General features: G+C 39.5%; 1 protein-coding gene across 2 annotated transcripts; it reads right to left on the bottom strand.

Moving 5' to 3' along the window:
* Window positions 1-9,005: 9,005 nt before the first annotated feature.
* ANKH (ANKH inorganic pyrophosphate transport regulator) lies at window positions 9,006-106,896 on the bottom strand. Of its 2 annotated transcripts, none has more exons than XM_065753168.1 (12): window positions 106,325-106,896; window positions 47,216-47,432; window positions 39,093-39,211; window positions 37,938-38,021; window positions 35,415-35,585; window positions 34,696-34,830; window positions 33,385-33,477; window positions 29,367-29,462; window positions 12,589-12,718; window positions 11,594-11,717; window positions 10,887-10,986; window positions 9,006-9,646 (listed from the first exon to the last, which is right to left on the bottom strand). In XM_065753168.1, the coding sequence occupies exons 1-12, from the start codon at window positions 106,418-106,420 to the stop codon at window positions 9,530-9,532; spliced, it is 1,482 nt and encodes a 493-aa protein (XP_065609240.1). In that variant the 5' UTR covers window positions 106,421-106,896; the 3' UTR covers window positions 9,006-9,529. The 2 variants fall into 2 exon arrangements, with proteins under 2 accessions (XP_065609240.1, XP_065609241.1); XM_065753169.1 differs by lacking the exon at window positions 106,325-106,896 and adding an exon at window positions 105,732-105,749.
* Between the last annotated feature and the right edge of the window lie 37,283 nt (window positions 106,897-144,179).

Genomic DNA, 144,179 nt, shown 5'->3' on the forward strand with positions numbered 1-144,179 from the left:
TTGGTGAAAGAATGCTTTCATAGCTTTGTGAGAGTGCCTTTGGGGGCTTGACAGATGGGTGAATGATCTTCTCATGACTTCCGAGTTTATTCTGGCACAATGAGAAGAACACTTTAATAAGTATCCTCTTAAAAAGAATAATGAAAATTTTAGGGTTGATGTGGAAATAGTACTCTGAACATAATAATTCCATACTAGCAACTTTATGAAAGTTTCATAGAAATAAAGTGCCTGTCCTGTGCCATTTTATGGATACCTTTGGAATTCATTAGCTTCAAGCTGTATTGGTTTCAGCTGGGAGAGACTTTATTTTCCTTACTGTGTCTGGTATGATATTGTGTTTTGGCTTTAGGAGAAAAACAATGTTGATAACACACTGATGACTTAAGCTGTTGCTGAGCAGTGCTGTACAGAGCCAAGGACATTTCAGTTTTTCAGCTCCTCATGCCGTCCTGCCAGTGAGAGGGACTTGGGGGGAAACAAGGAACTGTAAGGGGACAAAACCAGGACAGCTGACCAAAACTGGCCAAAGAGATGTCCCACACAGTATGACATGATGTGAAAAACCTTGAAAAATAGTGGGGAGTTGGTCAGGGGAACAGCTGCTGCGTGGGGTCTGTCAGGGCAGTGATTGGCAAGTGCAAACATTGTTTTGTGTGTGTGTGTGTATATATATATATATATATATATACATATAATTATCGTTACTATTATCTTTTTTCTTCGTTTTCAGTCTTAGTCTTAGTGAATAGTTTTTATCTCAACCCATGAATTCTACTTGGTTGTTTTTTTTCCCCAGTTCTCTTCCCCATCCCACTGGGAGGAGCAGTGAGCAAATGGCTGTGTGGTGCTGAGCTGCTACCAAAGCCACAACACAAGTTAAGACCTTACAGTTGGCAGCATTGTGTTCATAATTCAAAAGCGATCTGAGTGTTGGATTGATTTCTCACCAGGAGGCATATTTTGATTATTCCACATGAGGAGAGTGCTTTAGACCATGTCAGATTGCAAGAATTAATAACACGGAAGCATTCAGGATCATATGCAAACTGTTAGAACTTTACTTAAAGTAATTAGAATATGAAAGCTGTTGGACAATATTGGAGCACAGATCTCCCCCCCCCTTCCAAAAAGAAAGCATAGATCATTCTTTTTAACAATGCAAAAACATACATCTCTGTTAAATACATAAACAACACTCGATTTTAATGCAACACATACTTTTATACTTTTGACCTCAGCAGTCATTGAAAAATGTACGAAGTTTTTACTTTCATTGGTTTCTTTAGAGGTTACAGAAAACCCACATGTTTAAAGCAAAGCAAAACGTTCATTAAAAAACAAGCTGATAGCTTTAGGTGCACAACTTCAAGGAAACAACACTTCTTTTGAGAGAAATCAATTGGAATTCTACAAAAGTATGGCAGAAAATGATGCGTGAGGTAACATTTCTTTTAAAATCTAGGATCCCTGTACTGTAGTTCCAAATAGGGCTCTGACTTGACACCTACAGTCCTTGGAAAATTGACTTGTTTAAATATTCAAGAATTGCTATTAGGCATACTGCTTTGCATAAAGATAGCTTTATCCTGAAAGACACTGGAATAATCTGAATCTGATTGTGAAAGACACTTCGAAAACAATGAAAAGCGAGCGATACCTCTGAGGTGAAATATCCATTTGCCTAGTTCTCAGATTTACCTTAAAGTAACAGAAATGAACTGAATGAAAAAATGAGCTTTTTCTTTATACGGAAAGGTGACCTTAACCCCAGTGCAAACACAGCAATCCTTGAAGGGTGCCCAGCTCCTGCTCTTGCCTGTCCCAGTGTTGCAAGCCTGCTGAGAACAGAACAAGACCTCATCTGGAAGAATGCTCTGTGGTCAGAGGCCTCCAAACATCTTCCCACTCCTTCCCAAGCAAGCCTTCAGATGCTGTGCTGCCCTTTCTTAGGATGCTGCTTCAAGACACCATTCCCCACTCTCATTTTTTTTAAGTATTTCCATTAAACTAAAAACAAGTCAATTTTAGAGAACCCAAAGGCACAAATAGGACATGCAAATATGAGTTCAGTATTTATAGGCATTTCTGTGGCGCTGTTCCCTGCAGTATCTGAGCATTTTTCACCAGCATCAGTAAATTCTATCCTTAGAACACCTTTTGGAGATTGGAGAACCTGCTATCCTTGTTGTTACTGCTTTACAAATGATGCACAATGTGGTCAAAGCCACCCTGAACCTCTGTTCTGAAACTGATACTTTCTGGGGGGCATTTCTATGCAATGTGGCCCTCCTCTGTAGTGATCCCCCGCTGAGGAGACAAAACAGCTCTCATCTACTGCTTTGCCCTTTGGGTTTTGCTCAGCTTTAGAGTTCCTTCTAGAGCAACCTTGCGGCTGGCTGTGCTCAACTATGTGAAGATGGAGAGGGCGGGACACATGAAGCTTCCTTCTTTCTCCACCGCAAAAAGTGTGTCAAAGTTTGGCGTCTTTTGTATTCCTAGCACTGTAAAGTTCAGCTTTATCTGATGTCAGCAGTGCTGCTTGGTAACCTTCATAGGTGAGTGAACCTCTCGTTAGAGATGATAAATGAGGGAGTCACACCGTTAAACGCATTTCATCTATCCCACCAAGCAGAACGGACTCCTTGGTCTCCAGTTGGGATTTCTGCAGCCTGTGATACTGAGATGCTCTGCCAACATCACAGCACAAAAAGCAAAAGCAGCATCCCACTGAAAAACACAGGCTGAATTCCACATCTTGTGAGTTTGCTTTGCAATAATATATATAGTGTTTGTGGGCAGATTAAAAATAAAGTGAAGTGCACTTTGATCTACATTATTTAAAAAGTGATCAATTTTAAAAAGTTTCTTGGTGTCCTCTATAAAAATGCATATACATCTTCATTTTTGTTTGGGTTTTTTTTTTTTGCAGGTTTTACTTTTGCAATGTTGCAGCATCTGCAAGGTTTGTAGATAAAATCAGTTGATGTAAGTAATGCTATGGCCTGTAGCCTCCTAATTGTTTCATTACAGCTTAGGAAGGACATTGTGTTTCCTGTGATAGGAAGCAAAACCAGAGTAGCATTGGTGCTATCTTAGCAAAGCTACAAGGCTGAATGTGCTAGTTCAGGCTCTGAAAGCAGCTCTGCTGCTTTCTTTGTGTGTACTCACACTCTGCATTCAACCCGGGCAGGATACTCATTCAAAGCTAATACTTTTTTTTTTTTTGTTTGTGTTTTGGTGGAATTATATATATAGATGTCACTTCAATTTTAAAATCATTTGTCAACAGGCCAAGCTGTTTTACGACGTAAGTTGAAGTATTACATTTCATTACCTTGATTACAGTTATCAAAAAGGGTAGTTTTTTGTTTTATAGAGCTGAATGATGCACATGAAAAGAGGGTGATGCACACAGCTGCTTGCTGGTTTCAGGCTTTTGTTCTGAGAGAGTTAACTGTAAAAGTGCAGCGCAGTTCTCAAATATTTTGTCTGCATATACAAAAGCTGATTTTTGCTTTGCCCTCATTGTGGGGCTCCCACAGGGTGGGAGGGTGCTTACAGCTGGCCCTGGAATATGGAAGTTTTGTCATCTATGAAAGAATCAGTGAAGCTCAGATTTTGGCTTAGATATCTGCATTGTTGAGCCCTAGTGGGCACCATCTCTCAGTCCTGAACTGAAACCTTGAAAAAAATAAATACCACAGTTTCGAGTGCCTTAAGATGACAGGAGCATCCTAGTTTCCTAAGTGAAGCAGAGAACAATTTAGGTCAGACAGGGATGGCAGGTAGTTATCTATGCATCCTCAAAGCAGGGCCACAAGGTTGCACAAGTCCAACCAAATTTTAAACTTTAACAGATTCTTCCTATGTATCAGCCTCTCCAACTCTTCAGGCTGTATTTTAGTTTTCAGCTACATAGAGCCTGGTGCTTCCCAGTGCTTCAGACAGTGTGCTGCTGCAGGGCTGCAGTGCTAGCTCTGCTGGACGAGCTGGGGCTCGGTGCTAAGAAATCACCAGAAAGTAAAAAAAATGGCTCAAATTAAGTAGTGAACTTGAATTAATCCTTTGAATTCTTGATTTTTAAATAAAGAACATTCCACAGTTCCTTCTGTTTCTTGATTCCTTTCCAGTTTAGCAAATGAAAAGCAAAAAACAGTTCATAAAAAAAAAAGTTTTGTTTTAAGCTACTTTTTAACGGCTACATTACTTGACATTCAGCACGAAGACTACATTTTCCTTCTCAAAATGCCAACAGACAAAATAAACCTTAGCGGGAGCCTTCACAAGAAAATAAGGAAATGTCTGACGATGCAGAACTGGGAATGAGAGAAAAAAAAAGAGGTGAAACTCACGCATTGACGTGAGGAGTGACAATGTCTAGTAATCATAGAATGCCAAGGAGAAGTCTGGCAATGACTCTGTTGATGGGTGGACCTGTGTGCTGATCTCCAAAGCAAAACTACACAAGCTGCTCCAAAATCACTCGTGAGCCATGGCTCCCTAAGCACTCCATCCCCCTGCTATGCTGCCCTCTTGCAGGTCTGGTCCACACTGCACCTGAGCTCATGGCTGATCTAATGTAGATGCCTCACTTCATGCTGAGCACCAGCATGCAGTATAACAAGGCATGCTGCATGCTGCAGAGAAGCCAAGAAGTGCCCATGGTGCTGGTGCTGCCTGGGGGACATGTGGTCCTTCCATCAGCCCTTGCCATGGTCTACCCATGCATATGGCTAACTCGGTACTTGGGAAATACCAATTTGATATCAAAGTTGTGTAATTCACTGTCACCCTCTGTTTAACTTGGTTTAACTCATTACATTTAGCTCATTACATTTGCTCAGTTACTGCCAGTTACTTGGGATCAGCAGGCGATACAAAATCTCCTCTTTGCATGCCATAAAACCCACATGTTGGTTCATTTCTGCTTGAATAATTTTCTGAGATGTTTTCATGCTCCTTTCTCTGATGACTCCTCCACTCTCAGAAACCAAAATACTCAAAGCTGTGCCTCATTTACACATCTCACCCTTCGGTTCCTCTCCAGTACAGTTAGCAGGAGAATGGTGGAGCCATTTCTGCTCTCCGTTAATTGGCTTCCACCCCGTGATGCCATCTTTAGGCTGGGGATGCCACATCCATACACTTTCCCATGTTCCCCACTTCTCTCCTGTTTCAGCTTACTGATTGAAATCCTGCTTTATCTTAACAGTATCCTGTCTGATGAAAGGTTGTTTTATTTATTCATTTATGCAGCTTTAAACTGCAGGTTTTTTTACACAGCCTATTCCCTCTTTAAGATCTTATTTATACTAGAATCTTTGTTCCAACAAACTATATACAGCCAGTAGTAAAAACACTCATATGTACATACCCTTATGTACATACCCTTATTATATATATATCCATCTGTCTATGCATGGCTTTCTGATGCACTAATGGCTACTAGATCAATGTTCAGGTATCCCCAGCCACACTCTGTCCAACTGGTCACACCATGCCCACCCCTCAGTGAGGGGCTGAAGTGCACCGCTGCCCTGCTCCCACACCATCCCACTCTGCCCACGCCTCGTGGCCACTCCAAGCACCCCAAGGTGTCCTTTCACCCTTCCCTTTAACACACAAGGCGCCAGCCCACAAGAAAGGAACTCTGTCCCTCAAAAGGCTCCTGTCTGCATGCTGTGGCCTGCCCTGAATACACTGCATTCAGCAGCTCGCCCTCCGTCTCCAGCCACTGTCTGCAGCATTTCGGCACAACCTGACAGAGAGCCAGATATAAATCTCTCCCGTTCAAAGGAAATATTTAGCAGCAAAGTGCGTAGGAAACAAAAGACTTCTCTGTTACTCACCCATCCTCTCGCCCAGCACAGCTCTCACTCTCGGCCCACGTGGCTGTGTAAGAGGGATGGGACATACAGAGCCTGCCTCAGCAGGGCATTGCCTGGTAAGTGTGAGGGGCAGATAAAAAACAGGTGTTTTCCATCTGCTGTTAGGTCTGTGAAAGGAAAACTCAGACAGTTAACACAGCCTTAGGTACGTATTAAAAGACTAGAAACATCAATTTACAGTCTACCAGTGTCCCTTTTACTTCCTGCTGTGTGGTATGTTCTTCCATGGTCTATAACCTAAGATGTAGGATGCTGATCAATTTTTTCCTCATTTCACTGTAATTTCATTTCTATAATGCAGTAATTCTCAATAAAGTATTGAAAGGCTGAAACTTCACATGAACTCTGTGAGATGATGATGCTCTGTCTCTCAAAACAGACAACTAACAGATTTCTGTTACTTCAAAATGTTATCACACAGATAGCGATTTCATGAGCAACACCACAAAGGAGACAGCATTTCATCCGAATTCAAGAGTCCCTTAGGGTGGGAAGGAGCAAACGTTCACGAGGACCTGCTCCAGAGACCCTCAGGTGGGTAATAACTTGACCCATCCAGTGGGGTTCAGCCAAGCTGGATGTGGCAGCACACGCCCTTGGTCCAAAGGCAACCCAGTTAGACACACCATCAAATGGGGCTCAGACTGCTGCTGAACCCCTTGAAGATATCACCAGATGTGGCTCTGGGTGCTGCTGTGACATATGGAGCTCCTTGTGGACCTGCCATCACGTTGAGCAGGCCAATGAGAGACAGAGAGCATTTGCTGGGGTGCCAACTCCCATATGGAGTTACATGTTGCAAATACATCAGCAGATCTGGTCAGCCCGGCAGTGTAAAAAATACACAATGCACAGGAAATGGGAATCAGTGTTATGCATGTGTCCTTACAAAACTTTGTGACTACTTGCCTGAATCCTGCCACTCCTGTGCTCATTCATTATTTTGTGAAATATAAGAATAGTAGCTACCCACAGAACTGGTATGTTGACTTCTACAACGCCATTATTTTCGCTCTATATGACCAATAACTCAATTTTTTATGATTTTTCAGTTTTCTATCTAAAACAAAAGACTCAGTGCTTCACCTAATTAGTTTTCAAATTCCTACTTTTTGGTGCAGTTATCACGTTGAACCCTATATCCATAACGCTCAAAATTCTCCAAAAATACTGTATTTCAGTCAAGTATCAAAGAAATAGTACACACAAATAATTTAGCATCTTATCCCCACAGTTCCTGAAAAACTGCGTATCGTGGACTTAAATACAAATGCACAGGAGGAATCAAAACTACAGGAACAGAGAAGTCTTTGACTGGCTGCTGTGATCCGTAACAGTCTATATACACTTTATATACATATGACTGTTTAGAGAGTATTCATGAATGCATATCAGTGTACAGACTCCATGTTGCACAAAATTCATTTCTCTAAGGACATTTTTTTTGTTTTTTGTTTTTTTATAAAATCTCCGATAAGAAACGATGAAAACAACCTTGTGTGGTGGCACAGAAAATGGGTGGCTATTAGGTTTAGTCTTGCCCCTTACTGCCACCACTAATTAACCACAAACTGATTTTTCAAGTCTGTCATTCAACGAAGTCACTTCTAAGTCTCTTCTTACTGCATTTGCACATATAACAAATTGGTACAAATGTCTAAAATAAAGTTCATTGATACAATGCCTTTCATTATAGCTACACCTGGTTACTAGTCAACTCGGTAATGTTTTGGAGACATTTTCAGCTGAACTTGGAAAAATAAGAAATGTACTGTAGCTTAAAATAAATGTACATAATATACAATATATATATTTATACACATGTGTATGTATATACACACATATATTGATATAACATTTAAATGGCTAATTCTGATCAATTTTCTGAGTGTTGGGACTACCTGGTAAATAATCTAGAAACTGAAGTTGTCCACAATTAAATAATCATTTCCACAACTTATAAAAATATATTTTTACTAAACAAAGTTTAAATTAACTGGTTTGCAGATATACCATGTAAGATAACTGTATCCAGAACCTGGCACAACTACAACTGAGAGAACCCAAGCTACTACAAACTGGACACAGGAACGCTGCCCCGCAGCCAAACACAGAACAGCACAGCAATAGAAGCTGCTCCCGCAGCTATCAGCAGTGGCACCCAAAACACCTCTGGTTCAGTAACCCCTTACATAGGCTTCATTTCCACTTGACACGGACAGACCATCCAACCCCATGCTTACTGTTTAAGGCTCAATTAAACTGCACAGTGCCTGCCTTGTTTGCAAAGTGCAACTTGCTGGTTCGAGCAGCTTTCCGCTTCCATGACACTGTTGAGAGCTAACAAGTGATCATGGTCCCTAACTGAGGACTTGGAGGATTACCAGTACTTGAGCTTCACCATACTGATTCTGATCTACTGCATAGGTAAATATATCATAGCAAAACATACATATGTGTGTATATATATATATATATATATATGTACTTATATATATATATACATGTGTGAGAGCATGTGTATGTCACCAAATTAACAATTACATGGAACCGTGTGTAGTAATGTGACATAGCATGGTATCCTGCACAAGTTACCTATATTTTTTTCTTTCAATATATAGACACCAGAAATAAAAGCAGAGTAAATCAACCTCTAAAAATCAAAGTTAAATCAGTGGACAAGAACTTTGGTAAAGCTTGTCAATTTTTATTTTTTTTTATTCAAATACAGTCAAATTATATCAGTTGCTATCACCCTCTTCACAAGAGGAAAGTGCATGTTTTTTGTTTTTTGTTTTTTGTTTTTCCTAAAGAAAACTATGTGAGGTGGTGCTTAACTATTCAAGAAGATTCTGAATTAAACACTTAACATTTTTCAAAAAATTTCTGTCTTTCAGATGGAATGAAAACTAATCAGAGTTCTTGTCCTGTGTGTATTTTATTGAACATATGCATACATATATATAAATATATATATATACATGTATGTCTCTGTGTGTGCTTATACACATCCACACACTTTTAACAGGAGAGAGGAACATGGAGACTCACATGTTCCTCCCTGTCTTGTACCCTGTGCAGTATAAGCTCTAGTGATGAGGCCAAACAAAAAGATATAGTTCACCATAGTATATTAGTTTATGTAGCAAAGTCATTTTCAAGCAAGTAAAATAAAGCTCTGTATTCCAAACTTCTTTTCCTTAACATTTCTCATAAAGAAAAGGAAGGAAAAGGAAAGAGGGGAGGGAGTAGGATTATGGCAGTAGCACTGAGCCAGTGGCACTCGTGTGTGTGCCCACAGGCACACGCACACAGCAGGGCTTTGGTTGACAAATGCAGATTGTCCAGAGAAGATGGATGCATAAGTAAGGAAGACTCTACAGTGATGCAATTGTATCTTTTATGTTTGCATGGAGTGAGAAAACAAATTCAATTGAAAAAGAAAAAGCAAAGACCTCTTTTTAGGTCCCTCATCAGTGTGAGCATACTCAGTATGCTAGAGAATTTATTTGAAACCTTTTAAATCAAGGCCTCTTTATTACAAAAATAAAAACAAACAAACAAAAAAGTATGAGAGACGACAAGATGCTGAAGTGTCACTCCAATCGTCCCTGTAGAGAACAATTGCATCCCATTTCTTATTCATTATCTTCTCTCATTTCTACGATGTCTGTCATTTCCTCCGTGTGAGGCATGTCGGTCATTGCAGAGTCTTCACCTTCTGCAGATGTTTCATTCTCGTTCCGCTTCTTTTTCTAGATTGAAACAACCACTCATGAACATACAAATATGTTGTTTGTGAACACAGTCCTACAAACTTTGGGCACTGGGAGAAGCAAGGTAGAAATAATATGTTTGTCAGGGTACATTATAAAGAGCTACAATATTCAGGACTCGACACTAGCATGCTGCCATAATTTGGAAGGTTTCCATAAACTTTTGGGACTCAGCTTCCTCCTTTCTAACATAAATGCAATAATAGATGCATCTCTAATGCTAACGGATACCCAAGATGGGCGTCACTGTGACTGGAGGGAAGAAAGCATCTGGAATCTTTTACACCATGGACTTTTTACTGTGAAAATAAAAAACAAAAGCAAACAAAATATTTGAGGAGATAGGTTGCTCTAAGGAGAAAGCTGAATTTCTCAAATGTCAAACTTCAGTAATTTTTAAGATGCAAGCATTCTGGCTTTTCTTGGTATTGCTGATCTAGTGTGAACCCCCACCCCAACCAAAGCCTAGTAATATTCAAGTATTTTTGGATAACATGAGCGGGAGGGCATTCAAGAGTCCTATGATTCATCCAGGATGTCCTGGATTAGTAAAGCTAAGAAATATTCAGCCCCACTAAAAACAAATTGAAGCATCTGTTCCTTATTATCCATTTCTCAGCAGGCTGACTAGTCTTACTGAAAACACTTGTAATACTGACAAAAATACCCCCATAGGTATTACTGATTCAGCTGAGTTTAGGCATATCAGAATTTCAGTATTTTAAAGGTGTCCATGCAATTCATGATTTGCAGCTCTCAAATACTGAGCACTTATTACCTCTTTAGGTGAAAACAAGTTGATCAATACAGCTACTAGGTGGCTCTGCCACTGTCACAGTGGCTGTGGAGATGATGGTGTCTGTTACGTGCTAATTCTGGTAAGGGAATAAATTAGCTTGGCACAGTAATTACTATTACTACCTGCAAAAAAATGAAATGCTATGTCCCTGGCTAGAAACACTACTGTACCAACAATCAGAAGGTCAGTCTAAAACAGACAGATATACATTGTGAAACCTCAGGCCAGGAATAGGCATCTCAAAGTCTATAGGCTGGTGGTCAGGAAAAAATAACAGATTAATCATGACGGAGATCAAAGTCTTCAGTTTTCTTATGCACCCAGTACAGGTTGGTCTGCTGGGGAGTTACATTTCAAGAATACATTCCAAGTCTGACTTAAAATCTGCTTTCACCAGATCCTCCAGAGCTTACTTCTTACCTGTTTTCGATAGACATAACAGGCTGCTATTGCAACCATAGTGGATTCTCCCACAAACCCTGCTAGAAGGGATCCTACTCCCAGGGTGGCTCCATGAACTCTGTGGGTAGCACACAAAAAAATCAGTCATGGTTGTGTGACAATGCATAATGCATAATTATATTTCCACTGGCATGTAGAACTAGTCTGTTTTTAGGATTCCCTTCAAAGAAAGGCACTAGCAAAGAGAATAACTGGTATTTTAAAGGACTTTTCTGTTTCTTAACTTACTTCAGTATTCAGTAAAAAAAAAAACAACAAAACACATCCTGAACCAAGTTCACAACTAAGAAAAGCTGAATACAGAATTTAAACTCATGTGCAGGTGCTGTAAAATAGATTATTTGACTTTTTAAAGAGGATATTCTTCCGATATCTTTCTTAACAGTGCATTTAACATGGTGGAAATAAATTCCATATTGGACACATTTTTGCCTCTCTGGCATTTTTTCTTTTTTTTTTTTCCCAAAATGCACATCATTATCTTGACTGCCTGCAGCAAAGTTACACTTGTAAACTTGTAAATGTTTCTTTTCTAGATATCAGAACCATTTAGGGTCTATATTACAGTTAGAATTTGGGGAAAATGTTCTGGGTTAAGCACATTCAGGGAACAAGATTGAAAATAAATCAATTACATCATCTCTGTGGAGAGCAGAGGAACTTACCCCAAGTAAGGCAGAACAATGAGACTTGTGATGAGGACAATAATCCGCAGCACTGAGCTGGGAGCCAGCACAAATGTCTTCTTTAGAGTCATCAGCCAACCAGTCAGGTGTGCTCTGACTGTCACTGTTTACGAACAGAGGAAGGGAAGGGGAAAAGGAAGGAAAAGTAGTGAACATCAGTCATCTCGTATGAAGATCTTGCAATGCAGAGAGCACTGTTCAGAAAAACACGTGGTGAAACTTGTTTCTGGTAGCTCCGCACACTGGGAAACCCTACTAGAAATGAATTTAAATTGCTTAAACAACGTGAGTTAAGTATATATATATATATGCATATGTATATAAATATTTGGGATAAGGTGGGATATATATTTAGAATAGCCAGCATTCTTCATGGGAACTGTTTTCTTACAATCATTTTATTAGATGCTCAATTCTGATGTGTGCTACACTACATCACATAGCATTTGTTTACAGACATTAGAAAATTTCGAGGGGAAACATTCTGAACAGTGCTGTCAAGCTTCTTTCCTGAATAGGGATATTAACTCATATCCTGTTTTTTATGATGTGATGATATCTGAAAGTGCCGTTCAGACTGGCTGCTGAAAGGGAGACTACTGGAGGCAGTGTCACTGTGCAGTTAAGTCCTAGAAGCTATACCAAAAGTTAATTGCAGCCTTGTTAGAAGAACAATACATGCACACATTTATCGCTAATGATATTTGTGTGTGTTCTTGTTCAACTACAATAGACAGAATTCGGGTCTTGATTAGGTCAGCCAGAACTCTGCCTAATGACAGACTTACTGCAACCCTTGTATCTTGACTACTGATGTAAACAGTCTTGATCTACACTGACTTTGATAAAACAGTGTTATTGTGCTAGGTATGCACTTAACCATTCTTACATGTACAGCCAAGTCTGGCTCTGTGGCCACAGCTCAAAGCTGGATTAGCTTTGAGATTACATAGTTTTTATTTTCTTGTTCTTACCTGGAACTGGGAAAAAGGAGAAGATGCGCAAAGGAACAACACACAGCTCTGCAAAAGCGAAGTCTACTCCAATTATGTCAACTAAAATCTTCTCTGACACATTTGGTGTCCAAAACATCACAAAACAGAGCTGGAAGGAAAGCCAAAAGAACAAAATTAATGTTTACATTTCTGAAGCAGGCACAATGAAAGTTAGGACCTCCTGATCTAAAACATTTACTCTACTGACTGGCATTTTTGGTATTAAATGAAGGAAGAAGATGCATTCAAAGTAAAAAAAAAAGCTTGCCTTTCTATAGTGTTAACAGATCTGTAGCACGCAAGGATGAAAGTTTCATCACCACTAAGACAAACATATTTTATGATAACTCTATTCACCTCCTTCAAACATTCTCCAAGGTTTCCATCTCTTTGGATGTAGACCAATGAAAGAATACAACAAAATGTACATGTTAAGCAACAGTCCTGATTCAACAGGTTATGAAGCAGTCATAGAAAAAATAACACATGTACAAGCTTAACAATACATGTTTCCTGTGCTTGGCTTCCAAATATCTGAATGTTATGGTTCAATCTGACTGTAACCAGGAAGAAATTGAGGTAGGGTTTTTAAAAGGCTCTTCAGAGAGCCACTTGAATCATTACCAATTCATGTCTTCAACAACTCAAGATGCCAAACCCTACAAAAGTTATGAGCAACCTTACTGTTCTCAATAAAGTGGAAGACAGATTCTCATTCTCTTTAGTCAGTCAGGAACAATGGAAAAAAGCTTTGCAAGCAAATCTCATAAAGATAATGTTTTGCTTTAAGAAGTGCATTCAAAGCAATATTTTCACAACAATTTAATGATGTTTTCAATAATTCAAATGCAGAAAGATTCTAAAGTACAGCGTATTTATACACAGCTTGAATTCAAAAACTCAGACTATGTACATGACAAGCATGAAGCATTGCTTCAGAAGCAATTCATGCTCTTCTGGTTCCCCACGTAGCAAGGCTGACACACATATAAGGACTTTCTTTTTATGGTGCCTGCAAATGAATGTACTTGAATAGTTGAATTCTTACAAAAACAGTAAGAAGCTTGATATTTACAGTGCTTGCTCTGTTTAAGACATCCATTTCCCTGAAACAGATTATCAAATGTTTTAGTAAATAAAGATTTTAACTACTCGAAGACTGAGAGACTTGATCTAGATCTGAGATTAGAGGACTAAACACATTGCTGTTATTAGAGCTGTTAGTATGTAATACTTGTGACAGCAAGGCAAAAGTGTTCAGCAGCCATAGCCCTGTAAACATGGTGCCTTCAGGCCACAAATCCACTGGGTCTTGTTATTTAAGGAACGGTGCTGCTTAGACTATACATGAAAGGAAAACTTCCAAAAAAAGCCCACAACAAATGGTAAAGCAACAGTACATGCTATTCAACCTTCTAGTCAGTAATGGCTCAGTGCTTTAGTCTGGACTGAGGGGCCTCTTCACAGCTGGTAGGTTCCAGCTTTGGTTCAAGGCACTCCCCAGAGGGTGGTACTAACAGCTTCTGCAGCACTTTGTTCTGTAAGAAGGTGCTCCAGAGCTCCCTTCAAGTATAACTGTTTTTGCAATTAAAGAGGTGATGTCTTCCTGCTATTCTCCCAGAAGAGCAGACATTAAGGAAGCAAGCTGACTGAAGAGGGCAGAACTTGGAAGCATAAAATGCCAGTGTACCATGTAAAATATGCACATTCACTGTTAAATTTGATGGCTCTCTATGACTCTCAAAGCATTCTTTTATCTTTTTCAACCTACAAGTTAATATCATAGTATCTGTCGCTCTTCTTATTATCCAGGTGTCACATCCATACATGTTCAAACAGCTTCAAAGACATACTTTGAACTCCTACCACCTCAAGGACAGCTGAGATTTCACTCCTGCTCTTTGCTTGTGTGCCAGAGATTGTCCTTTCTATTGAGCTTACATGCATCCAGCACATAGAAGTTTCTAAAGGACTGTCACCAAGCGAACTGTGGCAGGTCTTGCATTCTGAAAGCATATGCAGTGGCAAAACCTTTTGTGTTTCTGCCAGAAGAATAGTAACTAGTTTTCTTCCTTATTTCTGAGTCCAGGTAACAGGTTTCTTTCCCCACAATTGAACTTTCTACTCAATTACTCTGAAGCCATCTTGCAGCGTATTCATAGAATCATGAACATTGGAAAAGACCTTACTACAAAGTGGCAGAGCAAATTCTTTAAGTGTCACAGACAAGGCAGACTGCAGTGATTTATACAAGCTAACTGCAAAGCAACTGTATCGAGAATACTTTGTCAAATCTATCTTCAAAGTCCAGTAAACAAAATAAGATGCAAACACATCCATTCTTCAATTATAGCTTACTGCTTTCTGAAAACAACTACCTTTATGCTGCCGATACTGCTCAGTACATCCTACTGAGCAGTATACTTACTTGCACTGAAAGACTTTGTATAAAAAAGCAATTAAGAATTATTTTCAGCCATGTTCTCTTTGAAGCTGAAGTTTAATTCTAGCCTTGATAGGAACAGACTCAATCTCCAGCCAACTCAGACAAGAGAAAGGCCAGCTTGCAAATCAGGGGTAAGGACTACCACCCAGATGACATACAGGTATCCTCCTCAGCTGTGGAAACTACAGACCCACCTCCAATTGGCAGTCAGTGATGATAAATGGCTTCAAAGAGCACTCCTTATACAGTAGCTGATAGATAAAGATCACAGTGATTGCTAAGCTTTAAGGATAAGCAGTTTCAGGCAATGAGGTAGTGGAAGGGCCTCCTATTTCTGTCTTGGCATGCTTTTGTCTTTTGGTTTCAACACTGATGTTTAGTTTTGCTAAGAGATTCCTCTGTGTCATCTTACGTACAGATGACTTTCTCTTTGCCAGAGGGATACAAAGCTGCACAAAAATAAATGAATGCTTTTCATCACATAAGCTCTCTGTAGTTTTATTTCTAGAATGCTCTCAGTTTAAGAAGTTTCTTGATTATATCAAAGACAAACTCAAAATATAGTGCAAAAAATCCCTGCTTCAGGAAAACAGTAACATTAAACACATGAAACAGAAAGGCATCTTGGCTATGTGTACGGTATGCAGAAAATACATGAGTCTCAGCTTTTTCTAATGCTGAGAATTGTGATTATATTGGTAATGAGTGAATAGTAATGGGAAAGGAGAGCAGAGAAGATAGGTGCAAAGCAGATGATGCACACAGTTCAGTGAAAAAGTGTGGCACACCCACTTGGAGATGGGACCTACTGGAAGAAAAAGTGGTAACAACTTGGGGCTCAAGCCAGAAAAGACTTCAGAGAACAGATTTACACCCTGTATGTCTCCTGTCTTTCTTGGAGGTAAAAGACTCTGTTTACTTTCCTCTGACCCTCCTCTCCCCTATGTTTCTCTGTGTATGCCTGCAATGTTAAAAATAGAATAAATCGGCTTGGGTAGGGTTACAGTTATAGCTTCATTTAATCTAATCAAGAGCTGAAGATAGTGCAGTAAAAGCTTCAGCACTGACTAGCAGCATGTGTGCATGTACACTCTGCAGCTTCGGGCTGAGATCGCAGTTGATTACAATGCCTGCAAACAGTAAAGAATATCATACTTAAGAATTCCACAGTTGAGCATTTTAATGCTTTGAAAGTAAGGATTTTTCTTCCGAAATTCTAGCAACTCAGCTAACTTGATTTTTCTCTTGTATGGTATGAGTGCAGGATGATACTGAAGCCTTTTGTCGCTTAAATAGTGCTTCAGTTGTTAAGCGATCAGCACTTCAAAAATAAGGAAAAGGAGATAAGAGGCAGAAGAGTGAAATACTACAGAGAATATGGAGGTCTGAATAAATAAGGTAGTATTTATTACAGTGTTATCTCTGTATGAACACTGGCCTGAGTACTTCTGAAGATGTTTTAATCACCTGAAGTTAGGTGAAGGGTTATGCAATTAGGTAATGTGTCTTTAACTGATCTGGTGTAGTGTAATTTGAAAGATGCTATTAAATATGGCAACTTACAGCTGTGTGAGAATGGCTGTACTGGATCAGATCAAAGCTCCAACTAGATTAGTGCTGTCTCCCTGATCAATGTTGCACAGATATGCCTAAGGAAAGGGCACAAAGAGAACAAAAAGAGCAGAATAAGAGATGCCCTTTCCCCAGTGCACAGTCTGGGATGCTGGCAGCTACAGATTTGGGCATTCCTCACTTAGAGAAGGCACTTGTAGAAGCACTGTGAACGGTGTTGCACCATTACCCCATGCAGCACTATTCTGTGCATAAAAAATATCTAATACTAGTGCTTTCCTTTTGCAATCCAATTGTGCATTAAAAATACCCCACCCCAAACCCTTCACTTGTGACTGAGATGCTCTCAGCAAGTACCTGCACTTACTTGTATGTTTTTCTCAGCTAGCAAATTCTATGTCCAGGCATGCTGAAAGAAGATGCATTGAAAACTGTTGTTGTCAACAAGCCTGACAGAACCCACCAAACTGTTATCACAGCCATGAAAGTATCCAAATGGTAGTGCTCAAACTTCTTCTTAATCTCATATTAAGTATACTGCATGCATTTGACTTTCACAAATGCTTGTCAAAGACTGTTCTCATGAAACTTTGCGTCAGATGCTGCACACATGAGTTCTCTGGTTTTCCAGAACTATCAGCATTTGGCCTCTTCAAAGGCTCTTAATCTCCTGGAAGCTCTTCCCATTTATTCTGCTTGTTGACAGGGATTGCTAGACCTCAGAGACCTGCTACATCATGCATGATAACACATTATGCAAACAAAGTCTATTGTCTCGTGTAGAGCAATCTGCAGGGTGCCACATTGATTTGCTTTTAAGCACTTATGGAAAACTCTGCTTCTCTTGGGACATTCATGGTTAAATATAAGGATTAAAGAGTATGCTGGTGAGCTATGAACAATGGTACAGCACTCTTCAACTTCACTGCAACCTCCAGTTAGAAAAACACTGATGACAAAGACATGACTGTTCCTGAGACAGAGGCTATGAAATCTAAAATGAATGTTTTTAAAAATGGGTTAGACATAAGCCAGTCTCACTCCAGATTGGTGTAACAGATTTAACCATGGGGATTTAACCAAGTGGGTGGAACAGTGAACCTGCAAAAGGGCCTTCTGTGTTGAAATGCAGTTCATAATTTTCCACTGCAAAACAACTGAGCAGATGTTTCCTATCACTTTTTGAACTTGATATGTTTTCAAAAGTGTGGCTGTCCAAGAAGGGTCTTTAACCCTCAAACTACTGTTCTGTGTGTGTACTGAAGGCTGCATCTTAACTAACTTAACCAATGCCTTGTTCGTGACCTCTCTAAGCCTCTTTAGGGCTTTATTACATATATCAGCTTTGATTTACCCCTCGGATATTTGAGACGGTACCAGTTAAGTTAATAATTTCTAGTAATATGAAGGAATACTGCATGATTTTTCCCTTATGAAATGTGTAAAAAAGAATTATACAAAATAAATGTAACCTGAATTCTACACTGTCTGATCTCCTGAACTGCCAGAAATCACTCTGTCATTCCCACACAAGCAGATCTTCCATAGTTCTGCCTCCTTTCAAGGCTTATAACACAGGATGACCTATTCCTGTAGACACTTGTCTTCTTGCAGCTTGCATTGATACGACAATGTTGAAAAGATGTATTCTGCAAGATGTTGGGGATGGAGAGAAACCACACCTGAGTTTCTATGACCATTATATATATACCTTTATTGAAGGACCTCGAAAATTGAGTCCTCTAAATTTCTGTGCACTGGGATTTTTCTTAAACTTACTCTAGCATCTTACTGTTAAAAAAATACCGCTTACTTCTATCTATTATCTATTACAAAGTTGTGTATTGTTAACTACTGGTACTGAAACTATGGAAATAGTTACTATTAATTAGTCACGCTTCTTTTCAGACTATGATTGGAATGTGTATTCTGTTGTATAGCTTTATTCAGTGTAAAAACAATTTCCTAGTACCTCCTGAAGCATTCATTGCACTGTGCAATCTCTCAGGTAGTCAAACAACATGAAAAATGTTCAACAGGGCTCTTGTGGAAGAAGGAGACCCAACCATACATCAGTTTACACAAACACAGGTTTTACTGTGGACCAAACAACAAAAAAATGCCTTATCACTGTGGTATTATTCCTTGTTGAAATGCAAGTATAAGATGAAATTAATCAAGGGAGATAACTTTTTGCCTTTTGAGATTAATATTTTCTCTATTCTTTTTTATTTAAAAGCACACTACTATTAACTGTCAAAGTTATTTGGAAACTTTGTGGGATTCTCTGTTGTATGGTGTGAGAGCAAAGGTCAGCATTGCTGTCATGCTCTGGGAGCTTGCTGCATGCCAAATCCTGGCCCCTACCAGAAGAGACTTGCAGAATCCTATCTTTTTTGCATATCACATCAGAAAGCAGTTTCTAACCAGCTACCCCAGTGTTAGCAGTTTTGAGGAATTTCTGAAAAATCTTTTAAGATGAAGAAAGCTTGATCAGCCCAAAGAAAAGTACTTAAGTTTCCCACTGTGTGCTGTTGAAGTTTAGCACAGTGTACTAAGGACAAAGGACAAAGCTCCTGTGTCCTGTAACTTTGAAATGGATTAAAAGTCAGTCCTTTTCTTGTGTAAAGTTTTCAAGACCAGACCTGGTAAAGCTCCAAGAAAAACCTGCCCTCACCTCACATCTGACTCTGCTCCGAGCCAGACGCTGGACCAGATGAACTCTAGAGGACCTTCCAACCTGACTAATCCTGTGATCCTGTGAAGCATAAAGCCCCAGATCTGTGTGCAGTAAAAATGTCAGGGCACACTTGCATTTGAAAGCTCTTTATCATAATAGTACTGACTTGAATTACCAGGACATTCTCTTACAGAAATTATCCCTCAGGCACAAGCAAGTCAGTACAGATATCTGTGAACCTTCTTTTCTGTGTAGGGTGGTTTAAAGATGAAAATAGTTGCCATAAAATTTGTCAAGCAGTAGGGGGAGTAAAAGAATCTAGAGCCTGCCTGCAGGAAAACTGTGACTTCACATCTTCTGACATTATTGGTTTGTACAGATTTAAGTCTCTCCCTGCCTTCCCCAACTTCCCTTAAAATTCAGAGTGATGGTGCACACCATTCTTCAGAAAAAAACCTCAGTTCAGCAGCTGCATGACAGATCGACTATCTGATAGCATTAGCATGATGCCACAGATACTTCTCCCCCATCTGCTGCTCAAAGTACTTGGGTAGTATTTTCAATTTCACAATTTAGTCATTTTCTTATGTCTTAAGTTTTCTGCAGCACTTGCTGTTTCCTATCATGACTGCAGTTCCTGAGCAGAAACATGCTTCAGGGAAGATTTTTCACCCTTCCTTTTCTGCTTGCTGCAGTCATTTGTGAGAATAGACTCTTTGTGTGAAACCTGAACAATCATGAAGGAGACATCAGTCTCCACCTCACTGCACCAAACAGAAATCCTTTGTTCTGGAACAAAGGCTCAGTGCAGTTCCACAGATGGGAGAAGGCCCTGGGCTCACTCATGAGGATTTTATAAAGTCAACCTCTGGTGGTCCAAATCTTCCTGAACAGGCAGGAATACTTCCATCCATGTCTGAAATAATCTTTACTGAAGCAGGAAGTAAGCCTGACCTTGAAGAGGTAAAAATCTTCAGCCAGTATTTCTGCCAATACTTCATTTCCAAATGGTTATATTTGTTCCAGCAGTCTGAAGATAAAAAAATCTGGGAGTTCCAAGATGGGCAAAAAAAAAATCAAAGCAGTGAAAACAAGGTCATTCACTAGATGTATTATTTTAAAAGCTGTCCTTGGCATCCATCTAATAGCTGATAGTAAAGAATGTAGATTTAGTCTTCAAATTTAATGCTTGTTTTTTTTTTAATGTAAAATTCCTAGATCGGCTACATGATAGCTCCTCAGTATAATGAGGCTGTAATGAAGCCATTGATAAAATAAGTCAAGGGAGTGTGGAGGAAATCTATTCCTCTTTTTTTATTGCTCTTCGTTGTATACTCATTAGAGATAATGACAATGAACTCAGTCACCCAGTGAAATTCAGACACTGGCACTGTCAGCAGCTGGGCCTGTGTCCTCTGAGAGGGAACTGCTTCTCACTGTCACATTTCTTCCTGTGGTTTATACTGCCCTGGTTCTATTATCCTGTGACTTCAATAAGGCCCTGTTGCAGCCTTTGGTAATAAGGCAATGCAGAGACATAAGAGGAAGACAGCCAATAAAAGACAGGACAAAACAAATGAACCTTGAACATAGTGGTCCCCTCACCGGCTTACACTTTTGGCTGCTTTTTATCCCACTGGAAGTTGCAGGTATATATTAGTGGTAGTAAAACAAAAACTATATAGAAAGTTAAATAATACTGTGCAGCGCTTCAGTTCATAAGAAAATAAAGTTTGAAATCTTCCTTAAAGCCAGTCACTAACCATGGCTAAGCCTTGCTTTGATACAAGAAGATACTCTTGAAAGCAAGCAATAAAATACAGGAAAACAACTATATGGAATGGAGGGAAACACTGTAGTGGCTATTCAGCACTATAAGGGGAAATTAATAACTCTCATAAGGAGAAAAAAAGATATTTAGGGAAAATCTCCTGCTGAGGAGAGTTATAAGCATGACAGGATAGGATGAACTACTGTTTTAATAGACAGGAGAGGATGAACTACTGTTTTAATCTGGACAAACAGGATGATGTGCTACGAAGTACTGTCGCTATAGATTTTGTGCAAGGGGAATGAGGATAGGCAATATGAGAGCATGATTTGATGTTGTGTGATGCATTTAGAAGTTTCTATTATCCTTCAAACTATCTGTAGTCAAACTCAAATTCCTTAAAAAACAGAAAAAAACTCTTGCTCACATACTCTTGCTCAGCTTTAGAAAGCACCGAACACTTGTCCCTGTTAACACAGTGATGCAACCCACTTTAAGAAAGTTGGCTTTTAAGTATTTTTCCATTTATAAATTATAGTACAATTATAATACTGAAAAACTCTTGCTCATGTCCCAGGCCATGTTTATTACAACACAAACACCTCAGAACATCCTTTTCTAGAATTCACATTTTTCATTTCTACAGTGGCTTTGAGCAGTGCGATGTTATAGTTTGAGTGGAGTACAATGGACACAGACAATCACACAAAGAAATCACCTCAGTGACTCCTGTCTTCCCATCTTCCTTGATATGGCTAACCTGTTTCTTTTAGTGAGGCAGAAACACTGCAGCAGTCAAACCCTCAAGACAGAAGAGATTAATAAGGTTTACAACTGGGTGTCTTATTCCATTCCCTTTTTGCAGAGAGGATGAGGCCAAGGGAGTTTAATTACTGCATTTTCTTAGCAGACTGTGATGCAGCTCCCTCTAACATGACTCATAAATTCATGATATAAATGAGGCTTTGTCAATTTTGATCCATTTGGAATTACTTGTTCAGCTCTCAGATGCTCTTTCATCTTCACTACAGAAAGACTATGTGTTTGGATCTCTCATTAATATTAAATATCTTCCCTCATATCTTCCTTCCTGACACATTTCCCATTTCCCCACTTCGCCTTGGTGAACCATCTTCTGAGTGTCTAATATCAGTCATCTATACAAGAGTGGAGATGGGCCAGAGGGATGGTTTCAGCACAGCGTACAGGATAGGTGTAAAGAACTAAGAAAGAGGAATGCCTAAAACAAGCACCTCAGAAATGGTCATTTTGTTCTGAAAATGCTTTCTTCAGCTTGTCAACTGGAAAACCAGCATTAGTAGCCTGGAATCTATATTACTATGAAAACAGCAGATGTTGTAATAACTGGTCAATTTTCTCAGGTAGCAATGCTCTGTCAATTATAGAATGAAACTATGGCACAAGTCACAAGGAAATAGAAACAGAAGCCCTTGTTTTTCCTTGTACACCTTTACAGCACCTGAAACCATGGGGATGAGGCAGTTATTTGTTGAAAAGACTTTTGTGTCAGAAAGACGAAGAAAGAATGGAGTAAGAGCCCTGACAGCCTATTGAATTGATCAGAATTCACAAATCACTTTGCTTAACTCGAAGTTGATCTTTACCAAACCTCATCACTTGTGAACATGGAAACTTTGTCATTCTGTCTGCTAAAATGGGTGAAGCTGAGGGCAGAAATTCTGGCATTTCCATTTCGTCTCGGTACCTGACAGTCTAACAGTGATATAAAAAAAAAAAAAAAAATAGTGGTAATGGACCCTATTTTCCCTGGAAATTGAATTTATTTATTTATTTATTTACTTTGTGGAAAGTACGTTCACATTTATACTGCTTGTGGAAAATTCTACTTTCAAATACTTCTTTTTACACCCTCTGGGTTCAATGAAGCTGCTTGAGGCAGCTAAAAATTAAACTAATCTCATCAGGTTCTGAATGCAATTTACTGTCTCTCAGCCTTGAAATAAGATCTGTCAGGTGTTTCATCTCCAAAGATGGCAAGAAAGGGAAGCATGTATTGGTTCTGTAGGTATCATGACTCATTCAATGCATTCACAGTGGCTAAATGTCAGTCTGTGTTGGATTCCAGACATCAAATTGCAAGAGATTCGTACTGCAGGGAACTGCAGTGCAGCTGTATTGCACTGTGGATATCCCTCTTCTTCCTTCAGAAGGTTTCAGGAGTGAAACATTAACATGCTCCTTGGTGTTTCTCAATATGCAAACATAATTCACACTATTACTAACACAAACTAAGGGTACCTCATACAAGAGCAATCAGTCTTGCTGCAGAGATGCACATATCCTTAATTCCTATCCTTTATCAGCAATTGCTTTATGTTTCAGTTTAGCAGGACAGTGCAGCTGGAAAACAGTGTTGTACATCTATGAGAGTCCTACTCCATAATGTGGAAAATTAGCTAATAGGTCAATGCATAAAGTGATATGAAATGGTTTATTTGTTAATGATAGATTGAAGATTTGACATAAAAAAAGGGCCTTGAGTAGTCCTTGGTGTACCTGAAAGGAAAAGTTTAGCTGTGGGACTAATGGATGGGAATTCATTTGGAAATTAAACAGCTAATGAGTAAAAAATATCAGGTAGCTGCATGGCATCAGGGTGGGAATATATCAGTAAAGAAATACTAATGCAGTGATATACCGGGCGGGTATGAATGTTCTGTCTTCACTCATACGAGTTCCAACTTTATCTGCCAGTGCCTGCATTTTACTGGCTGGTGGAGCCCTGCTGATAAAAAGACTGTGGAGTCAGCACATGGCATCCATTTGCCACTTCACAGTTCCTGAACTGGCATAATAAATCCAAAGCAGAGTGCAAAGGGTTAGGCATCTGGAGTTACCTTCTAAACAGACAAGAATTTTCAGCCTGAATGAAACATTGCTATTTCCACAGCAATTGTCTCTAAATCTTACTGAATTAAGAGACAGACAGAAGGCAGCACCTGCTAAGTCCTGTATTTCACACTTTATTTTTCTTATGGCTTCCTTGTTCTTTATTAGGCTTTTCTTCTTGTCTCCTGAGTGCTTGTTGCTTAATTATAGGAGATAATCAAGAAGATGATGACTGGAAGTTGATGGGACAACCCATAGTAAACAGGCATCAAATGGGACAAAGACTTTCCTCTTTCCCTCGACACAACTGAAACTGAGTTATCCCATCACAGGGCCCTAGCAAAAGAAATCCTGTAGCTGTTTCAAGGCTCTGATAGAGTCCCTTCAATACCAGTTAAAAACCCTGTGGTCCCTGGAGGTCTGTCCCTCTTTTCTGTCCATGGGTAGAGGAGATATTGGAGGTGCATGTGCAAAAATGTTACATGTTGCACTTTAAGACCTCTGATGGCTATGGTGTGATATAAAAATACACATACTTGAATATAATTACATTATATACAATTACATATCCTTGATATGTATTCATAATTGCATGCCCTTTATGATACAAGATGAACAGCAGTTTATGCTGCTGTGCTACCAGTTGTGAGCACCAGAGAGCTGCCTGTTTGTTTTTCTTCCTAAGGGTCTCCTAACTTTAATCAACCTAATTATTTCTGAAAACTGCTACTTTTCCTGTTTGACTGTAACTGTTTGTCCATTAAAAAAGATGTAAAGCAGCACTGACATCACTTTTACAATAGTACTGGTGCTATCATGCCTAAGCTGTAAAGAGCTTTGAGCTGTTTCTAATAGAACAAACATTAAAACTGCTCAGCAATTCTCCAATGAACTAAGTTGGTGAAGACACTGAACATGGTATGGTGCATTCAGCCCGCCACACTTGGCACTAGTAAGAGAAAACTGGTGATACATAGAGTGCTCAAAAATCTGAAGATGCAACTGGAAATATGTTCTTGCACACATCTTATTTAATAGAAATCACACAGCTAATAAAATATGTTGTTTGAAAATGTATCCTTAAAGCGCATGGTCTGTCCCAGCTGAGGCTGCTTGAAGAGGAAGCTGAACTGAACAGTGTAGTCCACTAGCAAACACTCTAAGAAATGATGACCTCTTTTCTGGTGTTAAAAAAGCTAAACAACAAACACAACTGGCAGCCTATACCATTCAGGAAAACTGACAGCAACCTACTTTGACAGAGTTCAACTGTGAAACAAGGACAGATTTAAAGGAAAAACAGAAAAAAAGAGAAAGTTATGTGGCATCAGCTCAGGCTTCAGGCGACCCTGGAAAACCCCTGAATTATGCACTGTCATGTCTGAGTTCAAAGATGCTATTCTGAGAAAAACCCCTGCTGAAGACGAGTCCATTTGCTGTTACTACTGCTGTGTAAGCCAGAGTTGCCTTAAATAGCTCACTCGTCACATAGCCTGCTCCTCTAGGCACATCTCACAAGGGAATGCTCTCCTCCACAGAACATAGTTTTTCTGCAATGGAAAAGTGCAGTAATTCAGAACTTGGAAAAATGATTTGGAGATCTCTGCACTGTTCTTAGACTGATACATCTCAAAACTGCAGGATGTGTAGTAGGATGTGTAGAGAAAGTTTTCATCCTCAGGGGCCCATGTCTTCACATAGATTATAACTGTACAGTGGCTGACTTCTAAGGTCATCTAAACAGGTCTAGCGTTGAACCAGAATGTTCAGTTCTTCATCAGCCTTATCTAGCAATGGCAACAAGACTGGCATTTGGAACAATATCTCATTTATAGACAAAAGCATTTTTGCTGAAGTGTCTTATGATGATGAAATAATAAATACAAGCAGCATTATCCACACTCCTCAAGCCAAGAGTAAATTATCAAGTATGTCTTGTTTTCTAAAATCAGGACTACTCAGTTTTATGGGCAAGATGCTTCAGCTGAGTCCCTCCCCTCTGCTATATAGATTGTACATTCAATTACACAGCTGCACAAATTATGACTGTTGCTCACTTACAACTAAAACCACATCAGTATAATTAATTGTATCAGCTCTTTTACATATGGTTAATCCAATGATTTCTATTTCCAGCCTTTAAATAAAATGGCATATCTAGACTTTTTTTCCATTTTTTGAAAAGGCAGCTTTAACACCAGCCAAGAACTTCAAAATCACAAGACAAGTGACACTTCTGCATGCTGTCCAGGCTCAAGTGCAGCCTTTCAAATCCTATGAATATTTTTAAAACAAAACCAAAGTTCTGTTTCTTAATAGAACTATGCATTCTATTATACTTTGGACCAACAGTGTCACTGACAAGGATTAAATAATTCATTTGCTTTGTTAGTACTATGTCTTGTGCAGGCATGACTGGTCTGTAAAAGGAGATGGTATATTTTTTTTCCAAGTCTATGAAATAAGTCTTCAATGACTGGGAGGCTTCATAGGGTTTTACACTGGGCAAACACCTTTGAACATGATTGCTGCTCACATTAAAAGTTTGTCTACAGCAATGGTTAATGGATCTTTTATCTCTCCATCTTCTGGAAACCTTCTATAGATCATCAAGTGAAGAATGGATTCATATAACACCTAAATGTTTGTCTTGTTTTGACTTCTTGAACAACCTAGAAGCTTGTTTCCCATTTTCCCTTTAATTCCAAAGCACAGGATGTTACCAACAGTCATGCCAGTAGTTTATTGCTCTCCATTACAATAGTCTTGTCAGGAATACAAAATTACTGACGGTCATGGGAGCTCAGCTACAGTGGTCATCTGATCTAGCTGCAACAGAAGGAAATTTCAAGTCCAGTTCCTTACAGCCTATGTTACATGGTAACTTAACTCATAGCTCCACTGAGCATGACGTGCTGAAGCATTTGTGACTTCTGGCCCTTGAATCAAACACAGTCTTTAGAGCTCATGTGTCTATTTTTCCTCTCTGTCTACAGACAAGCAATCCTAAGAATTTATCACTAGTAGGCAAAAATAGAGACAGGACAGAAAAAGCTGTGGACCTCAAAAGTGTTTCTGGAATGCCAATGAGGACAAATCTCTCAGGATGAGCTTATGAAAAGACTGCCCTTGAGACCTACTGGAGTGCTTCCAGAGTGGGGCTACAATAATGATCCAAGGGATAGAACACCTACCCTAAAAGGACAGGCTGAGAAAGCCTGGGCTTTTCAGCCTGGAGAAGGCTTCAGAAAGGCCTTTCAGTATCTAAAAAGGGGCTGAAGGAAAGAAAGGGACAAACTGTTTAGCACGATCTGCTGTGAGAGGACAAGGGGAAATGGCTTCAAACTGCAAGATGGGATATTTACATTGGATATAAGGGACTGGAAGAGGTTGCCCAGAGAGGTAGTGGATGCCTCGTTCTTGGATACACTCAAGGTCAAGGCTGGACAGGGCTCTGAGTAATGTGATCGAGCTGTAGGTGTCTCTGTTCATTGCAGGGGAGTTAGACTAGATGACCTTTAAAGGTCCCTTCCAACTCAAACAATTATGTGATTCTATGATTATTAAGGAGAAATTTTGAAAAAGTACCCTGTAATGTTATACAATAAAAGCACTGATTAAAGGTTACTTTGCAGCAAGTGGTACTGGTGATACGAGAAGCTACCAAAATACAAGTAGGTTAAGTGCCCAGAAGACTCAAGAAAATAATCAGTTCAGAGAAGGCTTTCAAATTGAAATAGTATTCTCAAAAAAATGTATAAAGAAGAAAGCTTTTCCTTTGTGATCTTTTTCTTTGTGATCTCTGGAAACACCAACAGATCTCAAGGGATCTTCTATAGAGGACACCACCATGAGTGGACCTCAAATCTGCTTATGACTGTCATGGAAAGTTCACAAGTCAAGGCAAACTGAAAAGGTGGTGGCTTGACTGGGGCCTAGTACCATGGCTACCATCTATTCTATTATTTTCATTATACCCACCCATTTATTCTGTGTGATTTTTGTTCCATTATTATCATTTTGTTGCTAAAAAGACTTGTGCAGAAATATTTATCCTAAGGATGTAATGTGTGAATGTGTACACATTGGTCATCTGAAAATGCTGCAGGTTGAACAAAACTTCATCCTTAAGCCTAAACACAACCCAGACTTACGATCTGCAGATACTTGTATTTGTGTTCCTTCTCATTTAAGATGAAAAAGCATCCCCCCACTGGTCATTGTTCAGAGGAAAGCTCAATAGCCATCTCAGGTGATTTTCCCATCTCTTAAATTCCACAACAATCTACAACACACTGGCAGCAGGCAAGGGCTTCCTCTGGCACTCTCACAGCATCTGCAGTAATTTAGCAGTTTGCTGTACCTGTGCCCAACTGCAGGCTGCACAGATGAATTAATATAAAATCCCAACCAGCCTCTGATTTCCCATGTCTAATATTGCAAATATGTAGCAGTAAAGCACATTGCAGATTTAAGTAATAGAATACCATAGTTCAACCTACCTGATAAGTTGATATTTTTAAGAGCATGAGCAAAATTGAGTAGATTAAAAAAAATAGCTGTGATAGTAACTTTCAATTGTTTGATTATTTTTGTTATAAAGCAATAAAAATCTAATGGGAGTTTTGAAGAGGACTTAAATGAAAAATCTGATAAATATTCCCTAAAGTATCCAGGCCTTGACTTCTTGCTGTGGATTTCATCTCCCTTTATGCTTTTTTAATGTGAAGGTAGATACTTCTAACTGTAATATCAGAATGAATCTCACTAGATGGAGTACAATCACTCACACAAACCTAGCAAACTACAAAATTCAGCTGTCAGTCTTTGAAATTCGCCCCAGCATAGACATGACTTCTGATCCTTTCATTAGTGTCAGCACCCTTGTTACCCTTGTTAGCTCATTTGCTAGTCAACTTATATGCAAGTAGCCCTAGCATGGATGACTAGTGCCCTGTGAGGCAGCAGGGAATAGCTATGGCAGTTTCAACATATGCTGCTTTTCACATTATTCACAGTCAATTTTGAAAGCCAGAGGACAGCTGTCAATCCATACCGTATGAGACAAATTTATTTTTTCATTTTGCTGATGAGATAGTTATCAGATATTTTGTTCATTAAAAAAAAAAAGAGGAAAAAAGCAAATCTCTGACATCGTGAATGTGGCAGCTGACTTGAAATGGAAAGTAGTGAGAAGAATTAAACAAAATAACTCTAGGCCTTAAAATATCTACCCCATGTAAATCAATGCTGATTTTCTTAGTACCCCAGTATTACGATCACTTCCAGAGAAAAGCATCACACTTAATAATAAAAGGCACATTGTTATTTTAAACTAGTAGTGCTTTTAACACTAGGTATAGGAGAAAAGTTCCTCGTTTAGATGAAAGCCAGACAGTTGAACAAAGGTTTCTTACCGTTAAGGACAAAGCCATGCAAACGAAAGTGAACTTCTTGATATGTGTCGCTGTGACGGTGCTATTGGTGTTCACTAGTTTATTGCTGGGGTTATTCTAGGGTGAGAGAAAGACATAATAAGCATTAGCTTGACTCCAGACTACTGAGAAGCTGACAGGACCCAGGGTCATTGTATTGCAACTGTCTGTCTGCACGTATGTCTTTTTTTTTTTTGCTTGCCTTTCAGTCTAGAGCTTTATTGTGCAGCACCACAGAATATTTTCTGCTTAAACTGACAGTAACTCTTCCTATGGTCACTGAGGGCTGAGTAATACCCCTGGTTTTCTAAAGAGTAAGTCGTTTTTAACACATTCAGCTTTAAAAAAGAATGGTAAATCTTTCTATGAAAACTCCATGTGATTTATTTATTTTTTACTTAGTTTAAAATTTGTAGCAGGTTTTCACAGGAAAAATGGGATTCTATTCCCTTTCACTCCAGAGCAATACCAAATCCATATATATGCTTGCAAGTACCCTTAGTGGTCCAATTAACCAAGGAGGTAATATAAACAAAGCTCCTGGAACAGCTGGCTTTGCTAATGCAGTTTAACGAACAGACCCTAATTAGGACTATTAGATGTTCCACCTTGAACCCATGTTGAGCTCCGTACTCAAGTACACACAGCAGAGAAGTTTTGCTTAAAACAACAAAAACCCTCCCCCAAATGCCTAATGCACCAAATGGAGCTGAAGATTTGAAACTGCCCTCAGGGAGCACATTAAAGCAAAGTAAATGATCTGTGAAAGAACAGGAAGAGATATCAAAAGCAGGGCACCAGTAGGAACGCTATAGCAATAGGGTGTTGGACCATGTACTGCATTTACCCTTGGGCTGTTTGAGATACACTCCTGTTACCAAACTGGTAAGAATGGTGTAGTGAGATGTAGTACCACACCTATTCATCCTTGTGTATCTCAAGTAGAGCATCAGTACCTGCCACATGGTCATCTTGCCTTACTGAAGTTACTTGTAAGAGAATTAGGAACTGGTACAGGCACATCTTGGGAATGAACAAAATGAACATGAGCTCTGTGAAGGGTACACTGTTATACACACATTTGAGTAGTTGATGGAATTTTGCTATTAACAAATTTTTGTAGCAATCAGTACAGTGATGACACGCTGACACCCTTACTGTATCAACTAAATACCTACTTGGAAACTTGAGCACAATCTCCAAAGCAGGAAGCTACCCTCAAGCCTGTCCTTTTGGGGTACAGGTCATGAAACCCTTCTGTAAAACTTTTTTTGAGTATATCTTAATTACTTGTGTTTTTGAAGAATATTTTGTTATTGTTGGTTTCCACATATGTGAGGATGGGCCTTCTTTACATCACTCATCACAGTTTAAACAAAATGCTGCATGGCTCAACTTTCTCACAGGGCTAAAATGACAGACAAATCCAACCATGATAACGGGCTGTGATGAAGGAGAAAGAGCTCTCATTTTTTCCTACGTCGCTGCTGCTAACACTGCCCTTATTTTATTGTGCCCTTTACCGTAACTCCTGCCCACACACTCTTTATTCCCATCTCTTGCACACTGCTTAGCTCTTGAATCAAAGCACAAACATTATAGAGTAAAAAGTGTCCATTCCCATCTACTTATCAGTTAAATAGCATTCACAAATCATGTCATAGTCACTGTCATTGCTCTGGATCAGGTGGCACAGTCCTTTATGAATAATGACATTATCACCATATATTTTCAGGTTGGATGGAGCTCTGAGCAGTCTAATCTAGCTGTGAATGTTCCTGTTCATTGTGAGGGAGTAGGACCAGATGACCTTTAAGGGTCCCTTCCAACTCATACAATTCTATAATTCTATAATTGTAAATCAACAAAGAACACAGAATCAGGATATTCCTGTTTCGTTTTAGCACATCAGTAGCAATCCTTAACTTGAGGTTAACTGCTAGGCCACGAGGATGTTCTGCAAACAGAACCATGACTGCAGCTCTTACATATATGAACAGAAGTAACCCATTTCTTTTGAAGACAAAAGTCTGACTTCTCCAGTATAGGCACTGAAGAGAGGCATACTTTCTGGATCCCAAACCACATCAGTCAGTTAAGATAATTCAGCGTGCTTCTGGTGTCACAAGCTTGTTTAGTAACTGACAAAAGAAAATGCTGTCAACATGGATGCAAACTATTCCAACAACTAAGTATTACAACTGGAGTTTTATAAAGAAATAAAAGCAGGTTCTATTTGGACTATTCTAAGAAAGACGTAAAGTAAGGAAACCAAGCTTTTGAAATGCCTGGTGACACGTGAACGATGTGCGACCAAGGTTAAAACAATTCTCACAGCAATTTAAAAATAAAACAACACTGTGGGTTTCTGGTTTGTTGTTGTCTGAAGGGCACAGTGAAGGCATTTGCAAACACGGTTCACAGGATGAGATATCCTTTATATTGTTGCTACTGCACTAAGCATCTTTTATGCCTAAGAGTTCTTAAAACATGCAACTAAAATCCTTATTCCCTACCTTTTTTGGCAACTAGCTCATTTGTACCTACCTGTGCTTTATCTTAACTTTTTCTTCCTCACATTTATTCCTCAAGAGGTCTATGAGGAGTCTTTTAACTGAAATAAACTGACAAATTATAGTCTAATCCTGTCACCATCTATAGCCAGGAGTGCATCTTCTAGCAGTCAAGTGAGACCTGGATTTAAGCCTCTTAATTACTGTTAATTTTGCAAGGCAATAGTTTGAAAGATATGTGGATTTGGTTGTAGCTCATAAGACATGACGTTAGCAGCCCCTGTGTTTTCTGGTCCAAACCATTTTTATTTTGCAGTCTATTGGTTCTGCATTCTGCAGGTTCTTTTCAGCAGCATGACCTCTGAGAAAGTCTGTACGTAGTATTTCATCTGACATGTTGATTTAGCTGCATACAGGCAAGTTAGGAAGTTCGGATTTATTTGACTTTTCTCTTTTTATTTTTAAATTCTTTTTGGAAATACTGAGGATCAAATCAAATGGGACTTGCTTCATTTAAGTACATCCTGAGCTAGCAAGCATGCTTATCACTAGTATTTGGAATCAGAAAGTTCACTTGATAAATAAAGTAAATAAAGAGATGGAGAGGAGCTACCATTTGAAATAAAGTATCACAGTATGACTGTTTTTCACACCAATTACAGGTTAGTGAATACCAATTCTAAAACAAAACAAAAAAGAATCTGAACAGAATCAACTTTGGTTATATTTTCACTCTGCATTTTGTTCCAGGACCAATCCTTGCATTCTTATGTAATCACATGATTTGCCAGAACATTCTTGGTAGACTTGGTCAGTGAAGTCAATGCTACTACAATAATGGTTTATCTGTGTTGTTGCCAATTAAGAGACAATCCAATATATACAAAAGAACCCAAGCCCATGTCAGATATACTTCATAATATAAAGAAAAAGTTGTCTGAGTTCTTTCACTGTTGCTTACTTTGTGAGACCTCATTTCACTAGTTATGCATCTATCTCATAGTATGTGACGATTGTTTTAACCCTTAAACAAACAGCATCTATCTATTCAGAAGGTAGCTTAATACCTTGTAACACAGAGTAAAAATCATAAATTAGGCAACAGCTTGAAGCCACTGAAAAACAATTGATTTTAACTAGGATTATAAGAAATCCTTATCAGTGAGACAAAGAACAATAGAAGCCAAAAGCAAAAAATAAAGAGAAATAAAACAAGAGATGGCCATTAATATGACCCTACATAACCTCTGATTGCTCCATTTTTTAAATAACCTATTACTCTTGTTTAGGGAGGTCACTACCTACTCTAAGGACTCTGTGATTCTACAGAAAAATGAATGAACTTTCTTTGAATGTGTTTGGCATAAATTTCTCAGATGTCAATAAAGCTACCTTCAAATCAAAATGTTGCAATGGAGGAAAAGAGGGGGATCATGGATGTGAAACCACACCAGATGTATTTACTGCATTCCTAAATGGACACTCACCTTGTCAAAAGCCGGGTATACTGCTCTAATTTCTGTCAGCCAGCCATACGGCATGTGTCCCACAGGATAGGTAGCTGTCAGAATTGCTACAGCCTATGAAATGAGACAAGGAAACATAGACATCAAATCTTTGAGTACAATAGTTACACTAACATAGCATGCCAACTTCCACAAATACTGACACATTGACCTTGATGCAATGAGAAAATCAGGCGTGCAACTGGAAGGTCTTTGCTTCAGGGGGATGGCCATCACTCAGCCAGGAATTTGGAGCTTAGGAAATCTATCATACAATGTAGTTACATTTCTCAGCTTTGCCATTTCACTGTCATGCTGATACTAGGGGATGACAGACACCTTGAGCTGATGATGCGTGCCCCCTGCTCAGCCACCCTCCCACATCTCTCCCAGGTTATTTTATCTAGAGATACTTGAGTAGCAGAATGCATTAGGACCCTGTATCATATTTCATAATCTTAATTTAGATAGATTTTCATTTACTGTTCATATGTAGAGCAGTTTTAAGTAAGACTGCTTCCAAAGCAGTAGGACTCCATGGCTGACTGAAGTCGAGTATCAAACTGCTGTGGGGCACCGGGCACTCAGAAGACAAAAGAAATGTGCTCTCCCAACTTTGGCGCTAACCAACTAATAGACTGCACATTGTTTGCAGGTTGAGAACTGTTACGATTCACATAAATTCTGATTCATTTCTTATCTTATGGTAGAGTTCAGAAAGACTTTTAACTACTACTGTGTTTCACTTCCAAACTTTCAGTGTACATTTTCTTGGATCTCTGACCAGATTTTCCTGTTATAAATATAATTGCTGTCCTTGCCTGGTGAAAGATCTATCCAAACACAGGAAACTGACTATGCAACAATTTGTTCTCTGTGCTGTTTTGAAAAATAAAAAAAATAGCCCCAAACCCTTGTTTATCAAACAGTGTTATTGTGCTCTTTGTATTTGTAGCTTCCATGGCAATGAATAGGAGGTGTTGCTTTTGGAAGAACCTATGCATATGATTCAGAACTGTGGCACATGGGGCTACTGGTAATTGCACTAAAACCTCTGGGATCAGAATGATCCAGAGCATAGCCATATGCTGAGCTTGAAAACTTGGGATGCAGAAACTGTTCAGTGAAAAAGATTTAGTGGTCTTGTTGAGGGTGAGAAGCTGGTAGGCCTGGCAGGAATGCCCATGTACTTAGGACTTCTCTTTTTCTTGACAGTATGGCTGAGAAGAGAAACACAGAGGCAAGTACATGTAAATGATCATTTGAAGTAAAAGGGAACGCTGACTTTCTCACCTCTGTGGCTGAAGAACTGCCACCTAGGTCCCGGGAGACAAAAAGGTTGACAATGGGCCTACTTATTCGCTGAGTTGCCAAAATTAATGCCAAAGGCCACCAGAAGCTCAGCATCTTCCTGATTGTAGCCTCTCCCTGGAGAACACAAACAAAAAATAAATGGCTTTGGAAAGAAGCACGTTGAACTGAATCAAAAGCACAGAGAAAGCTTTTCTGCTTTTCTCACCTACTGTCAGTTTGGTGCACACATTTCATTAAGTTTAAATAGCAGGACTCTAGACTATATTCATTCATGTTAATAATATCGATTCAAAAGAAGTTGTGTTGTGGATGTCAAAACATAATGCATAAGGTACCTGAATAATTGTTCTGATGTTAATTAGGAAAAGGTATGTGAACTCCAATATAATATTAAAAAAAGAGGAATTTTGAGACATTCTTCCCATGAAATAAAGCATATTCTTCATTCATTGCTGTCTTACAGCATTAGAGAGAGCTCATCACCTGAGATGTTAAGCAGACTGTACATCAATACCACCTAAAGCACTGCATTATGAGGGTTAATATAGATTCCATCATCCCTTTTTAAACAAATATGGTTTTCTTTGCAGGATGGAGCAAGCAAGCCCTTCACACATAGTGGTTTATCAGAGCCTTGTAACACAAAAAAGCAAGTTTAAAGTCACTTAACCACAACATCACCAGGTATTAAGACATACCCCCATTTCGGGCCCACTTCTGTCAGGAATGACATCATGTATGTTTCTGTAGTATCCCAGGCATAATGTGGTACATCGGACAAGTGCTCCCATGTATAGGGACAAGATTGGGATCAGGAGAGGCTCCCTGCACTCCAAGTGACTGTGAAGCAAAATGGCTACAAAAACGACCTGCAAAGCAAACAAATAAAAGATGTGTAGTTTGCCTATTTCTTCAGGGATAACATAAGTCCTGTCTGACTCCATCTGAGCAAACAACAAGTCAAATAGCATAATCACACACTGAAGCATGCAGAAACTTCCCCAGGATTCTTCCCTGCATTTGGTCATACAAATGAGAATAACAAGAGTTAATATCATACAGAAGCTGTATAAAAAGTACTTAAAGGTATGGGCAGATGTCAGACTCGAGGCTATAAAAAGGAGGCTGGCAGGCAAGTCTGGTAGAATCTGACTGGCATCAAACATGTATATGAGTGTCACCTCTCCCAGGAGAATTAGGTATCCCGATATCAACTGAGGCTGAAGACATGCTTCTAGTGTCAGCTTCTAAGCCTTGCCTTCTATATTTTTGAGGGAAGGAAGTGAGAATTAAAAATTTGGATAGCTTAAAGTATTCAGTTCAGAATTTGGAAGCAGGAAGTCTCGTGTTATTCCAATTTTGTACTTTTCTGAATGCAATTTCAGTATTCCTACATTTGCCCTTGAGCAGTGTGTGTCATTGATGTAACCAAAATGGAAACTATTGGGCTAATGAACAGCACATAATTAAAACATGCAAAATTTAATGCTTAATCCAGAAAATGAAAGAAATTAATACAGTGTTATTCTCTTCCATTAAGTATGAGCTGATGGCATGCCTGTTAAATTCCAGGTGTCTCTGCATGGTAGGCACAATTGGGATACCAATCACATTTGGTTTTGTGTACAGCAGCATCAGGAATAACAAAAAATACAAAATACATTCTTCAGGGACAAATTCTGTCTTTCATTGCTTAAATCACGCTGTGCACATTTCATGAGGTGGGCCACAATGTTTAAAGGATTTGTAAAACAGCTCTTTTGAACCCCACAAAAGAATTCTTCTTCAGCAAACTGGAGCAAAGTCTGTCACAAAATGTGCACACAAAGGTACCTAAGGAGAATTATGTCCTGCCTGTGCACAGAGTAGATGTAGGTGTAGAGAAAGATAGGGTGTGGAGAATCACATTTTGCCTTCAAGATTTGCTCTTGCTCTGTGGAATTTTTTTTTTTTTATATACTGGAGACAAGATGACAGGTGTCTTGTTCTTCACAAGCCTGGCACCCCACTCACTTGTGAAAAGGCCATGCGTGCCACGGCCAAAATAGGAATTCCAGTTTCTGTATTTAGGAGTAAATGACCTGACATGTATCTAGGGTCAGTCATGTCAGAACAAAAGCAGAGGCTGGGCGTTAAGGTCATTAAGAATAATTGGCATTATCTTCGGGGATTTAATGTAGTATTGTAGAGAAGCAGACATGCCAAACACAGAATAACAGCTGACTGACTGGTTTAACCTGATTTATAGTTTTCTCCTATTTTGTATGAAGAAAATGCTACGGAAAATAGAACTAAGTGCTACTGACCTCATATTTCCTTTGATGCTGTGCTATTATTATACTCTTCTTTACCCAGTCACTACCTCAGCTGTTAATGGGACAGTACTGTAACTGGTTCATAGCCTCTGGGATCCTCCAATTAATAATATGTTTCTAAAACTTTAAAAAGAGGGCTATGTATTGGCTCTCAAATGGTACAACAGTGGACATCAGCCGTGAATATGAGATCTGTTTTGTAAGCATGTCTCGTACAAAGCAACACTATATTTAATACCTCCTTCACAAATGGAAGTTCAAACGTTTGGCCTTCCCTGCACCACCCAGGGGGTATCAGCACAGAAAGCTTCTGCTGCAGTTCCAGGCTTTCATCTTTTGGTACATTAGCAAGAGCATGCTATAGAGGCACTCAGAAGACAGTTTACACAACTGCGTTTCACTAGATTAACCAGCATGTGCACGACTGATTTGTGGACTAGATAATCAAGCCTTTGCTTCCCTGCCTACACACCCCACTCAGGATCACAGTGCAACTGTGCAAAGTGTGGGGGAGAAGGTACACAGGTCAAAATGACCCATCAGTAGCAGACCCGGTAGCAGTCATCAGTCTCTCTGTCATACCTGTCTATTTCCAAGGTGTACAAGTATATAAATAGCTTGATTATCAACCCCAGCACAGCGTTCGGAGGTTCCAGGAGGTACGCCCTAACCCAAACTGCCCTGGTTTTCTTCTTCTGACACTGCTTCAGGACTAACTTAATCCAGCCAAGTGAGACCAGCATAAACCACAGCTGTCTGCAAAGAGCTTCCACACAGTGGGAAAACCACTGGAGAGCAGCACACAAAAGGTGACCTCCTTTGGTGTGCTGCCCATGGTAAAGATAGAAGCCCAACTCCTTACAAAAGCATCAGTGCTTAAGAAAACATCCCAAGAGGAGCCATTACCTGAGCTATGACATCTGAGATGGAGGCACATCCCACCAGGAAACTGTACTTGTGTTTCAGAAGAATTCCAGCATGGGTCCATGCCTGGAAAAAGAAAAAAGGGGGAGGGAGGGGGGGCAGAACAGAATTTGGGGACTGATTATGATATTTGTTACAGATTTCAGGTTCCAGAATGCTGTTTTCAGTATATTATACACAAAAGACAGTAGCATCTGGTGTGAACCTGGGTAAATGTTAAGCCAGCAGTGCGGAGAAAGCACTGCAATACTTGGTTCTTCTTGGCCAGGGCTAGCAGGAAGAACAGAAATACACTTTCTAATTGCATAGAAATTTCTGAGCAGGAGTGCCAGGAAGAAACTGCCCGCTCTTAATAAAACAGATGCTGCACAAGATAGATTATCACAGTAAATAATTGAACAGAAAAGTAGTTCTTGTCATTCTCACATTGGATGCAGCTCAGAAATATAAAATTGACTGGCTAAACTGAGCTGCATCTGGAAAAGAAAACTTAATTAATCAACATCCTTTTATTTATTGCTACTGTTTTAAGTGGAGAAAGGAGTGGAGGCATGCCACAAAAAGGTTATAATTTTCTACTTCTATAGAAGTACAGAAATGAAATACTGCTGCCATATTTTTGTTTATGTCATGCCAGCCACATGCAGTAAGCCCACGCACTTGAGATATATTAGACTTAAATGTGCTTGAAAAAATTGATGGTAACAAATATATTTTTCAGTAAATTTGCTTAGAGAAAGTATTGAGCTTACTCCTTGTGAGCTCTGCAAGTAATCTGAGCATGCTCAGTAAATCCAACTCTTACACTGCTAATTGCATTGAAAGAACACATATGAACAGTCTGTGTGGACCATCACAAGATGATTGGCTAGTGCTTTTCAGCATGCATATACACTAACTCTGACAGGAAGCTAAGGACTTTTACATTTGTCATGATCTCTGGATTTTCAAATTCTACCCAGATGCTTTTTTCAGGTAGCTGAAGATGACACATTCATGTATATCCAGAGCTACTGCTTGCAAAGGACATGCCTTCCTCCTGCAGACCTTCAGTTTCCCATCAATTTTGCAAACTAAGGTCGTCAAAGAAAAAAAAAAGCATTCTTATTAAAATTCAGCTATGAATCACACACTCACCATGGCATCCATAAAAGGGAAGGCAGCAAGATAAAGGAAGGCCCTCCGAGTTTTACTTCCCACTGATTCATCCACATGGTGTAGCTTATTAATTATGTAATACCCCAAATCGCTATACGCTGTAGAGATATAAGAATAAGAATGAATAATAAAGGTTATATGTGGATTCTGGGTAAGATGTCCCAAAGTACCTGAATGAGAAGGATGACTAGGAGCTCAGAGAGCATCTTCTCAGTAAACAGCTGCAGGGGCTTCAGGATGTTACAGCCTCAGCAGCTGCTGTTTATCACTAAGGAGTGCTTTCACAATCCTTTTCCAAGTAACCTTTGGCAGAGGAGTGATAACAAATAGCAGGGTAGGGAGATGGGTTCAATGAATGCCACATCTGTTTGGTAAAGGAACACACTGGCATTCCAGAAAATCTACCACTCTTTCATTAACTCAGAGCTCTTTGTTAGAAAAGCCGTTATCACCAGGCACTGTGTATTTCATGGGTTATAGTGCCTTATAAATCCTGAAACCCCTCATCACCACTGCATTCTGATGACATTACCTGTAAACCTGCCCAGGGCTATAAAAGAAGTACTATGAATTGCGGAGGCACACAATAAATCATATCTATTATGCCCTGTGAGTGTCTCTCCCTCACTGCCTAATGACCATTTCTACTGGGACATCAGGGTGCTACACAGCCCCTAACAGCTGTTACTCTCCTTCCTTAATTACAGTTGGCATCTCAGGAGCCTCAAGTCAGAAAAGGATGGTCTGCACTGCTGGAAATCGCTATATTTGCTGTCCATTTTCAATCTGAGGAGAGTTTTTAGTGCTAGGTAAAACACTTCTTGCCAAATCTCAGTTCCCAAGGTGCTGTATGGATGACAGAACTATGATGTGGAATAAGGAAGAACTACCTATGGCTGGCATGCCTGAACTTCAGGACTTGCATAATATGCACGGTTCAGTAATCCAAATAGCTTTCAACTTTTTATAAATCATATTATAGATCTGCTTATTATCACAGAGCTTCATCTACAACCTTCTAATGGTTGTTAAAAGAATGATTGAGTCATATAGTCAAACTCCCAACATAAGTAACTGCAAAATTACCTATATACCTGGGTAGTCCTACCTGAGTTCTCTTCTGTCCATGTCTCTTCCTAAGAGAAAGATATCCAATGTGAATACTTTCCTGTTCTTCAGTTTATAAAAATCCTACTGTAATTGTACAGGCCTTTAAACAGAATATTTCAGGAAAGTCATCCTTCTCATGAAAGCAAGACACATCTTTGGATCCACAAATACTTGCACTACTTGTGTAATTCAATCATTTTAGCCTACAACTAACTCTCATAACTCATAAATACTGTTTGGAAGCAACTAAAATGGAGTTTAACTCATGACTGTTTTATGAAGGCATACGGCAGCTAAATGTTTTACAGGTCTGACGAAGGAGTAAAAAACCTAGATGTAGTCCAATAGCACTGGGAACAAGTGTGAGACTTAACCAGACAGGACTGAGGCTCACAAATATGTTAAAACAGTAAAACCTCCCAATTTATCTATGCTGGTCCCTATGTACTAATGCTGGGCTCACAGTATCTCACTTTAGCCAGTAATCCTTAAGTACGTGAGCTTTCCTTTTGAGCCTCATCCCAACAGTAGGACTTGTTTCCTTTCAGAAGTTACAGGGAGAGAACTTCAGACCTTTTCTGAGTTCAGAGAGTCCAGTTTAGTTCCTTAAGCACTCATTTATTTGCTGCTCAGTCTAGACACAAATAAAACCACAGCCCCCTCTTAGTTTTGCACAAATATATATACTCTAATTTTCACTCAGTATTTAGAAAACTGTCAGTTATGTATGGATTTTTGTATGCTAACTTCTGTAAAAAGCTGCTTTTGTGGCAGGGCATTACATCAATGTTTCTAAATTGACTTTTCTGAATGAATGAGAACAAGTTCAGAAAGCATGTGAAGTGAGCTACCTATGAGGTGGCTCACTGAGTCCTGCTGAAGTCGCTTTAAACTTCTCCTGCACAAAAGCTTAAAAACACCAGTCTTATTCCCCATGCAGAAACAATTGAAATCTGAGTCCAGGTGCTGCGAAGCCTGCTTTTGTAGAGGGGTCTCCATCAGTGCAGTGACGGGAAGACATCATGACACAGGAATCAACTTTCGTGTTCTCTACAAACTCACCCTCTGGTCTTCTTTCCTACTTTAAAGGAGATTTTTTAAGTGTTTAGAAAATGAGTAATAAAAAACTTTTTTTGGCTTCAAAAGCCATTAGTGTGTTTATTTATTTACTTACTTATTTTTAGTTTAAGTAAAAATATTTCACAGAATTAGCAGGGTCAAAGGCTGGATTACTTTCACATCTAGGAACACCCAGTTCACCACATGGCTGTAGTTTATTGTCAGGGCACTCTTGAAGGACTTACATAACCATAAGCCCACAGCACCAATTTTTTAGGATTTCTAAGAATATCAGAACTGTGCTTTGTAAGCTTTAAGATTTCTCCTCCTCTCCTCCATCCATAAGAAATCAATTTTATTGTGACTTTGATTTTAAAATAACAGTGGCTAAGCTAAGCTTAAAATATACTTCTAAAATACTTAACTGTTTTCTTCTACCTGTCATTGAAAGCACACGATCACTTTTGCTGATGTCAGTTAATGTTCCCAATCTCAGAAAGAAGGACTCAAAAAGCTGAGATGCACTGACAAATATACAGTCATGTGTCTCTGAGCTGTGACTAAAGCAACTGCTGATGCAATCAGAATTTAACCTTGGGCAACCTTTCATACTTTTTGTGAAGCATGGTACAAAACTAATAACAGAGAACAGGGCTGAAGAATATTACATGAATCTAAAGGACATGGCTCTTCCCATTCCTTGCATCTTTTCAGCCAAAACAGATAAGTCCAACTCCAAGACAAACTGCCTGTTTGCTCTTGTAATAACTCATTTACTTTTGATGTCTGTGGGTTGGTTTTGCTTCTGATACAACAGCATTTTAAGCAGAAATTTCTGCTTTTGTCTTTCCTAGTTGAGTCTTAAGATCCAGAAGCTTACAAAATGATATGGAAATATTATGCACCTAACTGGATCACCTCTTCTCTACACTGATTTCTGCAGTGAGTCAATTATTACCAGAAAAACTTTAGACACTTGAAACGAGTGAACACACTCTTAATGATGCCAGTAGTCTCAAACAAATAACTGCACTGTAGTCATTTTGGGTCTGTCTACAATCCAGCATGTTATACTTACATCATAAGGAAAACAAAAAGAAACCCTCACAGGAAGTGATACTGCTTATTTCCAGACACTGAGCCTCAAGTGTCAGTATTTGCTTTTCTCAGAGAAAAAAAAAATCCTGAATGTTTTGGGGTTAAAGTGTTGGGTTTGTTTTTTTTTTTTTTAATAGATATATTCCATATTCACACTTTGGTGCCAGTTAAAAAAAATGAATTTAGACACTTGAGAAATAAAAACTGACTCTGCCACTATTCAGAACGATGTCTCACAGGGCCAAAAGTGGCTAAGTGATTTGGGCAGATAGCCAAATACCAATTTGCTAAAAATAAGAAATATTAGAGGAAAGTCTTCAATTGCAGATGGCACAGGTTATATAGATTTCTTTGTCTTTGATTAGCTTTACTTATAGCAGAAACAGAAGCTTGGGTCCCCCATGCAGAAGGCCAGATGATCAGGGTGTCTTGAGCTTCACATTTCTCTTTTGCTCATAGCAATGAATGAATAAGAAAACCAGCTTGGGAAAAAGTCAGTACACACTGATAATTGCAATTGTCCTCTATGATCTGCTGTGGTTACAAAATTGAATTAGTTATTTTTTCCTAATCTGCCAATGTCAACAGGTCCCTGATTACCTTTGGGTAGGTCAACATCTTACAAATCTCAAAATTAGCCTGCAATAACTAAAAAATAACTACTTTTCTAAAATCAACAAATGCTGTGATCACAGGTTTTCTTCATTCTTTCTTTGCCCTTGAATACTTTTCTGATAAGAAATTGCCCCTGTTTGGAAGAAAGGTGTGGGTCAGCTGGGGAAGCAAGTCATTGCTTTAGCAACGGTTACCTGAAGACACTGAAGCAGGAAACTTTTTTAATAAATAACATTTTATAATCTTTTTGTAGACAAAAATAGAAAGCAAGCCTGGTATATATTCCAGTCTATGGTCCTGTGCTATCATCTTTCTCACGGGCAAAAGGTTTAGTACAAACCAGTACAGTGGCCATGTCAGAACAAGACTGACTGGAAAAAATAGCTCATTGTGCAATAAGCCCTACTATGAGACCTAACTGTGGAAAGATCTTCCATGTATACAAATTGACCATGCATGTGGGTTCACAAAAACTACTAACAACTGTTAAAGTTTACACCTGTATGATCTGTGCACGAGGGGCCAATGCCTGTTAGCACATCAGTAATAAATTGGAACAGAACAACAGGGTCACTCACTTATTGGACAGCCATTCTGCTGTGTCTGCCTTGTTACTGAAGTTCCCACCTTTTTTTTTTCCAGTGATGCCAAATGACCCATCATAGAATTTTGGTCAGCTGTAGTAGGCACCAGTCAAAGTATCTACTTAAGCAAAAAGGATGTTTTCCCTGAAGTAATTTCTTGCCATTTATAGAGCCTCAGAGAGCTATAAAAAGTAATATTAACAAGCAAAAGGAGATATGCTTTTGCAGTACACCTTTTCTCAGTAAATTAGTGAAGCACTGAACAATGCTGTTTTCTTGTCAAAGAAAATGTGCAGATCCTATATGACACGAGAGCTAAAAGGCCTCATTTAGTATGGAGGAACAACACCTTATGATGTGCATTATGGAACATAATGTTCTATAAATGAAAGCTCCATTCTCTCTCTCTAAATTGGTAATTTATTAAGACACCAAAAATATGCACATGCAGGCTTATCATCTTGAATTGTTTCTCTTATAGCCCAATATTCCCACTCAAAAGCCAATCTCTGAAATAAAAAGATGCTTTACATTCCTTCCCACAAGGAAATTTAACTGCTGGCAGTAGCTGCTCCTAAAATAGCACAAGGGAAGGAAGGCAGCATACTATCTTCTATTTCTAGATAACAACTGAAACAGGAAAGGCAAAATAATGTACTGACCAAGGTTTACAGCAGCACTTCAAGTGGGAAGAGAGTATAATTTCAGTTATTTTTGGTCAAGTCAATTACTTTCTTGGTTCTTCCTGCTACCCGCACAGGAACTACTAGTAAGGTTGTTACAGATTAGAATGTGGTGCAGAGATGACTTAGGGACCCAACACTTCAAACTGTGAGTTTGGGTGGTTTGACTCAGCCCGTCAATCCCACAGAGGACTGTGTTAGCCTCTGTGAGGGAGCAGTAGTGGACAGCTGGTGCTGAAGCAATGAAGTTAGTCAGGTGAAATGGTCTGTTTTGACATTTTTAGTAAGTAGAGGCTGCTGTTTGTGAGTAGCTGCGTGTACAAACTGCAAATAGTTTCTATCACAGTTAGAAATGTGGTGATTCATTGTGGTCACTGTGTTTCTACTTGTTTTCTTCCCTACAACTTTCTGTACTTCTTGCTTCACTGGGATTTTTCGTTCCTTTTCCATCTCTTGGGTTTCACAGTCCACAGCAGGCAATCATGCCAACTTCTTTACTCCCATACATATGGCATGTAAAAGAAATTAAGTCCCCTGAGTGGTGTTTGTTTCAGTTTTTCATCTGCTGCACATCAGCAACCTGAATTTTTGTCTCCTGTAGAGTCTGTAACAGGCTTGCAGCTGTTGGGGAGTAGTTGAAAGTCCTAGGAGGTTGTCTGTTTGCCACTGGACTTCTTCTCTTCCTTCTGCTAGGAAAGCTGTGCATCTGAGGTTCAGAAAAGAATAATTAGGATTTGAAATGTGTTCAAAGGAAACTTGAAACACAAAACTTGGCAACATTGCACTCAGGCAATTGGTGCTAGAATCTGACTAACTCCATTCTCTCAGGCGCTCTGCCAGTCCCTGCTGTGGCCTTTGCATATTTTCAGGCATAGACAAGTAAAAATACTAAAAAATATTTTGCAGTCTGCCACCATAAGCAGCTGAAAAATGGTGGAAAGCCCTTTAACTAACAGCTTTAAGGCATGGAAAGTACAGCCGTTGTGTTTTATTTATTTTTTAGTTTCTACACAGAGGGCATTTCAGAGGTTCTGAACTCAGCAGGGCTCTTTTTCCAGGCAAAACCAAATGACTTAGCTGGCATATTTTCAAGTAGCTGCCCAAACAGCTCCCTTCAATTAAGAGCCCCACGTGGAAAATCCAGCTGTCTTTCACCTGGAAACTTGATAGTTACATTTCAAATATTCTTAAAACCTAAAATAGTTTAAAATGAAATTCTGAATGACTCGAAAATATTTCATTATTCCAGCTGGCTAAGCCAAAAACTTTGAGCAGGAATGGCGGGAAAACAAGTGTGCAACTAGAATAGAAGCCCTGGGGGCTGAAGAAACATTCCAAAGAAATGGCTTTCTTTGGAAACAGAAAGCCAAACTTACAAATGACCCAAGTTTTTAACAGTGACTCACTGAAACAGCCTGAGCTGTAAACATACTGAGGAAGTGACCAATAGATACTGGTGAAATAAACTGACTTGAATGCATGTGCTCAAGTTAGAAAATTAGCAACAGCTTAACTGTGCCATGGACTTGCTTGGCTAGTAAGCCATTATTGCAAGCATTTACTGTGACTGTAACATAGAGTAAAACTAAACTGTATAGGACTGCCCTATCAGTGGTGAGGTAAGAGAGAAAAATGGAATGCTTGGGAGGCACACAGAGCCATTAGTAATAGCTGGCAAGCCATTACAGGATAAGAGCATGGGGCCTTCAAGTTTACCGGCTCTATTTACGCAGAAACTATAGCTGAGCAAGTGCTGCTCTTCAGACACTTTAGTGTCTGACAGTGAATGGTGCCCTATTTCCAAACCACTTCATAATTTCACAGCAATTATCAAAACTGTCATCAAACTTGCTTCTCCCATTCACAAGAGACAGAATGATCTTCTATTGTTGGCTAACCAAGTTACTAACGGTCAGAAAACGAGTGCCTCTACAGGCTAGTGCATTAGCTTCCTCTTCCCACTCCACAGAGCTCCCAGCTTTGATGTTTGTACCTGCTGAACACAGTGCACTGTCTGCTTCTTCCTCCAGTGTCTTCCCTTCCTTGTTGTTGAGCTACAGAGGTTTCAACTCCATGGAATGAACAAGGTGCAGACAATCCAGTGCAGTTCTTGGAGACGATGAATTTTAAGTCTTCCAGATCACGTGGCTTCTTATTTTTATGGTCCCATGTCATCATTTTGGCCAAATTGTGACATCTTGGTTGTTGCTTGAGTCGATAACAATATTCCTCTGGGCTCTTGAGAACTGGCAAATCCTGTGGTTGCCTGACTTTTTATGTTCAGGTTAGGGTTCCTTATGTATTTTCCTTGCTTCAGAGTGCACTCAAGAGTTGACCTCAGTTTGGCATGAAGTACTCTTAGCAGTCACTTCATCTCTCACAAATTAATTGCCCAACAGCAGTGGATGATGACTAGCACTAGTAATACCTGATATTTTAATGAGGTTGCTGGCACCTACTAGCTTAGAGTTTTGCACTGTATCATAAGTAGAAAAGGGACCAGTGCAGAGAGAACGCACCAACAGTGCCACCAAGCTCAGACAAATAGCTCTGCCTAAAACATCTTGCAGTCCTGCCTCAAAGTGATGCGCCAAACTCACTCGGGCAGATACTGCTAAGTTGATCATTGCTACCTTACATTAAGACTGAGCTATCTGCTTCACGCAGCCTGTCAACCTTCCCAGAGCTCTGCTCACACATTTGACTGAATAAGATCAGCAAATCGAGCATCCATGCAGGTGAGCCCTGGAGGTGAAATCCGACACTTAACGACCTGCTTAAATGTTACTGAAAAATTGCATGCCTTGGGCATGATACTGGTCCAAGCGTTCATCTATCTTACACTTCCCCTTGCGCTTACCATAAAATTGTAAAACAGCAGATTAATCAATTTGAAGACTAGCCAAGGGAAGTAAATTAAAAGATGTGTTAATTAGATGTGAAATGACCTTACCTATTAAGGTATGGAATACAGCAGCTACAGCGCCAGCCACAACCATGCACAATACTGCTTTGGTCCTGTCTCTCTTGCTGTTCACAAACACCAGACCTACATTTTTGAAGTCACTCATCGGACCAGTGAAGAACTTCATCAGGGAGTACGCCAGCCCGTAGCTGGCCAGCATTTCCACAGCATCTTCCTTAACAGCAGCGATGCCCCTGTTCAAGGCCTGTTGCAATAGAGAAAGACAGAGAAAATAATGCAGCACATGTGGAAGCATACCAATAAATCTTCTGCAGCTGTTGTCTGAAAGAACAAGTTCAGCTCTTGCTGTTTCCCCCGAGCTGACTCTTCTTTCTCTGGGTTCAGCAGCAGTAAGAGATGTGTAACGTGGGTAGCTTCATAATTTCATATGGACTGTAAATTCAAATCATACAGATTTGAAGATAAATTGTCATTTAGGAACTAAGGTAGATATCTACTTCTGAAGTGTTTAATTCCTGCTGTACCAGAAGTCAGGTTTTTTTGTTTGTTTTTTTTAAGTAATTTTACAATTATGCAAATAATCATAGGTGATACAATATCATTTAAATGCCATTTTGAGGCCTAAGGCCTGGATTGATCAATGCTCAACCCCTGCAGGCATCTGGTAAAAAAAAACTCTGACATTACTTTATGATGAAATTTAGGACTTAAGAGTTTTTTTCAGTGCAATGAGCTTTCTACTATATCTCTTTTAACAGAATATTCTGAGTAACTGGTACTATCCCATGGTGTTTATTATGAAACTAGACCAAATACACACATAACTAAACATATCTGTTCTCCTTTCATGCATTTAGATTTAGATTGAGGATGGATATTCAGAAGAATTTCTTTACAGAGAGGGTAGAATAGGCTGCTCAGGGCACTGGTGGCATTCCTCATTCCTGGAGTTATTTAAGAGATGTGTGGAGGTGGTGTTAAGGAGCACGGCTTAGTGATGGATTTGGAAGGTGAAGTCAATGGCCTTGCAGGTTTTTACCAGTCTAGATGTTCCTATGATTCTATGATTTCACAAGGTTCTGATCCTATACTAATTTACAGCACTTTGTAGCATATTTAAAAATAAATTTAAAAAGTTTTTTCCAGTCTAGATGTTCCTATGATTCTATGATTTCACAAGGTTCTGATCCTATACTAATTTACAGCACTTTGCAGCATATTTAAAAATAAATACAAGACTTGTATATGTGCATATTCAGGTTCAACTAACCTACCAATTCATTCTAGGTCTATATTTAGGAAATGTCACCGAGAATTAGGTGGATTATTCTTATAGATAAGGTGAACCACCACCAAAAAAAAAAAAAGAAGTGTAGCGTTTCAGCTTGCAACATGGTTGTAAAATACTGAATACAAATGACAGAATGATAAATTTTATATGCAGTGTGACAACATCAATCATCTGATATATTCAGAAAACTGTGAAAGTAGGATTAGGTTTGAAAAGCATGAAGGATGAAATATGACTTGTTTTCACAAGTATTTTGCTCCTATGGGTTACAACTGATTTGTCCTGACAGGGTTGTGACAGTTTGTCTAGCCAGGAACATCTCTCCAATCCACACTGCAAATCTCAGTCTATCCACTCCCAGAGCACTTCTAATACTGCTTTATCCAAATGAACAAACCACAGGCAGAGTATCATCAGCTAATCAGGATGAAGTTCTTCCATCACTAATGCAAGCACGGTTTTCCTGTTGCAATCTTTCAATATTTTTTTGTTTTTTGCAAAGACCCTATAAATAAATTCATGCAGCAGAAATTAGTATTTCCCCTACAGCCCTTATCCACTCTTTCAAAAAAATATATACTTAATTTTTGAAACAAAAGTTACACCATTATCATACCAAAATCTGTAGAAAACACCGATTTCTCCATCCATTATATCTGCCAAATCTCTCTTGCAATGTACTCTGCTCTGAACACATATGATTCCAGTGTTCTCATCTGCTCTGCTCAAATTTATCCTCCCTTGAAAATATCCTCTGCTAGGCACTGAATATCTGTAGCTGCTATACAGAACCTTTTCTGAAGTATAGATAACTTCATCTATTGGACTGATAAGAATTCAAATTATATGAAAACTGCTGATGTCAAATGTGTTAGTGGGTGAATAAACTCCAGTCAAACAATTTGTGTAAAACACTATGGCCTGTGAAATGAATAGCTAAGTTTAGCTTCCATTTGTGATGGTGGTTGTAATGATACTGCATTTGGTATCAAGGTATATAGAGTTATAATCTGTTCATTTACACTTAACCTTAAGATGCTGCACCTCCCTGTTGCTGTTGACAGTAACAGGTACTTAAGAGCCTTAAGTTATTCCCTATATAGGATTTTCTAGAATCTTAAACTGCTAGATCGATGCAAATCTTTGCAGCGCACAGTGTTCAAGACAATGAAAATAACTGTGTGTGACCTTGGCCCTAGTACCCCAGAGTTCCACCTAAGTAGGATGAACAGAAAGACTTGAGTGCTGCTCCTTCTCCTCCTCTCAGGTTTTACAGGCTGATCTCTTTTGTACCAGCAAATGACATCCAAGTAGATACTTCTGAGTAATTTTCCCCAGGCACAGACTATGTACCAGGTAACGTAAGCTGGCAAAATCCAAAAGGGACTTTGTAAAAAGTTTGCTACCATTGATTTACGCTCCTGTGGATCAGTTGGCTAACATGAGGAAATACTCCAGAGGCTGCCTCTGAAAAAGCAATGCTTCTAAATGTTTCTTTGGAAAGATTCTTAAGAAATGAACAGTCAATGGAGCTGTGTACAAGCAGTTTAGCTTCCATAAGTTTATTTTTCTAGTTTTTCTTTGAGATAACAGTACAAAATGTTTTTTATCCTCTGCTTCCAAGCACTCTACAAGAACTAGCCTTTTTTTATTATTATTTTAATGCTACTGAAACTTAGATATCATGTTTGTTATCCTTAAATCCACAAGAAATCCCAGATAGTTTAAAAAGCCAGTTTGGGGTGTTACAGGAAAGATACAGGCAGTTGATAAAACTTCCAATCTAATTTCCTGTTAGATTTTCAGTAAGTCTCTCACAAAAGCAAAAAAAAACAACAACAAAAAAACACAAACCCAGGCAAAGTTTCCATTTTTTTTCATCTAATTCCATTTTGTACACTTTTTGTATGCACAAAAATCAGTAATAAAAATTGATCAGTAGCATCTGAATTCCATATTTGTTTCAGACATAAAAGAACGCATCTCTGCAAAGATTTATGTGGTTTGCCAAAAGAATCGTAGAACTAGATGGTGATAACAATCATAACAACACTTATACAAGAAGTTACTGCAATTACACTTATTTCAGATGCCATTCTACTTTCAGCTGGCTCATTCACATCAGTTTTGAAGGGAGAGCTAAGAAATCCACATGCTGGAAGAAAGACTGTTGGTGATGGCACAATCTCCTGAGTTTTTAATGAACAGCTAACCTAATCTGTCAGCTGGTGAAAATGCCACAGTAAATTGCTTTCCTCCAAACAATGAAAACTGCCACTGCCACTGCTCACTCCTCTTTTAGAAATATAATACACAGAATATTTCCAGGCTGATCACTATCTGGTAGGTATGCGAACCAGCTGGCCAAAGTAAATCATATTGCTCCTCCAAAAGATAAGGCAGCCAGATTTATAGCTACTTCTATTCAATGGCTTGTATAACACATACTATTATTACTAGAAAGATGAGATCTTTGCTAGAGGACACAGAAAAAACACCTTGAGCCCTTTTTAATGAAAAAAGTGTGTGCTGCCTTTTATGCTCGCTAAAATCAGAGAGGACTAGGCTGCTTCTTCAAAACTGGGTACTGTTGCTGGCTTTCTTTTCTTAGAAGAAACATCGTATTTCTAGGAAATGCACAATGGATGAACAAAACAATCAATTGAATGAGAAGGCAATGATATAAAAAAGAATAATTGTTCAGAAAAATGGCAAGGGTCTGGCTTGTCCTATTTTGCATGAGCTTTCAGCACTATTCACTGATGTTGGCAGAAAAAGTTTGGTTCCAGTCAATGGCTCCACATCCTGTTGCTAAAAATTCTGTTTCTGAGGCTGGTTCTACGGAGTTCAATTGCTTCTCACACGATCCTTCCACAAAATGGTTCAGAAAACATCTATGGGATGTTCTCCCTCTCCCTGTCTTTCTTCCAACCTGCCCTATCCTCAGAAAGTAGAAAAGCACCAAAGCCAGTGGAGTCCTTCTCCACTGTCCGGTAATCTCCCTCTTTATAATTGTTGGCAGTATTTTCATTTAGTAAATCCTGATGGTGAAGTCTTCGGTATCAAATATACCAGTTGTCTTCAGCAGTCCAGCACTGCCCAGTCACAACTGCATGAACTACATTGCTAAAATAGCATGCGGCAGATCCAACAGTCCATCAGCATGGAATAATCAGACCACTGTATCAGTGCTGTCTGATCACCGACATACTGTAACCCTGTGCCTCAGTAAGGCAGGAGTCAATGTGATTGTAACTAGAAGAAAACAGAGTGCTGGGTCTACAACCTCCACAGAGGTAGGAATAGAGGTGAAGAGGAGAAAAACAGGAGAAACTGGTGTAAAAATGTCTCTCACATTTATTCCGACTCAGGAAAGTTTTCCGAAGTGTATGAAGAGATAGCCCCAAGGAGGTAGAAGTGTCTGACCTTGTTGTTAGAAAACCAGACTAATAAGTGTTCATCGTTAACGTGCCTTTGTTGTTGATCATGTCAGATGACTGAAGGGCCATTCAAGGTCAGCTGCTATCAGCCCCCTACAGAACACCCCCTCCATGCTCCTGTGCTGAGGCCTGTCCTGGGGACCAGCCATGCCATCCACTTGGCTGTCCCTGCCCACATGCGCCCAGATCATCTCAGCTCACAGAACTGCCAGCAGCAAGCCAGAACCAGTGATGTAATGCCTGTTCTTGGGATTCCATTTGGGCTGCCCTGAAAATGTAAGATGAAGGGTATTTTTAACCCTTGCTGCTTCCTAACGCCTCTTCTCAGAAAACAAATAAACGAGAAAAAGAAAACGAAAAGCCAAACCTGAAAATGCAGGGCACGCATCACGGCTTTATCTTAAAAAAGAAGTTAATGTACTCAAATTTCAAACAAATTTACGCTGCTTGCTTAGGTAAGAAGGACATGGCCTAGAAATGAAAAGCAAGAACAAGTATTTTTGCAAGACTCCCACTCCTATCTGAATGCCTGCTACTCTGTGACCATCAGCAGGCTCATGATTTTACTTTCTGACACTATCCACTCACTTCCCAGTGTCAAAGCTGTAAGCTGTAAGTGTGTCTTGGGAGAAGTTTAAATAAATAATCTAAATGCAAAATAACGTAATTTTCGAGCACTGACTGCTTTTACTTGACCAGAGATACCTGAGGGAAAAGTGCTTTCTAACAGGCATTCAGGAAGCATGCAAATAACTAGGGCAGCTGTGGCACAGTGCACTTGGTGAAAAAGGGAACTCTTCCTGATGCAAGAGCTAATGGTAGGAAATTAGGTAAGGCACACTACCTAAGAGCACTTACTGTACGCATGTAGATACAATAATTAGCGTAATGTGGCAGAGAATAATCAATCAAACAAACAACAGATCAGAAGATAATCATGGAAAATAAACAAAAATGGTGAAACCAAAATGTGCCTCTCTATAAACAGCTGACAAAGTGCCAGAACATTCACAACACTGGAGGGATGAATGGGTTGCTGTTGATGGTCATTATCTCAGGAAGGTTGAGAACACTTATCCTGAAGCCAAGGGAGCCATGAACCATGACAGTGGGAAGCCCTTCAAGATGCATTCCCCAGTCAAATCACTAGCATCTGCAGGAAGCAGACCTAAACAACTGCTGTTTCTACTGACAGCAGTGAAGGATGTAGTTCCTTGATGGGGACCACAGGCACTGACTTTCCTGGCCTTTTTTAGGCAAGCAGTTGCTCATAGAAGCACAGGACAGAAACTGAATCAACATGTCCAAGCTGCTTCCCTGCACTGTGACCTCCCTGGTACTCCCTGGCTGATATTAATTAATCAGTTGAACAAAATCTATTTGAAGTAAAACTCTCAAGGGAGATCCTTCACTCTCAAAACAGCATGCAAGCTTTCCATTCAGGTTTTCCTGAGAGCAAAATGCTGTTTTACCATAAAGGCATCTGTGATTGTTACAGAATTGTGGCCAGCTCCAGTTTGAGTTTGTCTCCAGATACTCTTCATGTGGTGTCCAGGGACTCACTTTCTCTCAAAAGCTATTTCTATTTCTAAATCTATGAGCGAAGATAAATAAAACTGAGACATAAACTGAGACATATAAAACTGGGAGGTCTGCTTCCTCTTGCTTCAAAATGCCCTGAGGAATAGCTATCATTTTTTTTCGCCACATTCCAATTTGATTACTTGTAAGTGGTAGAAAACACCAGGGATGACACAAAATAATATCACACATGCGTAGACACAAAGAATATTTGCCTTAATCACAAGTGATACAGTATAATATATTTGCCTTAATCACAAGTGATAGCAGTGCTCCTTCTGTTCTTCATTTCCCACAGAGTTGGGTCTACTGGTTCTTTCTTTTCCTGCATTATATCCCCAAAGTGAAAAACAAGCTGATTTACTATGAACTGCTTATTTTATAAAATCACATTTTCTCATGTTTATAAATTAAATCTCTACAAAGGCCGTTATAACACTTGTTTGCATGCACAGAGCAAATTTAATTTACACAGGTCCTGTGCCTGCCAGTCTGGCAACTCTAGCATATTGCCTTTTTATTAGTATTCACTCTGCCTCTGCTGATGAATTCCTCACAGCTCTGTTCTTCAGAAGCGGATATTGCCACTGTTTCCCTGATCATAACTTATTATCAGCTCCATAACGTATAGACAGGCCCAGGTGGAAAGGGCTTTTAGGGGCCAACCTAGGGCAGGCTACCCGAGGCTGCAATGAGAGATGTTGTGGAAGACACTCGCACCTGAATCTAATTTGGATGTGAATCTAATTTGCACCTGAATCTAAATTGGAAGTGAATCAGAAGATCCATGGCCATGTCTCCTGCACCTAGGGCCCATACTCTTAGTTTCAGTCAATTTATGTTCTCCCACGTTTTCCCCTTCTTTTCAGAAGGCTTTACAGTATCACTGCTTTTTACCACTTTGCTGCTGTCTTTCTCCAAAGATCTTGTCTGTAATTTACCTATATCTGACCACGCTACAAGAAATAATTTTGCTTCACTTTCCTTCCAGTTTTCACTTCTCCCTTTCTGCTGTTTTTGGCTTTAGCAAAGATACAGTTTACAATAAAGAAGAACAATACTTTTCAATAATTTGTTTCTTTTGTGTTTCTAAGTTCACACTCTGCATACAAAATTTGGCCACTGCCCTTTCATTTTTCATTTACTATATGTAACTTTCTCTAGTAACACTTTTTCACATAAGGTTACCCAATACTTTAGTAAAACTGAAAGGTCCTGTATTTAGTGTAAGTCTACTTTTTCCCTTAACAAATGCAATCAGACAGAAGACTCAAACTGGAAAAAAAAATCCAAACTATTTTAAACCTATCTGCAAAAAATAACTTTTGCCAGTTGCATGAATAAGGAAGAGTAATGAGCTTTGTAGATTTTATTTTTCTCAAACTTCTCATTCTAGAAAAAAACTTATGAAGAACTTAGTGAAAACTTCAGGTGTTCAGCAAAATCCATCAATCAAAGGGATAAATAAGATAGACCAAAATTTGGCCAACCATCTTCCAAGTATCAGCAGTACTGGTTTAGCAGAACCTGTTAGACTATCTGAACTGCACAAAAATCTTGTCAATTTTCCAGCTGTGTTGATGTGCTCCTGGGCATTATGCTTGGAGCGCTGAAGGCCAAGCGCCAGATAGCAAAGACTGTGTAGATTCATGTCCTTAGGGTGCCAGGAGAACAAGGAAACTCTACTTTTATCATCAGCTCAGAGCAAAACTGAAAGCATTTCTCTTCTCATGGATTGACGAAGCAGCAGTCTATGAGATTACTTTCTCTCTGCAATTGTGAGGTGATTTATTCTCCTATCTTGGCTCTTGTGGCAAGTATGTGGGACACCAGATCCATAAAATTTACTTTCATCACTTCAGCTCCCTTATTTCTGTACGCTCCCCATGCTTTATTCGTGATCAAGATGCCACAACCTCCTACTTGGAAGACAAGTAATTGACATTTCCTCTCATTTTTTCAAAGGGATGAAATAATTACGCACAGCAAATTGAGACAGCCAGCAACTGAATTCTAGGCTGTCAGTACCAAAGCAAGATATTATAGGATCACCACAAGTAATATTCTACCACTTCATAGCAGCTCTAGAGATAAATCTACTGCTGTTTTCGTTTAGATTTACTGATTTTACCACTGCCAGAACTGGCAATTAGCTGGAAAGGGTGGGTTACTCGATGGGTTATTTTGCTGGAGTATGGCTCTGCAAAAAGATGTTTTGGTGTTTGGTGCAACTAAAGAAGTGGAACCCTCCTAAAAAGGATCTCCTGCTAGGGGAACCTTCTCTAACATGAATATTCAGCCTCTTTCAGAAATAATCCTTTGAGAAACCTAGCTCATCTGATACATGTCCAGGATGTTCTGATTGCAGAAGAGGGTTTAGTTCAGGTGCAGCGACAACGTGCAGGATGGGACAAAAAAAGGTTTAGGATTATGGGGTTTTAAAGGAAGACACTCATTGTGCCAAAATAATTCTTTACCTTAATCCACTTTTAGCTGTACTAAGTGCAGGTTAGTTACTCAAAAGTTGATAATATTGGAATTATGAAGAGGCCACCTTCAGGTGTCTACCTGTCTCTCCCTCCCTCCCACAAGGCAGTTCAAACTCAGCAGCAGCTAGATGCAGACTGAAGTAAATGTAGCTTGCAAACTCCAATCCTTCCTTTGTCAATGAAGTTTCCCGAGTCATTCAGAGCTCCTTGTAAGCTTCATCATGTATGTGTGATTAAACCTTTGCTATTTAATGAGCATTACTTGTACACACTGAAAGGCTAAAGCAAATAGAAGCAAGTGTCTCCAGACTTTGTTCATTCAGCTTCGGTAAATGTTCTCTCCCTCGCTGGAGACAGAAGAGGTAAGGAGCCTGCTGAGCAAGCACACAAAATTCTTGGCTCGGCAATATGGCAGAATTTACAATGAAAAGCAAATAACTGCAGCTGGGTCGTTGGGTCTTACATTGTCCTCAGCACTGCATTATGTCAACAAAAACAAAAAGAAAAGAAGGAAAGAACAATCTATTAAGTACACGTCAAAGCTACTATGATTACAAAAATATATATAACCATCAAATAAGACTGCTGTGCCTGACTTGAGAGGTGGGACCTCGTCCAGCTGTCCCTAAGCACACACTACCATTAGTTGTACTTAGTGCACTACACAATCATCTGCTCTCTCTAAATGCACTCCTAAAGCACTTATCTCCTCACGTGGCCCAGCACCAAGCTGTTGTGCTAGGGCTCTTCCCAACTTCAGCTGAGAAGAGCATATCTGAGGTCTGTGATTCTCATCAGCTGCTGTCAGGAGCACAGTACAGGGCTGGTGAGGGTCCATCATGAAGCAGCTGTTCCCTCCAGCATGCTGCCAGCTGCACAAAGCACAGTTTGTTAGGTGTGAATGTCAGCAATGGTGGGAGTAGAGCTGCCAGATTAGCTCATGTCCTAATTGTTCTGGAGAAAGAAATAGAGGGCACCCATATTACCAGCCTAAGTGCAAATTGGTGTTTCTGCTGTTAAAAACATGTTGTAAATGAACTCCGTAATGCCAGTAAAAAGCCCTTTCATTTGTATCTGCTTTTCTTTCCCTACCATTCATATTTTTTATACCAGTTATTTGCTTAGGATGAGATTAAAGCTATTCAGTTGAATTGGAAACAAACTTTGACTAGTGACAATGATTTCCTTTCTCTAGGACTGGTGAATGTATTGCAAAACACTCTTTGAAGCACTTCCAGTTATTACAGCACTTTCTGATACCTGCAGAAAGCAGAAGTCTCACCATGCCAGTGATTCTGCCTCTAGACTCTGACCCAAAGTACCTGTTTAAAATAAATGGGGAGTGAAAAAGATGTAGGAGTGCAGGAAGACAGAAAGGTAAACTGGCAGGGTTTCTGAGAAGCAAATTTCTTCTCTAAGAAAATCTAATAATCTGTGCCCATTGCCTAAGTTCTGAGAACCTTGAACTTCTCTGCTGGTTCTTACAGGTGATGTTTACAGGATTGGCTAACATTTCCTTTTAAAAATAGCTTGACTGTTTCTCTCAGGATCCAACGATACCAAGTCAACAAGTCGACTCACAATGAAATTATTGCACATGGTTTTTTCCAGGCTGCGCTTATGTGGAGCACAAACAACTGTAAGGTTTTTCTAGAAACTGTGAGCTCTTTTTGAAAATGATTATCTTTCATAAGGGGAAGCAAGCAGTATTTGTATGTGTGCAAGGCAGAAAATACCCTCTTGGACAAAGGTCAGCAGGAGGCCAGGGGAGAATGTGATTGCTGTTGCTCATGGGATCTTATGGCAGCTGTGAGCCCAATTGCTGCTGTTACTATAAGCGACTTTCCATGATAATTGAAATAAAAGTAAAATACTAATTAAACTGAAATGCAATCAGGCTACATATGCTCTGTCCTTACTGGATTCAATAGTAAAGGGAAGAAATTGAAAATATATCATCATGTCAGTCTTTTCCTCTGTACCTCCTGAGAACATGTATGTTACACAAAGATACAAAAAACATTTCTTTCTTACTATACTGGGATGGAACAACACTAGAGATGGGTTTTCTGGTGTAACCTCTAAATCCTTGGCAATACTTAACACTGTTACAGCTTCACCAAAGACTTGGCTAATGCTTTGACTAAGAATTCCTAACCTAGTAACCAGTCAGTCTTTTCCTCAGGGAAGAATAAACTTAGAAATGCCTTGGGAGATGTAGCAAACCTTGCAACTTTTATTTTTCTGTATCTGGAAGAGGTGAATTTTAACAGTAAGTGCAATCAAGAGCATTCTTGATTATGCTAAGTATGTCGTGCAATTTGATGCTTAATCTAATCTCAGAGATGTCTACCCAGGGTTCATAAAATCCAAATTTAGAAATATGTGTCTTTAAATCACTTCCAGCCCAAGGGGCAATCAGACATGTAGTGGATGGGTTCCTCTGCTGAGGAACTGTCAGTGTTGTCATAGTAATTCTCAAATGGGTTCTCTTATCTAATAGCATCTCTTCAGACACCTCCAGACAGGACTAGTTGTCATGAGGTATTTTATGCATAAGCTCAATACTCATTCAGCCCTGCGCTTACCCCAAATTTAACTCGAAGCATAAAACTGCCTATCTTTACTGAACCCGTTTCTTGTCCTTGCATTTCTTTTGAACTTGTGCAATCATCCCTTCTTATTAAAAGCCACTAATTCAACAGCAAAGAAGGTTTTTCTAACAAACCCTCTCCCTTACACTTCTCTATTTGAACTGGATAGTTAAACTTTACAGCTCATTTTCATTTACCTCACACAAGAACAAGACCTTGACTTGCTAAGTTCAGTAAAACAGACATTTCCAGAAGTTTAAGTGAAAGTAATGCTGAAATATTGTAGTACAACAGATAATTTTTCCTAGTAAGTTTTCTCTGAGTCACTGTTTCTTATCAGTCTGTCTCATCATGCTTTAAAATGGATGTATTCAGTGAGGATATTATTCTATTATTCTAGGTAGATAAACATTGCTCATAAATAAGCAAATGAATGAGGTGGAACGTGTGCAAGTTATGCAGACAGAAGGGTATTAAAACCCTACTGTCAAACCCCAAGACTGAAGCCATTAATTTCTTCTGATACACTTTTCTGACGACCTGCAAACACAATGTAAGCTGTTTACATGTAGTTTCAGAAAGCAAAGCTAAGATGAAACATGCTATTTGTCTTCTGCTTTATTGCCCTGAGTTGTCAGTACAGTGAGGTAGAACACAGGCAATTCAGGTAGACTTTCACAGATACAAGCCACAGTTGGATCTGAGCACACCATTTCACCCACCTCCCTCAGTTTTCAAGTTTTGTTTAGGCAAAATACATCTAGTTATAGGTTATCAACTTGTATGGAGTAATACTGCCCCCTTAATTATCTGTGCTTCCAAAGCTTTGCACATCTTTTTGTTTTTGTTTCAGCCTTGTACCTTACGTTGTGTTTTATCCTCTGGCTTTTAAGATTTCAGTGAAGGATAAGTTTTAATCCACTGCTCTCATAGACAACAGTGTTTTAAAGAATTTACTGATTAAAACTTGCTAATAGTCCATACTACACTATCAAAGCAAGCCAGCTTAATTATTCAATCCCTGCAACTGCAGTAGTGTGATGCTCAACTTGACTACTCCTCAGTCAGAGTCATGGTGGTACACCCATCCATTGCCAATTTTATATTTCATATTAAAGCAGCTCAGAGATAAGTTTTAGCTGCACTGATTTAATGTTTTAGATCCTGTGTACTTTGTTGCACATAAGTGAGAGAACAAAAAAAAAAAAAAAAAAAAAGCAGATATGGAAAAAGACAGAAAAGAGATTGCATCTCCTCCAACTTTATGTAAACAGGGTGTTACATGACTCAGAAAGCAAAACAAGAATGGCCTTGGAGTTGGGGAGCTTCAGCAGATGACTGCTCTCCTGATCAGGCCTCTGCATAATGTATGAAAGAGTGATAGGTAGTCTGTCTTCATTACATTTGGTACCAATTTTCAAATCCAGAAGTAAGGAAATGGATGACTTAAAATTGTTGAGTGTCTACCTAGAATAATATCCTCCCTGGATACTACCTTTTTAAAATAAGATGAGACAGACTGATAAGAAGGTAGTTCCTCTGCTCCTTGCAATGCTTCCATGGACTCCAGCTTGGTGAAATCCGAGTATGTTTTGCTAGGCTGCTGGGCTTTGTTCAGCCTCACAGGGCAGTTGGGAAAAAGTGTGAATGCTCCCAAAACAACTTGTGAAGTTTCATAATGATAATAGAACTAGCATGAACTACAGTGGGCATTACCAACTTGGGGTAAATATAATGAAGGTCTTGTAGGGGTTAGACATTAGAATATAAACACTGCAGAAGCAAGCATGAAGCCAACAGAACATGGTGATCCTGGCAAGACTCTCCTTTTTGACTTATGTGGTAGAAAAACTGAAATGAGGATAACCACAGTGAATGTGGAACACTTCTGGGAAGTAAGTGCCAGGAATGCACAGAGACTGTTGAGTCTCAAGGTGAAGGTTAGGAACAAATTAGTCTGGGCTGGTTTTGACTAACAAATGCTTTTGGACTTCAAGAAAATGAGGTCCTGGAACAAACCCTGTAGAGTGAGAGAGGGAGAAAACATCTGAAATATGTTGAAGTAGTTAGTGCTGCTTGACATAACGGAAGTGAGAAAGTATGCTTGCAAAAAAAAATTAAAATTTGAGATAACGTCTCTTGTTGCTTTTAATCACTATTCTCTCTGGTCATATTCCTGCAGATAAACTGTTTTCTTTGAGAAAGCCAGAACAAGAGACCTATTTGCACTAGTCACAGGTCTCAAAGGACAATTTTTAATTGGAGCTAAAACCCGCTTATATTCTGCTGGAGTGAAAGTACTCAACTCTTAAAACTAGAGCTCCTTAAGAGCTGTAGGAGTTTTGTGGGATGGTCCCACAGTGCCTCCAAAAGCACTGTCATTTGGAAGTAGTGATCCTAAAAAGAGATTTCAAAACCAGATTATCAGAAGTTTAAAATCATATTTTTCTATTCCAAGACTTAAGAACCTTCAGCGATGCATATCTTTTCAAATCTATTTGAACCCCTTTGCCCCAGAAAGCCAAAAAAAATGGCTGTAGTAAGAGTAGAATGAAAGGAAGTGTCATGACACCCCCCTTGCTTACAGTGAACATTGTACAAACATGGTCTTTACAATTGCCTGAATCTAGACTCCCATAAAATTTAGATTAATGAGGCTGCAAAGTGGCTGGATATGAAGAAACAGAATGCTTATGAGCTTGGTACACCAAGCAAGTTATCTCATCTTAGATCTCCTGTTTTCAAAATGGTTTTACGGTTTTTGCAGTCTCTGGTATTGATCATCATTGACCCTGCAAAAGTAGGTAAGTACTGCTACTGTACTGAATCAGAGCCCAGGGAAAGGAGGGCTCCTGAGTTTCTTCAGTGCAACTGAAAGTCACCAGCATCTAAGTGCAGTCCGGGCTCTCCTGCAACCTGATGCCTAAGGACAGGGGGCTCTGCACTCTGAAGCCATTCATTATAGGCTTTTGAAACTGAGAGAAAAGTTCTCAAGTAAAAATAGAAGAAAATAATGTGTTCTTCAGAAAGGTTAATTTGAAACAATCTCAACAAAGCTTACTGGCTTCTCTTGAACTTTAGAGGAATGACAGCTCCTTTGATGGGACTCTGGATTTGGATTTTTGCTTCAGGTTAGATGACTCAAAAAGAGTTTTTTCCCTTGGGTCATTCTAAATTTACTGTAGGCAGTGAATTTCCTGAAATGGGTTACTCTGCATTGACAGTGTACAGTAGAGTTCTTAACCCCTGCTGAGCCCCAGAGTCCAAACACAGGAAAATACTGCTCCAAAGTTCCTGATAGTGGGCAGCACAGAAATCCTAACAGGTTTCTCTCCTGTGAAGTGATCGAAAAGCAATAGATTCAGCTTTCTTTATGTGATCATGCACTCTACCACAAGGCAGTTGATGGTGTCACAGAGAAGATCGGTTCACCGCTGTTTCTTCTCTGATGCTTTGGACCTTCATGCTTTCCTCCTCTTGTCCTTTCCATCCTACACTGTCCTTCCCTGCAGCCAGCCACCCTAAAGTCTTGGACCTTGCATCAGACAAATTAATTAGCTTTAAAAGCACTGCAAATTACCCCTTGCCTTACCATTGGATAAGATCAAAGTGCTTCAAATACAACAAAAGGACTATATTTTCATAAACTCAGAGGTACAGGAAATTATTTCAATAGAACTTCTTTGTGCTTTTATCTACTCATATATACCTCCTCATCTACAAGGCAACTCTTTTAATACTTGTGTTCTCTTTTTGGAAGAGACTTTATTCTTGGAGGACACTTTTTGTTTCCATCTAATTTTAGTGTATGATCTTGTGGGAAATACATAGGTGATGTAAAATTGGAAGAGAACTGCTGTCACTTCAAATTTAAACTGCCAACATGACTTACTTGTCAACTTCACACCAGACTGCCAAAATCTCATTTTATAAAAGGAACTGAGCTGAAATAATTCTGTGAGTCAATAAACAGTCTCTTAAACAAATCCAGACAAAATCTGGATGAATAATTTTTTTACCTGCATGACTTATTTCATTCCAAACAAAGGAATGCTGAAGCCAGAAACAAAGCTGCTCGTGATGGTCAAAAGGGTTTAAGGAAAATAAGGTATTTCTTTTTATTACCAAGCTTTTGTGATGTCTCTGTCTCAGGAGGCTTTCTTGATTCCTTTAATAAAGACGCCTTTGAAGAAGCAGATGCTTGTCACAGTGCTATCTAGTGGATTAAGCTTTTTCTCCCTGAAAGTTGGGGGCTTTGTAACTGAAAAGCTTTGAATTATAGGCATTGTAAAATTAAAAGGCAATTCTGCTCCGTAGCTCAGCTGTGTGCTTATCTTGTAACCCTGAACAGCATATGATAAAGAACAATTGTTTTAAATTTTTCAGACAAGGTATTTATTTGTGAATCAAATTCTAAGCCTCAGTTAGGACTAGCACAATTGTCTTTCCTCTCTGCTCTCACGCTTTTGGAAGATCTATCAATGTACTATCAGTGATGGCAAAAGCCAAAGTTTTCTTCTAAACCTCAGACAGCTGTGTTGGGATGAACTAGCACTGTCTTCACGCTTCATGCTTTTGTAACATGACTCTCAATGCAAACTTTCAGCTTAGGCCAGTTTCCAAACCTGGCAAGGACCATCCTTGCTGCCTGTAAGAGGAAAATAATCACCCTTGCAGTGAGCATAAAGGCAGGTGCTAACTGACAAGACAGAAAGCAATATTAAATATCAAGGCATGTTGTCAGAAGCATATCAGAAGTGCAGAAGCATCAGAAGTGCTATGAAGTAAAGCAAATGGAATAAAGATTAAAGGCCTTTCAAAGGGCCATTATATGTTTTTAATTGAAATTTTATGACAGCAACATGGACTTATAGAATCAGGAAATCATCGAATAGCATAGGTTGGAAGGGACCTTAAAGATCACTCAGACCCACCTGAGCAGGGGAATCTTCCACTAGATCAGACTGCCCAGGGCCACGTCCAACCTGGACTTGAACACCTCCAGGGATGGGGCATCTACAGCTCATCTGGGCAGCCTGATCCAGTGCCTCACCACCCCCCAGTAAAGAATTTTCCTTTATCTATCCTAATTCTCCCCTCTTTTAAAAGTCTAAAACCATTCTCCATTGTCCTATCACTGCAAACGTTAGTAAAAAAATATCTCACAATCTTTCTTATAAGCTTCTTTTAATGCTGAAAGGCTGAAATAAGGTCTCCACAGACTTCTTGAGATGAGGCTCAAACTGGCAGTACTCTTTTTTTCCAGCTCACATTTCATGAATGGAACATAAATGTACATGAATTGCTATTTTATGCATGTTGTAAGACCTCATCCTCTTGCTCCTGAACTCACAGCAGCTCAAAAAGCATATTTTCCTTGAGGAAGAATTTTTCTTGAGTGCCTTTGCTTTCTCAGGCACTTTCCTGCCAGAAGACATGGAAGGATGTACTGAGCTTTGTGACCTCCCCTCTGATCTTGTCCAGCCTCACAAACTCAAGCGCATAAAACGGTATAAGGAATGGAAAACGGGAAACAGCACAGATCTGCATGAAGTGGTGCTGATAAGCTTGGCTTTGTTGAATATCAGTGTATTAAGAACACATTTATCTTACAGCTGTCTAGCTAAACATTCCTGAAGTTTCAATTGAATAACAGTCTCTGTTTTCTGTCTCAAATTCTCACATTCATAAAGGTGATGTAATCTTCCAGGCAAGTTTATATTTCAAAGCAGTGTTTATCTATCTGGAGCATTTCAGTTAGGTAGTTCTATGATGAAAGAATAGTGTAAGTGACATTTATTTATTTATTTCGTCTGAAATACTGGTTCATCTTAGGATTACAGATCTTCTCCAGAGAACCAAAGTGGCTTAGAGCACCCATGAACATAACAGGCTTTGTACTGCATCACTGCATGCTGGGTACCAGCTGAGGTGCTGCAGCTTCACAGGCGAATGCATGGGAACTTTGATTCAGAGAGCCTTTGCCAAGCAGCTTTCAAACTTTCTCATTCCAAACTGTGAACTCCCCCGGCCCGTTGTTTGCCCAGAGCAAATGAATAAAGTGAAAAACAGACAGTAGAACTGTACAAAATACGAGAGAATGTTATAATAATTTGCCTTTAACCAGAAACCTTTTCTTTTTCTTGCTCCAAGAGAACCTAATATTACTATATTAAACCACTGCTATTTATTTTTGTGGCAGTATTATGCCACATTCCAGAAGATTATCATTTCTTTTAAGGACATTTAAGTTAGTTTGAAATAAATAGATTTTCAAGAGAAAAGAGAAATACAATTAATGCAAAACTAGTTATTCCATTTTGAATCTAAGATTCAATTTTGAGTCTTAGTCTCTATGCTTCATTACATTAAAAAAATATATATATTTTTTTGTTGAGAGCATTTATTGATTTGCTAGCAAGTCAGTGAGCTCTTATGACTACCTAGCACTATGTATTCAGCATGCTTACTGAGCTTACCAGCTCACCAGTATGCCTGCGAGAGGAAAGCAGAGTCACAATCTGTTGCCAGTTGGGAGGTAGCAAAACATACAGAAATATATGTCTGGTCTTGCTTAGGGAATATATGTGGAACAGAGGGAGCTTACAGGATTGGAAGATTCTGTGAGAAAAGGCATACACTAGAAGAGACTTTAGGACTTCCCACTGAACACTGGTTACAGGGCATGGCTTTGGCAGAGCCAATGATTCATCATTTTCCCCTTACCTCTGCAGAAGTGATGCCTCTGTATTTCTGTTGAGCAGTAATGACAGGATCATGAAGGCAACTGGGTAAACAAAGCTACATGTATACTGCAAATATCCTCTGCAGAATCCTATTTGGTTGGATGGGCACATTATATTTTCTAGGCAACTGGATCTCATGGTGGAATGCCACTAAGTCAGTGGGAAGCAGGGCTGAGGGTTTCAGCTCATAAAAACCCCCAGTTTACTGCAGATGCCTTTGGATGGCTCCGTGGGAGCATTCCTGGAACTGATACTCCCATGCACTCTGACCATCTTACATACTTTGCCCACATGAAATAAACAACCAAGCTTGCCTTCACAACAGTGAAAACAAAGAAAAAAAGGGAGAGAATCTTCAAGCAGTGACAGCACAAGAGGAAAAGTCATGACGAATGCTTCAGAAAATAGTCTCCAAAGCAGAATATTCTCCTCTTATTATTACTTCAAATGTTCCAAACAATAACAAACATCACCACAAAATTAAAAGAATCCTTCACTACATTTTCAGCAAAGACAGCCATGTAGAACAAAGCAACTGAGGGCAGAAGCTATACTCAGCAAGCCTACTGCAGAGTCCAGACAACAACAACAGCTACACAGTCTACATTTCAGACCTTTGAAAGAACCAGTGCATGAAATTGCAGGGGGTTTAATTAATTTGTCATGCTGGTGTTTGTACAAACTGATTAGGTAACAGCATCTGATATGGTATCACATACGAGAGGATTCATCAGACTGAATAATTACACGGATTAGAAGCAGACTTCTGAATTGCTTATGGGACTGGCTCAAAGGGAAATGGAATCAGCAATGTTGGATGGGGATGCACTGGTCTCAAAGGAGTTTACTGGTGGGGCTCCTTAAGATCAAGCTGATATTCTTTAGTATTTCATTAATTTTTATTCACCACATCACAAAGAGTATGAATATGCATTTACAAATGTTAAGGATGCAAATCCATTAAGCACTATCACTACAGATGACTTTGAAACTTGTGTAATAAAAATGGGATGAAAACAAAGTATGAAATGCCAAACCAAATAGTGGGGACTAATAACAAGAATTTCTGCCACAAGCCAGAAGTTCATCAGTTAGAGTGGGTGTATTAATGCGTTGCCAAATGACTGACTGGCAATGTGAGGCAGCCATGGAAAAAAAAAGCAAACGTAATTGGAGGATGGATCTGGTGAGGCATTTCTGGTACGAACTGAGAAATGTTGCCATTGTAAGGCTTTGCTAAGACTGCAGCAGGAGGAGCCCTGCACCGCATCATGGACAGTGCCAGAGCATCTCCAATGCAGTGGAAGGTTACTGAGCTGATTCAGGGGTGCAGAGAAACCTGATCAAGTGAGAGGAAACTCGAAGAGCTTGTTTTCCATAGCAGACAGAAGGCTGAGAGGCTGCTCTGTTTCAGTACAAGCATGATGGAAAAAACATGAAATAAGGGCCATTTAATTTAGAAGATGGTGCTGGCATTAGAACAAATGGGTATAAACAGGACTTGGATAAATTTTGACTGTGGTTTAGCAGAAGACTCTCTCACCACTGAAACAGAAAACTGCTCTTCCTCCATAGGTAACAAGAGCAAAAAGATTATGTGGCACAATCTCTCTCAGCAATATATAATTTGATCGCCTGAAGGTAGGGAAACATGAACTGGAAGCCCAGCAGGATGCCTCAATCTTACTTTTCACTTACTTTCGCTGGTACAAGTGTCCTATGGATCTCTTATCCCTTTCATCCTTTCTCTGTACAATACATAAGTTTAGGATCAGAAAACACTCCCAGGAACCAGCTTTCAACCAAGGGGACCTACCCCCTTTGCAGAGGATGCTCCCAGGCATCCTCAACAGCGGACTCTGGCTTAGGTGTTCCAGTACCAGTATCAGACACATTTCCTCTCATTCTCCAGCTGTTTTCTAACACAGAAAAGCAAGGCCAGCCTCCAAGGCAGCATGTTTCAGTGCTGCTGAGAGTCAGGCACGTGTGTGCAACTGCTCTTTTATGTTGGGGGCTTGTTTTTTCTGTTTTAACAACGGTGTGGCAATAGCTTCCTCTTTCTTCCTTCTCTTCATCACGTGACAGGGCAAATCTATAATGTTACAAAAGAAGCCTGTGAGGGAGGGATGAGTGACACTTGCATTGCCCCTCTTTCCAGTGCCCTTACCTCCCACAGCACCGAGCTCTTCCTTTTCTATGTACTTTGCTAACATTGCCGGAGAATACTAGTAGGATTCACTACTGTACACTTAGAGGGATTACTTCCTTATTTTTTTAATCATGCTGATATCAGTTTTTTATTAGCCTTGCCCAAAGCTATCTCCTTTAGTATCAGCAAAGCCAATATTTTATCAGCATTGCTGTTTTTAGTTGAGTGCATGTACAAACAAAACATATGAATATATATTGAAAGATATAAAGGAGATTACTATATGTGTATTGCAAGCCAAGACAATGAGAAACCTGATTAAAGACCTAATGTTGTATTTTCTAGGAGTTAAATATTATATTATTATATGAAGGTTCTGCATTCACTATGTTGCTCAGGCTTGAAAGCATGCAGGTTGTGAAGCATATTTTAGTAGGAGAATGTCACAGGATCTGTGACCTTCCCATTTAAATCTTAGAGAGACTGTGAGTACAAAATAGGGAAAGGCATAAGATACCCACCGTTAAGCTGTGCCTATTATCCAAACCTGCACAAGGCCAGATACTTTATTTAGTTTGTGACATGCCTGCCTTTTGTAAGACCTATTGGTCAGGAATCTGTCCAGCATCTTTTGTTTCCATTATGCTTTTTGGTATTCAAGAGCTACAGAGCCTGACCACCTGAAAACAGCCCTTTTCAGCCCTTCTGGATGTAATATATATGCTGGGGCAAACGTAGCCAGAATGCCTGATTATAAAGATGGCTGTGTTTATTTCCTAAAGCACCTGCTCAGGCTTCAGTGGTGAATCCCAAGTGTTCTCAGAGACTTCAGAAATCCCTTCAAATGAAGTTCTGCATGAACAACACAGCAGTATGAAATTTCAAGGACAATTCTTCACTGCCTTCTATTTTCTACAGATATTTGCACCTACATAAAATGAAAAAAGGAAGTTTACCTCATGAGGTATAAGATGGAAAAGAACTGAAATGGAAAATGAAATAAATCATTATGTTTTGAGTTGTGAGTAATAACTGCTGAAGCCAACCTTTCCACACAAAATGCTCCATGGGTTTATGTGGCCAGGATGTTTTGCCACCAAAATCTAGGTGGAGTCAATTGAAATCTGTCCTGTGGGTTTTGTGGTAAGTTAATATGTTTTCTAAATTTAATTTACTCCTGGGAAGAAGTCTTGAATTCCTGAAGATAGCAACTCCTGTATTTTTTTCCTTTTCCTTTTTTTTTTTTTTTTTGCAAATAGACACACATGGAAAGGTTTTTTACAGCTTTCACTTCTTCCTACCACAGGCTAGTCAATGAACCTAAATTTATTCACTTTGTCATTTTGTGAGTGGTGTTAATCTATCTGTATGTCTGAAAGAGTGAATGGCTGCTAAGGTGAGGATAAAAATTCTGTAAATATGTGTAGGAAGGAGGAGCAACCTTGGACATCTTCTGACGTAAATAAAAACTGTTATCTTCTTTGTGACAATCTTTTGAAGAAAAATGATGATTGGTGAGAAGTTAACTGGGAATAGTGAACTTTATTACACTGCATGTGTTGCTGAAAAACTCATCAGCACACAAACAGTTCAAAGAATTGTACCAAAAAGTGACAACAGGAAAGGCAGAACTATGATTTGTCTGTCAGCGTTCTTCCTAATGACTAAGCATTCGCAGCACATGAGTGGAAAAATCTGATAATACACTTGAAGACCAGAGGCCATAGTCCAAAAAAAAAAATCTCCTGTAACAAGTAAAAAGGTCACTAAGACTAAGATTTCATTCAGCCTATGAAAGCACCTTCAGTTTTTCACAAACACAAGGACAGACAGGCATGACTTCGAATGCCAGACTTGAAACTCTGATACAGGAAATTTGGCTGAGAATGAATGAAAACTTACTTTGTAGATGTAAAGCCTAAATAGCTGTAAGAGATATCTGATTTAGAGAAGAGAGTATTCCCTTCTTCTAAGTGAAGCTGATACAAAGATCTAAGTAGTCACATGGGTTCCACAGAAAGAAATTTATTCTCTCTGGTTAGACAAGTTCAGCATTATATTTCATCTATGCTGAGGCAATGTAACATGCTAACAGCCAAGGGTGAAAAAGACAAAAGGATGACACTAATTTTAAAAATGTCATATATAAGCAAAAATTCACAGACAATCATCTTCTAGACACTAACAGAAGTTTAAAAGTCCTTATGTGGGAGTTAAACCAAACAGAGGAGATTAAACCACTGCTCCCAAGTATTGTTTATCTAAGGCTGAAATTTATTTGAACAATTTGAGCCACTGCTGAACTTCAAGTTGATCTGAAATGGAAAACAAACTTGTTTGCCTCCATCCCTGGCAAACACTCATACTTCTACAGACCTTTCTGTTAGAGGTTAACCTCTCAACCCTCTCAAGTTTTTGCCAAAGAGCAGTGAGGACAGGAGCAGTTCTCTAGAAAGCTAGTAAGTCTTTTGAGGATGATGAAAAGAAAATAATGCACACATACCATTTAACTCTAAGACACTGGATGACAAAATTTAGACTCATTTAAAAATACTGCAGTGCTTTCTTTTAACCTGCTTGTGCACTTAAGGACCACATCTGCAATGATGGAGTACCTCCTCTACATTATGATAACTGAATATAATATTTGCTGCCTTTTTTGATGAAGGAAAGAGAAGAAAATAAAGGATGGGCTGACTTGCACTGACTGAAATAGTAATGATTCTATAAGCAGAAATGTAGGTGAATCATTTCACATGCATCAGAAGTCTTTCTCAATTGCTTTGCTTAAAGTATTTGTAGTTCAACGTCTATCCTATCTTTTTCAGCATGCATTATTTCCCTCACCTTGAAACAGCAACAAAAAGCCCTCAGATTAAAAAACAAAACAAAACTGGGATACTATAGCTTTCAAAGGTAACTCCATGTGCTTTTTCAAACATGCTTATCTGTCACTTACTTGCTATCCTATTCTATAGTGAATTGTAATAGATAACCTAGCACTTTCTTAATGCAGCAATGCACAATTGAGCTCATTTTATTTCCTCACTACTGCATGGTTAAAATAAGGCACAAATTGTTCCTATGATTAAAGTGTAACGCATTGCAATGAAGTAGATATATAGTCCTTCAATGCAAAGTAGCTCTTAAGCACTTACTGAATTACATAGCATTCTGTACCCAATTAAAAAGAGCAGGTATTTGCCAATGAAAGTAGCATTATAATTCACCCATCACCTGTGCAGCTCTAGGAAGAGCAAAACTGTAGGCAGAGAAGGGGGAAATTAGTTGATTTTATTTATTTATAAGCTCAGCTATGCATGCAGGAAATGTTTTTTCCAAGTTTTCTTTCACTTTCTCTTTCAGATCTAGTAACAGCTTCCTACCAGTATTCTCTAAAAACAACTCAAACCTGAGGCAAAGGAAAGACACAGCATACCAGGCCTCCAGGCCTATTTCTTTAGAAGCACTGAAGGAATGAAAATACTTATCAGTCAGCTTAAAAAATTAAAGCTGGTATTGTTTTAACCCTAATAAGTGATTTTTTTTCACTCCTTGAAACTGTATTACTGTCAACTTTGAAAAACGGAGTTATTGCCTAATACAACAGTTGGTAAAATCAAAGAATTCAAGAATAAAATAATAAATACAACAAAATTTTATTACAGTGAATGCCCCAACAATTTTTATATTGCTGGCACTGTTTTCAACAAAGCATATGTACAACATATCTCTATATCAATTTAATCTAACTACTTCACCAAATTACTTCCCTGAAAGGCTGAATTCTAGTGCTAGAATTACTTTATTCCCCCCCACTATGCAAAGACTTAGCACTTCTATATTTGCATTTGAGTGAATTGCCATTTTTTATTTTTTTTTCTATCCTAAGCCAAGTTCTCTCTTTCACATCAAATGAAAAACAAAGCGTGTGCTCTGATGCTGTTACAGTGCAACTTCATCAACTGGACATTGGGTCTGGAAAGGCACTTTCCTTCTGCTTCAAATGCCTTCTTACATTAGATCACAGCCATTTAATTGATTTCAAAGGTATCTAATAATGTCTAGGAAATCTGATATAGTGTGTTTTAAGATGATTCTTCTCATGTGCTTCTTAGTAATGTGCTCAGCTGGCATTTCCTAGGAAGAAATTAATTAATCTTTTTTTTTCCCTGATTATAGCTTAGATGCTCGTTACAGTCAGTTAATTAATAAATCATTTGTCAGTATCATTACTTTCTGCCAGTGGTGCATTAGGTAATTTGCCTTAGCAGAAGAAGACAAACCAATGGATACAATTTCTTGACATTAATTCCCTTTGTTGAAACAGGCAAAATACAGAGGTTGAAGGGAAGCGGCTTTGAGAAGTGGCAGCCATCCAAATGGCTACCAGTGCTTAGAGATTTCTTTAAAACTACTGCCTTGGTAAAAGGCAATGCCCGAGCAATCCCTCCCAAGCCATTGTATACACTCTATTAGGTACTGTGTATCAGATGTCTGCCTGGTGGATATAAATTTTCCTCCTGAAAGGGATAAATCTTCCACAAGTAAAGGCAAGAGGAGATATGGTTTCTAAATGAATGATTCATTGTTGGAGGGCGCCGTTGTGATTTGCTGGAGTTGCTATGATACCTCAGCAGCAATGCCAACTTGTAATAGTCCTCAACGCCTTCTGGAAGCTCAACAAGCTGAAAAGGCACTGCTGAGGGCAATGATTTCTTTATTTTTAAACAGGACGTGTATATTTACAGTGAAACTTCTTTCCATCTCCTACCTTTCTCCATCAGCTAGCCGGAAATTGTAGCTTTGTTTTCCCCCATGGGCTCTGGAGGACTGAAGGGTATAAACAGGAAAGCAGCATATGCTGAGAAAGATGGCAGGATGCCCCAAAACAGTAATTGAAAAAACTCTTCTCATTGTGCCTGCCAGAACTTGGGTTTAGGCCTTTTTTTTTTGATAAAAAAGAAAAATGTTGTCAACAACTTTCCACTGCAGTGAAAGCACATGTGGCTTTGCTGATTCATGTTTACCCAGAAAAAGAATGAGGCCATATGGTGTATATTCTTTGTGAAAAAGCACAGCAAAGTTCTAAGAGAATGAAGCTGGAATTCCTTTTGGGAATTCTCACCTTTAATATTGTAGCTGTAGTAAAATCTGTCTTCTAGCAGCATAAAAACTGTGCCTTGTAGAAACTGTCACCTAAATAGGGATGGCACTAACTAAACACAGGAGCAGCTTAATAACTAACAAAAATGGGAAGTAGAGATGGGAAAGAAGGAGAGAAAGAATTTAACTACCAACATGCAGATTTGTGACACACCAAACTGACAAGAGAAATTGAACTTAAATGTTAATATTGCTGAAAGAAACTTGGCTTCTATTCTAAGTCTGTAACTGTCCTAAGAAGAGGAAGACAAATGTCACAACCTTGACATACTGTGAAAAATGTCATAGGTTTCAGACTTTCAGAGAAAGCAAGATATTAAAATTAATTTATCAAAGTAGTAATGCCAGAGAATTGTTTCATAAGGATAAAAAGATAACAGCCTCTAGCTAAAGATTACCTAAGTACGTTTCCTGTGTTGCAGAACCAACTAGATTTTCTACAGAGCTGTACTGCATGCTGCCACTTTCTTTCTTTAGAAGGTCTCATTAGTACTTTTAAATCCAGAAGACAGATAGTACTATGAAAGTGGGAAGTCAGAGGGGACTGCTATTTAATGTTTTTTGCTCCTGCCAAGTCACAAAGTGCAAATAAAGAAAGTGGGATGGAAACCGAAGAAGGAAATTGCTTGCAGAGAATAGCTTAGATAATGGAATGGATACCTGGCCTCTGCTACTGAAAGAAAAATAAGTGATTTTTAGTTAGTTTTAGGGATTTTTGTTTGTATGTTTGTTTTAGTTAAAAGAATTAAGTTTTGTGGTTTTTGTTTTGGTTTGGTTTGTTTGTTCGTTGTTGATTATCAAGAAAAGACAGATTCCTTTCTGAAATGGTGACTTATCTGGCACAGGAACCATCTTCATGAGGTTCTTGAAAAAACTAAGTAGCTTCTTGAACCCATGTTTATTAAGCAGTTTGTTTTTAAATACATTGTGCTTTTTGACTGACAGCTCAGTCACATTTCATTTTATTACCTCCAGAGAATTGATCAAGTCTGATGAGATACCACCAGGCATGGTTTTGTAAAGGTAGAGCTTCATTTTAGTAATTCTTTTTTTTGCTTAAATAATTTTTTTTTAAGTTGCCAATAAGTCTCTGTATCACAACTAAAAAGCCTGCCTAAGTTAGAGTAGTGGGCTTAGAAGTACATTCATTATTTTATTCATAAAAATGACTTATTGAGAAGTACTTCACAGCAGCTGTCTCTCTTCTAGGTGTTCTGTCAAACATCTAAATAGACTGTTATTAAGAGTATTGGCTTCTTACACAGAAATATGGCCTGTAAAAAAAAAAAACTGACCTGTATTAGAAATAGTGTAGCCAGCAGGAGCAGGGAGGTGATCATCCCCCTGTACTCAGCTCTGGTATGGCCGCACCTCGAGTACTGTGTTCAGTTTTGGGCCCCTCACTACAAGAAGGACATTGAGGCCCTGGAGCGTGTTCAGAGAAGGGCAACAAAACTGGTGAGGGGTCTGGAGCACAAGTCTTATGAGGAGCGGCTGAGGGAGCTGGGATTGTTTAGTCTGGAGAAGAGGAGGCTCAGAGGAGACCTTATTGCACTCTACCACTTCCTGAAGGGGGGTTGTGGTGAGGAGGGGGTGGGCCTCTTCTCCCTGATAAATAACGACAGGACGAGAGGGAATGGCCACAAGTTGCGCCAGGGAAGATTTAGATTAGACCTGAGGAAGCATTTCTTTTCTGAAAGAGTGGTCAGGCACTGGAATGGCCTGCCTAGGGAGGTGGTTGAGGCACCATCCCTAGCGCTGTTCAAGAAGCGTTTAGCTGAGGTGCTAAAGGATTTGATTTAGTAGTTGGGTAGAGATAGTGATAGGAGGATGGTTGGACTAGATGATCTTATAGGTCCTTTCCAACCTTATGAACTTATGAACTTATGAATATCTACAAAGTTTATACTATTATTACAAAAATCTATGCGGTATTCTTTACTTCCATTTAATTCCATTCCTAAGCCCTAACATTACTAAATTTTGTTCAGTTGGAGACTTTCCTCCCTTTATTGCTATCTCCTGTCAATGAATGATTGTTTAGAAATATCTCATTGAAGCAATACAAAGTGACCCAACTAAAAGGCACAGCCTCAAAAGATATAGTTTGAATATAAACATATTGAAACTGTTGATGAGTTGTTCTTTCATTTCAGAGTTTGCTTCTAACGCTGGACAAGCAGATGTTTCACCCTTGAACTACTGGGTATGTATGTTTTTCAGTCCTGTTTTTCTCTATCTTTCTTCTTGGTATTGCCCTTTGTGAGGAAACCATGCTTATGTAATCTGATTCCTTTGGTGCTTGGCAGTAGCAACCCAGGAAGACAGGGATGTTAAAAAACAAATAATACTTATGAGGACTTGAAGGGAGTACCAGCGTTGTCAGGAGAAAAGTATGCTTTCTGAATTAATGCAGTACTTCCCTGCATCATCTTTGGCCTTCAACTATGCCCAGCTCCATGGACATAGACACCTGAAAGAATCATAAAGGATACACAGAAAAATGGCATGAACTGATTAGTTCTTGCATATTAGTTCTGATGAGTCTTTCCAGATGGTCTTTACCATTTGCTTTCATTAAGAAGTTAAAAAAAATAAAAAATAAAAAGAAGAAATGCTGTACACGATAACAGAGATGGAACTAGATTTACCATGGTAGCAATTATGCCTGTTTGCCATCACAAGGACTGCATTGCATAGAAGGAGACATTAAAGAGTGGCTGTCTCTCAGAAGTCACACCTTGAAGTGTCTGTGAAATGGTACAGGAAGGCAGCAGCTCTCTAGCAAGGCTACAGTTTCTACACCTTTTCTAATACAGCTGGCGGAAAACTGCATGAATAATTAGACTAGATGATCTGATAGACCAAAGTGGGAGAAAAAGTCTCTTCCTTCCTTTGCTGTCAGTACTCAGAAAGTGTACCTTGCATTTTTCTCCCTTGTTGGTCATTCTTATTGCTTTCTTCTGGCACTGGATTAATTATGCGTTTGGCACAATGTCTGAAAAACAGAGTACAGTGACATTGCAAAGTAAAATTAAAAGGAGAAAAAATCGATCCACCTGCGCCAGCAGCTGAAGTACAAATTACAATAGAAAAAACACCTTCAATGTAAGCTGCTCAGACTGTAGAGTTTATATCTAAAGGTAGCTCAGTCTACAGATAGCTACTACTGGAATTTATTATATTATATCCAGTTTAACAAGAACATTCTTTGACAACACAGGAGAAAAGAATCATTTTTTCTACTTGGAATGACAAAGGAGAGAAATAAATGCCAACAACCATGATACAGCTGTCCTAGAGGAAGGAGCTGTTGCAGCAGCAGCCCCCCTTGAGCTGTGGTTGACACAAGCTAAAAGCTTTAACACAATGTGTCCCTGGGTTCCTGATCCAAACACCAAGAACTGCAACTACATGTTCATATAAACTGAATTAGGAACCATGTTCAAAAGGAAGAGCTCTGCCTCTAAGGGCTATTCTCCATCTGAAAGTGACATCTGCTTCTCTTAAACCTAAATTAAATACTACATTTTAAAAGGTAAAGGACTTTGTAACTCTTTCACTGCTGAGGGGAACAAAGTTCCAAACACAAGCCCAAAGTTTATATAGGCAGAGAAGGCAGAGTAGGGCATGCCAGCCCATTCAATCGGCAGTGGGATGAAGCAGAGATGGTGCTGAAAAGAAAGATGAGCAAGTGACAGCGTCTTGCCAAAGGATGAGCTGTTTAACTGAGAGAAATACAGCCTGGAAAATTTAAAGTGATCTGAAGTGAAGAAATCAAGTATTTGGTCTTGCCCAGTTAGAGACTTACACGACCTTGATTATAATAGTGTCTTTGCAACACGCATTGGGAATTTAAGTATAAAGAAATGATATAGAAAGAAAAAGAAATACTACAGAAAACAACACAATGTTGTTTTAATCTTTTTGACAGAATAAAAGTAAACCCGTGCTTAGCAGTATCACTAAAGCCAGTGCTCTTATATCAGTATGATGGTTTGGCTTGTGTTTAGAGAGCAGTTGTATGCTCCAAGCATACATTTACATTTATAGGGTGCCATCTGTCTTATCTCCAGTTAAGGTATTTAAAAGACAACATGCATATGGAATGCTGGTTTACTTATAAGCAGCAGCAACTAAAACTATGACAAGCTCAGGCCATTTGGCATTTGCAGGGTTAAAAACTTTTGTAAAAATGACATTGACATGTCACTCCGTCTGTAAACCTTCAGCTGTTTTCAGATGCTTGCTTTTGAGGTGACCAACCAAATAATTTCTATGACATTCATATAGGAATTAACAAACTGACATTAAGCAAATCGCACTAATTGATCTTCTTTTTTTTAATGTACACTCGAGCTGACATTCCAGGCAGTGTTTTTCCCCAGTGCAATTAGGAGAGAGGATTTTTTTCCATAACCTCTCCAGACAATTAGGCACCCAGCTGCTCCAGAGTCTCAGCAGCCAGAAGCAGCCTAAATCCCTCAGCTGATGCTGGGTTGGGTATTCATTACCTTCCCAAGCTCTGTTTTATCAGCCATCAATTAAATTGGGAAATTTCATATTGAAATAAACACAGTATATCATGATGAATACTTTATTTGGCAAATTACAATACCATGTATGAGCAATTATTGCTCTTCACTATAAAATGCAGATCAAGAAGATCAGTGTTCATTGAGAAAGTGCAGGGAGGTTCCCACCAGTGCAGTGATTCCTCTGGCTGTGCCTTGGGACAGTAGGCCTTGCTCAGAAGGCCACCATCACATTGCTCCCACTAACACTTCTCCCTTCACAACCCAAGCTCCATTTAATTAATAAAAAGACTTATATTCCTTAAAATGGTACCAGACCATGTTCTCTGCTGCTAAGTAAACTTGTTTGCTTTCTTTTGCAGCAGCTTCTGTAGTTGCTCATACCTGAGAACATGATTACAATAAACCTAAGTTCAGGTGGAAAATAAATTGAGGCCCACTCAGCATTCCCACTCTGTCAGGGCACACAGCAACAATAGCGGGACTCCAGCTCTTAGTACCTCTCTGGTCCAAGAAAAGGCTAAGCACAAGTGCAGCCAATATAGGGGAGAGAAGGAAGAGGTCTGAGAGGGAGCATCACCATGTGTGTGTCATACTTGGTTTTGGTCCAAACTGAGCCATGCACACAGAGGTAAAACAACAAGAACGGAAAAACATGTTACAGAATTATGCTGTGAAGAATTTTCATGAAATCAATCCTAATTCACTCTTTAAACATAGTAGCCCCAAGAGGACCAAATTTGGCTTGACTCAGAAATACATACATATCTGAACAAAGAAATGTTAAATAACTCTCAAAGGTGTCCTAACAGACACTCTTTACTCTAAATTTGCCAATCTTTTTCTAAATTGATGTGCAGTTAATCTATGAATATGGTTGCATGTTCCTACAACATTTCATTAAAACTTATCCTTTATCTTTTTAAAGTATTTCATTTAACAGACATGTAAGAATATTTTAGGTCCACTAGGGGGAATGTCCTACTTGTTTTTATGCAGTTTTAATAATTTAAATGCCAAAGTAACAATCCAGGAATGGACACAGCATGTACCAGGAATGTCATGGTAAATTAGTAATTGTGATCTGCTTGTAATTGCCGATTATCCCAATGAGTTCTACCCAGACTAGTGAGGTGAAAGGCTCTCACTGAAGAAAAGGAACTTAATAAAATTCAAATGAACAGTGGCCTGCATTTTCCAAATGGATTTTCCATCTCTTTAGCAGTTGTATGAGAGCTGCTCTGAAAGTAATGTCTCTGATTATATTATGTTGACCCATGACATCAGAGGCAGATGTTGGTGGTATGGCAATAGAACTTCAACCTTCCCACCTATATCCTGTTACATGTTGTTGCCACGTGACAGATGGCAGCAGAGGGGCAGTCTGACAAAATGACGTCTGACACAAAAGTGTGTATGAAGCAAATGTGTCACTGAATTCCTCCACGGGGAAATAATGGCATCCACTGACATTCATCAATACTTGATGAATGCCTATGGAGAACAAACAGTGGATGTGAGCACAGTGAGGTGGTGGGTGGTGAGTTTCAGCAGTGGCAATAGCGATGTGAAAGACAATCCACATTCCAGATGGCTGTGCAGATTTTTACAAGTGTGGCATGCAGATCAATGTTCACTGCTGGCAAAAAATGCATAGCCAATGGTGGTGTCTATGTTGAAAAATAATGTTCTGAAGCTGAAAATAAGCTCTAGCAAACTACATTGTGCTCTTTGTATCTTTGCAGTTTCCATAAAAATTAATAAGAGGCATTAATTTTGGAGCAATTCATGTATAAATAATTGCAGTGGTTGAGCATACAGAGCAAGAAACCTTATGTCTAGAGCAGTGAAAGGGCAAGAGCCATGTATTGCTCTATATGTAAATAAAGGATTCTGTTACCAGGCTCTTACAGTGCAGTGTCAACACAAATACTGTAGCTAGGGAAAGGAGAAAAGCAAGGAGTACTGTAAAGAAAATCAGCTGGATAGAATGCAAGGTAGCAGAGTAATGTATTCTGGGCAGTTTTTGTATAAGCCAAAACAGTTTTGAATGACACATGGGACATGACACAAAACAATATGTTAATTTGCTTGTGCTTTTCCTACTGATTGTCCCACTCCATCTCTTTTCTCCATTGATAATCATTTCAAGGAAAGAATTAATGTCTTGGAGGAGGTAATAAATACAGAATTGGTAAACATCTGAATGAGCAGATGCTGGGTTTACTGCATAGCAGGTTGAGATCAGATGCTGTCATCAAAAAGTACCAATAAGAATGCCTGTGCATTCTGAGGTATAGTTACACAGGAAAATGTTGAAAGAGGAGACAAAGATAACAGACAATTAAACAGAAGATGAACAAATAAAACTGGAGAAGAAACCTAACAAAGGAAAATACTGATGAACTCTAATGAAGATTAAGGGAAAGATAAAAGGTAAGAAAAGCAAAGAGGAAAGCAAAAGCCATTAGACTTTTCTAGGGACCAGTCACTGAAGATGATGAAATTAATTTCACTAAAATGAAATGGATGTCCGTAGTGAATTCAAGAGGTGATTCATGAGCTAAAGACATTAGGTAGGTCAGCTCTTGCAGATGAGCAGGTCAGAGCACTGGCAAGCCAGCAGCTTGTAAAACAGTATTTTACTCAAGGACATTAGGAAAATAGGCGAGAAGTAGATGAATGTGCTGAAGGAAGGCAAATGGAAGCACAGATGCGTAGGAAATATTGAGGGAAAAGCCATGTATAAAAAGATAAAATCACCTTTGTAAAACTCACTACAGATCATGTTGGACAAAACATGCATTTCGGCAGCCCAAGATGTAAGTCAGGAATGCTCACACTCAAACATGAATCCATAAACCACACCTGGTGCCTTCTTCTACTCTACCTCTGAGCCACACTGAACCACACTTGACTGGTGCTGGATGTCTTCAAGCCTGACCATGAAATAATTTCTTGAGGCATGCAAAAAGCTGCTTGGAAGTCAGTGGAGCACGGCTCATATGCATTAAAACGTGGAGGACCACATGTGCAGAGAATGCTCATTCTTATTGTGAAATTATGAACCTTGTTTTCCTCTACACACACACACAAAAAAAAAAAAAAAAAAGAATATAAAGAATACTATTGGAGCAAGAGTGAAGCTATTCACATGTTCTTCTAAGCTGTTACAGAAGTGAAAAGGTTAGCTTTAAAATATCCATGCTTAGAAATAATCTAAGTTTGTATGTCTAAATCACTACACTGTCACTCAGAATCAGTTTGGCAATCACACAAGCTAAAGTTCTTTGCCTTTCCCTTGCTCTTTTACTCAATGTACTTGCCTAATCCACCACTGAAATCACTGTAAAGACAGGACTCAGAGTGCACTCTTTCAAGTGTGCTAGTTGCAAAACCATCTCTACACGTTTCCTAAAATATAAAAAATCATAATTTGGTGTCCTCTAAAAATTGAGCTTCTATCTGAATACTGTTATGCTGCTGCTATTGTTTTTCCTCACTTGAATGGATATGACCAAAGGTATCAAATCTATTGGTGGCTTGTAGGCAGGAATTAAAGCGTTTTACAGAATGCTTCCATATTCGTGGAGCTAAAACTTCTGAGTTTATGCTGAATGATTGAGTTTTCAGAGCTTTAAAATAATGAGGAAAATTGCAGAACCTCCCCATTCAGACTCCAATTCAGTCCAAAGAAACAAAGACAGTGGAATGGAAATCAAGGTAAGATGGAAGAAATAGCATGGATAATATCTCTGTCTCCTGAAACAAAATTTCTCAAGAGGCAGGAAAGGAGGACATCTTAAAGCAATAGTTAACACCACATAAGTCTTGCCATGATAATCATTGGTTCATTAATTGTTGAGGATTATTTGTTATTTGAACATCGGTTTACATATTAACAAACACTAAGATAAAATCTGCCTCTGAAGTACCAGCAATCACTGACAACATCAGTATGTAAAAGAAAAAATAAATATAAAAACAGGTCTTCACATCTGGATTTGCTTGTCACCACAGAGGTCCTATGTGTTCAGTGTATCAACTTTAATGTTTGGTTTTTTTTAATTGCATGATGACATAGAACATTTATAGCTTTATGCTTGCCATAAAACTGCTTGGATGGGGACAAGGAACATTTTCCCTTGGTCTAGGATACCTCAAGAAGTGAACCTTTCTCACTCTCCAGGGTTACCCTGAGACATGTTTCTATCACACAAATTCAGTCTGTTAACATACAACAAAGTAGAAATTCATGGATCAAGTTTCTAGTCAGAGCATTCCTCACCCCATCCAACCCCACGTGCTTGCTTTTACAGACACACATGAGCAAAGCCATTCACCTTTGTTTAAGTACTTGGCTCTCCATCTTTGTGTTTGCCGGTTCCTGATTTGTAAACACAGAGCCGATATGCTTGAGATACAGCACAGAGATTTTGCAAGTTTCAGTTATGATTACACAAGAAGAGACTGAATTAGGTAAAAGAAAAATTGCTGTTTGCATTTTCCAGATTTGGAAATTCTCCTTTTCATCACTGTTTACTAGGGTATTTGGAGTACTCAGGAACCTTCACTGACATAGCTTTGCCTCCTGCATCTTTTCTTTGAAAAGAGCTAGCAAGATAAGTTCTCCCTGATAACCACAGGCCATCAAAGTTTAGTGACCTTCCACAGACACCCTTGCAACATCACTGCTTGGAACTTCATCTAAATGTGGACTGTGGATGTAGTTAAAGTAGCAGAAGGAGGGATGAGTCCTACAAATAAAATGCAGCTTACTGTATGATAAAGGTGTTTACACAGAGTTCATAACTGCCAAAATGGAGCTCACAATTTGCATTTGCCCTGAACAGTCAGAATTGAGAAGTCCTTTCTCCAGTCTGCAATGGTCAGCATTCATGCTCATAAAGAGGAAGGAACAGAAGCAGAAATAGTCTTTCACCATATCAGTCTTCCATAATCAGGCTACGCACTGCAAACATACCTTTCTTTTTTGGTGTGGTGGGTGAGGGGGGAAGGATGGCATTTTATCTCCCATATTACTTGGTGAGCTTTCTCTTTAGTCTGGAAGACCCTTTAACTGCAACACAAGCACACCTTCTAAGGGTCACCAGAGCAACACCTTGCCCATGACTCTGAGCCATGGTGGTAGTACATCGCTGCCTCTACCCACTGCAGCTCAGGACACAGCCCCTATTCTTCAACTGGAGTATCCATAGAAGGGTTTCTTCTTTCAAAGTGGCACATTTTCTTAACTCATTTTGCTTCTTTGTTGCAATGGCAATGACTTGACTAAGAACAGTTCTCACTGTGTCAGTGAAAAGCAGGAGTCTGGTTGTCACAAATCATGAAGAGAAATATAAGGAGAAAAAAGAGGGAATGACATTCTTATCTCACAGTGCATGTTTGAATGACTTGTAAAGATCCCTTCTGTTGTCAGATACATCCTCATTCTGCTAGCAGCAGCCAGAGACATAAAATGGCCTAGAGTTCGAAGTGGGAAAAATCATTACACATATTTCATATACACAATTTAAATTATATTACACTCTATTAAAATATACACATATACACATATTACACATACTACATATACACAATTGGCTAGATTTACTTCTACATAATAGCGTGCAATTCAACTTAAGTATTTACATACTAATTTTCATTCATTTTTAAATACTCATAGACTGGAGAGGAAGAAATTGAGCATAGTGTCAAGTGACTGGCATCAGTACAATTCCAGGTACTAGACATAGCAGATGAAGTGATTTGTGAAAGACAACAATAAATATTTCTATAAATACTTCAGCTATAATAGGAAGGCTAGGAAGATTCTCCATCCCTTTTTGCACGCAGCGGGGAACATGGTGACCAAGGATCAGGACAAGGCTGAGTACTTAATGCCTTCTTTGCCTCAGTCTTTAATAGTAAAGACTAGTTGCTCCCTGTGCACACAGCTTCTTGTGCTAGAAGATAGGGATGGGAAATGAAATAGACCCTGCATAATCCATGATGAGATGGTTTTGGACCTGCTCCAAAAGCTGGATACTCACAAGACCATGGGGCCAGATGGACTTCACCCTAGAGTGCTGAAGGAGTTGGTGGATGTGGTTGCCAAGACACTTCCATCATCTTCTGACAGTTCTGGCTAACTGGGGACATCCCAGTGGACTAGAGACTGACAAACGCAACACCCATCTTCAAAAAGGACTGGAAAGATGATCCTGGCAGCTACAGACCTATCAGTCTCACCTCAGTGCCAAGGAAGGTTATGGAGTGGTTAATCTCAGGAGCCATCATGGATCAATCAAAGGTCCAGTCAGCATGGGTTCATGAACGGTAGATCCTGTTTGACAAATCTGATTTTATTCTATGACAAGGTGACCTGCTTAGTGAATGAAGGTGAGGCTGTTGATGTGGTCTTCCTGGACTTCAGTAAAGCCTCTGACACTCTCCCCCACAACATCCCCATAGAGAAGCTGGCTGCCCATGGTTTGGATGGGTGTACACTTTGCCGGGTGAAACACTGGTTTCATGGCCAGGCCCAAAGAGTTGTAGTCAATGGAGATAAATCCAGCTGGCAGCCAGCCACAAGAGGTGTCCCCCAGGGCCAGTACTGGGGCCACTCCTATTCCACATCCTTATCAATGATCTTGATGAGGGGATCAGGTGTACACTCAGTAAGTTTGCAGATGACACCAAGTTGGGAGGGAGTGTTGACCTGCTGCAGGGTAGAAGGGCACTACAGAGGACCTGGATTGACTGGATCGATGGGCAAGGTTAACTGTATGAGTTTCAATAGGGCCAAGTCATTTTGGTACCCAGACGACCCTACAGGCTTTGGGAGACGTGGCTGGAAAGCTGCCTGATGGAAAGCAGGTGTGCTGATGGACAGTCTGCTTGAATATGAGCCAGCAGTGTACCCAGGTGGCCAAAAAAGCTAATGGCATCCTGGCCTGCTGTGGTGAGCAGGACTAGGGAAGTAATCCTACCCCTGTACTTGGAACTGGTGAGGCCCCGTCTCGAGTACTGTGTTCAGTTTGGGGCACCTCAACACAGAAAGGACATTGAGGTGCTGGAGCAGGTCCAAAGAAGGGCAAGACTGGTGAAGGACCCTATGAGGAATGACTGAAGGAGTTGGTGCTGCTTAGTTTGGGGAAGAGGAGGATGAGGGGAGATCTTATTGCTCTCTTCAAATACCTGAAAGGTGATTGCAGCAAGTCTTCTCACTTGTGACAGATGACAGAACAAGGGAAAATGGCCTCAAGTTGCACCATGGGAGGTTTAGATTGGATATAAAGAAAAACTTCTTTACAGAAAGGGTTGTTAAGCACTGGAAGAGGCTCCCTAGGCAGGTGGTTGATTCAACATCCCTGAATGTGTTTAACATCTGTTTGGATGTGGTGCTCAGGGATGTGATTTAGCAGTGGGTTGTTAGAGTTAGGTTAGTATGGTTAGGTTGAGGTTGGACTTGATGATCTTGAAGCTCTTTTCCAATCTGAGTAATTCCATGATTCTATGATTGTCTCCCTCTGCTCTGCCCTTGTGAAGCCCCACCTGCAGTACTGAGTCCAGGCCTGGGGCTTGCAGCACCAGACAGACATGGAACTGTTGAAGTGGGCCCATAGGACTGACACGAGGATGATCAGAGGACTGGAGCACCTCTACTTTGAAGACATGCTGAGGGAGCTGGGCTTGTTATGCTTGGGGAATATAATACTCCAGGAAGATCTCATTGCAGCCATCCAGTACTTAAAGAGAGCTTATAAATAGGAGGTGGACTGACTATTAACATGACCTGATAGTAATAGAACAAGGGGGAATAGCTTTAAAGTAAAAGAGGTTTATTCAGGTTATTAGGAAGAAATTTGCTCAGAAAGTTGTGAGGAGCTGGCACAGGCTGTCCAGGGAAGCTCTGGCTGCCAGGTTGGATGGGGCCCTGGGCAGTCTGAACTGGTGGGTGGCAGCGCTGCCCATGGCATAGGGTTGGAGCTCAATGGTCATTAAGATTCCTTCCTACTCAAGCCACACTACAATTCTATGATTCTAAGTGGTGACTGTAAGTTACTAACATAAGATAAATCTGAAAATTGAATTCTTTATTGTTGCAAACTTTCAGCAGCTAATTATAATTATCATTCTATCTGTTTAATGTACACTGGTCTTTCAAATTTTAATTCCTAGCTGATGATTTATCAACCGAATCAATTATTTAAGCAAGAATTAGTTTTAATGCTAACAAACTTGCTTCTACCAGGAAGCAGCTGGAAGGGACTGTGCCTCCTCTGTTTGTTCTTGCTCCCCAAATCACAGATGAACTACATTTTGACTTAGTTTGCTAAGCACATATGAAATTGATATGAACAGGTCTGAAATCAAGGTGAGAGCGAGTCAACAAAGTGAACATCCAGTGCTTTCCAACTGTGGAAGAGAAGAAGAAAAATATCAGGTGTTATTCGAATAAGAAGTCCTCAAATCTGGCAGGGCAGAGATGTTTCTTATGGAAAAGGGAATTTCCTTAGGACTGTAAGGTAGTCTGAGACATGCATTTTATTCACATTTTGTTTTAAATGATACTGACCACACAGCTACAAATTACTGGAGAGCTAACACCTACACTAAGACTACAGCAACACCCTAACTCACTGAGTGCTACCCAGCTAAAGGAAGCAGTGAATAGGTAACAGTTCAGTGGAGTACCTAGCCAGCCTGATATTCAGAGAAATCATTACATACATTTCCAAAAGCATGGCTCAGATACATGTGATCAAGAGTATTTGCATAGAAATTGGAAGCAGGTGTTTGCTAGTAGGCAAAGCACAAACTGTCATTGAAGCAATGAACTGAGTTGAAAAGGTGGCTCTTTGGGTTACTGTAGAAAAAAATCATTTTGACTATGGCTGTAACAGTAAATAAGGGATTAAAGTTTTAAAGTTCCAGTGCCTAACTATCTAAAAAATAAATAAAAAAGAAAGAAAACCATTTACAAATTCTGTGGTATTTTTTAAATAGAAGATACTAGATTTTCACAGAGGAATGAAAGCCTATATGACCTACAATGAAACATGGCACTGACATAAAGAATACTGTTACTGAACTGCAGCAGTTTTTCTTTAAATACAAAAACTGCACTGTTTTCAAAGTCTACATTCTCTGGATACAAGATGCAGTAATTTGACCAAGATATCATAACGAAATAATCCTCTCCTATGCATAAGAACACAACAATTTTTATGTTAAGCTTTGCTTTAGTATCTATAAATCTGTATGCTCACTACTTAACAGATACTGAAATTTACAGAAACAGAAAAGATTGAATTACAGACTTGTTAAATGTGGTTAACTGAGTAAATTACTTTAATTGTACAGTAGAGGCATTTTTCTTTTTTTGAATAGGACTATATATTTGTTCAGGGGCTGTATCTTCTCATCAGCAGCAACTTTTTCTGTTAATCTTTTTTATTCTGAAACACAGTACTGCAACTGATCCTGCTTGTTCACTGCAGTCTTGTATAGCCTTTCTGCTTTTGAGCTGTCTGAGGTTTGTTCACAACCTGTTACTAAATCTGGCTGGACTAATCCTGTTTTCTGTTCCCAATATTAGTTTTATAAATATAACTGAGACAATAGAATTTGAAGCATTGTTTCTTTATCTATCATCAAGAAAAAAAGAAGAGCAAAACATTCTTTTTCTATAGCTTCATAGCAACTTATGTCACGCCCCTAATTAGTCCTACTTTCTTAAATATTGTTAAGAATGAGTACAGTCAGCTGTATGCTTTCCTGTTCTTCTCTAACAAGCATTTATCTTTATAGAAAATTGTGGAAAACAGAACTATTCACAGAGTAGTTCTCAAAATAAAGTTTCAAATAGAAACTATATGCTTGCCTGAATCACTGGCTTAAATTGTATTTTCACAGAACTAGCATTACGAGGCTTTATCTTACAATTCTGTACAGTGAGAATTAACTTTTTTGTTGTTTAGCTGGTGTGTGCCTCCTCTTCCTAGCTGCCACCACCTACTTCCACTGGTAGGCAAAGCCGGCTTCTTGGGAAGAGACCCAGTGACAGTTTTCTGAGAGCTCTGCCTCTTACTATAATGATAATGATTTCTCCTCAGAGGTGAACTTCTATTATGAAGATCAGTCTACTAGAGCAGTGAAAATACTTCCTTTGCCTTATCTCATTACTTTCATTAAATTTTTTGTGATTTTGCTACTGTTTTCTATGATTGACATCTTGCAGCCTTAGGATAATCTGGTAACAGTTAATTAGTAAAGATGTCTTTTTGCACATTGCTGCTGTCTCCTTTTCTGGTGAATGTTGGCTACCTTCCTTTTCATTACTGAGTTCTTGGTCTATGGCAAAAGAAGTCTTGGTAACAGTACAAGACAATGTTATTTTTGAGGTAGTAATATAAAGGCAGGTATTTCAACTACCAGTTTCTTTCTTCTTTCATCTCCCTTACTTCTGAAAAACTATTAATATGCAATAAGTACTTGGTAATGATTTCAAGTCTATACTATTGGAAGTAAATGAAGCTGAACCATATTATATGAAGAACTATAACTCCCTAGCTCTTACTACAGCACAAACTTCCATAAGAAGCAGAACTGTTAGAGCCAATGGCTTCAATTATACAAGTAAAAATTTAAGGGAAAATGGTGAAAAATGGTGGACCTTCATCCTAAATCTACATTGGTCTGACTGGTTAACAGACTGCTATTTGAAGACTCGCATTTGCTCCTCTCGCCTGATCTTTTTTCTTTTCTGAGTAAAGAAAGATTTGCTTATTGGCATATCCCTAGCTCTTGAGTTTTATTCTGCTTTTTACATAATAAGTTCTTTGTCCTGAAAGCAAAGAAATGTGATGACTATAGCTTTTGTTCCAAGATCTGGGCTGAGTTTTGGGCCATTAAGGCTCTTTCCAATTGTAAGATGTCACTCCCTCAGGCTTTCTATGTAATGGGTGATAAAGGAGTTGGAAAGCAAATTTATTGCTTCTCTTTCTTAAAGGCCTTCTTTCTCATCTTTGACAGTGGTAATGAGACCTTTACAGCTGATGCTATTGGGTTTCTCCTGAGTGTCTTATTCTTCGGTGTCATTAACAAGATAAGTTATCCTTTCTAAAATCTCCTCCTCCTGTTCACTTTCAAGGTCATGTTTTTGCATGGCTTCAATGTTAATGTGCAAGAAGTTCCCACCAGGCGTATGGAAACTCTACAGATCATTCTGGATTAGGACTGCATTTATTTGTCATGGATCTTGAGGTATTTTTTCTGGGGGTATCAGACATTACAGACAGCCACGATTTTCCAGTGAGCCTGTAGGAACTGGAGCTGCTTTTTTTTTTAATGTCATGTGATAGTACACTTCATCCTTTTTCCCAGACCTCTGCTTCTCTGCAGTCTGGAAGTGCATCATTGTGCACGATATTCACGTTCCTAGAGCAGATTATTTCTGATGATGTCATAGTTCTAGTGGCTGAAACCTCTTTGCACAGGCAGAAGCAGTTTCTATTTGCAGACAGCCTTTATTCTGCTTAGTTAACAATGATACAGCAAATTTCTAATTCCCTATCAACAATGAATTAAAAAGATCACAGTCTTCAAAGACTGAACCGCCCCCCCCACACACACACACACAATTTTCTCCAAATTCTAAGTAGTTTTCTATCTACCTGTGGCTTTTTGGAGCGCAGTACTCCTCTCATTGAGGGGCAGGTATTTAGGAAAATACCCAAACTTCACCTTTTTTCCCATGCATGCAGTCTAGCAATGAATGATCATTAGAGATGAAAAGGGCACAGCTACACTGTAGAAAGATTTAAACTTTATTGTGCCTAGAATGTAAACAGTACAGTAAACAGATATGCCACTCTATTTGTGGTAGAATAAACTCTGCTCTGATTAACAAAAATATAAAGGTCAACAGCCTTCATGTCTCACGTGGACACAAGCTGAATGTAGCTGGATCAGGTACCGTCCCCCAAGGGACAGAATCTGCGCAACTGAGTGCACTGTGAGGATTCCAGCCTCATTCTGAGACATCCAGAGCTGGGGATGGTTGGAGACAAAGACTACTACTTTGTAAAAACCTGTTAAGTGCCAACACTAATTAATCCCAGTGTATTCTGCGGACAGGAATCCTCTCTTCATTGCACACATCCAGTCCCCTTGCACATAGGCCAGGGCCTACTGCCAGTCCTGCGATACAAATGTTTCTTCACAATCATAAAAGCATGGGATTTGACAAAAAGTTCTTGAGAACAAGAGTGGCAGGAGGATTCACATCCCTACTCGTACCACAGACAGCAGATTCAGACAAAACTGTTGCCTTGCCCTCTCCCTGGCAGTTCCTCCTTGGCAGTGTTGAACATGGAGCAGAGGCAGAGTGGACAGCAGACCGAAGCACATACTACGCTCCTGATACTCTCTTTGCTTCTCTTCACAGTCAGCAGAGTGCTCAGTCAGCACTCTGACACTCAGAAATACATGATACAGCTAAAAAGAATACAGAAACACTCTAACCAAACACAATTCCCTTTTCCTTCAATCTTCATTCAGCCAGATGAGAATGCTAAACATCTGAGACACAGAAGTAAGCCTCTAGGGTCTCATCACTTGCTCTTCTTAAAGGACACCTTGTCCTATTCGCATCATAAAATCATTTTAAGAGCTCGTTTCTCATTAACTAGAGCAACATAACTAGAGCTTCCTGGTCATTGCATTTATGCAGACAGCAGCATATTTAATATCCTTGTTTCTAAAATGCCACATTTCCAAAGCTACTGCATCGTACAGAGCTTGTGATAGATATTTTTCCTGTAATGTGTCATTACTGTAATTGTGGCTGCTTTGCTTTCAGAAGGACTAACACAGCATAATTCAGATGGATGGAAATACACAGACTGTGATTTTCAAAGTGGCCTAAGGGAGTTAAGCAATTCTCTCTCAGTGCAGACTGCATGCTTTCCCCTTCAATGTTCTTTAGGCACTTCTGAGTACTACTACGAATATGCTATAGCAGCAATGTTTAAAAGGATTTTTAAACCAGAAAGCTCGCCTGCTATCTGGAACGCTGTGAGAAAATGGGAAGGTATTTCATGTTTTGAGATTATCCTAAATCAGGCTCAATGGCAATGACAAAGCAAACACTGAAGCTCGGCTTTGATTTATCATTAGCATGCAAAATAGAAGAAATGAACAGATAAGCTACCCTGTGAGCAGTGATAAAAGGGCATTGCTAAACCCTTGCAAATTTTGTTTAACTTGTTATCTTTGAAAATCCTTCTTTATGAACTTGAATCTGCATTGTCTTCTCTCATTATATTTTTCCTCATGTGATTGAGCAGCCTCCATCCTCAAGCTCATCTCTCTCCTGTCACCCCCCACCCCCACGCTCATTCTGCTAGAGCATAAAATGAACAGAGCTTCATTTGTTCACCCGCGCCAGCACCAGCAGTAGTGTCAGTGCAGCAGAAGCAGCAGCCCTGCCTCCACAGCTCTGGGTGAGGGGACATCTTGTGTTTCCGGAACCATGCCTCCTAATTAACCACTGTACCTCCCAGAGAACAGCTAGTGGTTTTCTGTGGGTCTCTTATAAGCAATGATTTCTTTTGAGAAAAAAAAAAAAAGAGGCGTTAAAAAACAGTATTTTAGATCTGCTGCATAATCAGTTAGATTTTAAAAATACAGCATAAAGAAAGAAAAAAAAAAGCCTTCAAAATTAGGGCTTAAGCTGAACTGGCATGCTCTCCTAGGTAATCACTACAACAGCATAAGCTGAAGTCAGAGCATCTTATTTCTTGAAGGTCCACTACAGGATTATCTTCTTTTATATATATATATGGATCATATACTGGAAATATATATAAAATAATTGTTGTCTATACCAAGTTCTTCTGCCTCTCTTCAAAGAGAATAGACTTCAGTTTTTTGCTGTGCAAATGGGACACATGCAACAGAATGCCTCTCATTAACTCAATCTTAAAACCATGTAGTTCAGTTTGTCTGTCCCTGATCTGTCCAGAGCCCTCACTCTTTTGGTAGCTCGAAGCCTTCTTCATTTCAAGCATAAAAGCACTCCCTGTCTGTTTTCACTCAAATGCTGCTACTCAGCTTGCTCTAGCTTGTGGGTAGGCAAACACCTTACCTTATCTACCTACAGAGAACAGCCTTATTCATGCTTTGATCATCTTTGCTGGGATACAGAAATCAAGTTCTTTCAACTCCTCCTTTCCAGATAAGATAATAAGAAATGGAGAAACTAACTGTTGGAGGGCTTTGTTTTGCTGTTTTTTGTTTGGTTTTTTTTTTTACCTAATCTTTTGAACAAGCTTCAATTGACCTGCTTTAAGTATGTCTAGCCAGAACTGTGCAAAGTACTCCACATGAAATTTCAGTTGAGGCATATATTAATATTCTTTTGTCTCTGTTGGGAGGCAGGCCATCAGATAAATCCTCCAAGCTTTCCAATTTTCTCCCCTATATGTCATCCTTGTGTATTTCATATACTTTCTTTTTCCAGAGAACAGAAGCCCTTTGCAGTGATATTCAAACAGTTTGCAGTGCCTCAGTAGAGAAACACCCATTCATTTTCATTAGGAGATGAAGCCACTTTGGTAAATGTAGAATTCTACAATCTGAACTCTTGGGAGTGCTAGGCAAGCCAAAAAATCTATCCCCTGAAGCTGTTAAGTCAGTAACTTTTTTATTCAGAGTATTTACTCCTAAGAGAATGTTTGGATTCTTTCCTGCACTCGAGTAGGCTTGTTGCTTCTTTACTGTCCTCAGCTCTTCTGCTTTACTTTTTCTTCACTATAAAACTAGAAATGTCATCAGTTTCTATAAAATGGGGAGATTTTCACAGTCTTAAGATCAGTGTTGGCTCAGGACAAGTTTAATTTAGAACAGGTAATGGATCTGACTCACACTGCGCTGTTCATGTCATTCATCTCTGATTTGGAACAAGCTTACTAATTTACTTATGACCTGAAAATGTCTGAAATCAAATTATATATAGCTTTCTTAAAAAAATGTATAATGTTAAGCATGGTTATAAGCACCACCAAAGTCCCTCAAGATGAAATTCTGTTGTACAAGATCACAATGGATACATCTCTTTCTGAAACTTACCCTGAACACCTACTTCACAACATCTGGAATGCTTCACACAATATATTCATGACATTTACAAATGACAGAGTTCAACATGCTTCTCCCAGGCTTCCAAAACAGACTGCTTTTAAAAGAATACACCAAAGAGCAGAATGATTCTGAGATCCAAAAGAGGCTTTGGTGAGATTAGATTTCCTCAGCACTTCAACATCTTTATCTCTGACCTTGCAGGTAAGAAAACATCATTGGTCAGCTACAGCAGGATGAGCAAGGAATGCAGGCAATGATATTCTCGTCTCTGATCCAGAAATTGGCTTTAAGACTTAGTGAGAATAATCACTCTGACCTTTGCATGCAACATCTCAAAAAAACATTGAGAAGAGCAGGCATTCACTATGTGCCATCAGATGCCAGCGTGCAGGGAGAAAAATCTCACTGCTTCTCCTACACAGCATTGTGCTGAGCAGGAATCTAAAACAAGCAACTGGGGTGAGGACAAGAGGGAGCCACAGGTCACTGGCAGTGGCAGAGCAGTCACATCCACATCTTGCCAGCACTACAATAGGAGAGAAAGCCTCTGAACAACACTGACCTCTGGCACAGTGGGATGGGGAAGGAGGAATACAGTTAGCCAGCCAGCAGGTTTCCTGGCACCATGACTGCACGTTTGCAGGAGCAAGAAGAGTCAAGCGTGGACTGTTTGCTACTTAAAGTACTGTAGCTTTGCAAAGTACACATTCTTAACTTGAAGTCTTGCTGCCTCATATGAGATAAATACCAGTGCATGTGCTAAACTTGGGCCTAAAATCAAAGTGCACAAGTATCAAAAAGATGTCAAGTTAAGCATTCCTCTTGTGGGGCTGAGCCTCTCATTTAAAAGGGGCTTTGGAATGGGAACCTTGCTGTCATTACCATGGTGGCAGTTTGCCTGAAAATGCTAAGAGAACATACTCTGAGGGAAGCCATTGGAAAAGGCACAACAAAGGAAAATGAGATTTGAGATGACTGCAGATTAGCTGAAGATTACCGACAGTTCTAGAGACTAGCGCATGAGTCACAGAATCACAGAACTGTAGGGGTTGGAAGGGACCTCTGGAGATCACCGAGTCCAACCCCCTACCAAAGCAGCTCCCTAGCCCAGGTTTTACAGGTAGGCATCCAGGTGGGTCTTGAACGTCTCCAGAGAAGGAGACTCCACCACCTCTCTGTGCAGCTGTGCCACTGCTCCATTACTGCACTGTGAAGAAGTTCCCATGCACATTTGTGCGGAACTTCCTATTCCTCAGTTAAAGTCAATGACACTATGGAAAGGAGTGGTGAAAGAGAAGTGGCCACGCTGAGGAGCTCAGGAGCTGTTCAGTGTCGGAGCCAGTGAGGTGCAGGACGTGACAGTGGGCTCAGCCAACGGCTGAAGGCAGACGACGTGACACACAGCCACTTCTACATAAACATGTAAGAAAATAAAGAGGCCAAAACATCTGGTAAAGGCTTAAACTGAAGGTGGTAGGTCCTCTTGTGTTCAAGTTGGCAGGCTGCAGATGGCTGCTTGTGCTTCGCTGGTGTAATACCATGCAGTGGAAGAGTAAAAAGGATGGAGTGATATGCAGGGCTCCTTATTTTTATATCCCATTTCTCTTTCTCAATGGGATGTTTTCTTGCTTTCACAAAGGAATCATGAAGCAATGGGACAGATACAGAAGAATCAAGGCTTACGGAATCTTATCTAGTCAAAACAAAAGGACAGATATTGTTATTTGATGCTAAACATCATGAGCAAGAAGAATTACTCCTTACGGAGAGCAAATGAGAGATGCTCAAGCTTGGAGCTGTCTGTGAAACCAATTCCTAGAAGTAGCACTAATAACCTCTTGCAAAATGCCTACTAATCTTTCTTTGTAATCATTCCAAGCTGTTTGCCTATCACTCCCCCCTATCCTGTGTCAAAAAAAAAGTGAAACAGTGTTTAGAGTCCCTAATGCTATAAGCCTGTTAAGAGTAAAAAAACCTTAAAACACTCCTTATTCTTCCAGCTTTAGACATGCATGGGCAATTTACTTCTTGCCACAGAGCTCATACTCAGGGTTCTAATAGATAAGGCAAACTCTTCTAGATATCACTCGATCGATACATAATGGTTTCTTTTGGGGTGCAGCTACTATCATTATTTGCACTTGAAAAAAGGTTAGGGATATTAGTGAGTCATGATTTTCCCTCCATGTATTTCTACAATTAAGAGCAGATTACCCTTTATCACCAATTGGATTTGTATTACTTAACATTCTTCTCTGTAGTGGTTATAGAGAAGCCAGCTGCCTTCTTGCTAAGCTAAGTTTATACTGGCAAGCCTGATTTGTCCACTTCAGGCTTACAGTGGAATGAAGAAAGAAAAAATGTCTATTATTCAGCAAGATATCAGTCATGAAAGTATGGCCCCATAGCCACCTGGTATGTAAATATCTTAGCTTTTCTTTTGGGGTGAAAAGCTCTCGTGACTTGAGACAGGCATTTGCTGGATGCTTCTGGGATGTGCTGGTACTGCTGAAGCAAAAGTTGCCAGGCTCTTTTTCTTTTCCTGCAGATTCCTCCTTAACCTAGACCTTTCTTTTACCACTGGCCCCATTTCCACTTTTAAATCAGTGGATATACTCCATACAGAAGAACCGACATTTGCAGATTACCACAAGCCTGAGCGAACCCTTGGAGCTCAAGTCACAGATATGCAGCTTAACATACATTCTCTCCACTAAGTCCTGAGGCAATGATGGCGACTTTGCTAGCTGTGACAATACAACTGCTCACAAGGTGGCTGAAGATTTCAGGTGACAAAGAAGAGATACTGTGATTTGGAAAACTTAGTCCACAGCTGTACAGGTTATTTCTGGACAGTGATTCAAAGCTCACCAATAGGCCAACCCTAGAATAAAAGAAGTGTCAAGCAGGCTACCTGCTGTGTTTTCTCATAAATTTATAAAGAGAGAAAAGTTGGCCTCTGAAAAGTACCAGCAAAAACAACCCACACTGCTCATATCAAATCCAGAAGGCATTGCTGAAGAGCAATCTTCCAAAGATGATTACAATGCTGGAGCACGTCCTAACCGGTAGACCGTTGACTGTATCTCAGAAAGCTCATATAAGAACAAGCCGGCGAACGCTGAAAGGTCGTCATGCTTTCATGCTTTGAAATAAAAAAGCTCTGATGCAAAATGACTGCCCACAAGTATATAAAGAACAGCGGCGCAGTGAGCAGGAGAGCCTCAAGGTGTTGTTTCAAGAAGATGAGATCCATGTAGAAAACCAATTATTCAAAAATGAAGCCACAGTTGCACACACAACCACCACAGTAGCATGCGATCAGAGATGTCTCAAACTACAGGAGGCAGTCACACACACCTGAAAACATGCAGATAGTTCCACATGCAGCTTTTGTCCTTGTAACCACCCTGCTTCACATGTAAGGTAGTGAGTAATCAGCACAGTACTTAGCACCATTCAGTGAATGATTTTTCTGTAAATGCATTCTCTTCTCATGCTCACAAATGAGACACTATGCACATGTTTATATGCATTTATCTTTTGTATTAGAGAAGCAATTGAGAAGTATATTTACCTGGGGCAAACAGAAAGCTTTTTATGGATCTTAAAAATGTTTTATGGTTTGAACTTCCTTTCTCTTCTAAAGCAAGTGCTTCACACTGTGAAATTGTCATGACTCAACATAAACATGGGGGAAGCTGATCATGCTGCCATAGCAGATTTGTGGCTACATGTTATCAGTCATTTCGTAATATTGTACAGCGCGGTAAAATAGACAGATGTCTCTGTGACTGTTAAAAACTGAGATTATTTTAATAGGCTTCAAAAAAAGTACGAGCAAGAGATGGCAAAAATTAAAATTTCATGGAGAAGATGATCCATACATTGAGACTGGAATATTTATTCCCCACCAAGTGTGGGGCAGCCTACAGACAGTGCATTGGTGCTAGTAAATGAGGGAAACCAACTATCCACCCAAGCACATCCCATGTGTATTTGGTTCTGCCTGCTATCATTGGCAGCTGGTTTGAACTCCTCTCCTTAAGCAGCCTCTTGAACTACAGTCAGTGGATTGCAAATCACCCAAGTGTTCCAAGTCATTTCCAGAATGCCAGAGTGGGTGAGGAAGTGGGGTGGGCTGATGGAGTAAGTTACAAAAGCTAATAATAGGGCAAGGGCCAAATGGACTGTCTGATACAATCATGATACGATCCCTCAAGGAAGCCAAGAGTTTGAAGGGGAGGAAAACAATGAGAGGTGTGCTTGCCTATACATCCCTTCCAGAGGCTGAGACTGGCAAGAGAGCTCCGATCCCTGTCTTCCCTCTGCTGTCAGCAAATTAACTGGGAAATCCACATACACAGGGATTTTGTATGATGCCCCTGCCTACACAAGTCACACAGAGATTGGCAGCTAGCTGTAAGCAGATAGGATGCCCATGTAAGTAAACTTTTTCAATCCCTAAGAGAAAACAAAGCAAAGCAAATGAATGACAGTATGAACTAAAAAGACTACTGTCTTTCAAGGTACAAGGCTGGAAAGCAACGCACCTGCTTTATGTCATCACAGTAACTGAAATACTCTTTGTGTCTGCTGAGTGTCTTCTCCAGGCAATTTGTCTTTAAGTCCTTTAAAACAGTCTTCAAGCCTCCATTGTAAAATTAGAGGTATGATTTCTCTTACTTCCACACTGAGGAAATTCCTACACTGTTTCTTTCATATTGGAAGGCTTCTTGGACTCTGAGAAGCTCAAATTGTTTACATTTTTTTCCCTTGCTCTGCCACCAAGGCTCCAGAGTTGCATATTGCTTACTCAGGTAGCAAAGAGTACACTGTTTCATTACACACTTTCTAAAATGAACACGACAGGGACCTCACAGTCAATACTTAATTAAGTACACAACTGATTTCTCTCCTTTGCAAGTCATCTCTGGTTGAACTTGAGAAGTGTTGTGTGAAAAACAGAATGTTATCATGCAAGGAAACTGTATCATAATCACAACAGCCAAAGTGATTGAAATTAATATGAGAAAATCCAAACTTCTGAGTTGTACAAGATATTAGAAAGAGGCCATGTCAACTGTCCTTAACAACAATGCCCTTCCAGATTGCATTGATCATCTTTGAGAAGTTGGCCAGCTGTCTGACTCTCTCACCAGAAGACGTGGTCTTTAGGCTTGATTTATTGTGTGCAGTATTTTACATCGATCACAATATTTGCTTTCAGCAATCCACTGAAGTTGAGCCTACACGAAATGTCCCCAACATCTAATGCCATCTAAAGCCCAGCACTCTTCATGCCAACATATTTTAGAACTAAGTAATGTATGAGCTGGAACAACTACTGCATTTTACTTGGAAAAATTATCTGGAAACCTTTTCAGTCTAAATTACGTTTAATTGCCTCAATCTCTCTTATTGCTCTGGGACACATTCTCCTCTGCAGCACTGACCTAGCCAACACTGTTTGCTCTCCTCCATGATTACATTGTAGCTCATAGATCTGCAGACAGCTATCAAGTTCCTTTTTTTTTTTTTTTTTTTTTTTGATCCAAGCTAGAAATGTTTCATTTCTATAATATTTTTCCTTATGTAACTGACATTTTATTCCCTGTTAAAAGAATTGAAAATGTGAAGTGTCTTCCTGCCCTGTAATATTGTTAACTACTCATTTTCTCTTCAAATGTGCTAAACACTTTCTAATTGGTGACAGAGGGAATAGTAACAATGGATCCGTGCAAGTCTGTCTTTCCTCTACAGAACTATAGGATACAGATCAAAGGCTCTCAACTTCTTGGGGCATACCAGTATGGCACAGCAGTGAAAATCTTCCTAATAGGCAAGGAGCTGCCTGAGGCCTGTCTCAGCTCAACTCACTTCACTTGGCCATGGATACAGAAGCAGCAGCTGCCATTGACTGACAGGTTATAAAATTAAGACACTGGTCCCTGATTCACAATAGAATGAAAGAAGGGTGAATGCAGTGAGACTACTATGCAATGTGGGAAAATAATCTAATAAAATACAAACATAAATCCTATATTTTCAGGGAAGTGAATGTCAAATACTGTCACTAAAAATAACAGTGGACACAGTGAAATTTTACCCCTTGCACCTACACATTCTACTTATCTGACTTTATTTAGGAGAAAAATAATGGTTGCAGTTTTAGGGTGCTGTATTTAACATATGGCCCACAGAAACCTGTACTAATAAAACTACATACAAGAAGTCAGAGACAGGTAACTAAGAAAAATGTAAACACAAATAGGCTATCCAACTTGTACAGATGTTCTTTCTGCATCTCCACTGGAAGATTTTCAGAGCAGTAAAACTGAAAAAGGTTGGAAACAACTGCTGTAGCAATCTAATCACAAAGCAAAAAAGCTATCTCAAGCACGTCATTTGAAATTTGAAATTAAGTAGTGCGTTACATTTTTTATTCTGTTCATTCTTGCCAGTTCTAACAATCTAATCAAAACACTTCCCATACTAAAAGCTGGACTCTTGTTGAGCCACCAAGAAATGGTGCCATATCAGCAAAGCAAACCCTTTCTCGAGCAGCAATACTCCTGCCAAACAAGAAACAGTGAATTATTTGCATAATATTGGAGAAAATAATTAAAAATGATTTCATTCCATTGTAACACTATGTTTTCTTTTTAGCAAACTGTTGTTTACTTTCCAGTGTTTTTCCTTTGTCCTCTCCCAGTATGCTCTTGAAATGGGTACAGAAATCAATTGCGTTCACAAATAGCAATGCTGTGCTTCAGCATTTCTTGAAACCAAAGGCTTGTTTGCACCTCGAATTAATTTGTAGTTAACATTTTATGCGGGCCCTTTCATTTTACAGTGTATCAGAAAGGAACTAATCAAGAAAAACTGCATATGCAAACAAATTCTAATGTAGGGTAACAAGACACTTCCACAGGAGTGATACCACAGAGCAGACAGAATGTGGAGAACTGCAGAGCTTTGCTGTTTCAGAAGCAGAAGTTCATGGGTCATTCAGGTCTCTTGTTCTTGTGGCCACTCTTTTCAATTCTCAAGCTAGTAAGCTAATTATTGGAAGAGTTATTGGATTTTTTAAATATATTTAATTATTGAGTATATTATGTATTAATATTAATTCAAATAAAAGTTATTGCAAGAGGCAGCAGCAGTCTATACCACAGTTACAGGAACATGTAGAAAATAAGCAGGAGGAAGTATAATCTGATTATCCAGTTGCATATTAACACCTCTGCCTCCACCCCCCACCCACCCTCTCAAAATCCACAGGTTTCTATGTTCAGAAAGGATGAGGTATCAATTCCTAGTTAGATTAATTCATTTAAATCTAAGGTCATTAGAAATCTTCCTTTTCTCTTTTACACAAATGTATGTTCTGACATGACATTTAAACTGGAATTGAGCTTAGCAGTAATACACGTTATTTCAGAACATCACAGATTTCTGAAAGTAGCTACAAAGCAAAATCTGTTTGGAATTGCTCAGTTTTATGCACGGAGGTTTCTGCATGAGTTGGCAGCTATATTTACATTTTCTATTTATACAGCAACTTACATCCATGTTTTACAAACATGAAGGAATAAACTTTGTAACTGCCTTGCGAAACACATCTCTATTTTGCTACTGGCAAGACTCACACAAAGAAATGGAAACATGCCTTGTCTAGGATCAAGTAAATTAATAGCTAGAATCTATGCGTTCAGAGCTGGAGCCTAGCATCTGTGCCTTCTTTGCATGCAGAAGTAGTCACTTATCTTCAAATAGTCATAAGATTGGTCATGTCACTCAAGATTTTATACACAACCAAGTTATCCATGCAGCAGCAAAGAGAGCAGAGATTAAAAAAAAATAAATTCAGATCAAATCAAATGCAAACAGAAATTGGCTTGCATGCTTTCGTAAAAATGCAACTGAAGGAAATGAACAGAAGACCTGAAACAAATTGAATGGTCAGTTTGACTTAGACAGAGAAGTTTTGCTTTCCCTTCTATGTTGCAAAGTACAATGGTTAAAACTCTTTCCAAAATTTCAGTTTTGAATCTATGCTTTAAAATTAGACTTGGGGTATATCTTTTCTTACTGATGCTGTTTTCGTCTACTGGACTTCACTGAAGCAAGGGGAAGACCTCAAGTGCCCTGTGCCTCAACATGTGGCTGGAGCATTTTGGAGCCATAACATGACTCTTTCTCAGTGAGGGACTGTGATAACTCCAGAAAGAGCCCTCTGCCCCAGGGGGATCGCTAGGCAATATGGTAAATACCCCTGCTCTCCCACCACACCGTTTAATCTTCTGGCAGGGAGAATAATTTCCACCCCATAGACCAAGAAGTTTTATTTTATAACAACCTACTGGGCAAATTCCATCTGAACTCAAGCTGCTGAGATGAACAAAGCTGCTGCAGAAACAAATAAACGCCTGGTTGGTGTTGTGCAAGCTTGTTTCTCCCTTCTTCCTTCCATCCCTTCCTGGAAATAGGTTAGCTCTGCAGCTACACAGGTAGCCAACAACTTCAAACATGCTTAACAGCCGTCACCAAGCACAAAATATGCATAACAGCGAAGTGTGAGGAAACTCAAAGTATGGCCATGCTGACAGGGGAGTGGGAGAAAGTAGGGGTGAAAAGCAGGAAGCTGACTGATTCTGTGAAAGAGAGAGCTCGATATAAAAAAGGTCCTGATGAAGCATGCTATAGATCTATGTCTAGGTTAGATATTGTACAGTAGAACAGCACAGAGCACTGCTTCAAGGAGCAGGCTTGTCATTCTGAGGAACATTCTCACAATTTCTAGTAATGTCCAAAGAGACCCACAACTCTTCATTACCTGTTTATTTTGTATCATACGTGCTATAAAATCCAAATACATGTCAGTTCAGCTGCTGGAAGAATGTGTCTTTGTTAGTTAAGAACAATCATGCATTGCTGAGATCTGGCTTTTATCTGCTAATGCTTTATTAGATCTTTGACTTCTCCCCAGATCCCACTGCATACCACTTGCTGTCAAACTCTAGCAAATGTTCTGTATGACTGATGTGTCTAGCATCTAATGCCCACTGCAACTAATGTAGCCAAGTAAGCATAATTAACCACTTTTCCTCTCAAGAATTGTCCACAGGGTCTGCAGAACACTTGGCAGTAGCCTGAAATCTCTAAGTACCTGGCAGACAACTGCTTATGAGTCAGGGCTGTAGGACTCAGGCCGATGTGGAAGACTCACTTTGCCTAGAAACAGAAAGTCCCTGGAGCATAAGCAGAGATGTACCACCTCTGCTTCCCTCTGAGTGGGTTCAGTTTGGTTTCTGATTCTATATGATGCCTTCAGATAAGACTTAATTACTAATTTAATTTAAAATTTCATGTAGTTCATATTAATTTAAAACAATTTGAGTATTTCCAACATACTCATACTTTGCTAGTGGTAATAACATACAGTCATCATCGACACTAATTACAAAACCTCATTGTGTTCCTTGTTTGTGTGACACTAAAGTCCTGAAAGATTTCAGTGAGTCGCTGACCTCTGGCAGCAGCAGTAACAGGAATACTTGGCACTTGCACGGCACCTTTCATCTCAGAGCACTCCTGAAACATGCATTCTCCTTATGCCCCTGTGACACATAGGCAGGCATCTGAATACACTTCAAACAAAGCCAGATGAACTGTGGCACAATGAGGTTACGAAACCCAGCTGAAATCCCTTGAAACACTTGTTCTGAACGTCCAGACAATAACACTTACCCCAAAAATGAGCTTCATAAAGTATTAATCAAAATGTTTAACCCCCTACCAGTTGGCAAATGGCACAGACCGAAGATAAGCTCACTAATTCTTTTTGATACATTATTCATGACTTGTTCTGGTTTTCTGGCAACGTTATTTTTCTTAAGGAGAAACAAAGAGAAATGAATTTAAATACAAGAAAAAAAAAAGTGTTTTTGAGCAATTATTGAAAATAAAAAGAATTAGAATCCAGAATCTGTATCACCTCCTTCATAGCTCACCTGTCTAATCCCAGCTACTGAGCTGTGCTCAATTACCTGCAGGATATGAACACTCCTGTGATCTCAGGAGAAAGTGGCAGTTGGGACTCTTCTTGCCTGGGTTCAGATTGCAAGCAGCTGCATGCCACTGAACACTATGTCTGCTTGCCTAATAGTAATGTTTGTAAATAAATTTACCCAGCCAACATCAGTAGAAACTAATGATTCAAGGCCTGGCTGCATTATAGTGAGAAAGGACAAAACTCCTTTCATCCAGTGTATAGTTCCAGTGGATAACTAAAACAACTAAGGGACAACTACAGATAAGTCACTGAGGGGCCAGATATTGCAAAATATCTGCAAAATCTGTCTGACCTCTCCCGTGAGCAGCAGACAGTCACCAGTCATACTTGCAAACTATATTTCATCCTGCTGAAGGCTGACTGTGCGCTTCTGAGGAAGTCTTTTAAATAAACTGCATCTCATCTTACCCACTTGGTAATAATGCTAATACAATACATGAACTAAAATTAGAACATCACATTACACGTGAGCAGCCCAGTTAAAAAGAAAACTGGTGAGGAAAGTAACAGATTTCTGAATGCATGGGGTTACAGCAATGCTATTTGCCCGGTGAGTTGTTTGAGGTTGTGCTCCACTCCACTGCATGGGAGCAGTTTATTTATTTCCTTCCAAGCTAATACACTTAACATTTTCCACAGAAGCCAGGATTTTTAGTGCAAACCCTGATCTACAGCACTCAGTTATAGTGAATTTGAGGATAAGGTTCTGAGAGTGGAATGCTCTCGCCAGCAGAATGAAGGGGCTAACCTCTCTTCTGGTGGTGTCAGGCTCTTTGGATAAATGCTCTGTGTATTTGTGTTTGTACATAGAGATAAGTAAATAACCACATACCTGCATCTGCATGCGTACACACAAACACACTGTTTCTGCAGAAAAGGAAAAATGGATCGATACATTTGGGATTGTTTTCCTGAAGGCCTGACTTTCAGAAGAAAATTTCCCAAAAGCTATGCAGTAGTGTAAATTTTAAGAGAAATGTGTTGCAGAGGGAATAAGGGAAATGGATCAGAAACAGTTTAGAATCATAGAATCACAGAATCATAGGGTTTGGAAGGGACCTCAAGAGATCATCGAGTCCAACCCCCCAAAACCCCTTCCTGCTTTTCACCCCCACTTTCTCCCACCCTCCAGTCAGCATGGCCATAATGACTTCTTTGAGTTTTTTACTTCACCAGTATGCTGGCAATTGACCCTGTCATACATCAGGATTACTTTTTTTAGTAGAAAAAGATATCAGGTATATGTCTAAGGAGGTTTCACGAGGTGAACAGATGAGATCAGATGACTGAATTGGAATAGCTCTGTAATACAGCCTTGGCATGAAGCACTGCTGGATGAGGGTCCCAGAGTCACTGGGAGACTCTTCTTCAGCTACAGTGGTGCTAAGCAAACTGCAGGAGATGAGCCTGCCAGCTATCGTGAGTGCTGCTCCAGCATTTTTCACTTCCCACCAACTAAATAAAATTGTCAAAGAAAACACATGGTATAGGACAAGGAGGACAGTCACAAAATATGTTCTGCAAGTACTCTGTATCCCTTCAAGTTACAAGTAACCCAGAAACTGCAACATTAACAAGCTGGCAGCTTCCGACTGATGGCTGTCCAACAGAACTAATCTACACCTAGAAAAATTCCTCTGGTAAAAAAAAAAAAAAAAAAAGCCTGAGATTCTACTTGTTTTGCACTCTTCAGTCCCACACTAATATTGTTAAGCTTTGTTACAAAGGCTCTGCTTTGAATACTTCTTCCAAATACCCTTCCCTCTTGAGAGAACAATGTATGAATACAAGTCAAAAGTGTCTCTGACTTAGGGTATTTTTAAACATCTTTTCCCCTCTGCTCAGGCAATGTGCATTCTCTGCCTCATTTGTGCCGTAATCTCTTACTTCTGAACTCTAGTCCTCCTGTCTCTTTTACAGTTACTGTCCAGAAGGGGTAACTTTACTTTGTGACAATTTGACTGCCATTATCATTCCTAGAAATCTTTTTTATCCGAAGCGTACACTCACGGAGGGATGTACCAGAGCCCCTTCAGTTGTCACGCCTATTCTTTTATGTGGCTCCCATTCAGGCCTGTTATTAAGATTATTACAGTTGTGAAGAGCAGAAAGGTGACTGGCTCAGGAAGCCAATGTACTTTCAGCAACACAAATCTAATACTAATGTCCTATGGGTGTTAGAAATAATGTATGTAATACATGTAAAACTTCAAGTACGTATGCAAGTACTGTCCTTTGGTCACTAAGAGGATTTATTCTGACCTGGAGTGACTTTGTCCCTGCCTCAGTTTCCTGATTTCCATGTAGGTACGCTCACACTGAGCTGGTACTAAATGCCTCTTTTCAGCTCCCACTACTGACCAAAGGTTTTCTACAGCAGCCTCGCTACTCACTAGATTTTTCCTTCTTTAATTAAACACATACCCAGGCACCCATCTCAAAAATAGGTACCCTTATACCCCCAGAAGGCCAGTCTCATCCTGTGCCACGGCTATCAAACAAAATCCACTCTCTGAGATGTTTTGTGCATGCTGCTGTAAAAGAAAGATAAGCACCATCCACATATTAACATCCCTGCTGCGTAACTCATTCTAGACCAGACAGAAGATCCCTCACATACACAATTGCACCCTTTTGTTTGCTAATTTTTCATGTTCTAGTGCAGAGCATACTGAAGATGGGATGCTTCTAACAGACTGAAGTGGGTTTTGAATCAAGCTGACCTAAACTGTATACACGCACCTGTCACATGGCATTTGCTGAACAAACTGCTTTCAGTTTAACTTCTGTTTTATGCTATTGATGTGGCATAGCTATTAGCATTTAAGTCACAGTTTCCCTTGTTGTTTCTATCTTTCTTTTTTTTTTTTTCCCTAAGCATGATTTACAAAAGACTGACTCAGTAGGAAAGTACTCAGCTGTCAGACAAGGATGGAACTACATTTTTTCCATATCACAGCTTATTTAAATTTAAAAAACTAAGAAGAAAAATGAGATTAAGATAACCACGACAAACGTGATAGGTGTTTTTTCTTACTGTAATAGTTTTTTGTGTTTTTTAAATTATTTTCCTCTCCATAAACAGATGAAAGTACACACTAGTTTTCTGGTATTTTTACTTATGGAGCATGGGAGCAGGTGCCTACTCTGGTTAGAAACAAAGAGCTTCTGAGCAAAGCTGAATGATCTGGGACAAGGAGAAGAGCTGTACGGGATGCAATACTTATGGTGGCTGCCCAGTGTAACATCAGGAGTGTACAGTGTCCTAATAAAAAGGTGGTGTGAGCCCCTGTATCCCAGCCGGACAAACAGCTGTGGCCTTACCTGTCATAAACACCAAACAGAGAGACCACAGCGCTCTCCGCAGCACGATGCTACTACAGAGAAGCATCCTTCACGAAGAGCGCGGGCAGAGTGTATCAAGTACGAAAGGTAGCAAGCAGGGATCAGGATAGCCTGGGATACCCCATTTTACTCGGGTATCTCAGCGGATCTGAGGTGCACGCACCCGCTAGCTGCCCAAGCAGGGCCGCGGCCAGCCGGAGCGCAGCAGCGCGGGGTCAGCTGCACGCAGCCCCGCGCCCACCCCCGGCCCGGCCGCCGCCCGCCCGCCCTGCCCTCCCCTCGGGGCGGCCCCGCGGGGGGAACCGCGCCGCTGCGGCAGCGCCGGGCGGGGACCGGGGGAAGAAGCGCAGAACCCCTTTCGAATGCATTATGTAATGTCACGTTATATAATCCCGAAACGCACGGGGGAATTAAAAAGTCCTTTTCCGTCAGCCTGAGGTCGGGGCAGCCGCCGGTGCTCCCGGGCGGGCAGCGGAGCGCCGGGAGAGGACGGCGGGGCCCGGCCCGGCTGCGCTGCGCTTCGCGTCCCTTCCCGCTGCGGCCCTGGGGGAGGGCGGGCGGCGGCTCCTTACCTGCTCCCCGAAGTCGATGGCGATGTTGGTGATGCCCAGTGGGACCAGGAAGCGGATGAGGGGCCAGTAGTTAGTGAGCGCTGGAAATTTCACCATAGTCCCAGCTGCGCGGTTGCCCTAAGCACATCTGCCGCCGCGGGAGACCGCGAGGGAGGACGCCGGGGGGGAAGGATGAAAGGGCACAGGAGGAGGAGGAGGAGGAGTGCGCTGTGCGTCCGTGTGCGGGAGGACGGGAGCGGCGAGGGGGACGCGGACCCCCGGTCCCGGAGGCTCGCTGCCCGGCGCGGCCCTGCCGGGTGCTGACTGGCGGCGGGCGCTGTGCTGCCGCCTCAGCAGAAGACCCGGCAGATCAAGTCCATCACCGCTGCCCTCCTCCCACACAACAATGATCCTCCGCCGCCGCTGCCGCCGCCGGAAAAAAAAAGAGGAGGGACGCGGCCGCCAGCCTCTCCTGCGGGCAGCGCTGCCATCCTCGGGGCGCGGGGGCAAGGGGAAGGGCGCGGAGCGGGCCCCCCCTCGCCCCGCCTGACGCTCGCCGGCGGCAGGGCGACGGCCGCAGCGCCGCGGAGGAAAAAACACCGCCCTCCCTTCCCCTCCCCTCCCCGCCGCCGCGGGGCCGAACGCGGCCGGAGGCCCGGGCCGGGGCGGCGGGGCGAGGCGGGCGGCAGCGCGGCGGAACCCGGCCGCTCGGCGCCGCTCTCCGCGCCGGGCGCCCGAAACACGTGGCTTTGACACACGCACCGCGCACGGTCTGCTCGGCGGAGGGGGAAAGAGCGGCACCGAGCGGCTCCTCCTGAACGCCGGAGCGCCGGCGCGGCACCCCCGGCCGGGCGGGATGCCTCAGCCGGGGCTGCTGGGGGACGGCCTGCGGAGCGCCGGCACCTGTCAGCCGGCGGGGCAGGGAGGGGACCCGCGGGAGCCGTGTCCCTGCTCTACGCCGGCCCGGGGCCATTTTGGGGCGGTGGGCGTCGGCTGCGGGCTGGTTTCCGTTGTCTTTCAGGTCTCACTAGCATCAGGCCCCGGCGAGAGCGCCGCGGTGCTGAGAGCCTGGTTTCGCTTGGCGTTTCCTCAGTGCTCTGGCTGCGAGTGCCGGGCAGCCCCAGCTCCCTGCACGGCCTGCTGCACACTCACGATGCCTTGTGTGTTTGATGCCAACCCTCCTAATGCAGCTGGGTGCAAACAGAGCTGGGGCTGTACAGGGCTGCAGGATGCTTCATGCCCTGTGCAGAAGTGGAATCACTAAGACCAGCTAGTCCAACCATTAACCTACCACCACCATGCCTGCTAAACCATGTCCACTCATGACACACGTCCACATTTCTTGAATGCCTCCAGGGATGGTGGCTCCACCACCTCCCTGGGCAGCCTATTCCAGTTGCTCATCACTCTTTATGAGAAAAAATTTTCTTAATATCCAACATGAATCGTGACAATCCCCTGACACAACTCAAGGCCATTCCTTTTCATCCTATTGCTGTTACCAGGGAGAAGAGGCCAACCCCTACCTCACCATAATAGAGACTAGTAGGGAGAAATAAGATCTCCCCTGATTCTCCTCCAGACTGAGCAATCCCAGCTCCTTCAGCTGCTCCCCATAAGAGCTGTGCTTCAGATCCTTCACCAGTTTAGTTGCCTTTCTCTGACCATGCTCCAGGGCCTCAGTGTCTTTTTTGTTGTGAGAGTCCCAAAGCTGAACACAGTACTTGAGTACTTCTTTGCCACCTAGACACAACCACTGCTGGCTGATATTCACCTGGACTGTCAACTAACACCCCAGATTCTTGTACTATGGCACTCGTGCAGTGAGAGAAAAGCTGGGTGAGGATCCATAGCTAGTCCTCAACCAAGGAGTTGCCTAGCCCATGGTTTTTCACCTGATAAAACACGCAAATAAAGGAAGAATGTCTGCCGATATCCTCTGCTCATTTTTTGAAGTCTCTGCCCGAGTTCTGGACAAAAGGTATGTGTTTGAGGCCCAGCCCTGGTCCTTGCGGGCTGAGCACACACATGGCTTTCTGACCCACAGCCTTGAAAAACTGAGAGACTCTTTCTGTTCAGCAGGTAGGAGGAGGGACACAAATCCCTTCCAAGTATTTTGCGGAAGTTTCTCAACATTTTAAAACTCACAGGGGGATTTTGCGGTCTCATTACAATTGAGTTTCCCGGTAGCATTTAGCTCAATGATATCACCTTTCACATCTCAACAAGGCAATGGTTAAAAAAAGAAAGGCTGGCAAGAATTTCAGGAAGGCCAAGATCATGTGATGACTCTACATCTGATCCTCAGAGGAGCAAACACCAGTGGAGGAGTGGTGGGCAGATGTTCTAGCGAAAGGCTTATGTGAAGGCTTATTTCTCATTAGCAAGAGCCCTTCCATGTGTTTTGGAGAGTCAGCAGGAGGATCTGAACAGGCAGATGTGAGGCCTTGCGGTGGAGTGACAGCTGACATGGCAAAGCCAGCCACAGCTGCTGCTGGAGGTTTTGTCCCTCCCATTGCTGGAATTGTCTCACCTCATAGGCCTCATGCCAGCACAGGGCATGGCCTTCCTTGTGGGCACAGAGGATTCAACTCAAAATACTTAAGATCTTTGTGAGGATGCAAACATACCTGTGGATCAATTAACATGCCACATTCATGGTATCATAGGAATGAGGCTATGTAGCAGCGTGAAGCAGGAGAGGAAAATAAACAGAGTTGTGTTTGTGTGTCTTTGTACTAACAGAATTGTTATCTTCTATAGGAAGGTCCCCCTCTTCATCCTTTGGTGAATGCATAGCATGCCCCTGAAGTGTAAATGAGTGTACATCCTTAGCTCAGTGCCCCTGCGTGACCTGTGGCTGCACTCATGTGAATGTTGTGTGATTATTTTTCAAGGCAGTGGCAAAAAGTACAAACTCGTTTGTTTCCCAAAGAAAGTAAACTGTAAGCTCTGATCTACATAGGTACCTATCTAAGTATCTCCAGTTCTTGCTGGGGATCATGAGGCTTTGAATCAGTGGCTGGTCCAGAGGATTGCTTTGAATTGAAGCCAAGATGGGAAACGTTGAGTACAACCAACCTGACTGAAGTTAGGCTGAAGTAGAAATTCCAGGGTAGAGGTAAGGGTTCTAGTACTAGCTGCCTTTCTTTACTTGCTCATGTGTGATGAGCTGAACTGCCTGCCAGGTTGGACACAGCCTGTGTCTATGCTTATGTGCCAGGCTGTAGAAGATCCATGAAGAAGGGCCCTCTCTTTGAAGGAAGTCTCAAGGCTTTCAAAAACAAGATTGGATATATCTCAAAACATTGAATCAATATTTGATTCTTTCTCCGGAGATTGCATTTGGTTTTAGATAAGTGTATCAACAGTAAAATATTTATTCCTAATAGGACTAAGTTTTACTGTGAGTGATTTTACTGTGAGGTCATTTCTCATTGTCATGGATTTGAAAACAACTTTTAACTGAAACTGTGGAATAATGTTGTTCAAAGCTCTCTGCTTTTACATATTTTCTGGTTAAAGTTACTGTTTTTTTTTTTTTAGGAGAAAGAAATCTTTAGTGGTTTCCCTAAATCAGAAAAAAACCAAGAAAATTGGAAGAGGAGATTCCTAGCTGCTTCTAAATATATGATTTTAATTTGCCATCTGGAATTTTCAGGTGAGCTTATCTTTGAAGGCTGCCTCTTCTCATGCCTGGCAAAAACAAACCACCACAGAATTAAAGTTTCCTAAATCAGAACATTTCAGCACTGTGCATGTGTCTCACAGTACTAATTATAAAGCAACCGTAGTGTTTTAATTGTCACAAAATTATGCTCAGGCCTGGAAATTCTGACACACCTGAGCAGTTTAATGGAGTGTGACTGAAGTATGTCCATTTGGGGATTTATTATGTATTCATAAGGTAGATGATACTTTTTAACACCAGTAGATAGTGGATCAGATCCCTTAGATCTGCAATTAATTTCCACCTGATTAAGTCACTTGGGGGCTCTGATTAACTTTTTATCTTCCTACTGCCTAAAGAAATAGAATAGTTTCACTTTAAGAATGCTTTCCCTTTAACCTCATAACCTGTACTGAGATGTCCTAGGAAAATGTTCACATAACTGATACTCTCTGAGTCCTAGATATTAAATTATTATTAAACTTATTTAATAAACAGTTGGGCTATTTTTTAGGTTTGTCTGTCTGCCTTCTCATTCATCAGTTCTGTTTATGGAATGAATGTGGCTCTTGTGTGCTTCTCTTCCAGTCTAGGTCATATTTATGGTCATAAAACATAGTCCCTCAGATTCATTACAGAAACAAAATTGTATTTGAAACCTAAGAACAAAAACAGTTTCTTACATCTTGAAGTCAGTAGTTTGCTCAGCTGATGAGCTGAGGAAATAGGTCATTTTAGCTGTCTTGGGCAAAAAAGCAGTGATTACTAATCGTTTCCTTTCTAGCTTATTTTCTGTTACACTACATTTCTTACTCATGTACCAAACACTGTCTGTTTGTTTAATGGAATAATAAGACACAGAGAGGACAGCAGGAAATAATTAGACATAATATCTCTACTTTTGATAGAAGAATAATCTAGCCCAGGAAGATCTTGAAGCAGGCCAGTTAATGGAGATAGAAGTCCATATGGTTCATATATGATCCTGTAATGTATGTTATGTTCTGTACTATAATTCTCTGCAGAGGATTGTAATATAAATGATGAAACATATAATCAGAAAATTTCCTTGTGCCTGGTAGCATCATGTGCCTTGTAGCAATATATGCCGTGAACTTCTGTTTACATAGTGGGGTCAAAGTCTGGAGTTGTCTCCATAGCAGATTGTGTGAGGACAGTGCACTTTAGCTTTATTTATGCTGTCAGAAATGCAATGTGCAGGTTAGTGCACGAGCTTTAACATGCCTTAAATATTCAGAGTCCTTTCCTGATTTTAAGGCAGGTTCATCACCTCAGACTACAAGATGGGAATCCTGCGAGGACCCTGCTATGGGTCTTGCTTCAGAAAAAAATGTCCCTATTTCTTCATTGAGACTTTTGCTAACTAGAAAAAAGAAGGCTTGCATTTTTTAATTACTGATCTTCATCTTCCTATCTCCAGTTGGCTATTTAGCTGTCACCTGTGCTTTGTGGAGGTACCGGCTCTCTTCCAAACCTTTTATTCTATCTAGATTTTTTTTTCCCTTACAGTCCAGTGATTGAGAAGCACTCAACATAGAAGAAATTAAAACTAGTGGTTAACCAATTTTGTGAGCCCACTGTTCCATGGAGGACAGACGAAGTAGGTATCCCGGCATACAGAATGGCCAATGATTCTGATCTCCAATTAGCCTTAGGCTGGAAGAGAGCGGATGGCAACTGTCCTTTTACGGCCTGTTATCTGAGAAATTGGAAGGACATCCCTGTGCTCATGTTCTGCTTCTATCCTCGGTTATTATTCACCCTGAAATGGCTGCTTCTTGCAGACAGAACTTCTAAGTAAGAAACAGAATCCAGTGCGTATTTCCAGCTCTTTCTACAGCAATAATTAGAACTTTAAGATTGTAATTTCAAAATGTTGCCAAACTATGACTGAACATCACTGTGGGAATTCTCAGTTCATTCACAGAATCTTTAAGGATATATTCTGACTCATATTTAGTATTGAGCAATAAAAGTGAAAATCATCTACTCACTTTTTTAGGGGACTGGCCAGGCCCTAAGTTTGGTTTTAAGGAATCTTCATGACCCAGATGAAGAATGATGCAGCCCTGCTTCCCTCAGACCCCAGTTCTGCAGAATGGAAATAAATATTCTCAGCCTTTTTGTTCTCAGCCTCTCTTCTTTTTCTGCAGGACCAAGGGAAATCATATACACAACACCTTTTCTTCTTAGGTGCAAACTATATATGCAGTTTGTATAACTGCAGTTACTTTGAGCTCATTCTTCTTTTGAAAAGGCTTCATCTCATAGGGTTGGTAGACCCTAACATTTTATTTCACAAAGAGATACAGCTGAAAGAAAAATAATAGAAAACAGCCAAAAGAATCAGGGTTGCCAGTCAGACAAATGTCTAAATAATCAAATTCTAATTTAGTTGCAGGCTCAGTGTGAAGAATAAAAATTATCTTTCCAGTTTTCCAATGTCCCCTCCCTAAGGCCAGACTGCTCCAGCCTCAGCTGGCTTGTCAAGTTAGATGATAAAGACGGTGGCCCTGCAGGAAGCCCATGTGTTTCTTTTTTGGCTGACATAAGTGCAGAGGGAGCTCCAGGCAGATGTTTCCCAGCTTATGATGAAGAAGTATCATTCTATTAATACTTTACAGGCCAAGGTAAAAAGAATGGCAGTTTTCAGTGGCCTGACAAGGAGATGTCAGAATGCCTAACTCCTTTCGCAGGTATCACTGTGCTGTCCTGTGTCACCCACAGCAGGGGACCAGCTCAGAAAGTGCCTTCTGCCACAGGACATCAAGGAATGTTTGTTCTGCACACCTTGTCTTCACACTGGTGTCTGCTCCACAGCTCACTGGGGCTAACAGCTGTATGTATGATTTGTGATCCTGGAGTTAAACACCTTTAGTCTTTGGGACTGTGTTCTGAGTCCAAAATTGTATCTTATACCGAGATGACACCAAGCACGTGACTCTGCAGCATCTCCAAACTGAGGGAAATGGTAGGAGCAGCTGGTGTTAAGCTGCAGGCTGCCACCAGGGATGTGCAGAGATGCCCAGCTGCAACACCACTAGGACAATATTGTGCCATGTCTTAGAAAATTAATCCCAGTGTTGCCTTTCTCAGCGCTGAGTTGCATAAGTGCTAATATAGCATTGCAGTAAGCTGTCTGGACCGGGTTCTGCCTGAATTAAAGATTTCTTCTCTTTTAAGTGCATGCAGCGTGACATCTGCATTCCTTAGGGACTTCGGTGCATATGAACCTTGTACACTACAGAGAGGACTGCATTGTCCTTACATCATGCCTGAGGCTCTGGCATTGTTTTACGATCAGAGCAAGGGAAGAAGGAGAGAGATCTCCTCTTTAGCTTTCTCATAATCAAAGCAAACATACACAAATATTGCTTTTTCTCATCATAGGGGAATTTAAGCCTTTAAACAGGGAGCTTTCATTATTGTTGTGTGCAGTTTCACTCCAGTAATTGCTATAGTTACTTAGGAGTGTGGATGTGCTACAGAGAGGTGAATAGGGTTTTATGCTAATTTGAAATTGTGGAATTTGAATTTTATTTTTAATGGTCAAAGGCATTTAGATTTTACATCATACAGTTTATTTAATGATTATGATTGATGCATTCAAATGTCTTGAAAGAAATGTAAATAATGATTTAAAATATGTTTTCTGAAACTTATTTCTAGTTAATAAATTAGAATATATTCATGCATTTGATTACCTTGTATTCACCAGGAATTCAGAATCATTTTTATGTATATTTGGGATCTTTGGTCCAAGCATTAGGTCTTCTTCAGACTATTTACTTCCCATTAAAATGTCTACATGTAATATTGGTTATTTTGCTATATAAGAAACACAGAAAGTTACCTCTATGGTAAGAGTTGCAAAGGTCAATCTTTATGACTGTATGTATCTTTAAAGTGATAATCAATATTAGACTTTAGCTGTCTATGGAAATTACAGGCGTAATTGGACACCTTTAGCTAACACTTGTAGGAGAAGGTATCAAATTTGTGTTCTAAGCTCTTGTGTTCCACATCCTTTTATGCTGTTGAGCTCAGTAATGAGATTAATTGTTGAGAATGCATTTAAATGTTTCAGAAATATGAATTTATGAGCTTGTGATAAATCATGCTCCCCAGCTTTCTGTAGGAGGAGGTCATTCTATCCTAAATAGGCATCGTGCCAAGTACGGGTTCTGTGTTATTGCACCAATCATAAAAATGGCCTCTGTGCAGCATGAGTTGTAAAGCAATGAATAATCTAACATACTGTGAACAGATAGAAATGTGCAAACGCATAAGTATTATCTATTAGTGTTTCTGGACTTAAAACACTATAGTTTGTGCTTCCTTAATGACATTATTCCCAGAGTCCTCTAGGAGTTAAAAATAATAGTAAGTTTTATCTTTAAAATACACAGTGCTTCTCTTTGATATCTTAGACATTGCTACTCTCTGGCCATCTGATGTTTGATAAAATATGATTTTTCTGGAGAAATATTATTTTGTTCCTTCCTTTTACCCTCTATGAGTTTTAAATAAAGATTTGCTTTTCCTTCTTGGAATGAGCATTTTGTGCTTTTAAGATATGGATGTTGTTAAAGAGGATGTAGGAAAATGTTAAAATACCAAAGTAGCTGATTTATGAAACTATCCAAAAACACTTATCAGCTCTTTCATTGCCTTTCTGCCAGACCTGAAGTGTTCTACAAACCTGGGGTTGTCCTCAAGTGATATATGCTGCAATAGCAGAAATAGCAATGTCAATAAAGCCCCTTTTTTACAGGCAAGCACAATATTGTGTAACTAATGGCTTGTGCAGTTTTAGTAGGAGGACGTATCTGTAATTGATGCTGTTCTGAAGTATTCAGATATTTTCGTTGAATCTAAATGGAAAAACAAAAAAAGAAAAAAAAAAAGAATTTGCTCACAGACAAGATGTCCACTCCATTCAATTAGTTTGTAAGTATTTAGAGAAAAGATCTTTGAAACCAAGTATAGACAGTTATTTTTGTGTGGACACTGTTCTTATCCAAGGTCTCAGAAGTTTATTTTTCGTTTATAGATTTTTTTCTATTTGTCTCATTTTCTTCTTCCACAAAGAAATAAAGGAAAACAAACAAACAAACAACAACAAAACCACAGCAAAAGAACAGCTTAATCTGAAAGCTGGAAGTATTTCCTCCAAGGCCTGGCTATTTTTGATTCTTGGAGAAAATGAAATAAAAGCATGTGTAATTGATAGAAGAATGCAAGCTGCTCTCACAGTCTGGTTAATATCTTATATTACTTTTCAAAATGCTTACTACTGAAAAATTGATTGACCCTTGGCCATTTCTCTTCTGTCCTTGCAGGGTGTTCACTTCCTCCTCAAATAAAGAGAGGGTAGATACTGGGTAGTGAAAGGATGTATGTTCATTTTTTATTCTCTGATAAGAGAGACAAATCAGTATGTCCTATTCAAATACGGTTGGTAGATAAAGGTGAGTGAGCAAATGGTAAAAGTCTAAAAGCAATTCAACTTCAGGTAATACAAAAATTCCTCTTTAATCTGCTATTTATAGCTACCCAAAAGAGTCAGGATGTGTTGACTGATGAAAGAGAATTCAGTTTGTGTGACCCTTCATTACTGAAGCTGTGTAGTGGTTGACAGATTTCACCAGGAGATCTCTCAGTGATAAATTCAGTAATTTTGGTCAAAGGCATTTCAACAAATAAAAATGAATTTGCTATTTAAAAGGCAATCCCAGATATGATTGCAAAGTGGAGAAGAACTCACTGAGAACAGCCCTGCAAAGAACTTGGGGGGTCTTGATGGACAAGAAGTTGGACATGAGTCCATGAGCCTATGAGTCTATGAACCTATGATTCTCTTCTGGAGATTCACATCCTTAGCGTACACACTGCTCAGCAAAGAATAAAGCATTGTTGTGTTATCAACATTATTCTCAATCTAAATCTAAAAAAACATAGCCATACCAGATACTAGTAAGAAAACTAACTATCCTAGCCAAAAGCAGGACACTGTCCAAAACCGTAGGAAAAAATCTGCAGTGGGGAAAGCTCATTTTGGTGGTGGGTAATGACTTAAGATTTTGTTGATTAAGATCAGCCCTGCAGAAGAGAAAAGATGTGAAAGTCTTGAACTGCTAGAATTCTATCGTGAGTGGTCATGGAAAGATTTTAATCCTTGTTTGTTAAAGGAGAGAAAAAGACTGTATTTTAAATGTGGATCATGTGAGGCTGATATATTCTGTCAGTGTCTCCACAAAACAGCGGTGTGGCACTACGGATGTAAGGAACAGCCAGCAGTGATATAGTTAGCAAGAATGGCTAACTAACCAGTAGTAGCAGACAACTTAGCCACTGTGAACAGCACTTTAGTGACTGAATTGTACTGAACTGTACCACTCTGGTTGAGCAGATACTGGAGTTGTCAAAACTAAACATTCATCAAAGGTAATAAGGTTACCTCCCTTCTAGCTGAAATCTCAAGGGTCTAAGTCTTCATCAGCGTGGTCCACCAAGATGGGAAATATCTTTCTAGCTACTCATTGTGGACAAAGGTAGACTAGGTCAAGTCTTTTGCCAGTCAGCCCTGAAGTATGGCAATCTCATCTGCTTTTTTTTTTCATTTTTTTCTAAGTTAGTGTTTTACAAGTAAAGTTTGGTTTTCTTGCAAACAGAACATCCTTGAATGCCCAAAAGATACAATTTGGTTTACCAAATGCTCTTAAGATACCCAAAAGCCTAGTGAATCCCTAGAGAACTTAAAGATTTTCTGAGATTTTTACTCCACTGTCAAAAATTAGTTGAAGATGATCAGTTGACTTAAAGGGTGTCAGGCAAGGACAAATTGATGGACTGGCAGAGTGGCAGCCTGCCTTATATGTTTAGGAAACACTTATTCATGCTCAGTGTGGCCTCTAACAACTATGCCTTCAGCCTGCAAGTCTTTTTGGTCTATAAAATGGAATAACAAAGGAAGTCTTTATTTTTATCAGATATTTTATATCAAGTTATTAACTTTCAAGTTATATTTCTATAAAAATGGAATGGATGTAGATGAAAGACATTTCAGTAAGATCTAATATGGTACACAAAAGGCATATAAGGAAAGAAACCATGATCATTGATTGGCTCAGATGAATCACTGGGAATACAGTGTTAGAATCAATACCATCTGCCTAAAGATTAATCTCCCTGTTAAGTTTAAGTACTGCTTGAATCACAGCATGCCAACTCTCTAAGCAAATTCTTTTAACTTCGAACTTCGGTAGTGAAAGATGTTATAAATGCAGTGAGTTAATTTGCCATCCCCAATCCTTGTCATGTGATCTTACAGCTCTGGGGTTCACATATCCTTTAGGTAAAGTGACAAGGCTCTGTTATGTGCACTGAACTGAAACTGTGTGAATAAAGAACAGCCTTTAATGTTTTAGAGTACTGTATTTATGTATTTTGACAAATTTAGTTGAATCTTAATTATTTATACAACTCCAGAATGTAAAGTGATTCATTTCTGCAAAAAGTAATTGCTTTTGCTGCATGAGAGCAAGTGCTGTTAGTAAGCCTCTATGACAAATTAAGACCTGTCACCAACAAGCTGGCAATGGCTGCTTATTTCCACTGGGGGGTATCTTTGTTTCTGTACTGACTTAATATATTTTAGCATAGAAAAATACTCTTTTATCTGTATGCGATGTTTTAATTATTTACTTAATAGTTATCATGCTACAGTCACTTATTTGTGTGTGTTAATTGAGTGGATGAAGGAAATGCATTTCTTTGAGATTGCTCTGTGCTGTTAGGGCCCTGCTGCTGATCAGTTCTATGGCATCAACAATGGGAGTCAGGGCAAACATAGTGAGTGTTCCTTCTGTATCTTTTTTTCTTAGATTTTCCAGACTTTCATCATTTCTCCCAAGCATGAAAGTTGGAACTAAATTGGCCAAGCACATATTCCACACTATGAAACCTTACTGTGTTTGATAACCCTAACATGACAGCTACCCTCTTGTAGCTTTGTGCTGATCTAGATTGATGAGAGGCAGTTATTTGCAAAGTTAAGCTTTTCTTTTCAAGAGTGAATCAGTTGAAGCTGATACCCGGTCCTCCATTTGCTGACTGTAAGTCCTTGGTTCTGTTTTAAATACAAAGATACTTACTAATATGTACTAAAAGCTACATCTAATGGGATTTCCCCTTCTGCCCAATGTCAATGCAGAAATTGATAGGTCAGTCAGGGACACCAGATTTCATGAAAGAGTCACTGTTAAAGCTCCATGAGAAGCTTGACTAAAAATTTTTGTACATTTTATAATAGGTCTGACAGTTCTAGTGCTATCACAGATAATTGAATGAATCTTGATATTTCTTCCAAACATTCCTTCATGCATATCTAGACCTGTTTGGAGAACAGGATTGAAAAAAAACCAACCCCCCCTGCCCCCCCCAAAAAAAAGCACACAGATATTTTATATTTATTATGATACATTGAATTCTTGAATTGGATTCCTTCTGGTACCTCTGGTACTTCAATAATAGAATAATAGGAATAATAGTACAGATTAAATGCTTTTGCAATTGCTGTCGTGTTTGCTGCTTTTTTTTTTTTTTCTTTTTTTACAAAACACATTTTTGCATTGCATTTTGTCCACAGATTGTGGAAAAGCAGACAATACCTTTTGTTTAAAGGCAATGGTGTCCAGTGAATAGGACACTGAGGTGCTCCCCAAGGGAAGGTCCTCTTCAGTTTCTGAAAATTAAGTTCCTTCTTCATGATCACAAAAGTTGCCCCCAAAGTTGATAGGTTGATAGAAACTTGGTACAACTGAGGTTTGCAACTATTTTTTGTCGTTGATTTCTAATACCTCTCTAAGGGGTTTCCCACTTACGAAAAGGTACTTGAGGAATCTGAAAAGATTAGTTTGTTTATTATGTGCAACCATTCAGGCTTCTGACTGAAGAGTGCTTAAGCACTGTTACACATAATGATAATTTGGAGACTCTTGCTCCTTAAGCACATAGTGTTAAATAGTTCCTGTGCTCCTGCTGATGGCAGCACATGTGGCTGGTCAGCACACAGCATCTGCTTGGACTGCTGAACCCTGCCTCTTCTCTGTGCATGCATGCATGCACCTTGTTCTCACTCTGTAAAAAAAAGCTGCTGCCACTAAGCTTCCATAGAGTCATTTATTTGCTTCACATTGCAGAATAAGTGAAAATATTTATGTGCAGTTGCAGAGTAAAATGTATTGTGTTAATTAGCATTAGAAAATCATGAATGTTGATTTCTTTCCACAGGGTATCAGGGCACCAAAGGGCTCCCCTGGTGGGGCAGGTAGCGATGGGCCTTGCCTGCCTGGCCTCACCATGAGCAGGGCCCTGGGGGCACCAGGGCAGCCCCAGCCTCAGGCACTGGGCACCTCCCTGCCACTGCAGCTGGGCTGAGGCCAGGCCACAACATGGGCATGTAGTTGTACCCATCTGAGTGGTGCTATGGCCAAGCACAGGTGGGTCATGGCCTACAACACAGCAGAAGCTGTGGCTCAGGTTGGAGCCTCGAAGCAGAGGTTAAGTTCAAATGTGTCTCCCATGGGCAGAGGTCAGCCTTGCTGTGGTTCCATCACTGTCCCCAGACACAGAATGAAGGAAAGACACGGCCCACAGCTGCTCTGGCCCTGAGCCCGGGGAGCCAACCCTCCAGAAAGGCCCTGACAAAGGACTATCCCCTTGACACAGATTTATTGAGTTAAATCATCTGATATTTGTTAGTTACTGGACATGTTTTGTGACTATAATTGATAGAATAGAGATTTATATGTGATGTTTAATTATTTTTTTTTTTTATCTTTTACAGATCCCTATTAATCTATTCTGTTTACATTTTCCACACTCTTAGCAGAAACTGTTTTTACAAATCTGTACACTGGTTTCCTGTTTTATCTAGGAAGGAAACAGAGATTTCTTGTCTGCCTGCTTTGTTCACAGGGATAACGCTGCTGGAATCCCATGAGCCTGCATCAGAAGGCATCTGGGAGTTAGACAAGCCTTGCAGTTAAGCAGATTAATGATGATTCCTTTTCTTGAGTCTGGCAGCAGGTGTCTGTAACTGATTCTGAGCTTTGCAAGATGATACTTTATCAAATAAATGTGCTGTCAAAGTTAATTAGTTACTTTTTGTTTTACTATTCACCCTCATGATGACAACCTGCCAACAGTGAAAAGTGCTCAGAAAAAAAACATCACTTACTGGATTTCATGGACACATGAAAACAGACTTCTGGAAAACAAATATGAAGGCTATATTGGATTTTGCTTCCCTGGTTGCTGCTGACAATATAAATGATTAAAAGCTTTTGGAAATTTTGACCATGCTGGCACGTTTCAGGAGTCTGTCATCTGTCTTCATTTGAAGATGTCTCTCACCCTCTCAATGATACCATGCATGCCCAGAAACCCATGAACTGCGTTTGAACTGTAATTACCACAAGACTAACCATTGCTGCCATATATCATTTGTGATGGTATGGAGAAAAACTGTTCTTCAAAACAGTTGGTGAAGCATGCCTTAGTGCTTATCTTGTGTTTGTGAATAGGGGTTCATCTACCTTCTAGATTCCATATCTAACAAAAACAACACACTGACCATTTATTTCATAACTACCAAACTGCTTGACAAGTGGTTCAAGACAAACGCCTGCATATTCACAACAATTTGAGCTATCTTCCTAGAGACGAAAATCTTGCCAGTGCAAGGCATGAAGCAGATAATGTGTATATGAAAATTCTCACAATTGAAGCAGGGCGTTTTTTTCACTTTCTACCACAGATACTGACTACAGACAGGGTTGACTGAAAAAATCAACATCAGTGTGAAAAATGGTAAACACATGACAGCAATTGCAAAAACAATTGTAGCATTGTAAGGGTTACAGTATAAGTTATATCTCAGCAAAAAGTAGAAGGGCCATCTTTTTCTATGCAAGTTATGGTACTTGAACAGGATAATGAGTTCATTTTCTTTAGAAATCTGAAAAGTAGCTTATACTAATTATCATCAGCAGCTGAATTGTTGATGAATTGTGTTGTGCTCTTATCAGCAGGTAAAATCAGTTGTACCATTTTGCAGTTGTAAAATTTGGATATTATGTAGACTGCCAACAAAGACTGTAATACTGCAAACCCAAGAGGCTATTCCTCGACCAAATAACATCACATGTTTTGTATGTTTTAACTTCATTCTATTTCTTTCAGTGTCACAGAATGTCTAGTCAACTAAATGCCTTGACGATATAGTAGTAGGATTCACTGAAATTTGAACCCTTTGGTCTTTCAGCATCCTTCAGATAATCTGGTCAAAAAACTTCAACATTATTTAATTTTTTGGGTTTTTTTTTTTGAAACAATACTGTTCAAAGAGGCATGCATATCAAAATTTCTTATGTATCATTGGCACGCAAATTGAAAAGTGATTGGGAAGAGAATCTGGAGAGTGCCTGGCTGTTTTGTCAATATGGTACATCAGCTTCCTTCCTCTGAACTGAGAGGCCTTTCTGAAGAGGGAAGTTGTTCCTCCCTCCTCCATAAACTGTGGAAATGGACAGGTGTTTCCAAGATAAGGCTGAGGAGGACTGAATCATCTTTTTGATTGATACTCATGCTACATTATGATGATTATCTAGGGAGTCTAGCCATGCTAAGAGGATTAATCAAGGAAGTAGTCATACTTTCCCACTTCCAGTTGGGCATTAAACCTACAGTCTAAATCTGGACTTGCTTTTTATTTCTGTTTTTAAACAACAAGTTGTCAGGATGTCACAGAGGTAAAATTCTTTGGGGGAAGAAGGGGAAGGTATGGCATACCTGCCAATTCTATGAAGGAAATAAACTGCGTTATACAGTGGAACTCAGTAGTTTGTCACGGCTTCTGGGAAGCAGTCTCAGTCAAGTGGATAACTTCCCACTGCTTTCTTTTTTAACGGGGTAGCCACATCCTCCCCATTTACCCCCCACCTCCTTCCTCCCTTGCAAAACTGCTGTGATAGCATAACCCACAATTACCAGAAGCAAAAACCCATCATTACATTTCCATCATACTGTGCAAATACTAATTTTAAAACACAGGAAGTCCTTATGTTGTTGCTTACCTACATTCTTTAGGAAGAAATCAGACAAGGGTTAAAATATAGGTGAGTGTTGCTACTATCATGACATAGATTCTGTACCAGTAGCTTTCAAAATGCAATACAGCTATATTCTCCTGCCTTTCCCTAAACAGTGAGATAACTGTCATGATGTGGTCATAATTGGGCTCCTCCAAAACAAATTGCAATTTTTTTTCTGTAGATTCAGAACAAAAAAAAAAAAAAAAAAAAGCATTAGAGATCCTAGATGGACAGTTTTTTCAGGTTTCTTCAGTTATAACAGTTATCTTTGTGTCCCAGTAATGTTCAGCACTGAAATACTGAGTCAACATCTTGCAGGTAAAGCAAATGCTTTCTCTGTGGGGTACTTCTTTCTCCCCTAGTTTCTTTAGTAAAAACTTCCTTTGCCAATCTGTCACTCAACAACACAGGGCTGTAATTAGTTGTAAATTTAGTCAGAATTGATGGGTGGATTTCGCTAGTTTTACCCCTGTAACCAGGGACAGAATCTGGATTAATATGTCTAAGACAAGATATATATATATATATAATTGTAGGAATCTTGTGACAGATTACATTTCTGAATATTTCTGCCCCACACTGGCTATAACCAGCAGTTCCCAAAGACACTAACTTACCAGCGTTCTGGTGTATTTAAGCTGAAAAAAACAAAGCATGCATTTTAGATTGGTTATTTTCAAACTAAGGAAATTTTTTTTTCTTTTTGATATATAATCAACTTTTTTTTTTTTCTCTTCAATTAAAAACACTTAGTAGTGCTATCCATCCTGTCAAATCTGGGAGATTCATATATTTGTTTCCAATGAATGCATGGTACATAACCAACAGTTCCCTAACTTGCAATAGTAATGGAAAAATAATTGTCTAAGGTGCATAACCAGAAGGCTAGAGGGAACAGTGTAGTCCTGCCTGAGCTTGGAATCTGATAAGGGTTTTCTTTCTGCTTTTTGAAATATAATCATGGCCTAATTTTACTGTTACACTTAACATGCATGTTCTCTGAAAATCAGTGAAAGATGTTTTTGTGTTCCTTTTTTTCATGATGAATTTTCTCCAAGAGAAGAAAAAAACAAACAAGCAAGATCAAAGAAACCTAATCAGGTCTGAATAATAAAGTAGCAGGAGCAGCTGGTCGAGCCTTGTGATCAGAAGATAGAATATTATTTTCCTTTGTGTAGGCATGGAAAAAGGGTAAACTACTATGTTTTTCCGTTGTGATAAATTTTCGGGAAGACCTGGCCTTCTGGAACTTCTTTTTCAGTCAGTTTTTGAGATTTACAGTAAATTTAGCAATCAGGATGTGGAGTCATCCTTACTGACTTACAATGAAGAGCAAATATCATCTCTTTATTCTCTTGAAAGTCGTATGACTTGAACAGTTGCTAAATATATTAGTATCTTACCCCAAAAATAGTAGGCTATTAGGTTCACAAGACACTTAACCTCAGTACAGAGTGACAAAGCATAGAATCAGAGAACTGTTTGAGCTGGAGGAGACCTTTGAAGGTAGTCTAGTCCAACTATCCTGAAATGAACAGGAACATCCACACCTAGACCACATTGCTCAGAGAGCCATCCAGCCTGACCTTGAAAGTCTCCAGGGATGGGGCCTCTCTGGACAATCTGTTCCAGTGCCTTGCCACCCTTGTTGTAAAAGTCTTCTTACTTATATCAAGTCTAAATCTCCTCTCCTTTAGTTGGAAACCATTTCCCTTTGTCCTATCACAACAGGCCTTGTTAAAGAGTTTGCTCTTTTCCTTCCCACCTTTATATATTGAAAGTCTGCTGTGAGGTCTCTTCTCCAGCCCTAGCTCTCAGTCTGTCCTCATAAGGGAAGTGTTCCATCTCTTGGGTCAGTTTTGTGCCCCTCCTACGGATGCACTCCAACCAGTTTGCATCTTTACTGCACTGAGGACTCCACATCTGGACACAGTACTCCAAGTGAGGTCTCACCAGTGCAGAGTCAAGGGGCAGAATTACCTCCCTTGACCTTCTGACCATACTTCCTTTGATGCAGCCCATGTTACACTTGGAGCGCTTGGCACAGCTGTATACCTCAAAATTTCTCAATGTTTTGTACACAAACAGCTTTTATCAGTTGCAGGTACCATGAAGACACTTGCTTTTCTCTTATTATTATAGTCATTATAATTATTTAGTCTCTTTAGTTATGTTCTAGGTTTGTTTGTTTGTTTGTTTGTTTTTGTATTCCAAAGGACTGTCTATATTGAACACAATGGAAAAAGCCTGATGTGACAAGCATAGAGTATCTGCACAGAGTACCTGAGAGTCATAGTCAAACCTGAAATTCACAGGAAAATGATGTTGAGACGTATTTTTATATGCCATGACTTTAGTAGCTTCCCTGTGTTTAGAATAAGAAACAAGGGAAGTGTATCTGATAAGATCTGCTAGATAATTGTTGAATTCTTAATGGTTCATATTGTACAGTCATATACCTAATCTCAAAAACTGTAGCCTCTTTGCAAGTAAACCTATCCAAGAAGATTAGTTTAGTAGGCACATCTCCATTTAGCAGAGGCAGCAAAATGCAGTGGTAACTAGATCACTGCATAAGTTACTGGCATTTCCTTCTATTCAAGGAAAATTGTATGGTACACATTTATTCTCAAGGCAATCCATCAAGATGCCTGCATAGACCAAGGAGTCTTTCTTCATGTCAAATAATTCATCCATAATTCTTATTTTTAATCCTGACACTTTCTTAAGTGTAACACAAAGTGGATATGTGTGGGTATGTAGGGCAAGGAAAGGCTTTCCTAGCTAAGACCCACATGTCTGGAATTCTCTCTCCATAGTAATCAACTGGTCGAGTAAATATCCTGTGTGGGATGCTTCATAGAAAAGTTCAAGATCTCTTCATTTTCTTTTTATCATGGTTTCCCTATAATCATTGTTTTATGTGGTTTTGATGTAAAAGTGAAAGGAGACAGTGATATGCCTTGTGTTCAGAGCCACTTTGAATTGCCCCTCTGAGTTTTCCTCAAAATCATCTTCATGTTGTGCAGTATGTTTAGTTTTCTGATAAGATTATAACCAGTAACTACTGAGCAAAGAGGAATTTTCCAAGAAAGGTTGCTAACTGTTTGAAAGAAACTGCAACAATATGAACTTTCACTAAATCTTGAACTGCCAGCTCAGTATTCTGATCCCCTGAGGACACTTATAGAATGTCAGCTGGACACGACTTCCTGCATTAAAGCAAATATAAATCAGTCATTGTATTTGTACAGCCCAGATTTTATTCCCAAATCCTGTCTTCTGTGTATATTTACTTTGAAAAGGAATACAATGGGATGAAAACCTTACTGTTTTAAAGTTTTCTGTCTACTGTACAAAAGCTATTGAGACTGGGGATTCAACTGCTGACCTAGGGTTGTCTTGTTTTTTTTCTCCCTTGTGATTAAAAACCAAGAGAAGTTTGTACTGTCAGAAGCATAGCTGCGACACAGGGAATGGTCTGAGACAGCTCAAGATCTTTGTCTTGCAAACAGGCTAGACTTATTTTTGGTGGCTTTGGTTTGGTCACTTTTCAGAGACCTCTTTCCATAAGGGCTTTTCCTGCCTTTAAAACCTCAGTTGTTTTAACAATAACAAATTATAAATGCCTCTGCAAGAAAACTGACTTGAACAAATTGAAAGGCTCGTGTTATACCAGATGTAGGAAACAATGTGCTGAGAGCCCTGCTCTGAGCTGCTGCTATTGGTTTCCTTTCAAATGGACAGATAGTTTACATATAAACTATCTGTTCATATATATATATATATATATTCACCTGGCATACCAGAAAGGCTGAGGAGTGGATTGTACCATAATTTATGGTTTGCTCTCAAAAGCAGCTCACAATTATTTATGTAGTTCTGCAGTTTCTTTCTGTTGTACTGTTGGTTGATCAGTACCTATCAGAACATTAGTTCTATGTTCTACAGTGCAGCTTAAACCTCAACAGCATGTTTTCTTTAGTGTTTTTCATCCTGCAGTGCCACCGTGTTTGTTTACAGGGTAGCAGGGGCAGATACTATAGACTGTTTACTGTTGACTTGAGGCACTCATATAATATACATCAAGGAGCAGAATAATTTCTGTGGCTTATAAGCAAATGATGTTAGGCTTAAAATTTGTCAGCCTTATAGTCCTGTGTAGTACAAGTAACAAAGATTGAATTTGGTTTTGTCTGTGTTCATTGTAGAAATGACTACTATAACAAAGTGATTGGTAGAGGATGAAGGGATGAGGTATATTCCATAAAATAATGATAAATACAGAAAATGCTACTTACTTCTGGAGCTATTTTTTTATTATTATTTTATTTTACTGTCTAATTAATCAGGAAGAACGCACAACATCGCATAATATATGTAAAGTCCATATGTTTATTTGTAGTAGTCTTACTAGAGTCTACAAAAGAGCATGTTATCCATGTTAGATTTATTCCTCTGAACACATCCAAACAACTCACGCTGAGTAAGACTGGGGCTTCTGTTCAAACAGTGGTGGTAAAGCTGTGGGACTGGAATCTCCTGTATGAAGGGAAAATTTTAAGACTTCTGTTCACAAAGACTGTGGAAGTGTAATACATGTGGCTCTTTGTGCTTTAGAAATATGTAATTTTTTATTTATTCATTTTTTACTTTGAGAATTTTATTGTGTTACATTTGTAACTGTCTGAAAGAATCAACTCTTACCTAAACAATGTGCTACAAATCATAGGCAGTAGAAAGTTGTTCACTATTGGGGAACAGTTTTTTTTTTTTCCTATAGATCCACCTAGGTGGGGGAGTGAGTGACTTTTAACCAGATGATCAGCTTTTACTAGCAACCTGAGAGTCCTTAAGGCTGGAGACACCTGCAGAAGAAAACTGATTCCTTACCTGAAAATGGGACTCAGATGATTGAGTCTGGAGCTGCATTGGATAAAATTCCCACCTGTTACCTTTTCTGACCCAGACTTTTACTCTTTTTGAAGATATTTACTGCATTGTTGCAGTGATTGACTTCCCTCTGTGATACTGAGGAGTGGCTCTGTGGTAAGCCAGTTATGAACAGAAGTGACAGGGTCCTGCTCCTTTGAGAGTCCCAACGTGGGGCAGGCACTGACAGAAAAATTTAAAGTGGCCTAAATTGATAGTTTAAAGCTATCTGAAAATGTGTCTTAAATCAAATTGACCCCCATGGATTAAAAGAAGCATTATCAGTAAAAGAATTCAGTCTTGATCTTTTGTGGTGGTACAGTGAAGACATCCTAGAGAATCTATTATTTGTAGCCTTATTATTACTTGTATCTTTGTGTTGCTTTTTAAATTATTATTATGATTTTTTATTTTTGTATGTGAGAGTGCATAACTGTTACAAGAGTTTGAAATGTTACAGTTAATGAAATCAGTGGGGTAGGAACAGAGGTGTGGGGACTGCTCAGACAGCTTTTTCCGTTCTTGTCTGCATTTCTAATTTGGTTCCTTGATTATGTGCACCAATGCAGTCTTTAATTAGATCACCACATCCTATTTTTCATTCTGAGGCAAGATTGAGGATCACGTTCCCAAGACTGCTAGGATACCAAAATGACTAAAAAACATTGTGTCTGAGTCAGTGATGAGAACTCCATGATGCATTATTTATCCTATTTTATAGACTGAGCACAGATTTTGTTCATATACATAATATCCATCGTAAAACACTTTTCACAGAAGCATGACAACAATTGCCTCCTGAAAAACACCACCCACCAACAAAACCCCACCTCTTATTGAGGCAGGGTGTTCTTCAATGACCAGAGATCATCTTGAAAGATATCTTGGAGTACTGACAGACTTTGCAACCTTCTTTCCCCACTCTTCTGTGTGGCCTGAGTGAGAAGCTGGCATAGCGGGGTGACATCTCCCAGTGACTGCTAGTTGATAGCAGGACCATGGGCACACAGCAAGATTCTGAGGTGCACATGGGCAATTCAGGGCTTAAAAGAAGCTGTCACACAGCTGTCTGAGGTTCTCTTATTCCCACTCTGTTTATAATGCTACACCTCATTTACAGCTCTGTACCACACCTGCGGGCAGGATCTTTATGTTTCTGTTGCACACTTCAAATAGTCTGCCCTCTGTGAATATTAATTCTCATACATCCCTGTATAAAGTGCTCTAACTTTAATGGTGATGAGCAAAACATAGACTAAATTGAAGTCCAAGTTAGGTAACTTGGAGTACTTTGAGATGCCTATAAGCTGAATGTTAAGAGCTCTAGTGTTTGATATATTCAAAGTATAGATCCACCACTGCAACTTCATTTGTAGCTATGTGTGCTCTGAACATTTTTAAGCAACGGCTAAGGAATTCCCTGTGAATATATGGAATTTATACTTTTGACATTTCAAGCTTGAATGGATGTCCTGAATCCTATGGGGACTGTGCCAGAGATGGGCACATCATTGACTTTTCCAGCACAGTATTCAGTTGCCTGAAGCAAAACCACTCAATCTCAGTGTGATTTTGCCTGCAACTGCATCTTCTGACTGCTCATTGGTCTTATTTCTAGGGAACAAGTAGAATCATTAGTTATGTCTCTGAAAGGTTCACTGAACACAGCACAGATAAAATTTGGGGGAAAATAGGAGTTTCATAGTTAAGTAGAGTACTTTGACTGCAATAGATTGTGACTAGTACAAAGTCTTGTATTATGAAGAGTGCATTCCTTTCACTCCTGTGACTGCAGTCTATTCCAGCAGACTGCAAATCTTGACAAAAAATGCTGTGTAAGATTCTCAAAAAGGAAGTTTTCTTTTTCTAATTAAATCAGGAAGATTCTTTCTGCTTCTCAGAAATTATAGAATTGTTTTACCTTAAGTGCTAATGCCTGTAGGTTGATGAAAGATCCAATATGGAAGAGGTAGCTTAATTTTATATTATTATTATAATTATCATTATTATTATATATTTATTATTATTATTAATAATAATAATAATTTTGCAACCAAGGAAAGACTGTTAAACAAGGGAGAAGCTGGCTAACTTACTAGCTGAATAGCACTACCAGTTGCTTTACAGTATTAGGCAGTACTTGTCTCTCTTTCAAATCTAAAAATTGATAGAATCAAACCCAAAACATCAAAGGATATTTCTCATACTGCCCCAGCAGTGCAATGAAAACAACAACAACAAAACAATTAATTGGTAAAAGACCAGAAAGAGGAAGAAAGCAATCAAAGATCAAAACAAAGTGTGAATAAGAGCTCCAGGTAAATAGCAAGGATGAACACAATTTAAAAGTGTGCCCTAAAGATAAGCCTCTTGAAGTTGACTTTTTGAAGTTCCTCTTGCATTGTGATGAACAAAACATTGGTGGTTTGATGTTAAGGGATATATGTTCCTTTGTTTTCAGATATTTTTGTGCAAGAAGTATTACTCAAAGTTTACTCTAGGTCTAAAAGGCAATTTGATACTGATCAGTGGTGTTATATTTTCTACTACTGCTGGTTCTTGCCCAAATCAAACATTTCCTACTTGACAGAGTACACAATAAATAGAAGATGACTCTCTCCTTCACTGGTAAACAGAGCCTTGTTTCTGTCACTCTGCATGCTCTTCACTACCCCTGTTTTTCATGCAGTATTTAACTAATTGGCTGTTATGTTGCCCTTGTCTCCCCTATATCCCACGATTCCTTCTGCTGTGGTCAGTGCCATTGCATAAGCCAGTCATCATAGTCTGCTTTTGGAAAATAGGTCTGTGACTTCATCATATTGTGAAATAAGGTCTAAATTAATGCATGAAAATATTGTACAAAATAACAATTAAATAAGTAATTAAGTTCGCAATCTGAGTGTAAAAATACAGGTTGTTGGTTTAAAAAGAAGTCTCTATGTAAGATAATCTACTGCTTTAAAATCCTGAAGTAGCTTTACCTTAACATCAATAATTTGTTATGTAGATTAGCTTCACATAGCTGTATTTTTACTGCTAATTAATGTTCAGTATCTTGCAGAGCAGTTCAAATATGCTGTGAATAGATGTTCACACACTTCAACCAGGAAGAGCCTTGTTTCTTCAGAAAGGAAGGCCTTTGTTTTGAAATTGCATCTGACAAAAACTCATGCAAGAGTTGAGAAGCACTTGTCTTTAGTTGTCTAACAGGGCCCACTATAAATTAGCTAAACAAGTAGGCACTACAAACTGTCTTAGGAATGAGTAAATCAATTCCAAACATTTGAGTTACTCTTATATGACTGCACAGCAAGTCAGTCAGATTATTGAATGCAACCTGAAATGCACTCAATTATATTCTCTTTTTATTTTTATTTTTTTTAGGAATTCTTATGGCTCTAAATTTAAATGTTCTTTGTCTTATTTTAGGATTAAACTAGTTTTCAGATTTTTGTCCCTCACTTAAATTTCCCATAGTAACATGCTGTACATTCCAGGGTCTTTTAACATTTTTATGAGTAAGACAGTTACTGATGGCCTGTTATATTGTGAAAATCTTACCTTGGTGATGTGGAAGTAATTCTTCCACCAAAATTTTGTTATCTTTAGAATAAACTGCTTTTCTAATTTTGCTTTACAGCAAGAAAACTATTATTTACATGGCAGTTCTATTCATTTCCATGTCCACAATGTTACATCTTCACTTGTGAGGGGAATATCTGTTCCTAAGTTTTGTGCATTTTTCCCACATCAGAAGTACAAAGCAAGCCATGTGCCTATTACTTCTCTAGATTGCTTAAGTTGAATTTAATTTGAATTAAGGGGAATTTCCATCCATTGACTTTTTTTTTTTTTGAGGGAATGTTTCATAAAATAATTTGTTTTAATATCTATGTAGGACAGACAGACCTAGCTCCAGGACTGGATCAGACAAAAATCTGCTAGGTCATCTACAGCAATTTGCCTTAATTTCACCAGGAAGTGGTCTTTGACTGAAATGATGTTGGGGCATTTTCCAGGTTTCAGCCAAAACAGTGTTAACATCACACTGACATTTGGTTGTTGCAGACTGATCATGCTGGAAGCTGAAGGGTGTGCCAGATCTGGCAGGATGGAATCAGGACCTACGCTCCAGCACCCACATCAGCTGAGCTGAGCAGATATGGAGGTGATGTCCACGTTCTACCAAGAGTTCAGATCATAAGGTAATACCTAGGCCATGAGGCAGGGTGAAGGTCAAGCCAGGAAATCAGTCTGTAGGTCAGGGTTAGGATCAAGTCCAGTGATTGCCCAGCAGGTTCATAGCAATAAATCTAGGCTGAGGTCAAGACAGGAAATCAATCTGCTGCCCAAAGCCTGATCTAAAGGGCTCTGTTGCCATGTATGGCTTAATGCTTTAACAGGATATGGACAAAGAGTCTAGTACTCCTCTAACATAGCCCAGGCCTTCAATCATGGTGACAGCCCAGAACTGAGCTTGAATAGAGCTCCTAGGCCCAAGGATGTGAAAACAGCCTCAGGCTAGGCTGGTCACAGCTATTAGGGCACATTAGTGCACTTAGGGACCTGCCAGACTATTCTGTAGTGTGCTCCATAGTATTTTGAAGGTAATTCCTTGTATGCAGGAAAGATGCATATTTTGCATTATTCTTTTGTTATCCTTGGTGCCCTTGGAAACAACACTGTATGAAAATAGTGCAGATAAGATATTCTTCTCATTTTAAGGTATTAATTTTTTAATAGAGAGCTTTCGGATGTGTTTTCATTAGTGCTTCATTTTGCTGTACTGCTGTCTTATTCTTTAAATGTAGAGATAAAAAATAAGGTACAGATAAAGTGCTTCATTATGAGTTGAAAACAGCTTATGACAGCCAAATTCCACAGTTTGCAGAGCATCAGAAGAGCAAACACTAAATTTTTATTTAGTTCAGATACCTCATGTTTCCTAAAGACCTCTTAAAAGTCATGAGGACCTCTTAGAATTCATGAGGGAGGTAGGTGTGGAGGAATTTGCTAAGGGATTTGATTTAGTAGTTTAGTGGGTAGGGATGGTGTTAGGAGGATGGTTGGACTAGATGATCTTGTAGGTCCTTTCCAACCTAAAGTACCTATGAACCTATGAATAAAAGCAGAATTGCTATTATTTTACAGTGAACTGGAGGTAGAGAGAAGAGAAATATCTGGACTCCCATAATCTATGGATATACTGAGAAGAGTTAACAGGAGACTCTTATATTGAATTAAGATAGGACAAGACGGGCATGTGCTGCTGCTGAAATATATCACAGATGGAATGGTAGAAGCCCCTGTTTCTCTTGATAAGAAGCATCAATTTGAGTTATGAGCAGCTGAAGTAGAACAACCTGGGCTTATGATGGTGCAGAAATGCTTTCCATGAATCAGGTCAGAGTCTTTTTAAAACAGATCCTCTTTGGTAAATGTGGGCCAAGCAGTTTTATGGATTTTCTGTACTTGAACAGCTCTGTGTGAAATGCCATGTGATATTTTCTTATCTTGCACTTGCTGACCTGTTTATCTTTGTGTTTTAATAGCTGTACAATAAGTTTAAAATTACATTAGTGTTTGACTGATACATATGTACTCCAGTTTTCACCTTACCTTTGGTATGTTGTACAGACATGAACAGTTTTCAAGACACTATGAAACTGAATAAAAACTGTAAACATGCAGTTGGTGGAGAACAGAGATAAAAGTGCAATGCAGAATTCAAAAGGAGTTCTGAGGAGTTCTGAGGGGTTCTGAGTAGCTCCTGGGGAAGAGAACCATATCCTAGCAATTTGTTAGGGTTAGGTTTCTGATTCAATTAGATACTTCACAGCATCTCTTGTGAATTTCCATGCTTGAGGTTAATGAAGAACTTACACAAATACCTGAATTTTTTAACACAACAGGCATCAAATTATCTCTATTTCCATGCTGGGAAATGTTAAAAGTGTTAAAATGAAATGATTCAACTTTTTAGCTGTAAAGTTTTGCTGGTTAATTACTTTTCACAAACTCACTCTACAGCTGGTTAGTATCTGACTTGGCGATGAGTTGCAAAGCATATCATGTTTTTCCAACCTTTCAGTTTTTTTCTCCCCTATATTGTGAATTTCTCAGAAGCATAATTCTCCAAAGCAGGCATACATGCTGAGAATATAGATTTCCAGTCATTAAAAAATACTGTTAAGTTTGCCCTTTGCCCTCTGAAAACAAATTCACTCTATTCTGTTCTTAACTGGAGTTTCCAAGGCTCCTGTGCTATCATATAGCTGTGCTTGTGAGGACAGAACAGACAGCTTCTGTCACTTTGGTTAACCTTAGAAATGATGCCAACTGTCTCATTATAGCATCCTATGAGGAGCTGGAAAGTTGCTGTCCGGAAATAGTGCTGTAATTTGCCTATTATCCCGCACCATCACCCATGATTAACTGTCTGAAACTTCTTTCCTGGAAAATATGGTTCCATTGACATCAGAAGACCAGCATTAGAAGGATAGTACTCATTCGTGGTGATTTCTGTCCTCCTGACTTGAACTGAGTTCCCTCAACTCATTGGAAAAGTAAGGGAAAATCCTGCAGTGTAAAGCACTTCATGTGAAGGGCCACCTCCTGATCCTCTGAATGCCATTCAGTGCTGTGCAGTTTGTGCTAGCATTGACAGTGCATAGTTTGATAGTAGCTTGTGTCTTTTTGTCTGTTATTTTGAGTTTATCTGACTGACATCTCCTTCTCTAACCCCCAGCTCTGTTCCTAGTGATGTCCTATTCCTCATGATACCCTCTTTATTTGTTTTGTGGTTTAACCTGTGCCGTGTTCCTTTGTTCCTGTCTCTGGGGTCCTGGTCCTGCATCCAACCAGGCTTAGCACAGAGAGGAGGTAACTTCTTTATAGTTTGGAGCAGTCTATTTAAGAGAGGTTTTGGTTTGGTGAGTAGTTTCAGGGAAGAAGTCAAGTACTCAAAGATTACCCAATTGGCAATCTTTACATTGAGCTACTTTAATATCTATTTCTTGTTTTGAAAATGCTGCCTAAGATCATTCTGATTATGATTCTGAAGGCATAGCTGCATTTTCTAACTTTCCCAGCTTATTAAGTACCACAGACTTTTTCACTTCATTGCAAATTTTATGACCAGAGTGGGAAATGGCAGCAATAATCTTCAAATGGCCCTTGATTTTTCATCTTTATTAAACAGTCTGAGATGAGCGAACCTCCTAGTTTGCCATTATTTTATTAAGCCTCTTGAACAACTTTTCATGGTTAGAAAGTTCCTTACAGATAATGCTGCTTTCTGCTCAATAAACTCTTCCTCCAATCCTCCTAACTATTTTTAAAAATTGACTTTAAAGTAAGTAAAACTTTCCATATTCCAGTCATGCTGCTGGACTGTGAAGTACATGTAGAAGTATTCTAGCTAGAAGCCACAGAACACACAAGTATTTTTGTTTTACACACATTAGGTGTACGTTGTTTACATCTGAATGAAAGAACAGAACTTTACAAACACCTTAGTTTAAGACCTGTCTCTTGACTCCATATTGATGTCCTGGAAGTACTAGTAAACATCTACTGACTACTTCAAAGTTAAATTAGTCACTTTTAGATTTTCTGTTTGTAGAAGCTCTTTCCATCTATCAGAGCAATGTATTTTGGAGAACTCTAGTTGTGTCATCATAATTTTTTACCATATGACTGCAACATTTTAAGTTGTCATTCACTAAAGGTGAAGAAAAAGAAGCATAGTTAATCCCAGATGTACACACTGTTGACTGTTCTGTGGTGAAATGTTGCCCTCCAAATTAGAATGAGCTGTTTCACTTGTAAGAATAAAAACTCTGAATACCCAGTCTTTGTTGCACATGAAAGGCAGTGTGGAGTTAGGCAGCACATAAACCCAAGCATAAGACTGTAAGTGTTCTTACATAAGCTTACTGGGAAGTAATTAATTGAAGTTTTGGTGAAAAATTATTTTTTTTTTAGTTAAGACAGCTTAACTGACATTGGGAATCAAAAATGCTTTTTTTTCTCTTGTGGGATTTCTGCATAAATATATAAAACAAAATGTAACAGACAGCATGTCTCTGCTTCTTATGAAAGGAGATTATCTGTAAATAGCGTGTTTTTAAAAGCATTTCTTTTCCTTGGGATACTAAAGAATGACTTATTTGTGTAGCATTTATTGGACTATGTGATGGTTCCTTCAGTTCCTGTAGTTATATGGGAAGAAATTTTGAATCTATAGAAGCAGTAATTAGCACATTCACAAATTACATCTATCAGCACTGCAACCTAAAGGAAAGTCAATTTAACTGCAGTAGATTTCTAGCTCAGAATGACAAATTGCAGAAGGTTGGTGCAGTGTAATAGCCTCTTGTAGAGTAAGTGTCTTTCTGATTCATTTGAGATATTTTATATTTTTATCATTGACCATAGAGAAACAGGTTTTTGTTTTGCCAAATTTTATTGCATTGAATAAAACATGGAGTTCTCTGATAGCTGACTCACAGATGATAATGTATTGGACTGGGATTTCAAGTGTTGCAATCTGTGTTTTTCTTCACTTGGTACTGGAATACTGTTGATAATCACATAAACAAAAGACAGGAGCATCTGCTTATCACTGTCAACTTGATAGTATTGGTTCATTTTGCCTTCTGCTTATCAGCCTCTACACCAGAAAAGGTAACTTCAGTACTGAAATTCCTTTAGCCACATAGGCTGATACCGCTGGTTAAACTGGAAAAAAACAAAAACATCACTCATTTTGAAATGAAAAGCAAATCTTTAATAAATTGAATAAATAGTGGTATAGGAATCTTGAGATCTGTTCTGCAATCACAGCACAAGGTGAAGAGCACTTAATTACTTGAATAGCTGCTTTGTAACCTGCAGCTGTTCAAATCTATGTAGCCTTTACCTGAACTGTGCATCAGTACTTCTCCTACATACCTGTGCTTCGCTTTTATGTACAAATGGTGGAAGGTGTGTCATGCACAGATGAGTACTGCAGGAGCCTGTTGTCAAGTTCTGATCTGAAATTTATCTAATTGAGAGTTAATGGGGCAAGTCAATTGGACCCAAATCCCCCTTCTACCAGTTAACTCCTGGTATGGGTTTGTGCTCTGATAATGTGAGTGGCAAGTGAGCTGGAAAAGCAGTGGTTTATCCTTGGTGATATGAGACTTGTTAAAATCATGGTGAAGTCCACTAAAGGAAGAATGTAGCAGTAAATTACAGTTCTTTGTGCTATACGTTTCTGTCTAGAATCATCTGAATACTGACCCCTTGTGTAAAAAGAAAGTATACTGTGCCTGTAGGTAGTACCTCAAATTACTTTTACTGTTAGAGTGCTTTTAAGCATTGTTAAAGGGATAATGATGATGATTGAAATTTCTCACTATTCCAGGGGATTGCAAACTACTTGCAAAAGATTTCTAGTTTTGTGAAAGCGCTATGTGTCAGGTTTCTGGGGGCACAAATAGGAACTACTGGCCCTAACTAGCCCTGCCTGCAGCCTCCACCACAGCTCCTACCTATGGCCTCTTTGAAACCCAGGGTGTGAGCTTTGTGCCTCTCTTGTTCTGGGGAAGCTAGATAGAGTCAGCAAGTTCTGTTAGTGCTTTTGGGACCCTGAGTGCATGAACATGCCTGAATCTTGCTTTTGATGTAAGTCAAATGTTATGGGTTTGATGTCAGTGTTTATGAAGTTGGTTTCTCTCAGGCACCAGCTGAGAGTGTTGTTGGCTTAAGACTAATAATTTACTAATAAGTATAACTCAGGGGCCCAGGGTCCTTCATTTATTAATTTATTCATTCATTCTGAAAACAGTATTTAACTACTTGGGTTTATTTTATTTGGATTAAATTTCCAAGATTTCTAATAAGAATTTAATTTTTTTTCCTGTAGGAAGGTAACAGTAGTATTGAAAGCCACATGTGATGCCATTACTTTCAGTTTATGATTGCAACATATATGTTGTCAATTTGGAATCATATTAGAAGGCTAGTGTAGGAATTAACATTGGAAAGAGTAAAAAAAAGAATGTCAGTATTACTTGTGAAAAAGACAGAAGCTTCTGAGTTTTCTTCTGTTATTATGTATATAACTTTTCCACAACTATTTTCAGCCTAAACACTGAATGGTGAGAGCTAATGAAATCTTTGCAAGTAGGTTTTAATAAGATCTAAACCTGACCGTATTAAACTATTACCTCTGTTTGCCTTGTAACATCAGTCAAGGCACTGACTATGACTTTAAGAGCAGTTAAAAATGTGAAACATGAATCTTGTGGCCTGTGTTCTTCCTTCCTTGCTATGCTAGCTCCAGCAATTGTGTTCAGCAAGAGTGGGCTTGTTGGCTGAGGTGAATTTTCAGGCAAGCTGAGAGCAGGACATCTTCAAGGAGTATTCAATCTCCCCAAAAGAAAATGAAAAAGGATCAAAATACTCAAAGCAGTTTGAATCTGCATGCTTTTCAGAGCTTGTTTTGATAGCTGGAATGAAACAGTAATGTTTAATGCAGTTTTCTAAGGTTGGATTCTTGTTTGGGAGGATGTAGGTGAAATGAGGAGGCAAATGCAAATCTGACTACAGTTCCTGAAGCTAAGTATGCAGGAAGCAAGTTTCTTTTCATATAACATGGAATAAACCCACATTCACTGAGCCTTTTAATTAGAGTATTCATGGCATCTGTGCTGGATCTTCACTAGGGTTGATCAGCTCATGAAGACAGAAGAGCAATTTTGTCAGCTAAGAGAGTGTGGGTAGTATCATTCAGATAGGACTTTCTCACATGCTTAGCAGGTTTGAGGATGTTTTGCGAGAAAGTAAATTTCTGGTGTTTTAAACTTACTTTTGTCGATGCTGCTACAGAGATTTACTTGGAAATGCTACCCATCATCTCCTTACTTTTTAGTTCTGCAATAGCCAGTCATGAAAGGGAGTTAAAAACAAAACAAAAAAACACCTTGAAAAAATCCAGTAAAAATAGCTTTGTGAATCTCCATTTCTGAAAAGAGAAGGAGGAAAAACAGACAGATGCACTTTGTTGACCCTTCATTCTCTTCCCCCACACTCTCCTCCTACATTGGCTTAGATCATTAAGCTCCTGTATAATTAAAACTTGGTCCAAGTCACGCTAATTCTGTTTACTGGCCACAGTGAAGGATATAAATACCTAATCACTTCCTTACACAGAGACTGCTTCCTGCTGGTGGTTTGCAGTTGCAGGCACCCTGTCCCTCAGTGAGCTCTGTGCAGCTGCTCACTCTGAATGGTCGAGCCCTGCTATGAAGTGTTCCCCTGCCACGGTGCATTTATTTCCACAGATTTCTTCCTCCTGTGTTTTCTGAAGGGAATTATGTCACTTCCTATAAACACAAGACTGAAAGGCTATTGTTAATGCATGTAATACCTGGAATTAAATTTATCGAATGAAATTAAAAGTGGAGGAAGATACTGTCTTTTGAGAGTTTCCCAAAGGACTGCTGTTCTAATGGGTGGCTGAAGTCACAGCACTGAAAGACCCCACAGGTCCTGAGCATAAGCCTACTGAAGTTATAGCAGTGGTTCATTGATGGCAATGTATTTAATACATAGTGCTTTCTGCTCCGTGTGGATTGCCAAAGGTCCATTGATAATCTGTGAAGCATTCAGGAGTTAGAATATTGCCTGCCATAAGATTTCACAGGCAAGTTAGTTCCATGAGGCACAACTTTCTCTATTAGGAAAGAATACATGGGATAGGGAAAATGGAGTAGAAGAATCTTCTAATTTGCATCATAATGGTGTTGTGAAGTTGTCATGAGTAGCAGGCTTGAAATAATTACTTGTTCTCTTGACCTCTAAAGGTCATCTAGATCAATTCCCTGCTAAAGCAGGTTTCCTACAGTAGTTTGCAAAGGAAAGCAACCAGATGGGTTTTGAATATCTTCAGAGAAGTAAGGAGACTCCACAGCCAATCTGGGCAGCCTGTTCCAAGGCTCCGATACCCTCGCAGTAAAGAAGTTTTTCCTCATGTTTGCATGGATCTTCTTGTGTTCCAGTTTGTGCCTGTTGCCCCTTCTTCAATTGCTGGGCACCACTGAAGAGAGCTTTGCTCCATCCACTTGATATCTGCTCTTTAGTTACTTCTAAGTATCGATAAGATCACCTCTCAGGATTCTCCAGCTTAAAGAGTCCCAGGTCCAGATGTACAACATTCTTTGAGCTGTTTGTGGAGGAGGCTTCAAAATTAAATGGCTGGTTTTCTAAAGACATCAAGCACACAGAGCCGTTATTGTTGCCCAACTTGGGCTCCATGACTCCAAGTTATCAGTCCATGACCTCTGGCTTCTTCTGTGAAAGCAAGAGGGGCAGAATCACAAATGAAGACATCGAGAAGCATTTCATTTAGTTTCAGTACTTCACCATTGCTGCCTTTTCCCTCTCATAATTTTTGTTATGCAATGAAATAAGATTTGATTGTATTTTACTGAAGGCTTACATATGTAGCTCGGTGGAGTGCCTGGTGGTGAAAGATACTAGTTATATAAACATGGACTTTAAGATCCTTTAGTGAAAATATCCAAGTTGTAGTGACTTATTTAGTGTCCAAGCAATACTCAACGTGACTCAAGATGCATAAACCCTGTCAAGATGTGCAGAATCTTGCTCTCTTTTTGTGTCTTCTCTTGAGGTTTTTAATACTTCTATAACCTATGTGGAGTTGAAGGCTAATAGCTGTATACCTAACCTGTGACATTTGACATGTACTGGTGCTCCCATTGAATCTGTTGTTCAAGTATTTTATTTCTAGTTTTAGTTACATGGATAGTTAATGATGACGGTAACTTCTAAGTAGTCATGATACTCAGAACACCTCAGAATTGAAAAAAAAAAGTGTCTGGGTACGAATTGGAGATAATTCATTTCAGCTGAACTTGTTTTAAGTAGAAGTAATTTCACATATGAGAATTTAAAACATGCCTACTTTGACTCATTTGCCTCATTTTCTGCAACAGATTGATGCTGACCTAACAGTCCTTCTGAATTTAATTTTGGGCTTACATTGTTTTGTTTAGATGTAATGATTGAAGTGGATTTATTTGAGTTTGGATCGCTTAGCATTACAATTAGCTTGTCTTGTTCTTCTGTTTTCTGCACCATTGCAGATTTCCCCATGTTTCCATGTTGTAAGATTTTCCCATGTTTCCCATGTTTCCATGTTCTGTCCATCTTCTTCTATAAGGCCATCGAAAAGCTGTTGTGATTTTAACTCCTGCCCCGTGGGGGCAGAAATGCAGTGAATTGCTCTGTGAGTGGCTTTTGTCCTTACTACATGCACATCTCTTGAGAAGGTAAACTAAAAAAGTGGGCACGAATTTTGTGCTGGATTTTTTTAAAGCGTATCTCCTACAGTGAGTATTTCTTACTCCCTGACTACTTAATTCCTCTCCCCAAGAGATGCCCACTAAGTCAGAAGGGAAGAGTGATTTGCTCCAACTTTTAGCCTGAAGCTGCAGATGGTCTGTTAAAATCAGGTGGCTGATCTCTAGTGTGACTACAGACTTAACCTTCCTCAGATTCCATTTCAATGAACCTTCCATCATCTTTTAATTGGCCTTCTCCACATACTGAATCATTGCATGTAATAGAAATACTCTGTCAACAGAGAGCTGTGTGTCATCTAAGTATTACTGGTACTTAAGTGATGTCTGGCTAATCTAACTAAGTGTTTAGAATTAGGAAATGTGTTTGCAGGGTCTCAAAGGTAGAGGTACAGTTCATGATCATAAGACTTTAAGCCCTTCCTTTGCTTTATCATAGGCCACTGTCGCCTGTCTGACAGGAAAGTGAAAAAGTTACCTTTAAAAAAAAGCACCATACAAACACCTCTGAGAAAGATGATGAGAGTTCCACACAGATTCAACTTTATTGTCAATCCTTCTTCACACTTAAAACATATATTAAATATTAAAGTACTCAGAAAATTTTATGTGGAATCCACACATTTGAAGACGAATACTTGATTTGACCTTAGGCATGGTGACAGGATTCTTATTTCCATAATTAATCACTGTACTACAACTGTCTGCATAATTACAGTAATTCGCCTCTTCTTATTCTTGCTTTTTCTTCTTATTTCAGAACTTTCAGGTTAATGGCAATAGGAGAAAAATGTTTTTGTATGGACAGTAATATTTTGCAAGCCACAAAGAATGAGAAAGAAAGAGTGAGAACTTTAAAAAAAATCAAAAAATTCGTGCTTTCATTACACTGAAGACATCACACACAACCTATAAAATGAGGGACAAATGCTGTTTCTGGGTTCTGAACTCCTCATATGTTTTGGAAGGTACACTATCAAATGCAGTAACTTCAGAGAGACTTCCTGCGATGATGTGGAGTTTTTGTGGACTGAAAGGGGACATAAAATATCACTTTCTCCTTCTAATTAACTTCTGTGGTAATTCAAAGTATGCTGAATATGTAAAACTGGTTGGAAAAGGGGATGTGCTTGTAGTGCTAGTTTTCAAAATGCTAATTTTGTTTTAACTGTAGTTCTTAGCAAGGTAAAGAGTTTATTCTAAAGACAAAATCTGAGATTGTTTAAAATGCGTTGTCTGGAGTCTCAGCATAAGGAGTTCACTGGCATTTTTATTTGCATATTTTACTTTCTGACTGTGAAGTTAGGATTTTATATGCTGTAACAGATATACAGAGGTCAGTGTAATTTATGAATCTGCAGACTGCACAGGTACTTTGTGCAACATATGTAGTTGTCAGTGCCACTATCCATATGGATACTCTAGTGTGATTATCATCAGACAGAAAGCCTATCACAGTTATTGCAACATTCTTCACTCCATCTTGCTTGCCAAGGCTGGATGATTTACCATGCAGCCAACATATAACTCTTGACTAACTTCTGTACTCAGTATTATCTAGCCTACAGATCTCTTCTGTTCCAACTGTTCAAGTCAAACAAAAAAATCGAAGTGAGCAAGGAAAAAAAAATGCCCAGTTCAATGAATCATTGAAGACTGATTCAGAGAGAGGTGATTGAATGAAGGGAATAACGAGGGGGAGAGGAAATGGCAGCTGCATAAATAATTGATAAATTCTCTACAGCAAACCTTTTGTTGTTGAGTCTGAGGGAGATAAGGGAGCAGTGTGTTTCCTCTATCTCCTCATATGGACTGCACTGTAGGCAACTGCCTGTATAACTATGACAAGAACAGTGAAATCGCAGCTGCTATGGGGAAGATAGTGTTTGACTTATCTGTCTTTTGGAGGACAAGTAATGTGCACTAGTTCTGTATCAAAGTGGAGAGTGTGTATCTTCACCATATTTCTTTAGGCAGCTTATCTTTGACCTGCACACTACAAGTAAAGCATATTGTGGAATCATACTCTATTGTCTCCAACACTCCCACTTGGGAAGACAGAGAGGTCTTGAGAGGTCAGCAGTCAATACAGTGCAATGGTTACTTCAGTCAGTATTTCTGTTGGAGGATTTCCTTATTTTGTCTAAAATAATGATGCTGAGAAATTGCTACACCTCAACATATCTGAGACTGACAGCATAGCTAGGATCCAAGAAACGATGGTTTCCACACTGCCACTTAAGAAATCCTGCAACTATACTGACAAAAGCTATTGTCTTCAATTCTGATTATGGTTTTTATTAGGTTATCTTGTATACTTACTGCATACAAGGAACAGTTATTTTTTCTGTAAGATCTTGTACATGAAACTCTGCTGGACCCTTGTTTTTTCAACAGTGCAGAGAAGTAAAATCAAACCTAACAGTAGAATGGAAAAGAAACAAAGGAGTGAAAAACACAGCACAATGGCTAGTAAGTGATGCAATGACAATGTGAATGCTGACTTCCCCAACTAATTATGCCTCCTTTTATATACACCATCTATTCTGGAGTGTTACTATTACCTTCAATTTCAACTGAAATTTTGCCAGTACTGTGTCGGAGTATGCATGAAAATGCCTTTGATGCTATAATATATTATGCTTTTAAACAAGTACCACTGTCCTAACATTCATTATTAGTTACTTGCAACAGATTACATAGAGGAGATGTCATTAACATCTCTAGGTACACACTAGAAGTAATGTACATTTATAATTTATAATTGAAGTGTCCATGAAACTGCATTGCCTTCATGTTGCTTAATAAATCCTTTTCAAAGCATTCATACCTGAATGTAAACTTCTGTCATTGTTTTGCCACTATTTTGTGGTCAAAGAGCTGCTTGTTAATTTAAAGCTTACTGCACAACATTGAAGGCTAAACAAATCAGGCTGAGATACAAGAACTATTTCCTCTGTGAGAATCAGGTAGCTTGAATGAGTTTAATTCATTAATGATGAACATTGCCACATGTAAGTTTTCCTGTGATGGAAAGGCAAAATTCTTGTTTTCACAGGCACCTGTTTCAAGTGCTCTCTTGAGGAGGTTCCATCCCCTCAAGACTGAACTGTTGGATGTTAGCTTTGCATTCATTTCAGTTTTAAACTATTAATCTATTGTTACAGACTGAAAATATTTAAAAATCCAGTTTTCTTGGCTCAATGTTTTTTTTTTAAACAGGAAAAAATGCCAGCTGCACAGTGATCTGATAACCACACATCAGCAGGCTTACAAAACTTATTTTGGAAAAGTCAGTACATGAACAACAACCTTTTGTATGGCTTTCTTTATCCCTTGATGATAAACACAAGAAGGGAGTGCTCTGATTAGAGAGAAAAAACAAAATTCAGCATCTAGAATGCAGTCTTCCTTTTTTTATCTGAAAGAAACCAGAATTAAACTCTTGTGTCAAAGCTTTTTTATAGTTTTATTTATGTAGAAACCTTCAACTTCCAGTGCAAATTGAAGACAGCACAGCATTTCTTATCCTTCAACATACTAGTCAGGAGTCCAGAGCTGTTTAATAATGCTTGAACATACTTGTTTGATACTCAGGCTATTGACCAGTAACAGCTCTAGAGAACAGCTACATTTTTAATTGTTTTGCTGCTCATAGCATGGTGTTGAGGGTGTAGTAAGTAAAGGAGAGTGAAGAGTTGACAAAGAATCTCATGGTA

This window comes from Cyrtonyx montezumae, unplaced genomic scaffold (genome assembly GCF_038088225.1).
Source record: "Cyrtonyx montezumae isolate F1298 unplaced genomic scaffold, pur_monq_1.0 scaffold_8, whole genome shotgun sequence".
Lineage (NCBI taxonomy): Eukaryota > Metazoa > Chordata > Aves > Galliformes > Odontophoridae > Cyrtonyx > Cyrtonyx montezumae.

Coding starts and splice junctions, on each gene's coding strand:
- ANKH (XM_065753168.1), bottom strand. CDS start 106,420: ATGGTGAAATTTCCAGCGCTCACTAACTACTGGCCCCTCATCCGCTTC. Junction 33,478..34,695: donor GCAGTTCTTCAGCCACAGAG/GTGAGAAAGTCA, acceptor CTCATTTCATAG/GCTGTAGCAATTCTGACAGC. Junction 11,718..12,588: donor CTCCTTTTTCCCAGTTCCAG/GTAAGAACAAGA, acceptor GTTCGTAAACAG/TGACAGTCAGAGCACACCTG.